A 144,179-nucleotide genomic window follows, 5' to 3' on the forward strand; every position below is an offset into this window, starting at 1 on the left:
TACCAAAATACAGATACAGACTGTATCAGAGAAACTTCCATCCCCAAATGGGCCCCTTTCTCAGTTTTCCCAGTGATGGATGATCTGACCTGGGCAGAGGCCAGAAATAGAAGGGACCTGAGATATGACCACAGGCATTGCTGTCCATACATAGGGTCCAGCTGGTCCTCTGCAGATAAGCAGGCTGGGGGAGTGTCCCTTTAAGGGAATTTTACTTGCTCTGCTAACTAGAGCATTTTTAGGCAGCTTGCTAATGGGCTCCCAGGTATTTTGAGTTTGATGAGATACCCATGTTGGGAGATGAGTTGGATGCAATGACTGTAATGGCCCTGTGAAGCCCTAAATCTCTGTGATTCTGTGTAGTTTGTTACATAACAACATTTATTCTGAACACAAACCCACAAAAATATTAAGTTTTTCACTTTTAATGGGCAATAGATTACAAGGAAATACACTGAGATCAAAGATTCATTTTCATAAAGCGTCTCCAAGCAATTTTATGTAGTCAGCATAGATTTAGTGCAATTAGAGAATAATGAATAGTCTAGATTATAAATTAGGAGACCCAAGTTCTTACCCCATCTTTGCCCTTGTCTGGAAAAAATAAACAAAACAAAAAAAAAAGAACCTCAGGCTGTCAAGGCCTCAGTTTATCTATAGAGTAAGAATATTGTCTGGAGTCACCCTCTAATATATTCTGTGCCTTTACACTCTGGGAATCCCTGTTCCTCCATTTCCCTTCACAGCTTTGGACAAGGAGAATCCAGCGCAATATAATCATTGCATTCATACTAGCTAGAGGTTTAATGCCATGTGAAGTGAAAGTGACTCAATCATGTCTAATTCTTTGTGACCTCATGGACCGAAGCACACCAGGCTCCTCTGTCCATGGCATTCTCCAGGCAGGAATTCTGGAGTGAGTAGCCATTCCCTTCTCCAGGGGATCTTTCTGATCCAGGGATCAAACCAGGGTCTCCTGCATTGCAGGCAGATTCTTTACCATCTGAGCCACCAAGGAAGCCCCACTTAATGCCGTAAAGTACAACTTTTAATGACAAATATATATTGTTCCATTTATGCAGTAACTCACAGTTAAACCAAAGATTGAATTAGCCAGCCAGCTGTCTGTGTCCCAGGCACAGTGCCCTGTGCTCCGTCCTAATCCGCATCCCACTTTTCCCCACCCTTCTCCATGAACTCAGCTGGCTGGCTGGATTACAGACTGTCAGCCACATCAGAGACTCAACTTCTGGCCCTTGCACTTTCAGTGGTACCCCCCAGTCAAAGTACCCAAATCCTGTCCATCATCCAAGATCTACTCAAGACCCACCTCCTTCGGGACCTCAGAGACCCACATCGGACCACTGCAGCCTTGCTGTGTAGACCCCACACTGGGCTCTTTAGCTTTTTCTTTCTTTTTATTAGCTGTGATGTGCATTCAGGCCCTTCTCCTCACCTGTAAGCTTTCAGAAGATGAAGTGCTCAGAGGCTCCCTGAATACTTGAAGAGAACCTGCAGTTGTGTGGGTGGAGCAGGTGGGATTTGCTTAGCTATCCAGCCATTTCTTTGTCATTAGTGCTGGTCAGCTCTTTGAGGGTAGCGTGTTATAAACCTTGGTCCTGTGAGAACACAAAACTTAAAAAAAAAAATCAGTAAAGAGCAGCTGACCAAAGCCGGCAAAAAGCCTTTCAAAGGAAAAACTAAGATATGTCTAAAGAAGACAAGTGACTTCCCTGGTGGTCCGGTGATTAAGAATCTGCCTTCCAATGCAGGGGATGTCAGTTTGATCCCTGGTTTTGGAACTAAGATCCCACATGCTGCCAAGCAACTAAGCCCAGGCACTGCAACTACTGAACCCAAACACCACAACGAGAGAAGCCCATGCACTGCAATGAAGACCCAATGTCGTCAAAATTTAAAAAAAAAAAAGGCAAGGCAAGGATGAAGCCTAAAAGCATACATGAGGAAGGACTTCCTAAGAGTCCCCACTACCCCCAGGAGGGCAGGACCTCTCCTTATTTAGAAATCTGTTTAAAACAGATGAAGAGTTATATTTCTTGCACAGTATGAGTTCAGGTCTCCTGGAAATGCATCCTGCTCAGTGATTCCAAGTCCTCAGCCCCAGTTCCTCATCACAGTGAAGTCGGAACCCAAGATAATTTGTAGGTTGTTTTCTTTAAGTTCCAAAGTGTCCGCAGAATCAAGTAGTCAGAGCTGCAATGAGTTTAAAAGGTCACCTAATCATGTTTACTCATCTCACAGGTGAGGGACCATACTCAGTCTGAGACTGTCCCATGATCCCGGCTCTGAGATCCTGCCTATCTCATGCTGATTCAGATCCACCACTCATTCTGTTGGGTTGGTCAAAAAGTTTGTTCAGGTTTCTTATGGAAAAATCCAAATGAACTTTTTGGCCAACCCAATAAATTAACATATAAGCATATACAGCAGCACCCAAGAGTAAAACTGAGTTGTAGGTATGGAAAAAATTAAAAAAAAAAAAAACAAAACCTGTCTCACAAGGACCGTCTCACATAACAGTCACAGGGTTTTACTCCTTCACTGCTACCTGCCTGGCCCTCTGTGAGGCGCTGGCGAGGGAGAGGGAAGAGGAACACAAAGGCGAAAACAACACACAGTCCTGTCCTCCAAGCTTATCTCTCCAGTTGGCAAGATAATATGTAAACACATAAAAATTAAATAATATCACCAGAGACAAATATAGATTCAGGGCAACAGGATGTCTGTATGGAGGTCTTTTAGGAACTGTTGCCCTATAAAGGAACTGACCCTTGAGAGACCAGGATCAGAAGCCAGGAGGTCTAACGATGGGAGCCAGAGAAAGGCTCCTGGAAGTAGGTGGGGCTAGAGCTGCCCTGGCAGGGTGGAGGGCTGAGATCTGCACGGTCATGGAAGGGATGGCTACACACCCATACGACCTGACCGCACGCTGAACCATGCTGACTTCGGACTTTCCTCCTCGGTAAGCACTGCAGCTCAACAGTCTGACCTTATCTCTTGGATAGCAGAATAACTGAGGAGGAAGGCTTCTTTTTGCTTCTTCACCAGAAATGAATCATCCATCAGTCATGTCTTCATCTGATTGATGCTGGCCCTTCCCGCCATCTTTCTTTTACACCATTTAGCACTGTTTTTTTCCTTGACATTTATCATTTCTGTATGTGTTTGTACATATGTGCGTCTGCACTCTGTTATCAGCATGCACAGACCATACTGGGAATGGCCCCATCTACAATTCTTTTTCTTCAGTTTATCTATTTATTATTTTGGGTTGCACTGAGTCTTCATTTCTGTGTGGGCTTTCTCTAGTTGTGACGAGCAGGGGCTACTGTATTGCGGTGCACTCGTCTCTCACTACTGCAGCTTCTCGTTGCAGAGCATACATTCTACGGTTTCGACCTCCAGTAGTTGTAGCGTGTGGGTTCATCCCCTGTGGCATGTGGGATCTTCCCAGACCAGGGATTGATCCCATATCCCCTGCATTGGCAGACAGATTCTTAACCACTGGACCACCAGGGAAATCCCTCCATCTATAATTCTTGAAGTTTACTTTTAGCTTCTGGGCGTCATTTAGCAATTATAATGCTGTCATAGGCAGAAAAGAAATGAGCCAATTAATCATTGTCAATTCTGGTCCCTATTTGCCAGATGAGTTATTTGAACAGTATAGCTGGGAATAATTTGTATCAGATTGTATTTTCTTGCTTTATGTCCCTGAAAAGATATATTTAACATCATGGTCACTGTCCCTGAATGTCCTGGAAGCAACAGAGGTAAAACTGAATGTCATAAATTCATTCATTTGTTTTCAGCAAATATATATTGAATACATTTCAGTATATAAACTATGCTGAACTCAGGATAGTGGGCTGCCGAGGGGCCTTGAATAGTTCCTGTAGGTCCCTGAACTTGACCAGGACCCTTCTGGTCACCTGCAGATAAACAGAATGCATAGTTTCGTTTCTGAAGACTGTAACTGGGGTATTCAGCCTTATCTAATTCCTTGAAATTCCATTCATCAGATGGCTTTCTAATGGGGACCCTGAGCTCTGTGATTACTCAGACCAGTGGTTCACCCAATGGGACTTTTTGCCTTCACAAACTGATAAATCATAGCTACCAGCTGAGAATCTCCACAACTTCAGAATGTGTGTCTACTCTAGTCACTCAGTAGTCTGCTTGCTATAGGAAGGCCTCCGTTCACTCCAGAAAAGACAGAGATTTCAGATCCCCAGAGAAGTTAGGAATCATCAGTGACCAACAGACGCTCTGTGTCTGCTGTACATCGCCCTCAAGGATGCCCTGTCTTGTTTCTGCTCTCTCTCCTTAGCCTGATTTCCTCCTTTTGTTCTATTTATGTCTGTCTCTATATCTGTTGTGGTTGCTAGCTCAGTAGGTACCCTCCAAATATACTTCCACTCCAGTGCACACACATATTAAATGATAATTTACCATGTATTGTCTTCTTTTGCGGGACATCCTGCTATCAATGCAATCATTTACATAATTGTTTCACTTAATTCTCACAAAGATTCCTCTGAGGGAGGTGTATATTTTTAATCCTGTTCTAGGGATGACTAAACAGAGACTTGGGAAAGTAAAGTCATTTAGCCAAGGTTACAAACCCCACAAGAAACCCAGATAGGACTCAATCCCAGGTCTTCTTGACTCTAACACACACACTGCTTTCCTTTATATCAACTGACCTCTCAGGACCTGAGTTTTCTCCATTCAGTGAATAGCTTATACTAGAAGATTGCCTGACTCCTGACACTATTTGATGTCTGTGAAAACAGCTTGCTGTCCTTTGAAACTTCAAGTGTGTTTAGGAGAGCAAACTGAGAAATGTTCTACTTAAAGGGAAAGAGATGAAGAGTGATAGCTATGGTCACGGACAATGCTGTACTTTAAAATAGTGTTTTACGGGCTTCCCTGGCAACTCAGTGGTAAAGAATCTGCCTGCCAATGCAGGAGACACAGGTTTGATCCCTGGTCCAGGACGATCCCACATGCCATGGAACACCTAAGCCCGTGCACCCCAACTATTGAGTCTGTGTCTAGAGTCAGTGAGCCACTGCTGAGCCTACCTGCTGCAGCTACTGAAGCCTGTGCTCTGCAGCAAGAGAAGCCACTGCAAGGAGAAGCCCATACACTGCAACTAGAGAATAGCCCCCACTCATGCAACTAGAGAAAAGCCTGCACAGCAGTGAAGACCCAGCACAGCCAAAAATAAATAAATAATTTTTAAAAAATGAAATAGTGTTTTACACAAGGTCTAAGTGGATTTAGTAATTTCAGAAAAGTCTTTATTAATCCTTACAGTATTTCTCTGAGTGTACCCAAATCAACTCAACAATCAACACTTCCTCTGTAGCGCTTGTGTCCCTGACCCTGTCAGAGCATGGGTACTGCTGGCTGAAGCCCAGCACTGAGGTGACTTTACAGAGAAAATTGGAGAAAGAAACAGAAGCTGAGCCCAGTGCTTCCAAGTCTTAGGGTTTCTCTTTTAGAGATGGTGACAGTCAATTCAGGGCATAGAAACAACCCACCGAGTTTTCCTGTATCCAAGTCAGCAGATTCATTTTTTAGTCTCAAATCATAAAAATTATGTTCTCTACCTTTTCTAATAGATTAATCCAATGTTGCAAAACGATCACATTGAAAAATCACAGTAAGTCAACCTCCAACACTGTACACAGTTACCAAAAATTTTTTTTTCTTTTCTTGTGATCCTTTTGTAATCACTCTTTTGTGTGCTAAGTCATTTCAGTCACGTCCGACTCTTTGTGACCCTAAGGAATGTAGCCCTCCAGGGTCCTCTGTCTATGGAGTTTTCCAGGCAAGAATACTGGAGTGGGTTGTCCTGCCCTCCTCCAGAGGATCTTCCAGACCCAGGGATTGAACATGCATCTCTTATGTCTCCTGCACTGGCAGGAGGGTTCTTTACCACCTGGGGAGCCACCTGGGAAGTCCCATCTATTCTCTTAGCAACTTGCAAATATGCTAAGCAGTACTGTTAACTACATTCATAATGCTGTACATTAATCTCCAAGACTTATTAATGTTTTCCACTGACATACTCTAAGACAGTGGCTTCATTTGTCATCCAGCAGAGGAAGCCTGGACTTGTGTTCATAAACTGAAGTTAACCATCTCCTTTTGGTTTCTTTGTACCTACATATGTTTGCCCATTCTCCTTAAAGTAAAAATGTATGGGAGCAGGACCATTTCCTGAAATTCTGACAGCAGCTCCTCCTGTGGAGCGACACTCTACATAAAATAGTTCAAATAAAATACTCAGAGAAATGGGGTTTGGGGGCAGTTGTTTTTTTCCAGATCTTGTACAACTCACTGGTGTAGGTATGACCAGCCTTGGGTTGAAGGCTTTGTAATACCCACTTTTAATGATATGAATATACCTTGGATACAAAAAAGCTAATCCCTGAAGGAAGTTTAGCTGCTAATAGAGAGTTCCCAGCTAAGGACAATACATGAAAGAGGAGAAATGTGAAGGCCCAGGATCCGGGAACAAGACAAACCTTCAAGTGTCCTCTGAGGAAATGGGGCAACGGCACCCCACTCCAGTACTCTTGTCTGGAAAACCCCATGGACGGAGGAGCCTGGTGGGCTGCAGTCAGTGGTGTCGCTAAGAGTCGGGCACAACTGAGCGATTTCACTTTCACTTTTCACTTTCATGCATTGGAGAAGGAAATGGCAACCCACTCCAATGTTCTTGCCTGGAGAATCCCAGGGACGGGGGAGCCTGGTGGGCTGCAGTCCATGGGGTCGCACAGAGTCGGACACAACTGAAGCGACTTAGCAGCAGCAGCAGCAGCAGCAGCATACACTATTTCAGAACTGTGGTGCTGGAGAAGACTCTTGAGAGTCCCTTGGACTACAAGATCAAACCAGTCAATCCTAAAGGAAATCAACCCTTCCAAGAATATTCATTGGAAGGACTGACACTGAAGCTCCAATACTATGGCCACCTGATGTGAAGAGTTGGCTCAGTGGAAAAGACCCTGATACTGAGAAAGACTGAAGGCAGAGAGGGGTTGACACAGAATGAGATGGTTGGATGACATCACTAACTCAATGGGCATGAGTTTGAGCAAACTCCAGAGGATGGTAAAGGACAGGGAAGCCTGGCATGCTGCAGTCCATGAGGTCGCAGAAAGCTGGACACAACTTAGCGACTAAACTGTTTCAGAACATGAGCCTTCTGGAACTGTCAGTCTTGGCACCAGAAAATTTAAATGACTTCACATGTGGTTCGTTACCCCTGGATGCATCTCATAAATAACAGATTGTAACAACATATACTGACTTGTGCCTCAGGCGCTCCGTGTCCCCTTCAGTCTGTAGTCTCTCTTCATTGCTTGTTGCCCACCCCCGACTCCTCCCTTGGCTCTCCTCCAGCAGTTCTACACCCTTGAGCTTTGCTTGCAGCCTGCCTGCATTGCTTACCAGCTGTCTCCTGTCTACGCAGCTTTTCTCCCCAGTCAGATTGCAGGTGCCTTGTAGACACGGCCAGTCTCAGACATTCATCCATCCCCTCACAAAACCACCCCAGCCATCACCCTTTATGATTGTTTCTGGGTCAGTAAGACATCAGTGTATGAGTGTGTAGGCTCATCACTCATTTGTGTCCACCCCTTTGCAATCCCATGGACTGTAGCCTGCCAGGCTCCTCTGTCTATGGGATTTCCCAGGCAAGAAGGCTGGAGTGGGTTGCCATTTTTTCCTCCACAGGATCTTCCCGACCCAGGGACCAAACCCTTGTCTCCTGCATTGGCAGGCAGATTATTTACCACTGAGCCACCTGGGAAGCCCAAGAATTCAGTACTTATGCTGTGCCTGATTGCCTATGACAGGGCAAGGAAACGTGGGAGAAGAGCCTTGGGCAAAGTTTCCTGTGGGACATGGACAGGACCTAGAGAGGAAGGGACGGATTCATGGAGAAGGTTCTGGGATGTGTTAGGAGAAATATTCTGCGTCCACCCACTACTTCACTTCTCCTCACTGGCCTCCCCTGTCCCTGAGGAAACCCAAAGGCAGTTCATATAGAGAAAAGCCTCCTCCTCTCAACTTCCCAAGAAGAAATTGGACCTTTGGGGTGGGCAGGGGAGAAGAGGGAGGAGGCTGGCCTTTTCCAAAGGCCCCTCCTCACTGGGAGTTCCACAAGATTCTGGCTCCTGGATTTCTGCTTTGACAGAGATGTGGTCTCTCAGGTCAAGAAGGGGTCAGTCCCTCTCCAGACCCCTCTCTCCTTCTCTTCTCTCTCAGCTTCCTCCAGATGGACTGAGTCCAGGGCAGGTGACCCAGAGCCTTGGGTACTGATCTGGGTTAGAGGCCCCTAGGCAACCTCAAAGTCCACCAGGTAGGAAGGAAGTTGGGGTGGGGGGAAGGTCTCCACCTAGATGCTGGGAAGGGCTAGCCATCCAGTGGCTACAGAGTCCATGCAAGGAGCAGGGACAGGCTTCATCCTGCGCTCAGTCGTCTCCCTGGGTCAGGGCAGTCTCCCCGGGCCATGAGACCCCCGAGGGCAGGCCAGGGGAGAGGCGGGGCCCCAGTGGCCCTGGAGGAGTCTGGGCTGAGCCCCCTCACCGGCCCCTCCTCAGGGCTCAGAGCTGGGCCTGGTGCGGAAAAGCAAACAGGCCCTGGTCGCTGCCCTTTGGACCTTTTGCAATTTGCCCGGTGCTCCTTCAGCTGCAGCCCTGGGAGGGCGGCCTCAGGCCTCGTATAAATAGGGCCCCGGGCGCCGGCCGTCCATTCCCACTGCAGGTGCAAGTGTGGGTCCGGGGCTGCCTGTGGGCGCCCGTCCCCCGGAGCCAGCGAGCAGCGCCGAGGCCAGGCCCAGACAGCAGGCGGGAGGGAGACACCACCCAGGTTGGCCATGGGCGCCCCGAGGCCCGCGGTGCTGCTGCTGCTGCTGCTGCTGTTCCTGGATGCCGCCAATGCCCAGGCCAGTGAGTGAGGCCACCCAGTCCCCACGGTGCGGGGCAGGGGGTGGAGGACCAGGGGCCCGAAGCCAGGGCCAGAGTGGTGGCTGGGGCAGCTTGGTCCCGGGACAGAGGGAGGGCAGCCCGAGGATGGAAGGACAGGGGCACAGGACCAGCTGCGGGGGGCTCCTCTAGACTCAGGATGGGGTCGGGGAGGTGATGGGAGGGACGGAGGATTCTTCAAAGCCTTCTTCCCTGCTAGAGGTTAATGCAGTGGTCCTCCTGGTCAGACCCTAGGACCCAGCTGGAAGAAAGGGAAAACCTACAGTTGCCTTTCTCCCTTTCTTACAGGAGATGAAGTGCTGGAAAATGTCAGCCCCAGCTGTCCAAGTAAGGCATTTCCCCCTGAGCTGGGAAGGGCGCGCCCCACCCCACCCCCCGACCCTCGACCCCCGACCCCTCCCTCTGCACCTCAGATCACTGAAACACCGTGATGCTGTAATTGGTGTACACTGCTCTGACCCCACGAAGCCAGTTCCTGGAGCCTCTGTCCCCGCGAGGGGATCTCAGCTCTTTCACTCGCCCTTCCCCTCTGTCCCAAAGTTTCAGCCTGGGGATAGGATGGGGAAGGGACCTGTTGGTCCGTGGGCACTTTAAAGAGACTGTTTGTCAGGGACTAATCATTAATCTGAAGCACAAGAGGGTGAGGAAATGCTGACTTTAACCTTTGTAGATGCTCACCCTGGGATTTGTATTTACCTGACCCCTAAGAGTCAAAGGAGCCGGCCTTGCAGTGGTACCCTGTGTTCTCCGGAAAGAGCGGGATGCTAACCTCTGATGGGGCAGCACTGCCATCTCGTGGGCGTCTGGCATCACTGCATCTGGACTCGGGACCCAGATGTTCTTTCTCTCAAATTGTTCAGGAAATTTCTCTCAAGCACAGCGGAAACCTCCAGAAATTCCTTCTTGGGGGTTTCTTAAGTCAGCCGGATACCCTTGATGCTTAGTGAACTTTGCCTCAGATATTTGGTAGAATCTAAAAAGAGCCACAGAGTTAGAGTATTTTCATGCTGAAAAGGCAGTGAGAGATATATTTGCTTTATTCTGTCAACTCTCAATTTTCCAAGGAGTCTTTCCTGTAGACTGTCTGAACCTCATTACTTGACACTCCCTGCCTTGTGCTTCAGATTATATATTCAAGGAATACCAGTTAATTTAAATATTAGCCTCAGCACTGTCGTAACGGAGAAGTTAAATCTATAAAGAAAAATTAAGTATAAGGCAAAATTAATTGAAAATAATTGGAGTTTAATTACCATTTTTCATTATCTGTGCCACTATCCTTCTATGCCCAGGATTGAATATCCTTGGGCGAGTTATTTCTGCCATGTAGCTGATGGATTTCTCCTTATTGTAGAAGATGCAATGCGATTCAAGCACCTCAGGAAATATGTCTATAACTATGAAGCTGAGAGTTCCAGTGGTGTCCCTGGGACTGCTGATTCAAGAAGCGCCACCAAGATCAACTGCAAGGTACGAGGGGAGAGGGAAGACCACTGGAGGACCCTGGAGCCCAGGGCTGAGCAAACCCGGCTTGTGCCAGGACTGTCATAACCTCTAAGTTCTGAACTGGCCCTCAGTTTGCAAGTCAGCTTCTGTGCTGAGAAGTTGTCTGCCTCTGCCTGCAGTGCGGGAGACCCGGGTTCAATCCCTGGGTCAAGAAGATCCCCTAGAGAAGGAAATGGCAATCCACTCCAGTACTTTTGCCTAGAAAAATCCTATGGACAGAGAAGCCTGGTAGTCCATGGAGTCGCAAGGAGTCGGACATGACTGAGCGACTTCACTTTCACTTTCACTTTTCTTTCCGAGCTGTAATTAGAATATGTGATCTAAAATGTCAAGATTGCAGACCAATAGATTTAACATTTCAAGAGATGTCCAGTGGGTGAGCATCCCAGGAAAGCATTCTGGAGTGTGGCTTTTATCATCTAACTGAAATAGTATCTACAACTAAAAACAAACAGAACAGAAAATTTTAAACGTGCAGTTTGTTCTCAGATAAAACTTCACCAGTTGTTGAGACAGACTGTACTCGTATCCATGTTCTGTGGAACAGATCTAAGGGCAACTATTGGGGTTCATGTGGGAAAGAGAAGTCAAACCGGGCCGCCCTCTTATTTTTAGGGCACCGGCATCTGTGCTGTCAGGTAAGGTAGCCATTAGTCACATGCGACTATTTAAATTGAATAAAAGTTGCTACTTGGCTATATTTAAATATAAAATAAAAAGTTTTAAATAAATAAAAATCAATTGAATAAAAGTAAAAATTCACACTGGTGTATTTAGTCACACTAACTGTATTTCAAATGCCCAGTTGACCCCCACACCTAGTGGCTCCTATATTGGATAGTGAGAAAGCAGACCATCTCCAGCACTGCAGAAAGCTCTTTAAACCGCGCCGGGTAACACAGAGGGAACTACTTAAACTCCAGCTGTATGGGAAGCTCGGAATAGGCCCGGATAGATACACATGGTCTTGGATTTTGGTTTTTCCACTGACATGAAGGAAGCATTTACTGTTGAAACCAATGATAGCCCTCCTCCTGCCTCCTGGTTTTCTTCCAAACCCTCACTCCTCAGCTGCATTTCTTCCAGCCAGTTGTACCTCTTTATACTAACAAGGAGTACATTTAGAACCAATAAAAAGTTATCATCCTTTGCATACAAAGGGGAAAACTTCAGAAGTATGGTGTCCCGTGGAACATGGGAAAGGTCAGAAAGCCCTGAGCTGGGGAGGAGTGTTGTGTCCTTGGTGGAGAATCTTAATGTACTGTTACCCTGTCTTCTCAGGTGGAGCTGGAGGTCCCCCAACTCTGCAACTTCATCCTGAAGACGAGTGACTGCACCCTGAAAGAGGTGGATGGCCTCAACCCTGAGGGCAAGGCCTTGCTGAAGAAGACCAAGAACTCTGAGGAGTTTGCTGCTGCGATGTCCAAGTAAGATGTGGGCATGTGCGTTCAAATTTCTGAGCCCCGGGCATCATGGCATGTGTTTCGCATGAGTGTGTGTGTGTGTCCAAGGGAGACATGAGTATGTGTTTATTGTTGGGCACATATGTGAATACACGTATTTGTACTCTATTCACCATAGAACAGGGAATTGCTGAGTTTTCACAACAATCAAAAGGAGGGAAGTAGTCTTTACCCTCCCCTACTGAAGTTTCCCTAATTATCATTTAAATATGGTTCTAAAAGATCTTACACTTTAAAACTCCTTGAGACAATAAAGCTGAGATGGTTTGTTTAAACAAGTGAACTCATGTTTAAAGAATGAAACAAGACTGTGCCTGGTGGTCCTCAGAGAGGGTCCGGGCAGGACTTGCTGTGACCAAACATGGCTCGGCTCAGCAGAGAACACTAGCTTCAAGGGGTCCGGGGAGAGCCACGGCCTGAGCGGGTCCCCCTCCAGGGCTGACGTCCTGCCAGTGCACGCTGACCAGACCTTTCCTGTTGCTTACAGCTGGCAGCGCTTCTGACTGATCAGTGTTCATGGTGTGTTGGTTGTTGGATTTTTTTGAACATCACCCCTGCCTCATCTCCAGATCACAGTTTGCAGTGTCTCCTGCATTGCAGGCAGATTCTTTTCCATCTGAGCCATCAGGGAAGCCCTTGTAGTGCCCTAAGTGTGTGCAAATACAGACAGTCATGGGGTTGTTGATTTGGTAACAATGGACACTCCTTCCCTGCCTGTCTTTCAATTTGTTAAACCTTAGACTTGGAAGCCAAAATAGGTCCTGGTGCTTCTGTCTCTTACCAGCACATCTTATTGCATCCAAGACTTGGAAGCATCGGAGGGAGTGGGGCTGCAGTGATGGAAGAGGGTAGGAGTTGCTCTCTGGTCTTTGTCTGTTAGTTGCTCTGACTTTGTCTGACTTTGTCAGACTTTGTCTGACTAGTTGCTCTAGTCATGTTCAACTTAAAACCCCATGGACTATAGTCCTCTAGGCTCCTCTATCCATGGAATTCTCCAGGCAAGAATATTGGAGTGGGTAGCCATTCCCTTCTCCAGGGGATCTTCCCAACCCAGAGAACAGGGCCTCCCACATTGCAGGCAGATTCTTTACCGTCTGAGCCACCAGGGAAGTCTTTGGTCCTTACTCTCCTCCAAACAAAAAAGACTCCTGCTTTTGGCCACCTTGAGGCTTTCCTGTGAGCCTGTGTCACAGTGTCTGGAATTTTCTGAGAGGATGTAGGGCTGTGGGAAGCATCCCTCATCTCTTTTTCTTTCTTCTGACTCAGCTATAGTAGGTGGTGCCAGGCTCTCTGAAATCCCCTAGGGAAGTCCCCAAAGAAAGGTCCCTAAGATCAGAGTTGACCCAGGCTTTAGCCATAGCCTGAGATCATATGAAAGTGAAGGAATGTCCAACAAATGTATGGAAAGAAGCTCCAGTTCGCTGGTGGTCAGGAGATGAAATTAATGCAACAAGATATTTATCACCTTATACTCACTTATACCCTTAAGACGACAGAAACTTAAAACAGCAATATCACCTATTGCTGGCAAGCCTGTGAGGCAAAGCACACCCTCACACATTGCTGCTGCAAATGAGTGCCTTTAGTCAATTGAGTAAATTATAATGAAAAATACTTGGAGCCTTTGACATAGCTAAAAACAAAAGTAGTAACATGTGAATATAGATGCATAAGAATGTTTGTATCAGTGTTGTTGGTGGGGCAAAAAAATTTAAACATCCAGGAAGAGAAAAGGTGAATGCCATCGAATAGGAGACTATCTGAATAAAGAATAGATAACCACAGAATGGACTGTTATACAGCTTTGTAACAAGAATCTGTTAGAGTGCTACCAGATGACTCAAGGATTTTCATGGAGTAGAATTAAATGAGAAGAACAAGATAAACACAAGTATGCATGATGCCATGCCATTTGGATAAAACCAGCAGTGACAAACTATTTCTATGAAGGTGTTTTCACTCCCACACTTCTGTATAAGATCATATGAGTGTGGAGACATGAATGGAAGGCCCAGTGGGGTGTTCTGTGGGGAGCGTGGCTGCAGAGCCTGATATGGGGAGAGAGACTGGGTGAGCCAAGCCAAGCAAAAAAAAAAAAAAAGGAAAAGAAATGACAGAATACCAGAAGCATACACATACCTGTATACTTTTTTGAAAATATATGTGTATGTGCTGATATTTATCAAAAAACAATGTAAAAAGAAGATAAGTAAAAAGGAGGCTGCAAAGCCACCCAGCCTATTTCTCATGGTGGAGAAGGGACCCTCGGTGACCATACTCTCTCTGCACCAGGTACGACCTCAAGCTGGCTGTTCCTGAAGGCAGGCAAGTTCTACTTTACCCAGAGAAAGAAGAGCCTAAACACATCCTCAACATCAAGAGGGGCATCATCTCTGCCCTCCTGCTTCCCCCAGAAACAGAAGAGGCTAAGCAAGTGTTATTTCTGGTGAGAATTTAAAAAGCTGATAATAGTGATCCTGTGAACTCCTCTTCACACAGTGGAGCTGGGTTCCACTTACACGTCAACTGGATCGTTGACTCAGATGCATGGCTAGTACACAGGAGGCCCTGTATTGGTGTGAAGCACATTGCTCAGAGCTCCCCTGGTTTCCGGGCTCACTGAGGGCCCAGCCCACACAGCCTGAGCAGGTTGGGTCTAATTTTATAGCAGTTTCCGGGGAGTCCTGACCACCCTACCCTTTGTTTGATTTTGTTATGTTTCCACAAGGTGGAGCACAGTAAGGCCTCTCTTTGTGTGTGTGTGTGTGCACGCGCAATTTTTGGCCACACTCTGCAACATGTGAGATCTTAGTTCACTGACCAGGGATTGAACCTGTGCCCCTTGCATTGGAAGGCAGAGTCTTAACCACTGGACCACCAACGAAGTCCCCTGTGTGCATTTTAAACACAGAAAATAATTGAATCTATTTGCCAGCCTCTTTTAAGAATCCCAGGTTTTGCTCTGAGGATGCATTCAGTTTAGTTCAGTCCTGTGAACACTTTTGAGCCCTTACTGTGTTCTGAGCTCTGTGCTGCACTCCACGGGGAGCAGGTGCTGCTGCATCCCACAGGGGCCCCTCCACAGGGAGGTCTCAGGATCTGGGGGGAGAACCAAGACATATACAACACAAAGCGGATTGGAGTACACGCCATAAATGAGAGATGGAGAAAAGGCTCTGAGAGCACAGAATATGCAACCAATGTTGGCCGGGCCCTAGGAGGGCAGGGAGGTGTACCTCAGAGCCAGGACCACCCTTAAGAGGTTTTCTCACGCCCACCCTGGCTGCCCAGGAACCAACCGCACCCACGTTCTGTCCAAGAGGACGAAGCTTTCTCCCAGATCCATGTTGCCCTTGGCTTTTCTTACAGGCTTCTTTCCCAGCCCCACCCCAAGCACCGAAAGATGGTTCCCTGCATTGAGTACACTTGTTGTATCTCCTGCTGCCCTAGGATACCGTGTATGGAAACTGCTCCACAGACTTTACTGTCAAAACGAAGAAGGGAAACGTGGCAACAGAAATATCTATTGAAAGAAACCTGGAGAAGTGTGATCACTTCCAGCCCATTAGCACGGGAGTTAGCCCACTCGCTTTGATTAGAGGCATGGTAAGTTTCACATCAGCATTGCTATGCACACTGGCAGCAGCCTCTTCATTATTAACATTATGGAATGTTAGAGCTAGAAGGGATCCCAGAGAAAAAATTCTAGGCAGAGAAAACATAAGGAGCAGTAGGAACAGGTGTGAAGTGTTCGTGTGTGGTAGGACAGGGAGTCATGTTAGATGTGTGCATGCATGCTAAGTCGCTTCAGTCATGTCTGACTTTTGCAACCCTGTGGACTGTGGCCTGCCAGGCTCCTCTGTGCATGGGATTCTCCAGGCAAGAATACTGGAGCGGGTTGCCATGGCCTTCTCCAGGGGATGTTCCCAACCCTGGGAACAATCAGACGCATGTTTCATTGTGTTTCCTTCATTGGCAAGCAGGTTCTTTACTACTAGTGACACCTAGGAAGCCCCATGTGCTGGATTCCCGGTTATAAATACTTTATACAGATCAGAAGTCTCCTGGAGTGAAATAAGAAAAGTCTACAGCCAGACTCAGCTTTTGGGTTTTCATCCCCTTGACTAAAAGTCAAGTATGAAGCTCTCTTCTCTCGCTGAGTTTATCTAGTGGTACAGAACCCCTGTTCCCCCACTTTCTTCCCTGAAGGGAAATACATATGGGAGAAGACTCAGGTTCAAGCCCCAGGGACTGATGAAAATGCTTTTCCCCTGATCCCATTCACAGACCCGCCCCTTGTCAACACTGATTGGCAGCAGCCAGTCCTGCCGGTACACCCTGGACCCAAGGAAGAAGCACGTGTCAGAAGCTATCTGCAATGAGCAACACCTATTCCTGCCCTTCTCCTACAAGTAGGTCCCCGGCTGTAGCCCCGATTCCTTATTTATGGGGCCATTAGGAGCTGAATGCTTCTCAGTGCCCTGTTGCAAGCTAGGCTGTGCCTGGGAGGAGGTGTGAAAAGATACAAAACAAAATGTATTTCTGTCCTCCTGTCTCAAGATAATAGGTCATTTAGTAGGAAAGACTTAGGCATGAGGAACAATTCAAAACCAACAAAAGATATCTGAGATCCAGACTTTAAGGGCTAGAGATCAGGAAAAACTGGAACCATTACTAGCTGCTCAGGTTAGAAAGGCTTTACAGAAGATGTTGGAATTGGCCTAGAGACTTACATATCCATTTTGCAAACTGGTCAGCCAACTAGTGTTGACTGAGTAACCACTGTCTATATTCTTGGCACTGAACTATGGGAGATCACAGAAGAATTTTGGACCTTAGTGCTGGTTCATTCCCTCTGGGCACTCTGGAACGGTGGAGAGTGTAAGGTGCATGTGTCCTTCTGATGGAAGGACAGCCAGCATGACCAGAAGGAGCTGTTGCTGTTCACAGGGGGTCAAGGACAGCTGGATATAAATAAGTATGGTTTGAAAGGGGAGCAGGATTTGGGGAGGAGCAGAGATAGGGGAGACATTCCACGTGAAGAGCAGAGGATGCAGCGGGGAGCCTGGCCATCCGTGACGTGCTGTGATTCCTGTGTTGCCAGGGACAAATACGGGATGATGGCACAGGTCACACAGACTTTGAAACTTGAAAACACACCTAAGATCAACAGCCGCTTCTTTGAGGAAGGTAAGGTGTGATGGTTGCCAGGGTTGGGAAACCTGCCCACGAGGTACCAACCATGGCTTAGCTCCTTGCTGGGCCCTGTGAGAGTCCTGGGCTCTGAGCTTCTGGTCATGGGCCATTCTCCTGAGAAAGCCTGTTCATTTCAGAATGTCAAGTGGCAATGGGATTTATCCCTTTCCCCTTTAGGAAAGGGGAGAGTTCTCCCAAAGCTCCCTGGGTGTAGGAAGTAGGAAACTGGCCTCCCAAGTCCACCTTTGGTAAATCGGACAGCCGGGCCGGAGCGAGGTAGGGCAAATGGGAAAGGTCAGGAATCAGTCGTTAGAGCTGAAGGGAACTACAGAAACCAACCTCGGCCTGCACCTGTCTTGTATGTCAGTGAGCCGTGTGCCCTACCTCGTTCTTAGCCACTGTGGTGTCAGGTGGTGGCAGCATGTGCCTTTACACCCATTCTACGGAAGGAAAGGGATGCACAGAGAGGCTTGGTGATGTATTCAAAGTCACAGACTGTTAGAGGCGGTACAGAATGGGCCTCCAGGTCTAGTCTAAGTCAGGACTCCTTCCTCCGCACCACCGATTCACCCACCTCCTGGGCAGAGGTGAGAGCAGGGTGATGGAGGGAACACAAAACATCCCCCCAACACACACACACAAACTGCCATTAGACCCAGTGGGAAGACAGGACAGGTGAGGGCCAGTGAGTCTAGCCTCCGCTGTTATGTCAGCAGCACCTCCTCGCCAGTTCTTTTGGGCAAAAAGGTCGTTCAATCCAATACAAGTCGAACAAGCCTGGATTCAATCCCAGCTCTGCCTCTTACACCCAGAAAGGTCTTGGGCATGGTAAGTGGCTCACCTCTGGGTCTTAGTTCCCTTATCTTTAAATTGAGGAATAATATTAACGCTGGACTTCCCAAGTGGTGCTCGTGGTAAAGAACCCGGCTGCCAGTGCAGGAGATGTAAGAGACTCAGGCTCAATCCCTGGCTTGGGAAGATCCCCTGGAGAAGGACATGGCACCCACTCCAGTATTCTTGCCTGGAGAATCCCATGGAAAAGGGAGCCTGGCAGGCTACGGTCTATGGGGTTGCAAAGAATCCGACACGACTGAAGCAACAGCAGGTATGCACAATGTTCATGCTGATCACAAGGAGAGGGTGGCAAGTTAGGGAAACACTGAAGTCAGAGGCTTCTTTTCTCCGCCCCCCTCTTGCTGACCCCTCCTGGATCTCCAGCTTCTAGAAGAAAGATGAGGTTGAGATGCAGGGGTAAGCTGGAATCCCTCTGACACACTCCTCCTTCCAGGCACTGAGGCAGTGGGCCTTGCCTTTGAGAGCACCAGGTCCACGTCACCTCCAAACCACGCTGAGGCCATTGTGAAGACACTCCAGGAGCTGCAGAAACTGCACGTCTCTGAGCAGAATGCCCAGAGAGCCAACCTCTTCCATAAACTAGTGACCGAGCTGCGAGGCCTCAGCAGTGAGGCGGTCACCTCCCTCTTGCCGAAGCTGATCGAGGTGTCCAGGTATTTCTCGAGCAGTCGCAGCTCAAACCTTCATAGATTATGAGCCCATGGGAGCTGGCTGAGACTTCGGCCAGACAATCTCAGGAACCATTGAAATTTCAACCCATTTAATCAATTGAGTCAGTCAGTAAATGTTTGCTTGATAGAGAAATGTCAGCTAAGGTGTCTAGAGTTCCATGGGTAACACACACGCATACATTGCATCCAAGGTAGATAAATATTTATGTGTTGAGATAGGAGGGAAATCTTTCCCACATTTTAATGGGTATCTTTAATCCCTCATTCTATAATGAGTACCCTGGGAAGTGTGAGAGGAAAAGAAGTCTGTGTTTTCTGGAAGCCTGTAGGCTAGAGGAGAGAGAACTCAAGCAAACCAAATAATACCGTGACTTCTCTTTACTTCAGTGCAGTCTTAGTGCTGTGAAGGTCAGAGAAGGGACTGGGGACTGGGCGAGTGTTTATGTGGCATGTTCCATCTTCTGACCAAAGGGTAACAGTCCTCTCTGGTGTTGAGTCCAGGGGGTCCTTCTTCAGACTTTGCTCCGTGGTGCTTCTCCAGGGGATGCTACTTATGGGGAAGGCCTCTCTGTTCTCTAGGGATCTGAGTTAGATTCTGGAAGATGGTTGGATTTGGATCTTGAATAAGGGAATTCCTGACAGAGGGAACACTGTGGGCCAAGGAGGTTTTAGCTGCCTAGAAGGTGATCTTTCTTTCTCTGCCCTTTTCTTCCCAGTCCCATCACTTTACAAGCCTTGATTCAGTGTGGACAGCCCCAGTGCTACACTCACATCCTCCAGTGGCTGAAAAATGAGAGAGCCAACCCCCTTCTGATAGATGCCGTGACCTACCTGGTGGCCCTGATCCCAGAGCCCTCGGCCGAGAGGCTGCGGGAGGTCTTTAACACCGCAAGAGTGCAGCAGAGCCGGCTCACGTTTTATGCTCTGAGTCACATGATCAACAAGTGAGTTTTCCACTGGTTCTCCTCGTAGGAGCGAAGGATGACCCCATGTGTCAGTATTCTGTTTGTACCTTCCCTCCACTTGCAAATTCTGATACTTACCCTTTCGTTTGTCTACTGGTCAATTTTGAAAGTAATGACTTGAAATAAGAAATCAGCGAACATCATTGTATATTTTAAGATAAACCTGGCTATGCTTGCTGAATCCTAACTCTTCTTCTGTAGCTATCATAAGACAAACCCTACATGGACACAGGACCTGCTGGAAATTGCTGATTACCTGTCAGAACAGATTGGCAATGACTGCACTGGGAACGAAGATCTCACCTACATGATTCTGAGGGTATTTTCAGTTTTTTGTGTGTTGGTTTTGTATAATAGGCATCATTTCAAACACACTTTTTCTGTCTACCCCTCACTGCACCTTCTGTGCCCTGATTCTCTCTTGTTTATTTTCAATGCAGGTCATAGGAAATATTGGTAAAACCATGGAGCAACTAACCCCCAAACTCACATCTTCAGTCCTGAAATGTATCAGAAGTGAACAGCCATCCCTGGTGATTCAGAAGGCTGCCATCCAGGCCCTGCGGAAAATGGAGCTTAGTGACGAGGTAAGGTCAGCAGAAGAGGGCCGAAAATGACGAGTTGATTCAGATTGACAAAGATTTGGAATGAGATTCTAAATCTCACCATTCTACTGACTTTTTTCTGCTGCTGCTACTGCTAAGTCGCTTCAGTTGTGTCTAACTCTGAGTGACCCCAGAGACGGCAGCCCACCAGGCTCCCCCGTCCCTGGGATTCTCCAGGCAAGAACACTGGAGTGGGTTGCCATTTCCTTCTCCAATGCATGAAAGTAAAAAGTGAAAGTGAAGTCGCTCAGTCATGTCCGACTCCTAGCGACCTCATGGACTGCAGCCCACCAGGCTCCCCCGTCCCTGGGATTCTCCAGGCAAGAACACTGGAGTGGGTTGCCATTTCCTTCTCCAATGCATGAAAGTAAAAAGTGAAAGTGAAGTCGCTCAGTCATGTCCGACTCCTAGCGACCTCATGGACTGCAGCCTACCAGACTCCTCCGTCCATGGGATTTTCCAGGCAAGAGTACTGGAGTGGGGTGCCATTGCCTTCTCCGGACTTTATTCTACTGCTGTTTAATTGCAAATTTCAATACACCTATTGACTGCCTGGGGCTTCCAGATGGCTCAGTGCTAAAGAATATTCCTGCCAATGTAGGAGACACAGGTTTGATCCCTGGGTGGGAAAGATCCCCTGGAAAAGGAAATGGCAACCCACTGCACTATTCTTCTCTGGAAAATCCCATGGACAGTTAGCGAGGTACAGTCAATGGGGTTACAAGAAGAGATTAAACAATTGACTGCCTAACCATATGCAGACATGAGAAAAATAGTTGACCTTCCTGCTACTTCAGCAGGCGAAGTGTGATTTTTTTCACTACCTGCTGTCCTCTCGCCAGATTGACCATCACTCCCATCTTGGGAAAACATGTCTGATTTTTTTCCCCCAATTTCCCTAGACTAAGAGAGTCAAACTGGCCCCCAAAGGTGGTGATGGTGATTCCACAGCTTTGCAGACAACCTGACTTACTTATTAGCATCAAATTCTCCTGATTTCTCCTTACCTTTACCCTCATATTGAAATAATTTATGTTAAAACATCTTTATCTTCAGTTAGTGGCAGATCTCCAACAAGTCATAACTTGGCCATAACTTGTGTATTTTAATGCAGTTGAATTCAGCATGCATATTTTTTAAGATTCTTTTTGATATAGACTATATTAAAGTCTTTATTGAATTTGTTACAATATTGCTTCTGTTTTATGTTTTGGTTTTTTGGCCACAAGGCATTTGGGAACCTCAGCTGCCCAACCAGGGATTGAACCCACACCCCCTGCATTGGAAGGCAAAGTCTTAACCACTGACCACCAGGGAAGCCCCTCAACATACATTTGATAGGTGTCTTCTGAGAACCCTTCCTTGAGCTGGTTGCTCTGAGTGAAGAAGGTTCAGTAACAGCATTTGAAAAATTCATAGAGAGAAATCCCACTTGCAAAATAAGATCAGGCATGTTTGCCAGACATGTTCCATGTTCTGACAGTGATGACAGTCTTGTCTTTGGGCCACAGGTCCGGGAAGTCCTTCTTCAGACTTTCCTCGATGACACCTCTCCAGGGGATAAGCGGCTGGCTGCCTACCTCATGCTGATGGGGGGTCCTTCCCAGTCGGATATTAGCAAAATCACCCAACTTCTCCCTGGGGAACAGAATGAGCAAGTGAAGAACTTTGTGGCTTCCCACATCGCCAACATCTTAAACTCAGAAGATTTGTACGTCCAGGAGTAAGTAAAGTGATTTTCCTGCATCTGCCTCAAGGGGCTGAAATTCCAAACCTCAATTCTGATTTAGCCACTGCCTGCCCTTTACAGGCTGTTCTTTCTTCTGGAACCAACATCTGTGTGAAAGTGCAGCAGATCTGAGCCAAGCTTTGGGGGCAAATAAAACCCAAAGAGTTTGGTAGAGAATGGAAATCCACGTTGACTTGGGAGAGAGTAACATGATGTGTGTCAGCTCAAAATACTCTCCTTCTTTTTATCTAGCTTGAAAAGCTTAGTGGAAGAAGCTCTGAAAAAATCTCAGCTTCCAACTATCATGGATTTCAAGAAATTTTCCCGGAGCTATCAGTTTTCCAAATCGATTTCTCTGCCATCACTTGACCTGGTCTCAGCCAAAATCGAAGGAAATCTTATATTTGATCCAAACAATTACCTTCCTAAAGAAAGCATGCTGAAAACGACCCTCAAAGTCTTTGGATTTGCTTCAGCTGACCTCTTTGAGGTATGTGTGGGCCTGAACCAGAGTCTTATGTTTTCTAGCCCATTCTGGCCTACATCATAAATAGTCAAGTCAAGGGAGCCATGAGCCAGTTACAGGAGGAACAAGAATCATCAGGCAGTGATACCATCACTTCTTTCCCTCCCCCCTCTTCTTCCTGCCTCCCCACTAGGGGCCATGTGGAGCACGACTCCTTATATGAACGGAAGTGCGATGTCTCAGAAAAGCACTTACACCCTAAATCCAAGGGTTCAAACCCCAAATTCACCCCCAAACCAGAATCTTCAGTTTAACTATATATCCCCTCTGAACCTTAGCTGCCTCTTCCAAAAAACAAGCACATAATAGGTTTTGCCTTGCAAGATTCTGGTGAGATTTAAATAAGACAACTCCTGTGGAGTGCTCAGGTCAACTCCTGCCCAGTAGCATTCACCAAGTACTTGTTTAATAAATTGAGCATAAATAGGGGAATGGGAGATGGACAGACAACAGAGAAACCTGATGGTGTTTCTTGCCTGATTTTCTCTCTCAGATTGGTTTGGAAGGAAAAGGTTTTGAACCAACACTTGAAGCTCTTTTTGGGAAGGAAGGATTTTTCCCAGACAGTGTCAACAAGGCTTTGTACTGGGTTAACGGTCGAGTTCCTGATCGTGTCTCCAAGGTCTTGGTGGACCACTTTGGCTACACCAAAGATGATAAACATGAGCAGGTATGTTTTACATATCCTCTCAAGGAAAGCTTTGGGTCTCAATGCGAAAATGTCCTTATCTAAGCCTGGAAATCATCAAAGCACTATCTAACCAAAGTGACAACTATGGCTATTAGTAACCAGTCCAGTGGGAATAAGAGACAGTATCCTCTGCAGTGATGGGCCTTCTGGAGATTCAGTCTGCCCAGAGTCCAGGCTCATTAGAGGCTCTCTAGCATAATGATTAAGAATGTGAACTCTGGGTCATGGGTTTGAAATCTAACCTCACTCTCTTCAAGCTCTGCATACCTGGGCAAGTTGCTTGATGTTATATCTGTTTCCACATCCCCAGAATGCTAATAATAACTTATATCCTTCACAAGGATACTTAAAGACTAAATGAACTAAAGTATGTAAAAAGCTAAACAAAGCCCCTGACTCTTGTGTTGATTATTCAAGAAGCAGATACTATTATAATTTTGAAATTCATATTTTCACTATTATTAACTACTTTCTTTGGCTCTCACCCACATCCATGCACTAGCTGATGGAGGCAGAATCCTCTTTGAAGTTGGCATAAGCCTCCACTTAAGGAGCAGAAAATAGATTGTGTGATCTGGACCTTCTTATTTAACTCTTTGCTGTCCAAAGCATGGTCCAGTCATTGGCATCACAGCAATGCTTGTTAGAAATGCAGGTTCTCAGGCCCTACTGGGCTGTATGGAATCAGAACTTGCATTTGAATGAGAACCCCAAAATGACCAGTGTACACATTTCAGTTTGAGAAGCAGAGTGGTAATTTACTCCCCGATGCTCACCTCCATCTCCTAATTTACTCACCTCCACTTGAGGCTGAGGGTCTTTGATATGTTTTGGGTTTCTCAGTCACTCTTTGTTTCTCTGATGCCTAAGCACCAGTCTATGGAATTCTTATCTCTAAGAACTTACCTAGATCAGAGCTTCCCTAGATGAGATGTGTTTCAAGCTTTTGGCCAATGTATACAGCAGCTATGCTTTCCCAGGAAATCCCTAGTGGTTTTCCTTTGTCGGAGGAGAGAAGGAGTAAGCAGGGGAGGGGATGGGGGACAGAGGATCTTCTAATCTTGGGGAGCCATAGGGATCCTGGCATGCTGGAGAACAGAGATCACCTATGCCTACATCATTCAAGTTAAGAACAGTGTGGAAGCACCACTGTCCCTGATGAGACCTTAGTTTTTTGTTGGTTTTTTTTTTATGTCAGTTTGGAGGAGCTGTCTGTCTTTTGATAAAAGGTGGGGGCCTGGTTTCAGTGTCTGCCCCACGTCCCCACCACGAGGGTTTATATTTAGGCTCATCACAGCTGCAACAGGGAGGTCCCACACCTTATCCCAAGGGTGTTTGACAGCACTCACACCTCACTAGACATTTTGTTGTTAAAATCCCAGGACATGGTCAATGGAGTCATGTTCAACGTTGAGAAGCTGGTCAAAGATCTGAAATCCAAAGACTTCCCAGAAGCCAGAGCCTACCTCCGCATCTTGGGAGAAGAGCTTGGCTTTGTCAAACTCCATGACCTCCAACTCCTGGGGAAGTTGCTGATGAAAGGTGTTCGTACCCTGCAGGGGATCCCTCAGATGGTAAGTGGACCATCATAGGGTGATGGGTTAGCCTGGGCTCTGTTGAGATCTCCAGACTCCCTTAAGATCCCAGTCATGCAGACCAGAGAAAGTGCTTGTGCTTCCTTCAGAGATGCAAGTTTGTCTTAAATGTCAGTGAAAAAGATTCCTGGATTCCTAAGGAATTGATAGCATTTAGAAATTAAGCTATTCATCACGTATCTATTAACAGCATTCATTTGTTCATGTGGAAAACAGTACTAAGTGTATCTCTCTACCTAGAGGGATATGCTTTAATATTTAAATGATGAAGTGATTATGAAAAAAGTATGTAGAAAACTGCAGTCCATTGTCTAAATATTCATAATTATTAGTTTATTTAAAAGGGAGAAAATATCCAAATATACTCCCTAGGATATAATGAATAATAATGTGGCTTTCATAAAAGAGATCTCAAGTTATTTTCCAGAGGTGTTATAAAGAATAAACACTAATGCATACTGATATGTACATCATCTAAATAGCTCGTCAGTTTTAAAAAAACTGGTTTGACCATAATATATTGTGCTGCAAGTATTCCAATGCCAAATAATCAGAATTAAGTCATGCCATGCAATGATACTTAAAGTTCACAAATCTCAGAGGCCCAGAAAGAGTCTGAAATGCCCTTTGAATCCCCAGTTGAAAATGACATGATATCTATCCAGGGCAAATTTTTGTATTTCAATTTGTTGAAATCAATAATCATTCATCTTTATTTATTAAGCTATTCAGCTAATTAAAATATGCTAGTCCCTTTCATTCTATCTGGATAAAGAAGAATAACTATTGTCTGACATAGGGGAGGCTGCATTTCGGAAAGCCTACTTCAATGAGGCTTACTTTCACTCTGTCCTGTATGATATATAGATTAAAGAGCTCATAAGGAAAGGTTCAACGAGTGACTTGTTCCTTCACTACATCTTCATGGACAATGCCTTTGAACTCCCCACTGGACTTGGATTACAGCTGCAGGTGTCCTCCTCCGGCATCATCACTCCTGGAATCAAAGCTGGAGTGAAACTGGAAGTAGCTGATGTAAGAATCTGTTCACTTTCCTCCAGGGCAGGTGTCTTGTGCAATTTAAAAAGGTGTTTGCAATTCAAAACGAAGTGCGTCATCATTGGAATCACCTCATTAACTTTTCTTTTTTTAACGTATTTTTTAATTTAATTGGAGGAAAATTGCTTTACTGTGTTCTGTTGGTTTCTGCCATACAATATTGTGACTCAGCCATAATTATACATATATCACCTCCCTCTTGAGCCCCTCTCCCCTCCCCCCACTCCACCCCTCGAGGTCATCATAGAGCACCAGGCTGGGCTCCCTGTGTTGTACAGCAGCTTCTCGCCAGCTGTCTATTTTACACATGGTAGTGTGTATGTGTTGATGAACATTAGGCTTCCACCAGGTTGCACCTAGCAACTTCCACTCAGGCATGGCTATAACATGAGAACTAAGTGTTTCGGTCATCTTTGTATCCTGTTATACTTAAAGTTAACGTGGGTACTTCCTGGTCCTGGGTATCAGTCTGGCCCTGAAGGACTGAGAACATGGCTTTTCCTCCCACAAACACATCTCAGTAATGCTTCCTCTGGTGTGAGCCATCCAGAGATTCTTCCCAGAAGTGGGAAGCTGTGGGGGGAGTGGTGATCTGACTGCAGGGGACTGAGGTTATTGAACCAAGCTGATTAGGTCATTGTCTGACTTACAGATACAGGCAGAACTGGTGACAAAGCCGTCTGTGTCTGTGGAGTTTGTGACAAACATGGGCATCGTCATCCCAGACTTTGCCAGGAGCGGGGTGCAGATGAACACCAACTTCTTCCATGAAACAGGCCTGGAGGCACGAGTAGTCCTAAAAGCCGGGCAGCTGAAGTTCATCATTCCTTCTCCCAAGAGGCCAGTCAGGCTGTTCAGTGGCAGGTAATTCTTTCACTTCGATCTGACCAGCCAGCTTGGTAGAAGAAATTATGACTGCAGGGTTTGGCCAAGCTACACAGTTGATTGAGAAAATTCAGGCCCCAGTGGATCTTGATGGGAGGCGGGGGGAATGGGATGAGAGAAGGTACTGGATTACCTGCTTTTAACCTGCCTAGACTCACTACAGTTTCCTCAGAGAAGGTACTGGATTACCTGTCCTAGACTCACTGCATAATTAAAGTTTCCTAGACTTTTCATATTCCACTAAGCTGAGACTTCAGACCTACTGATTAATTAGTTGCTATTAGATTGTATTTTCTTGTGTGATTTTTTTTTGAGAATGGAAAAAAAAAAAAAAACACTAGCTATAGAGAAAACATCCTTGGGAAATGAACATTTTTCCCAAGGAAAATACCAAAGGACATACCAGTCTACAATGGCAAGTCCAGTAGATAAAGCATGAAAGTCCTAATCTACTGACTGTGGGAGGCGACCTCCTATTGAGAGCTCCATGGTAAATATAATCCTCAAACATGGATTTACCTCAGTGTTTCCATATTTTGGACACTTTTTAATTAATAATTATTATGTTCACTGAACTCTAACCCCCTGAATGCTTTGCAAGAGTGTTATCAAATATAAGACGAATGGAGACCATTTTACTCTCATTCTCTTTCTGCCTCCACAATAAAACTGTTATATAAGGACACATTAATTTATCAGTTCAAATATAGTGAGATAAGCGGCGACTGTCAAGTGAAGGCTGAGTTAGAGGAAGCAGGAGAGGACCATGATGTTGTGTATTGTGGAGCCTGTGGCAGTTAGGGAAAGCATTCTGGAGAAAGCCACACTTCAGCTGATCCCTGGAAGCCGTGTGGGAGTTACCCAGACAAAAGAGAAAAGAATGAATGCTCCCAGGCAAAGAGAAAAGCACCTGCAGTGACCTGAAGGAAACTGAAGGAAAAATGTGGTTCCAGGAACTACAAGAAAAGTTCCATGTGGTCAAGTGCATGGGAAATACAATGAAAGAGGATGTGAGAGGCTGGCAGGGATCAGCCTTGTGAGCCATCTTCAGGAGTGTGGGCTCTTCTGAAGGCAAAAGGGTTGAAAGTGGGCGTGTAAATGAGGTAAGGTTGGTGTTTTAGAAAACTCTGACTCTGGAGTGGGAGATGGGTCGAGAGGAGGCGTGGCCAGAGCAGAAAGATGAGTCAGGAGCCTGGTTACAACCCCATGCTGGGGGAGATGGTAGTGCCACACCTGATGAAGGCAGGCAGACAGAGCAATGAACTGACCCCAGAAATCCTTAGGAGGTGGAAACTTGGTGATCGACTGGATGCAGGGAGTGGAGTGGACGGGGCGGGGTGAGGAAAAAGAAGGAGTCAGGAGGAGTCAGGGGTGCTCGTCATTGAAATAGAGACTAAAGAAGCAAAGCAGTTGGTGAGGGGGATAAGGACAAATGCCATTTTCAACACACTGGCTTGGAAGTCGTGGGAGACTGAGAATACCCAGCTGTCGTCAGATCCATAGGTCTGAGCTCAGTGCAGATGTCTGAACTATAAATACATATCTGGGCATCACTGGCACATAGAGGTTGTTGAAATCAAACAGTGATTCATGTAGAGTACGGCATGAGGGACTAGGACAAGAACAGATAGAATATACACATGTAAAAGGAAGAGGCATATACAGCAAAGAGTGATAAGGGGTGACCGAAGCCATAAATGGTCACAGAGGCCCGGGAGTAGCCACAGGGGTGGATCACCCCACGGACAGGGCATCACTGGTACTTAGAGTTCCAACCCACCAGCAAAGGTTGGTCTCAGCACACTCCTAAAATGAGAAAACAGCCCTGAGAAAAGAACATGATATATCAAAGAGACCATCCTTAGGTGGAACCAGGACATTATGAAATATTCTTGCACTTACTAATTTTTTAAGAGCATACTGGGGAGGAGGATACCAGATATTTTCAGATCTAGTTCAGACTCTAAAGTCTTAATCCGGCCATTAGTGAGCAACTCTACTGAATGCTTCCAAGAGATCAAAGAAGACAAAGCCAAAAAATGTCCATTGGAGGTGACTGGAGATGCTGATGAAGGCAGTTCAGAAGCACCAGGAGGGTGGCCGTCAGACCCCTGTTCAGGAGAAGGGTGTTGAATGAAAGTGGTGGCTACAGAGGCAGACAGATTTCTTGATTGTGAGGGAGACAAGAGGGGGCTAGAAGGGCAGGAAAGGGGTGTGGAGTGTGTGTACACAGTGGGAAAAGAGACTTGAGTATGTTTAGTGCTGGTGGAGAAAAGCTAGTGGAGAGGGATTTCAGATGAAAAACAAGTTGGACACCTTTTATCTGCACTTTAGGAAGGAAGGGGCAGCCATGAAGTCGGGTCCCAGTGTCCGTTACTGACCTCTCTGAGTCTCTTTCATCTGTAAAGGGAGACTCTTAATTCCTACTGTCATGGAAACTACAGATAGGAAATGTGACCAACTTAGTGCAGTGTCTTAGTGCAAATTGTTTTGGGAAATGATAAGAGTCACAGGGTTGTTCGCCTTATTGATGTTCTTCTTACAGTTCTGTGTTTCTGAATAAATCAAAGAATTTGAGGTGGATATGAACAGAGGGAAGATAGGGGCCAGGGTAAGGGGGCATTTACATTGGGAGAATCAGTAATGTTCATTTCAATGACTTGAAAATAACTAGGTTTTTTTTTTTCCTTCTTTCACTAGTAACACATTGCATTTGGTCTCTACCACCAAAACGGAAGTGATCCCACCTCTCATTGAGAACAGGCAGTCCTGGTCAACTTGCAAGCCTTTCTTCATTGGCCTGAGCTATTGCATCACGGGTGCATACTCCAATGCCAGCTCCACAGACTCTTCCTCCTACTACCCGCTGACTGGGGACACCAGGTCAGAAATGCTCAGTGTCTCTGCCCAGCATCCGCTCACCTCCTAGATTATGACCACCTAGCAGGGCTTCCCATGTGGTGCTAGTGATAAAGAATCTGCCTGCCAGTGCGGGAGACACAACAGGCATGGGTTCCATCCCTGGGTGGGGAAGATCCGCTGGAGAAGAAAATGACAACCCACTCCAGTATTCCTGTGGGAAATCCCATGGACCAAGGAGCCTGATGGGCAACACAGAGTTGGACGTGACTGAGCATTCACATGCAAGCAGAGCCAAGGAAGAACACTGTGTGTTGTGTTGCCATGTCACCAGCCTCAGGAACTTGTTCTGTGCCTTGGTTATTTAGAACTGTGGTCCTCTGCCCTACACAGAGAAGGTTACCTACCTAAGCTGTGTGGCTAGGTTTTGGCATCCCCATAGATGGGGAGGAGAGGGCAGTATTGGAAGGTGAGGTGTCATAACCCCTAGGGAGGTCTTAGCTCCAAAAATAAACAGAGGAAATTTTATCAAACTCCCTCAAGGAAACTACCCACTGCCACTTGGCGCCCCCTTTTTCTCCCTCATGCATTAGAGGAGATCATAGACATATGCTGATTTGCTCCCAGTTCAGTATCCATGTTTCCGTTACCTCCAGACACATGGGCAAGGTCTTTCTTGAAGCCACTCCCACCCCATGGCTTCCCTTGTGGCTCAGCTGGTAAAGAATCCACCCGCAATGCGGGAGACCTGGTTTCAATCCCTGGGTTGGGAAGATCCCCTGGAGAAGGCAAAGGCTACCCACTCCAGCATTCTGGCCTGGAGAATTCCATGGATCTTATAGTCCATGGAGTCTCAGCGTCAGACACAATGGAGCAACTTTCACTTCACTTCCCACTCCTTATTCTCAGCTTTGCTGACTTAACCAGCCAACCCCTGCTGGTCCAAAAACCCCAAGCATCCTGGGATTTGCCCTTGCCTTGGGCTTTTGGAGGAAATGAAGGGACCTTAAAGATCATCATTAGTTAAGGACAAGTGACAGGGTTAAATAAGGACCAGATTTTTGTTGCAGTTGAGGCCGAGTTGTTTTGGCAACATTATTATCATCACGAAGGCTCTAACATTATGCATCGCATGCATTGTAACATCTTTAGATTTGAACTGGAATTGAAACCCACAGGAGAAGTGGAACAGTATTCTGCCAAGGCATTCTATGAACTCCGGAGAGATGGTGAAGCCTTGGTGGACATGCTGAAGCTTGTAACTCAGACTGAAGGCAAGTATCCAGAAAAGGGCCCCTCCATCTCCGCCCTCAGTCTCAAGTCCAGGACTCACAAGGAGAATGAATTTCATTTAATGTATTTAACAATGGGATTTTCCAGGCAAGAATACTGGAGTGAGGTGCCATTGGAGAAGGCAATGGCACCTCACTCCAGTACTCTTGCCTGGAAAATCCCATGGGCGGAAGAGCCTGGTAGGCTGCAGTCCATGGGGTCGCTAAGAGTCGGACATGACTGAGCAACTTCACTTTCACTTTCACTTTTCACTTTCATGCATTGGAGAAGGAAGTGACTTAGCCGTAGCTGTACTGAGTGCTGGTTCAGTGTCAGGCCTGATCTAAGAGCTGAAGATAAAACAGTAAACAGAGATAAAGTCACTGTCTTTTGTGGAGTTTATAGTAAACAACCAAACAAGTAAATATTCAGAAAGTCAGATTAGTGCTGGGGAGAATAGAGCACAGAGGGGCCTAGGGGATGTCAGGAGTGGAAGCCAGGACAAAGGATGGGGGAAGCCGGTGCCATTTGGATTGAAAAGGGAAGCTCTCACTGGTAAAGGGAGCATAAACAAGAGGCCTGAAAGAGGTAAGGGGATAATGCACATGTAAAGAGTGTTACAGACTGAGGGGCCAGCTGGTGCAAGGGTCCTGGGGCAAGTGCATGGCCTCTGTTTGAGGAAAAGGAAGGAAGTCGGTATGGTTGAAGCAGAGATCAGGGAGGAAAACTGTAGAAGATGAAGTCAGAAATAGGGGCAGGGCGAAGGATGGTCATGTAGGCTGTGTAAGGATGTTAGTTTTTACAATGAGTGAAGTAAGCTACTATTTTAAAATTGAAGTATACTTGATTTAAAATGTGTTACTTTCAGGTATATAGCAAAGTGATTTGGTTTTATATATATATATATATACTTTTTCAGATTCTTTTCCATTATAGGTTATTATAAGATATTGACTATAGTTCCCTGTACACAGTATACAGTAGGTCCTTTTTTAATCTCTTTTACATATAATAGTGTGTATCTGTTAATCTCAAAGTCTTAATTTACCCATCCACCCCCTTTGCCCTTTGGTAGCCATAAGTTTGTTTTCTGTGAGTCTGTTTTATCAGTAAATTCATTTATATCATTTTTTTTAGATCCCACATGTTAGTGATATCATATGATATTTGTTTTGCTTTGTTTGACTTATTTCAGTTAGAACAATAATCCCTAGGTCCATCCATGTTTCTGCATATAGCAATGTTTTATTCTTTTTTATGACTGGGTAGTATTCCATAGTCGGAGAAGGCAATGGCGCCCCACTCCAGTACTCTTGCCTGGAAAATCCCATGGATGGAGGAGCCTGGTGGGCTGCAGTCCATGAGGTCACCAAGAGTCGGACATGACTAAGCGACTTCGCTTTCACTTTTCACTTTCATGCATTGGAGAAGGAAATGGCAACCCACTCCAGTGTTCTTGCCTGGAGAATCCCAGGGATGGGGGAGCCTGGTGGGCTGCCATCTATGGGGTCGCACAGAGTCGGACATGACTGAAGCAACTTAGCAGCAGTATTCCATTGTATGTGTATACTAGATCTTCTTTATCCATTCATCTGTTGGTGGACATTTAGGTTTCTTTCATGTCTTCACTATTGTAAATAGTGCTGCTGTGAACATTGGGGTTCATCTGTCTTTTCAAATTAGGTTTTTTTGTCTAATTTGGGTATATGCCCAGGAGTGGGATTGCTACATCATATGTTTATAGTTTTTAGTTTTTTAGGGAACCTCCATACTGTTCTCCATAGTGGCTGCACCAATTTATAGCCCCATCAACACAGTAGAAGGGTTCTGTTTTCTCCATATCCTATCCAGCATTTATTATTTTTAGACTTCTTGATAATGACCATTCTGACCAGTGTGAGGTGATACCTCACTGTAGTTTTGATTTGTGTTTCTCTAATAATTAGTGATATTAAAAAGCAGAGACATTACTTTGCCAACAAAGGTCTGTCTAGTCAAGGCTATGGTTTTTCCAGTGGGCTTGTATGGATGTGAGAGTTGGACTGTGAAGAAAGCTGAGCACAGAAGAATTGATGATTTTTAACTGTGGTGTTGGAGAAGACTCTTGAGAGTCCCTTGGACTGCAAGGAGATCCAATAAGTCCATTCTAAAGCAGATCAGTCCTGGGTGTTCATTGGAAGGACTGATGCTAAAGCTGAAACTCCAATACTTTGGCTACCTCATGCGAAGAGCTGACTCATTGGAAAAGACTCTGATGCTGGGAGGGATTGGGGGCAGGAGGAGAAGGGGACAACAGAGGATGAGATGGCTGGATGGCATCACTGACTCGATGGACGTGAGTCTGAGTGAACTCCGGGAGTTGGTGATGGACAGGGAGGCTTGGCGTGCTGCAATTCATGGTGTCGCAAAGAGTCGGACACAACTGAGCAACTGAACTGAACTGAACTGAACTGAATAATTAGTGATGCTGAGCATCTTCGCAAATGCCTCTTGGCCATCTCTATCTCTTCTTTAGAGAACACATTTTTTGATTGGGTTGTTTGCTTTTTGATGTTGAGCTGTATAAGCTGTTTGTATATTTTGGAAATTAAGCTCTTTGTGGTTTGCAAATATTTTCTCCTAGTCGGTAGGTCTTCTTTCCATTTTGTTTATGATTTCCTTTGCTGTGCCTCTAAGTTTGGTGATGTCCTATTTGTTTACTTTTGAAGAAGAAACTATTTGATTTGTGTTTATGCTGAGCAAAGACTTTAGAAGGACAAGGGCAGAGAAACTAGGGTGCAGCCTGTCACAATAATCCAGGCCAGAGATGGCAGTGCATTGGATTGGATTGGTGGTGGCAAATGTGGTTGGATTCTGGCCATATTTTGAGGGTTAGCCAGACAGAATTTGCCTGATACAGTGGATATTCAGTGTAAGAGAAAAAAGGCTCTCAGGACAACTCAAAATTTTGGCCTGAGCAGATGAAGATCAGGGTTGCCATGTCCTGAGATGGAAAAGGCCAGTGGAGAAGCAGGTTTTAGGTTTTAGGAGAAGCTGAGATATTCACTGTGGATGATTATTTATGCAGGAACAGTAAGTCACAAGATTAAAAACAAAAGGAAAATAAAACCCCCAGGAAAGGGGGTGCTCACAGGGGATATGTATGAAAAAAAAATGTCATTTAACAATTTTACAAGAGATGTAAAATGGGTAAACCTGTGAACTGAAGGAAACCTGGGAATCTTGTGACAAAGAAGGGAGGAGCTGGGAGAAAGGAAGGCAGGGCACCAGGAAGGATGTCATTGGCAGATGCTCACACGGAGATGTGTGCCTGACAGAGCCAAGCCTTTACTGATCCCTGAACATGCTAAGCGTTCCTCATGTCAGGCCCTTTGCACTTCTGATTTCCTCTGCCTGGACTACTCTCCCCATAGGATACAGCCTGGCTCAGCATCTTTCTCACTTTCATTTATTCGTTTGGCTGTGCCAGGTCTTTAGCTGCGGCATGCAAGATCTTCAGTGGCCGCATGCGAACTCTAAGTTGTGGCATGTGTGGTCTAGTTCCCTGACCAGGGATGCAACCTGGGTCCCCTACACTGGGAGCTTGGAATCTTAGCCAATGGACCACCAGGGAAGTCCCTCACCCTCTCTCTTCCTTCAAGCCTCTGCCCACATATCCTCTTATCAGAGCTTCTCTGGCCACCACGCATGAAACAGCACGTCTTCTATGCTTGTCTGTCCTTTATCATCTTATCCAGTTTTACTTTTCATCTTAACATTTATGACCACCGGACACAATGTACTTGCTTATTGTCTGTACATGTCCCACTGGAATGTCAGCTCCATGAGGACTGGGAATCCCAGTGCCGAGAGCAGTGTCTCGCCCATGATAAGTAATCAGTAAATATTTACAAACTGAACACATGTCCAGGTACCCTAGACTTAAAAATTTAAAGTAAAATCCTTGAACTGTGTCCTCAGTTGAGTGCTTTAAGTTCTGGAAGTTTCTCTGCCTTGTTCTCTTTTCTTCCTATACGGAGCTGATGAATACGCATCTTGACTTGTACACTCTCCCAGGTGTGAAGCAGACCGAGGCTACTCTGCTGTTCAGATACAACCGGCAGAGTAAGACCTTGTCCAGTGAACTCCACATTCCAGATTTTGACATTGACTTTGGGACAGTCCTCAAAGTTAATTATGAACATTCTAAGGAAAAGAAGTCTTACAAGCTCACCCTGGACTTTCAGAACAAGAAAATCACTGAGGTCACCCTCACTGGCCACATAAGGTAAGGAACTCTCTAGGGGGTCTGGACAGAGCTGTGGACCTTCCTGGATCTGCCCTTTCTTCCTTTTCAGCTTTAAAGCTGACCAGGCCAGGGGTACCCACAGTCCACAGTGCAAGGGACAGAGAGAACCCTCATCATTCTGACTGTCCGCTCATGTCTGGTTGGACCTGCCTGCCATTCATTGGTATTACTATTCATGAGGCACTGTGCTGGGTACTTTAATTATCTCACGTGATAAACTGCAAGGTAGGTATGAGTTTCTCTGTTTTATAGATGTGGGAATGGCAGTTCAGAGGGGTTAAATAATTTGGCCAAGACAGCAGAGACAGTAAAGGGTAGAGCAGGATTCAGTTTTTGAAAACCTCTCCCCTACCTCCCTGGAAAGTCCTGAATTTGTGCCGAGTTAGCTTTAGAAGTTGAGGAGTTTAATCTCTGGTCACTTCTTTGAGCCATTCGTGTATCACCACAAATAGAACTCGTGTTTCATCCTGCGTATCTCCTTGGAATGAATAGAATCATTGATGTTGACCTTTTCTTTTTCAATAGCTATGACAGGAAGGAAGAAGGCAAAATCAAAGGTGTGATTTCCATACCCCGTTTGCAAGCAGAAGCCAGAAGTGAGATTCTCAGCCTCTGGTCTCCCTCAAAACTGCTCCTTCAGATGGACTCCTCTGCCACGGCTTATGGCTCAACAATATCCAAGAAGGTGGCATGGCGTTATGGTGTGTATGTCCCTCCTACGTGAGCACACCCAAGAAGAGCTCCGTGTACTTGAGGGCAGTGCTGACGGCCATAGGTCGGGACTGACCTGGTGCTCCTGACAGCTATTTCCCATGTGTGTTTTCAGATGGAGATAAGATTGAATTTGAATGGAACACAGGCACCAATGTGGATACTAAAAAAGCAACTTCCAATTTCCCTGTGGATCTCTCTGCTTTTCCTAAAAGCTTGCATACGTATGCCAATATTCTCCTGGATCGCAGAGTTCCTCAGACAGACCTGACTTTTCAGCACATGGGTTCCAAATTAGTTGCTGTGAGTACATGTCAGCCAGTCAATAAATACACAGTGATAATTACATAGTCAACCCTATATTAGGTGAAAGAGAATATCCAAAGATGGAGAAGGTATGCTTCCCACCCCCAGGGAATTCCTGGAGAGAAAAAAAAGCATTGACGTGTACACGGTTGTTGTTTAGGTGTTAAGTCTTGTCCAGCTGTTTTGCAACCCCATGTACTATAGCCCACCAGGCTCTTCTGTCCATGGGATTTCCCAGGAAAGAATACTGGAGTGGGTTGCCAACTCCAGGGCATCTTCCTTACCCAGGGATTGAACTTGCTTCTCCTGCATTGGCAGGCAGGTTCTTTACCACTGAGCCACCAGGGAAGCCCTTAACATGTGCCTAGTTACCCATTTACACAAGGCTGTATGTTTGAAATACCAAATGAATACTAAGCAGAAGAGTTACCTGTGCCTAAGACATCACAGGGAACTACAGGACACTGGCTAGAGGGTTGACTATGCTATGCATTCCTTTTATAAAATACAGAAAGAGATGAATTACTGCCAACCAAAATTAAATAATTTTTATGATTTATATTTTAACTTTGAGTATATCATCCTGCTTAATGATAGAGCTGTCAAATTTGGATTATCACCTAATGTGAATTGTGTATGATGCCTGTCCATGCCCACTCCTTTTAAAACTCCTGTTATTTTGTAGGCAGCAAGCACCTGGCTCCAGGAGACATCGAGGAGTCTTCCTTACGCCCAGAATATACAAGATCAACTCAGTGGCCTGCAAGAGTTGTGCCTCCAGAAAATGGAATTGCCAAACTTCCACATCCCAGACAACCTCTTCTTGAAAAGGTGAAAAAATGAACCAGAAAAATTTCTTGAACTATGAGACGTAAATGGAAGATTTTACTTAGCATGATCTAGGCTTTTTTTCAATTTACATTTTTAATGGAAGTGATGTGAGCAATTTAAAGACATTAGTAACTGTAGCATAAATGCTATGGCATTTTTGCATTAGTAAATATGAGGTCAGAATGTGAACACCAACCCAGTTAACAAAAAGAATCCTAAGAAAGTAATTAGGAGATCCTAGTACTCTGTCCCTAAGATGTTTCACGGTTATGAAACGCTTTTGGAGGTAAGTGATTATGTCACTGTAAGAACAAGAAAAACTATGACTTGGGCTTCCAGGTGGTGCTAGTGGTAAAGAACCTGCCTGCCAATGCACGAGCTGTAAGAGACTCCAGTTCTATCGCTGGGTCAGGACGATTCCCTGGAGGAGGGCATGCAACCCACTCCAGCGTTCTTGCCTGGAAAATCCCATAGACAGAGGAGCCTGGCAGTCCACAGGGTCGCAAAGGGTCAGACAAGACTGAAGCAACCTAGCCCACACAACTATGACTTAGACAGAGAAGGCAATGGCACCCCACTCCAGTACTCTTGCCTGGAAAATCCCATGGATGGAGGAGCCTGGAAGGCTGCAGTCCATGGGTCGCTGAGGGTCGAACATGACTGAGCGACTTCACTTTCACTTTTCACTTTCATGCACTGGAGAAGGAAATGGCAACCCACTCCAGTGTTCTTGCCTGGAGAATCCCAGGGATGGGGAAGCCTGGTGGGCTGCTGTCTATGGGGTCACACAGATTCGGACACGACCCAAGTGACTTAGCAATAGCAATAGCAGTCATAAGGACGCAGCTCTTGGAAGGGATTTGAATGAATCTGAGAGTTTGATAGGTAGGGATTAAAACCAGGGACTCCAGGCCTTGGGAAGAGCATGAGCAATGTGCAGTATTGGATTGACAATGGGACACCTGCACTATTGTTTGGAAGGTCAGGAGGCGGTGAAGTTCTTGCTGTCTGACTGTGGGCACTGTCTTTGCTCTTTATTTCAGTGACGGTCGGATCAAATACACCTTGAACAAGAACAGTATGGAAATTGAGATCCCATTGCCTTTTGGTGGCAAATCCTCCGAAGATCTAAAGATGTTCAAGACGATTCAGACTCCAGCCCTCAACTTCCAGCCTCTGGGATTCCACCTGCCATCGAAAGAGTTCCAAATCCCCACTTTTACCATCCCCAACTTGTATCCACTGCGGCTGCCCCTCTTGGGTGTGCTAGACCTCTCCACAAGTATCTACAGCAACTTGTACAACTGGTCTGCCTCCTATACTGGGGGCAACACCAGCACAGACCACTGGAGCCTTCAGGCTCAGTACCACGTGAAGGCAGATTCTGTGGTCAACCTGCTCTCCTACCACGTGCAAGGTGAGCCATGCTCGCGGGGAGGGTCACAGAACAGCTTCGCTGCATGTCCCAGCGGGAGAACCTCCTCTAGGAAGGGAAAAACTTCCTTACAGATATTTTTCTTGCTACTTGGAACCCTGTTCTTTTTTTATTATTATTTTTAATTGAAGGATAATTACTTTCCAATATTGTGTTGGTTTCTGCCAAACATCAACATGAATTAGCCATAGGTATGCCTATGTCCCCTCCCTCTTGAACCTCCCTCCCACCTCCCTTCCCACCCCTCCCCTCCAGGTTGTTACAGAGCCCCAGTTTGAGTTCCCTGAGTCATACAGCAAATTCCCATTAGCTGTCTGTTTTACATATGGTAATGTATATGTTTCCATGTTACTCTCTCCATATATCCTACCCTCTCCTTCCTCCCCCTCCACCACCTTGTTCATAAGTCTGATCTCTATGTCTGTGTATCCACTGCTGCCCTGCAAATAGGGAACCCTATACTTTTTCTTTCTTACCTTTTTCCCTCCCTGCCTCTCTTCTTTTGGAAATATTTATTAAACACATATGTATCAAGTATCCTACTAGGCAGTAAGAGAGAAAATGAACAGATAAACTAGCAATTAGATTTCAATGTAAAAGATGCTGTGATACAGTCTAGGTATAAAGTGGAGGCACTTGAAAGGGAAACCCAGCAAGGTCTGTGGTAGTCAGGGAGGGCTTCTGGGAGGAAGGCCTTTTGCTGTCAGATTTTATGCTCACACTACAGATAGAGGAGACTGTGGCACAACTGACCCAGACCAATGGGACTTTATTACTGAAAGCCTTTCACCATAGAAATTGTTCTGAAGATGCATGACTTCATTTAATCAGTGTGTTTTGATTTTTATGCTAGGATCTGGAAAAACAGCATATGACCACAGGAATACACTCACCTTCTCAGGTGATGGGTCTCTACACCACAAATTTCTGGATTCAAATGTCAAATTCAGTCTTGTAGAGAAAAGGGGAAACAGTCCGGCCTCAGAAGGTCTGCTAACATTTGACGCATCCAGTGCCTGGGGCCCACAGATTTCTGCGTCAGTCCATTTGGACTCAAAGAAGAAAGAGCATTTGTACGTCAAGGAAGTCAAGATTGACGGACAGTTCAGAGCCTCTGCATTCTATGCTAAAGGCGCATATGACCTGTCTTATCAGAGAGATCCTGCCACGGGCCAGCTCACTGGAGAATCCAACCTGAGGTTTAACTCCTCCTATGTCCAGGGCACCAATCAGATAACAGGAAGGTATGATGATGGCACTGTCTCCATTACCTCTACCTCGGATCTGCAAGATGGCCTCGTGAAAAATACTGCTTCCCTGAAATATGAGAACTATGAGCTGACACTGAAATCTGACACCAACGGGAAGTATGAGGACTTTGCCACGTCAAACAAAGTGGATCTGACCTTCTCTAAGCAGCATGCATTGCTCCGTTCTGAGTATCAGGCTGATTACAAGGCACTAAGGTTCTTCACCCTGCTTTCTGGATCTCTAAATTCTCACGGCCTCGAGTTAAATGCCGATATTTTGGGCACTGACAAGATTAACAGTGGTGCTCACAAGGCAACACTCAGGATTGCCCGGGACGGAATGTCCACCAGTGCAACGACCAGCTTCAAGTATAATCCCCTAGTGCTGGAGAATGAACTCAACGCGGCAGTCAGCCTCTCTGGGGCATCTCTGAAATTAACATCAAACGGCCGCTTTCGAGAACACCATGCGAAATTCAGTCTAGATGGAAAAGCTGCCCCCACAGAGGTGTCGCTGGGAAGTGCTTATCAGGCCATGATTCTGGGTGTCGACAGCAAAAACATCTTCCACTTCAAAATCAACCAGGAAGGACTCAAGCTTTCAAATGACATAATGGGTTCATATGATGAAATGAAACTTGACTACACAAACAATCTGAACATTGTAGGGTTTTCACTGGACTTCTCTTCCAAACTTGACAACATTTATAGCTCTGACAAGTTTTATAAGCAAAATTTTAATCTACAGTTAGAGCCCTATTCCCTGGTAACTACTTTAAACAGTGACTTGAAATTCAGTGCTCTGGATATGACCAACAATGGAAAATTAAGGCTAGAACCTCTGAAGCTGAATGTGGGTGGGACCATAAAAGGAGCCTACCAAAATGATGAAATAAAACACATCTACACTCTTTCTTATGCTGACTTATCTGCAAGCTATAAAGCAGACACTGTAGCTAAGGTACAGGGAACAGAGTTTAGCCATCGGCTCAACACGAACATTGCTGGGCTTGCTTCAACTGTGGACATCAGAACAAACTACAACTCAGACTCCCTGCATTTCAGCAATGCATTCCACTCTGCAGTGGCCCCATTTACAATGACCATCGACACACATACAAATGGCAATGGGGAGCTGGTTCTCTGGGGACAACACACGGGGCAGCTGTACAGCAAATTCCTGTTGAAAGCAGAACCTCTGGCCTTTACTTTCTCCCATGACTACAGAGGATCCACAAGTCACCGTCTCATGTCCAAGAGAAGCATCACCACTGCTCTTGATCACAAAGTCAGTGCCCTACTCACTCTGGCCGAGCAGACAGGCGACTGGAAACTCAGGACCCAGTTGAACCAAAATGAATACAGCCAGGACTTCAGTGCTTACAACACAAAAGACAAAGCTGGTGTTGAGCTCAGTGGACGAGCCCTGGCTGACCTCACTGTGTTGGACTTCCCTATTGCAGTGCCACTTGTCCTCAACGAGCCCATCAATGTCATTGACACTTTCGAGATGAGGGATTCTGTTGGCCAGCCCCAGGAATTCACTCTTGTTGCTTCTGTAAAATATGATAAGAACCAAAATGCTCACACCATCCATCTCCCATTCTTTAAATTCCTGCCAAAATATTTTGAGAAGACTCGGGTAGTAGTTATAGGTGCACTGGAGACTGTACAGAAAGAATTGAAGCGCACCCATATTGATAAACACATGAGGAAATATGTAGAAGCCTTGGACAGACTCTCACAGCAAGTTAGTGATTATCTGAGCACGTTCAATTGGGAGAGACAAGTTTTGAGTGCCAAGGAGAAACTAACTGCTTTCACAGAAAATGACCTGCAAATTGTATTAGACAATGCCACAATCAACCTTAATGAAAAACTGTCTCAGCTGCAAACATATGTGATACAATTTGATCAGTATTTTGAAGATAATTATGATTTGCATGATTTTAAGACAACTATTGCTAAGATTATTGATCAAATCATTGAAAAATTGAAAATTCTTGATGAACATTATCATATCCGTGTCAATTTAGTAAAAAAAATCCGTGATCTGTATTTTTTTATTGAAAATTTTGATTTTAACAAAACTGAAAGTAGTACTGCATCTTGGATTCAAAATATGGATACTAAGTATCAAATCAGAATCCAGATACAAGAAAAATTGCAACAGCTCAAGGTACAGATTCAGACTGTAGACATCCATCACCTTGCTGAAATGTTCAAACAGCAGGTTGAAGCTGTTGACGTCAGAGTGCTTTTAGATCAGTTGAGAACTACAATCCCATTTCAAAGAATAAAGGAAATTATTGAGCATGTCAAATACCGTGTTACAAGTCTTTCTGAAGGTTTTAAAGTAACTGAGGAAATCAATGCTTTCAGAGTCATGGTCCATGAGTTCATTAAGATGTATAAAATAGATCAACACATCCAGGCTTTAATGGATAAATCAGTGCAGTTGACCCAACAATATAAGCTGCAGGAGACTGTTCAGAAGCTAAGCAGTGTCCTACAGCAGGTCAAGATGGCAGAAATTGTTGAAAAATTGATTGGGCTTACCGACAATGCTCTCAAGCAGCTTGAAGCATTGTCTTTTAATCAATTCCTTGAAGAAGTAAACAGATTCCTTGACATGTTGGTAAAAAAATTAAGGTCATTTGATTACCACCAGTTTGTAGATGAAACCAATAACAAAATTCATGAGGTGACTCAGCGAATCAATGATGAAATTCAGGCCCTGGAATTCCCACAGAAAGCAAAGGCACTCAGACTGCTTGTAGAGGATGCTAGGATTGTGGTCTCAACCTATCTGGAAAACCTAAAGGCCACCAAAATCACCTTAGTCTTGGATTGGTTACAGGAGGCTCTAAGTTCAACATCTGTAACTTACATGAAAGCAAAGTTTCAGGAGACCCTGGAAGATTTTCGAGACCGAGTATATCAAATGGATGTACAGCAGGAACTCCAGCGGTACCTATTCCTAGTGGGCCAGGTCTACAACACACTCGTCACCTACATTTCTGACTGGTGGGCTCTTGCTGCTAAGAACCTTACTGACTTTGCAGAACAGTATTCGATCCAAGACTGGGCTGAAAACCTGAAAACGTTAGTAGAACAAGGGTTCACTGTTCCTGAAATCCAGACCACCTTTGGGACCATACCTGCCTTCAAAATCAGTCTCCATGCCCTTCAGGAGGCTACATATCAGACTCCTGACTTCATCGTTCCCCTGACAGATCTGAGGATCCCATCCTTTCAGATCAACTTCAAAACACTGAAGGATGTGAAAATCCCATCCAGCTTTTCCACGCCAGAATTTACCATCCTTAATACCCTCCACATCCCTTCCTTTACAATTGACTTCGTAGAAATAAAAATAAAGATCGTCAGAACCATTGACCAGATGCTGAACAGTGAGCTGCAGTGGCCAGTCCCAGAAGTGTACCTGGGGGATCTGAGCGGGGTGGATACCATTCTTGCTGGAATCACTGTGCCAGACTTCCATTTACCGGAAATCACTATTCCAGAATTTGTCATCCCGAATCTCAACCTTACAGATTTTCAAGTTTCTGACCTTCACATCCCAGAATTCCAGCTTCCCCATATCTCACACACAATTGAAGTACCTGCTTTTGGCAAGCTGTACAGCATTCTGAAAATCCAGTCTCCTTTTTTCACATTAGATGCAAATGCTGACATTCAGAATGCAACAGCTTTGGCAAACCAGGCAGAGATGGAGGCTTCCATCACCGCCAAAGGAGCATCCAGATTAGAAGTGCTCAATTTTGATTTTCAAGCAAAAGCACAACTTTCAGACCCTACACTTAATCCACTGGTTCTGAAGGAATCTGTGAGGTTCTCCAGCAAGTACCTGAAGACAGAGCATGAGAGTGAGGTGCTCTGGGTTGGAAATGCTATTGAGGGAAAGTCAAACACAGTGGCAGGTATACACACAGAAAAAAATACACTGGAGCTCAGTAGCAGTGTGCTCGTCAACATAAGTAATCAACTTACCCTGGACAGTAACACAAAGTACTTCCACAAATTGAACATCCCCCAGCTGGACTTCTCCAGCCAGGCTGACCTGCACAGTGACCTCAAGACCCTGTTGGAAGCTGGACACATAGCATGGGCTTCTTCTGGAAGAGCATCCTGGAAATTGGCCTGCCACGAATTCTCAGATGAGGGAACACATGAATCCCAAAGCAGCTTTACTGTGGAAGAGTCCATCACTTCCTTCAGATTGTCTAATAAGATCAACAGCAAACACCTAAGAGTGAACCAAAAAATACTATATGAGTCTCGATTCCTCAACTTCTCTAAATTTGAAATCCAGTCACAAGCTGAATGTCAGCACGTGGGTCGCAGTGTTCTAACTGCTAAAGGCCTGGCACTGCTTCAAGAGGGGAAGGCGGAGATAACTGGCAACCATGATGCTCATTTAAATGGGAAAGTTGTTGGAACTTTGAGAAATTCTCTTTTCTTCTCAGCACAGCCATATGAGATGACTGCATCCACAAACAATGAAGGGAACTTGAGAGTTAGCTTTCCATTAAAACTGACAGGGAAGATAGACTTTCTGAATAATTATGCACTGTTTCTGAGTCCTAGTACCCAGCAAGCCAGTTGGCAAGCAAGTGGCAGGTTCAATCAATATAAGTACCATCAAAATTTCTCTGCTGGCAACAATGAGAAAAGCATCGAAGCCCACATAGGAATAAATGGAGAAGCCAACCTGGATTTCTTAAACATTCCTTTAACAATCCCTGAAATGACTCTACCTTACACAAAGCTCACAACTCCCCAGATAAAAGAAATCTCCTTATGGAAAAAGACAGGCTTGAAGGATTTCTTGAAAACAACAAAGCAATCATTTGATTTAAGTGTAAGGGCTCAGTATAAGAAAAACAAAGACAAGCACTCCATCCCAGTTCCTCTGGATGCCTTCTACGCTCTTATCCATCGTAACATCAATTCCTTCTCCAGGCTTTTCGAGACAGTCAGAAACCAGGCACTAGATTTTTTTATCAAATCCTATAATGAAGCAAAAACTACATTTGATAAGTACAAAGTTGAAAAATCCCTTAACCAGCAACCCAAGATCTATAAAATTCCTGGATACACTATTCCAGTTGCCAACATTGAAGTGTCTCCCTTCACAGTGAAGATGTTAACATTTGAGTATATGATCCCCAAAGAGATCAGCACCCCCAGCATCACTGTCCTGGGTTCTAGCATCTCCGTACCCTCATACACGTTAGTCCTGCCCTTCTTAGAGCTGCCGGCCCTTCCTGTCCCGAAGGAACTTTCTGAGCTTTCTCTTCCAGAGTTCAAGGTATTGAGTACCATAAACAAAATTTTAATTCCAGCCCTGGGCAATATTACCTATGATTTTTCCTTTAAATCGAGCGTCATCACACTGAATACCAATGTTGGTCTGTATAACCAGTCAGATATTGTCGCTCATTTTCTTACTTCATCGTCTTCTGTCATGGATACACTGCAGTACAAATTAGAGGGCACCTCAAGTTTGACGAGGAAAAGAGGACTAAAGTTAGCCACCGCTTTGTCCCTGAGTAACAGATTTGTGGAGGGCAATCATGACAGTACCGTTAGTTTCACCAAGAAAAATATGGACGCATCAGTGACGACAACGGCAAGGGTCCAAATTCCAATTTTGAAAATGAGTTTCAAGCAAGAGCTTCATGGGAATACCAAGTCAAAACCTACTGTCTCTTCAGCCATTGAATTAAAGTATAATTTCAATTCCCCCAAACTGCTCTCTGCTGCTACGGGAGCAGTTGCCCACAAGCTCACCTTAGAAAGCCTCACCTCTTACTTTTCCATTGAGTCGTCTACCAAAGGAGGTGTTGAGGGTTCTTTTGGTTCATGGGGATATTCAGGGTCTCTTGCCAGTGAAGCCAACACTTACTTGAATTCCAAGGGCACCAGATCTTCTGTGACACTGCAAGGAGCCTCCAAAGCAGATGGTCTCTGGGACCTCAAAGTAAAAGAAAATTTTGCTGGAGAAGCCACACTCCAACGCATATATATCATCTGGGAACAAAATATGAAAAACCATTTAGAGCTAGGGGGCCTCATTTTAACATCTGGAGAGCATACAAGCAAAGCCACCCTGGAGCTCTCCCTGTGGAAAATATCAGCCCTTGTTCAGGTCCGTGCACATCAGCCCAATTCCCTCCTTAAAATCAATTTCCTTGGCCAGGAAGTCTCCTTGAATGTTAACACTGAGAACCAGAAAATCAGCTGGAACAGTGAGGTCCAGGTTCCTTCTGGGTCTCTCCAGAACAATATACAGCTCTCTAATGACCAAGAAGTGGCTCGCTTTGACATGGCAGTCTCCTTAGAAGGGTACCTACGGTTCCTCAAAGATACTGTCCTACCAGTTTATGACAAAAGCTTATGGGACCTCCTAAAGCTGAATGTCACCACCAGCCTTAATAGGAAACAGTATCTCCGTGCTGCAACTGCCCTCATATATACCAAAAACCCCAATGGTTATCTTGTTTCTATCCCCATGCAAGAATTGGATGATAAATTCATTATTCCTGGACTGAAACGAAATAATCAAAATTCCATTCATGTCACACCTACATTCCAAGTCCCCTTTACAGATCTTCAGATTCCATCCTACACACTTGACCTCAGTGAAATAAAAATCTACAAGAACCTAAGTACTCTTCCATTGACCTTCAACGTATCAACTCTATCCCAAGTAAAATTCCCCAGAGTTGATGTGTTAATACAATACTCTAAACCAGAAGCCTCCTCTGTTCCCTTTTTTGAGATAACTGTGCCTGCATCTCAGTTGACTGTGTCCCAGTTCACCCTTCCCAAAAGTATTTCAGTTGGCAGCACTGTTCTGGATCTAAACACAGTGGCCAGTAACATCGCAGACTCTGAGCTGCCGACCATCACCATGCCCGAGCAGACTCTTGAGATTCCTTCCATGAAGTTCTCTGTACCTGCTGGAATTCTCGTTCCTTCCTTTGGAACACTGACTGCGCGTTTTGAGGTGGCCTCGCCCTTGTATAACACCACTTGGAGTGCTGGTTTGAAAAACAAAGGAGATCATGTTGAAACATTCCTTGATTCCACATGCAGCTCGACCATTCAATTCCTGGAATATGACCTAAATGGTAAGAAAATTTCCTGACTCCCCACCCCACCCCCAGCCCCCAGGCTGTATTTCTTTTTTTTTTTTTTTTAAGACTTTATTTATATTTGGCTGTGCTGGGTCTTCGTTGCTACATGGAGTTTTCTGTAGTTGTGGCGAGTGAGGGGTTCTCTCTAGTTGTGGTGCGTGGGCTTCTGATTGCAATGGCTTCTCTTGTTGCAGAGCCTGTGCTTCAGTTGTTGCAGTTCCCGGGCTCTAGAGCACAGGCTCAAATGTTGTAGTACACAGGCTTAGTTGCTCCTTGCCATGTGGGATCTTCCCAGATCAGGGATCGAACCCATGGTTCCTGCATTGGCAGGTGGATTCTTTACCACTGAGCCACCAGCGAAGCTCCCCCACCCTCTGCACGTGCTGTATTTCTTCAAAGAGAGTTGTAAATAAATTATTATGTATTTAGATAGGACTTGAGGCAAAGCTGCTATCTGTAGCAAAATTTAAAAGAGGCAGGAAGGAGATACATTTATACTCCATGTTTGAAAACCATCCTGTTGAAAACCTACTGACATTCTACAGAAATAGTTTCAGAGAAAATAGGTGTTTCTGTAATAATTTTAGGATGAATAAGGTCTCCTATTTTTTTTTTCAAATTAGTACTGCATGTTACAAACATATAAGACATATAATTAAGATAGAATTCTGTTTTCACAAGGAAAATATTTATATCCTGCAGTTACTAATCTAATGAAATATAAAATCTGTCCCATACAGTTGTAGGAACACACAAAATCGAAGGTGGCATGTTAGTGTATAAGACTAACGCATCCTTTGCACACCGTGACTTCAGTGCAGAATATGAAGAAGATGGCAAATATCAAGGACTTGGGTAGGGAACTTTTAATTTCATCTTTTTTCTAGTCATTGTGGTGTCTGCCATCTCCACCTCCTTTTTGTGATGGCCCATCTGTTTCCTGGGGGGTTTGGGGTTTTTTTGCTTTCAGGTACTGGAATGGAAAGGTTGACCTTAACATCACCAGCCCAACATTAACTGATGTCTGTCTGCACTACCAAGAAGATGAGAACCACTTCTCCTCATCAGTAGCCTCCCCAGCCATAGGCACTGTGGTCATCGACGTGAAAAACATTAGCGATACCGTATTGGGATGGAACCTCTACTACCGCCCTCAGGTGAGTCCCATCTAGTGGTTTACACATATCAAGAGCTAATATAGAATATGGGCAGATAAATTGAAGTCCATACAAAGTATTACCTGGGCTTTCCAAAACCAGGTAAAATACAAGCAATTAACTGGTTAAACTTCTCTTCTGAGGAACTATTCTCCAGAAAGTGTTAGGAGTCTTTTATTGATTGTATGAAATGCACATATGACTTCCTATTACCATTATTATTTTATTACATTTGGGTCATTCTAGAAAGATGAGAGTTTTGCCTCATCACCTAAATCATGGACAAACTCTGCCATATGCTGAGTACATTTTTCAGATTGGGGCATCTGGAGTATTTGAGGCTTCAAAATTCTTCCCCATGATAGGATTGTTAGGTGAGATATGCCAAATTCCTCTCACCTACCATACAAGTTCTGCTGGGGCCAAATCAAAGATGCCATTAGTAGAGAAGAAGAAATAATCAGTTTCTATTATTAAACTTTGTCATAGGCTTGGAGGATGGATAGCACCTGATATTGGTCTTCTAGGTCTCTCCTAGATGAGCCCTGGACATTTTTCATTTTTGTTACATCTTCTTTCTCTGAATTAGTGTTTTCCTGTTTTTTTTTCTCCCCATTCTCTCTATCCTCCTCCTCCCTCTTCCTCCACTTGCTCCTCCTCTTCTAATCTTCAGTCCTAGAAAAGCCTTGATGTTAAATGTCCCTGTGCAAATGCCGTACATAATTTTATCCTTTCTGGGGCATGTGTTAAAGAGGAATTAATGAGTGTATTTGCTTAACCGTAAGACAAACACGTATGAAAGATATGACATGTGAAAGATAAATCTCCATCAGAATATGAAAGATCCTCTGATCTTTACTTTTAATTGCTAATGAAGTTTTAATGTAGTGTATTATGTAATCAGGATAATTGAAAACATGTTCTTTTCGTCCTTTTCTGCTGGTCATAGGCCTCTCCAGATAAAATACTCAACATATTCAAAATTGAGTTGAGGGTCCTGGAATTGGATGATGAAGTTCAGATCAAAGCTAACTGGGAAGAAGGAGCTGTGTCCGAATTGCTAAGCTCGCTCAAAGACAGTGTGCCCAGGGCCACGGGAGCCCTTTATGACTATGTCAACAAGTACCACCAGGAGTACATGGGACTTGATCTGAAAGATGCTACTTTAAAACTGAGGAGAGGCCTACAGGACAGCGCTGATCAGGTGTATCAAGGGGCCATGAGGCAGATTGATGAAGTGGACATGGAGCTCCAAAGGATGGCCAGAGGCACCACTGAAACCTACCAGCAGTGGAAGGACAAGGCCCAGAGTGTGTACCAGGAACTGTTGGCTCAGGAGGACCGCAGTGGTTTCCAGAGACTCCAGAAGGTGTCAGACAGCTTAATAGGAGTTACTCAGGGATACAGCGTGACAGTCAAGCATGCGACTGACTTGTTCATTGATCTCCTGAATGTAACCAGATTCCAGCTCCCAGGAAGAGCCAGGAACTACACTGCAGATGAGCTCTGCACTGTGGTCATACAAGAAATAGCGAAGCAACTGTCCCAGGTACATTCAAATATCCATAAAGGATTACATATACTGTTTTCCTATTTACTGTACCTGATGGAGGAGTCTGAGTTATACAAGGAACTAAACAATAAATTTTCTTTTACATCAATGTGCAATCAACTAATAGATATGGCCTTGGAGTGTATGAAAACATTTCTATTTTTCTCACAAGAGATCCAAAAGGCACTCAGTTACCTCCAGTCTACCATGATGACAGAGATGCTAAGTGATCTTCAAAGGTCTCTACAAGACATTTTCCAAGAGATAGAAAGTGAACTTAAACGCTTCAAGGAGAAGAAATTGACTGATTTCATTAATCAAACCCTACAGAATATCAATACAATCTCTGACATATACATTTCATTTGTTTTTAGATTCCTGAAAGAAAACCTAAACTATAACTTTGTTGAGTTTAATAAACTAATCCAAAACAAACTTCAGGTAGCTTCTCAAGAATTACAGCAGCTCCTTCAGTATGTGCAGGCTCTTCACCAAGAATATTTTGATCCAACTACGGTTGGCTGGACAGTGAAATATTATGAATTTGAAGAGAAGGTCATCAACCTGATCAAGAACCTAGTAGATGTCCTTAAGGACTTCCATTCCAAATACATTGTCGGTGCTACTGATTTTGCTTCCCAACTCTCAAGTCAGATTGAACCATTGATACAGAAAAGTTTGCAGGAGTATCTTAGCATCCTTGCCAACGCAGAGGGAAGGGGGAAAGAGAAGATTACAGAGCTTTCTACCAGTGCTCAGGAAGTAATTAAAAGCTGGGCTGTTGCAGTGAAGGAAATAATTTCTGATTACCACCAGCAGTTCACATATAAACTACAGGAGTTTTCAGACCAGCTCTCTGATTACTGTGAAAAATTCATCTCTGAGTCTAAAAGATTGATTGACCTGTCCATTCAAAACTACCACATGTTTCTGAACTATATCATGGAGTTGCTGAAAGAGCTACAATCAGCCACAATCAATGACATGAGCCCCTACATAAAGGTTGCTCCAGGAGAGTTTACTATCACCTTCTGAGTTTTTATAGCAATTCTTCAATTAGACTTTCACATAGTAGGGAAAAAACTCAAACTGTATGTATTAATATAACTTTTGACCAAGCCAGCCCTATAACAGTTATAGGCAGCTGGCTCCAAGCAGAAGCACGTATGAACTGGACCAGCACTGAAGCTGGCATCAGTTCTCTGAAGGTCTCTGAACTCTGGGGAATGACATTTTTTGCAAGTTCAAGAAAACCAGGATCTGAGTTATTTTGCTAAACTCTGAGAGAGTGAGAACAAATAAATTCTTTATCGTGTATTATAACACTCATCGTGATTCATTCGCATTGAAAGATAGAGAAAATGAGAGTATTTATTCAACTGTCTGACATTTCAAAACCTCTGGAACACATACTGTTTTGAGTGATAGGGGAAAAGGAGAATTTAAGAAGGGACATATTTTGCCACCTGAAAGGAAGTAACTGATCTCAGAGAGTGTATTTGCCAAGTGAGAATGAAAAATTATTTGCAGAAGCTTTCACATAATTTGATCCACAGGAGCATCTCATTATGTGACACACAGTCTTCCTCAGCAATCAGTCTGCATTTGCCAGGCAAGGCTCTCTGCTAGGCTCTGAGATAAATCACCAGGCCCTTTATTTCACTCACCTGCCAGGAATGGAGAAGGAATGGCTAAGAAGTCCTAGCCCCCAAGGACCTCATGATAGTAGGGACCCTAGAGGCTCCCTGAAGCTTGGCCAGGATCCATTCATGGCCGAGGAGGTAAGGGTAAGAGAGGAGGCACTGGCATAAAGCATATATTTATGCTGTTGAGTTTCTTTATTTCTCCAAACTTAATATCCAACCATCCTAAGTGTAATCAAAACCTAAGTGTTTCCCTTGCTTCATCCACTCACCTCAAACTCTGATCTTAAACACTGGTAACATCCAGTCAGGGATTTTCCAGGTGACTCAGTGGTAGAGAATCTGCCAATGTAGGGGACATGGGTTCGATCCCTGGGTTGGGAAGGTCCCTTGGAGAAGAAAATGGCAACCCACTCCAGTATTCTTGTCTGGATATCCCATGGACAGAGGAGCCTGGCAGCCTACAGTCCCTGGGGTCACAAAAGAGTTGGACACAACTTAGCAACTAAACAACAACATCATCCAGCCAGAGCATCCAAGGTGAGCTCTGGTGAAGGAAGGCTAGAAGCTGATATCATTGGGAAGGGCAGATATAACATTCATTTCAATGGCACTTGAGGACAGAGGAAGGGTGTGACCATTGGAGAGTAGGAAATTGCAGACTCTCATCCCTACCCAAGTCCTACATGAGGCCTATTTGGAAAAGGCCCTTCTTATTCCCAAATACCTTCAACCTGTACCATTCTTTCATAAAGCCTTCACATTCCCTTCTTGAAGGCTACTCTTAAAATGCACAGCATTAGGAAACACATTAGCCTCTTGGTACCCTTGCAGGATTCTTCTGTCTAGAACTGAGGTGCCAAAGAGAGTCACTGCTGCTGCTAAGTCGCTTCAGTCGTGTCCGATTCTGTGCGACCCCATAGATGGCAGCCCACCAGGCTCCCCCATCCCTGGGATTCTCCAGGCAAGAACACTGGAGTGGGTTGCCATTTCCTTCTCCAAAGCATGAAAGTGAAAAGTAAAAGTGAAGTCGCTCAGTCTTGTCCAACTCTTAGCGACTCCGTGGACTGCAGCCTACCAGGCTCCTCCGTCCATGGGATTTTCCAGGCAGGAATACTGGAATGGGGTGTCATTGCCTTCTCCAGACAGTTTAGTAACATTTATTAAATGCTTCTATGTGCTATACACAAAACCTCTATAGAGGAAACAAAGATCAGTAAGATACAGTCCCTGGATGTCTGTCCATCTGTTTATCAGGGGTGGAATGTGCTGTCCCATCATGGATATATACAAAGTATTATGAAGGTTTATTACAGGAAAGGATAAAAACCAAGAAGTATTCATGGAGACTGTTGAAATGGATCTTGAGGATACATAGACTTTGACAAGAGGTAAGGGCGTGACTTAGCAGCAGCAGCAGCAGCAAGGGAGAAATGACATTACAGAAGAACATAGCAAAGAAACAGAGTTAGGTATGTTTGAAGGTAGCCAAGTCAAGGGGAGACAGGATTAGAAAGGCAGCAGAGGTCTTGAAAGCTGGTACTTTACTGGCTGGAGAGGGCATCCAATCAAAGTGTTTGAATAGGAGGGTGAAATGAGTTGTGACTTAAGAAAACTGGTATCACAGCTTCTACAGGATGAATTGTCATGGGATGAATCTGGATTTGAAGCTGTTGCAAGGTCCAGGTAAAAGATACCCAACATCTCAGTCAAGTCATAGCTGCTGAGAATGGTGATGGGGTGGATACAAGAAGCATCAGGAAGACATAACTGACAAATTGACAGAGCTGTGGGGCTGATTGTTAAGGACAGAAGGGATGTGTACAAAAGCTCTGAGGACTGGAACTGCCTGGAAGATTCACTGGAGACGAAAATGGCTGGGATGACCCAAAGAACAAGGAAGCAGAATGAGTCAAGCTGACTTCAGACTTAAGAAATTTTGAAACTGCATAACTTGCAGACGAACGGGGCATCAGCATAAACATGAGGAATGTGTGGGGGACAGATTATTAATGTAAGGCATGGACTTATAGCCGGTCATGTGGGATCACATGGTATGCTTCAGGTTGCATGGTATGTCCATGCAGAAATATCTCCATTATTATATTGGTGATGTGGGCTAGAGAAACTATCCAGAGAAATGGGAATGAGGGATTATTTTAACCAATTGTATTGATTTTGTGTCCTTATACCTACCTTTAGAAACGTAACAAGAAAACAGAGTTTTTCCTCTGGTATAATTGCCCTATTGACCTGAGAGTGAGCCAACATGTACATGTCCTGAGAACATACTGTGAGATGATGTGGAAAGTACTACTATAAACCCAGCTATTCCTCCCGTAAAACAAATATCCGAAGTTGAAAACCAACGAAGAAATGAGATAATGGACCCCAGCCCAGGTCCCAAACTTTGGAAGCATGACCAAGCTGTGTACTTGGTTTGACTCCCGGATTCTGCCTTAGGCCAGTGGCTCTGTACCCAGAATAAACCTTGTAATAATTAAGTCTCTTGGGAGTGGGTACCACCTGGAGCATCAGGAGCTCTGTCCATTCTCTTTGCTTTTCCTGTGAAGGCTGGTCAGTTGAGGAACCCAATTGCCCTTTACTTATGAGATGAGCAAAGTCCCCTCTGACTGCTTATTCTAGGTCCCTTTTCTGCCTCTAATTTATGACTTAGTCCCCATTCAGTCAGAGAAGGGGCCAAGCTGGACCTCAAATGGGGCCTGTAACATGGGAGCCAGGATGGACAAACAGATGTTCCCTCTAAAAGTGTCTAATAACCAGAGATAAATGTGCAGAAACAGACCCTACCTCTTAGCTCATCCCTTTGTCTCACTGTTTCACATTAAGAGGTCAACTGCACTCCCTTCAAGCACTCTGTTTGTTGGTGGGATGGTTGGGTGGTCACCAACAAATAACGTTCCAGGGCCTCGTAAAAGCTGGTGGAGTAGGTACACATGTTTCTAGGAGGAGAGGGCCCTGCCCTCCTCCTCCTGTACAGACTGGCTCACTCCTCCTCCAAGTCTGAGCAGTGCCTTGCGTCAGTGATATCCAGGGCACTACGCACTAAGTTCTGATCCTTGTGTTAACTTCACCTTCCACTGGCACCACTGAGGCCCAGTTTTAATCAAGAAAGACAACTATGGCCTTGGAAGGTAGGCTGGCCCAGGAGCTGTGGCCCCACGCTTGTTTCTAAGCTGTGGCTGGGCCATAGCTGTGTAGTGTGAGCACCACATGGAGCAGAGACAATCACACTTCAGACTCTCAGCTAGAGTGTAGACTGAGGGAAGGGTGGCTCGGTCAGCAGCCCAGCTACCCCTGGATCCTCAAGTGGACTCGCCACTCCTTCTCTTTCATCAAGTCGGTCCAATTCAGGCTGGCATGTAGGTCCCTATAGAGCAATGAGACTCCAGGGAAGCCCCAGGAGCCTTGTTCCAAGGGTTGGGCTAGATGGATCAAAGCTGAGGACATTAGAACACTCCTGGAATGTTGGAACACTCCTACACAATGCCTTGGAAGTTCATGGAAAAAAGAGTTAGAAAGAGGACAGAGTCCGGCAGCCACTACTTCCCTTGTCTCAAAAGAAAGCTAAGCTCTGGAGCCAAAGTCAGACTTCCTTTCTCATGAGTTATATAACCTTGGGAAAGTTACTTGATTTTTTTAGTTTCATCTTTAAAATGGGAATCATAAAAGAATAGTCTGAAGTACTCTGAGCAGGATTAGAGTGGTTCCCCCTTACATTATAGAGTTGTAATGAAGATGAAATGAAATAAGGTACCTGAAATACCTGGCACATGGTGAGTAAACTAATTGATTGCATCATTTTGATAGAAGCAAGTGAGCAAAATATAATTACAGTTACACACAAGCATATAGAGGAATTTTACCAACATAAATGGAGTGAGAAGGTAAGTCCCAGAAGATTAAACACAGCATGATACCTGTTCAATAAAGTCAAAATCAACTAAAACTAAGTTTATCTTCTGGAATTATACTTTTAAAGGAAAGAAATGGTAAACTCAAGACTCAAAAGAGGTAACATATGGTGGAAAGGCAGGGGTAAGGATGGGTGTATTAGACTTCTCAGGAGAAGCAGAATTGATAGATAAAACAGGAAATTGTCTAGAAAACAGAGGCTAAGAAGTCCCATAATCTACGATATGCAACCTGGAGAACCAAGAAAGCCAACAATGTCTGTTGAAGGCCTGAGACTCTGGTGGCCAAAGGTATAAGACTTGATCAAAGTCCAAAGGCCCAAGAACCAGGAGCACCAATGTCTAAGGGTAGGAGACAATGGACATCTGCTCAGGAAAGAGCAAATTCACCCTCCTCTGTCTTTTGTTCCATCCTGGCCTCAACAGATTGGATGGTGCTCACATGTAGAGGTGAGGGCCATCTGTTTCACTCAGTCTACCAATTCAAATGCTAATCTCATCTGGAAGCAACCTTATAGATGCCCAGAAATAATGTTTACCAGCTACTGGGTATCCCTTAGCTCAGTCAAGTTGACACATAAAATTAACCATCACAAAAGGTGAGGACACACAAGAGGTAGGTGTGAATTACATCATGCTTTCACCCTCATGCTGAGCGATGAGTTCAGGGCCATTTACTGTATTTCCTTGGTGGCTCTGATAGTAAAGGATCCTCCTGCTATGCAGAAGACTGGGGTTTGATCCTTAGGTCTGGAAGATCCCCTGGAGAAGGAGATGGCTACCCACTCAGTATTCTTGCCTGGAGAATTCCATGGACAGAGGAGCCTGGCAGTCTACAGTCCATGGGGTTGCAAAAAGCCAGACACAACTGAACAACTATTTTTTAATGTTATTAATTAATTTAAATATATTGCTTTTTTATTCAAAAATTTAAAGAGAGAAGAAAAATTTCCAAGGGCCTGACACATATTAAATACTTAATTTAATTTGTGGTTCCCTTTCTTTATGGCATCAACCTGGGATTTTTGGATGGACAAACTCCTCCCCTTTCAAAAAGAGAATTGTTTCATGTCCTCAGCAGCTATTTGTTAAGCCCCATCTCTAAGCCAGGCATTCTTCTAAGCATTCAGAGATGAAGAAAGGCTCTGCAGTGGGAGGCTGGGGGAGGCCCAGATGAGAAGGACTCACAGGCACCCTAGGGTCCCAGGGGACAGTAGGGGCAGCGAGGGAAACTAGATGTGGGGTCCTGGGAGTGTCACCTTTCCTCTCAATCCTCAAGCCAGTTCGTTTGGTCCATTTCTTGTGGCATTTCCCATTGAATCTCCTTTCTCTGATGTCTCAGATCACTTCCTGTGCCTGTTTTGTTATCTTGACCTCTGGTCAGCGGTCTTAATACCACAGGTGATGGATAATGGGAGGTCACCTTTGCTGACTGGGGCCTGATACTTTGGACCACCTTCTTCCCTTTCCTCTAGGTTCTTGCTCCCACGCCAAATTCGGTGCTTTTACATTTCAGCTTTTCCTCCCCGGCCCTGACATCCAGCCTCCCCAGTCACCGGTCCCCTAAGCCACGCAGGACTGGCTCTCATTCTATAACAGGCACAGGTGTAAGCTGGGGTAAAGGGCCTCCCCTCAACTCTTGTGTAGGGGGAAAGCCATGGGGCTGGATGGAAGACACATGAAGCCTCAACTCCCCAGTAACAGTAGGGAATAAGCCAAACATGGGACAGACCAGCCCCAACCCCCACTCCTTCTCTGAGGCCACTCAGATTCTCCAAGCTCCCCACCGGGCCACCATATCCTGGGAACCCCCAGTGGAAATCTTACCCCTTAGAAGTCCTCCATCTGGCCAGTGGGGCAGTCTCCATCTCCAAGCTTGCAAGAGTTTCTCCACGCAGTCTGCAGGCCTGGCTCCTGGCTCCATCTCTGCTGCAGGCCTGACTGCCTCTGGGAAGCTGCACAGGTCCCCAGCCCCGTCTCCTATGGTCCTTCCAGGACTGACAGGACTGACCATGATGTGCCCCTCTTTGAGCAAATCCAACATACACAAAATACAAGCCTGAAACTCACTGTGCAACCATGTGTTGGCTGCTTGGATGTGCCCACACTATCCAGCCTCCAAGGTCTCCCTCTTTTTTTTTTTTTTCCTGTTGAGATTTTTATTTTGTATTAGGGTAGAGCCAATGACAAAGGGACTCAGCCATACATATACATGTATCCATTCTCCCCCAAACCTCCCTCCCATCCAGGTTACCACATAACATTGAGCAACTCATTGAGCTCCAGCTCACATAGCACCCAACCCAAGGTCCCCTAGCACATGGCTGTCCCATCCCTCTAGGGCTCTTTCCCCCTCTCCCTTCAACTTTCCCCAGGTCTCCAAACCCTGTCTGCCCCACGCAACAGAGGAAGACTCCTGTCACTGCAGAGGGCAGAACAACTTGACTCTTCTGTGATTATGTCTGGGGAGGCACTAGGGCCTCCCGTTTTATAACCCAAAGGTCTTTTGACCTATTTTACTTTAAGATAAAACAAGGCATCTTCTTATAAGGAAACACTTTGCCTTCTTTTTAGGCCAACAGGTTCCAACTGCAGCCAGCTTTAAAATATTAAAATTTTTTCTACCTTTCACAAATTAAATGGGGCAGTGATTCATCCTACCATATTTTTAAAAGAAGCTGTTTATCAAGAATTCTTTACTCAGGATTTCCCCAGTGGTCCAGCGGTTAAGAATCTGCCTGCCAATACAGGGGACACGGGTTCGATCCCTGGTCCAGGAAGATCCTACATGCTGCAGGGCAACTGAGCCTGTGCGCCACAGCTACTGAGCCCACGCACCCTAGAGTCTGTGCTCCACAACAGGAGAAGCCATCACAATGAGAAGCCCACAACATCACAACTAAAGAGCAGCCTGTGCTCACTGGGACTAGAGAAAGCCCACACAGCAACAAAGACCCAGCACAGCGAAACATAAATTTAAAAATTAACTTAAAGAATTCTTCATGCCGTTTTCCTGGGACAAGGTAGATGGGTAATGGAAGCCTGCATGTATTTGCTTACTCCCAAAAGGCTGAGATGAAAACCTTACACAGGGGAGATTTAGTCAAGTCTTTGGTTTTGTGGTAAGAGATGGGTCCTGTGGATGCAGGTTCCTGATGGAATATTCTGTGTGTTTCCTTTTGGTGTCTAAGGGAAAGAAACATGTGGAAGATGGTGGAGGATGGAATTTGCAGGCAATTTTTCTTCTGCAAAAAAAGTCACTTTCATTGGAAGGTGATTTCTAAACCAACTACATTCCTGACTCACTGTACACATTCACTGCTGCTGCTACCGCTAAATCGCTTCAGTCGTGTCCGACTCTGTGCGACCCCATAGACGGCAGCCCACCAGGCTCCCCCATCCCTGGGATTCTCCAGGCAAGAACACTGGAGTGGGTTGCCATGTCCTTCTCCAATGCATGAAAGTGAAAAGTGAAAGTGAAATCGCTCAGTCGTGCCCGACTCTTAGCGACCCCACGGACTGCAGCCTACCGGGCTCCTCTCTCTGTCCGTGGGATTTTCCAGGCAAGAGTACTGGAGTGGGGTGCCATTGCCTTCTCCAACACATTCACTAGGTTCAAGAAAATGCAGGTGTTCACTTTGATAAATCAAAGAATATTTTAACTTTACAGTATAAGAGAAACTGATGGAGAAGATTCTTGTAAAGCAGTGTCCTTGTATCCTGCAAACCATTCTACCTAAAATGAATGTTCTTTGCAGTTCAGGGTTTTATGGAGCTTTCTTCAATCAGGGTGGTACTCAGCCAGGTCCTACTGAGGTCACTGAGATGGCATGTGGTAAATATACCAGCTTATGCCAGGAAGGATTTGTTTCTACTGTTACAGAAATACTTCTATTCTAGAAAGTTAAGCCGGTCACTTGATTTGTACATGTGGTACATTTTCCTCACAGAGGCCCCAGACTACAGGGAGGCAGATGGTTCCCAGCGCCCCATCATCACTGACACATACACGAGGGCAAGGTTATCCTAGGGGTCAGTCATCGGATCTTGACTCCTCCTGCCCCTTTGGCTACTCAGCGAGCTTTGCCACCCACCCCCAGGCTTTGCTCATTCCCTCCCCCAAGCCTGGAACACATTCCCCCGACTCTGTAAGTACTATTCAGAGTCCCCTAGAGTGTCTCCTCCTCCAGGAAGCTTTCCAGAACCTTCCAGTGCTCTCCTGAGCTCTGTCAGCCTTGATCATCCATCTGCCCACAGGGCAGCCCATCTATGATGTGACCACTGGGCCTGACACAGTCTGATCTCACTGTGATGCCTCAGCCATACTGGCCCCGGGGCCCTCTCCTCAGAGTGGGAATGAAGTTCCCCGCTTCTCTCAGCCCGCTGTGGGGAGAAAGTTTGGCTGTGCTTCCCCGAGAGAAGGAGTGACGGCACATCCCACCCTGGAGGTGGCCCTGCTTCTTTGGGCCGGCCAGCAATCTCTCTGTGGTAGAAAGGGCAGGTCAGGGGCTTCCCTGGTGGTCCAAGGGTTTAAAAATCCACCTGCTAATGCAGGGGACATGGGTTCGATCCTTGATTCTGGAAGATCCCACATGCCACAGAGAAACTAAGCCCATATGCCACAACTACTGAGCCCACTCGCCCTAGAGCCTGTGCCCTGCAACAAGAGAAGTCACTGCAACGAGAAGCCTGCCCACGGCAACTAGAGGGCAGCCCCCTTGTGCTGTAACTAGAGAAAGCCCGGGGGCAGCCACAAAGACCCAGCGCAGCCAAAAATAAACTAATTTTTTAAAAAAAGAAATAAAGGGCAAGTTAGGTGGAAACAAGACTGAATTTGGGGGTCAGGAGGACTGGGCTCTGATCGCAGCTCCCCCTCACTCGCACCTCTGACCTAAGTCTGGGAGGTCACGTATCCTCCCTGAGTCTCCATTTCTTCATCTTATAAAGCTCATTCCAGCAGGAGCACAGGAATGGCGCACACTCCGTCCGCGCACCACCTGGCGCACAGGAGATGCTAAGCACCGTGCTTTTGTGGGAAGAGGATGGTCCAGGCTTTCCCAGAGCGCCGAGCCAGCCCCGGACGGCTCTGACCCAGGCGGGCTGGCTCACCCACCCGCCCAGCACAGGCTGCCTCTGCACCAGCATGGTTCCTGCAGAAGCTTTCTCTTGTCAGACAGAACACACGCTTCCCGTCAGCTTTTATTTCAGTGGGGGCTTGCTTATGAGCAGGGCATTCTGTTCTCGGAATTTCTTGTTAAAATATTTCATTTAATTAAGTTTTTACAACCAGCTCTGCTTTGTGTCTGTCAGAAGGTGGAGGCCAGGGCTGCCCTCTCCTCAGCTCCCTGGGAGGCCGGGTCACGGAGCCTCTGGGGAGAGCCAAGCCCCCGCCGGGGGCTGGGGAGGCGGGGGGGAGGGGAGCCATGTCCCTAGGGCTCAAGGCTTGTAGCCACCAAATCTGGGATGGTCAACAGGTGGACGCTCACGACAGGCCCCACAGAAGAGCTCAGTACCACCAGAAAGGTTGCCTGCGGGCTCCCCATGGAAACCTCTCTCAGCCCAGGAACTGCCCTGTCTCTGAGCCACACAGCCCAGAGCCAGTACGCTGTAGACAGTCACAGCCACCTCTTAGTGTCCCCAAAACTCCAACCAAGATCCGCAGCTTGTTGCTTTCCTTCCCAGGACCCTTCCCTCACCCACTCCTCTGCCTGTTCAAGCCTCAGTCAATTCCTGCTCCCCGGGTCCCTTGGTCAGAACTGCCTGCTTCCTCCTGCCACGTCATGAAATGGAGATTGCACCCCCGGCCCGATTGGTCCTTCATCCATCCTCTCATCCTGGCATGCTCAGTCACTCAGTCATGTCCAACTCTTTGCGACCCCATGGACTGTAGCCCGCCAGGCTCCTCTGCTCATGGAATTTTCCAGACAAGAATATTGGAGGGGATTGCCATTTCCTTCTCCAAAGGATCTTCCTGACCCAGGGATCGAACCTGCATCTTGTATGTCTCCTGCATTGGCAGGCAGGCTCTTTACCACTCGTGCCACCTGGGAAGCCCTGCTTCATCCTGGACTGCCGGATTATTGCCTGCAGCTCACCGGGCCATTGAGGATCAGCCCCGTCTCACACACGGGTCACAGTTCAGGGCCTTGCTAGGGAACCTCAGGGGCTGCTGACTTTACCAAGCCCTTTCTCCCCTAGAGCCGGCTGCCCCTGAGCCGGAATCAATGATCAGGGAGGAGGCAGAAGGTGCTGATCCCCTCCCCACCACCCATGTTTTGAAAGGTTACAGAGCATGGCCGCCTAATAGGTAGAACACAAGATCACTTAGATGGGGATGGGGGGCTCAGGTGAGCACATGGGTTTGTGCAGGGATGTGGTTCACCTAATGCCCAGCACCCTGGTAAGCTCTTTACACAACCAACCAACCAACCAACGCTTCCCTGCTTGTCTCCCATGCTCCCTGGCAAAGCTCCTCCAGTACTTCTGGAAAACAGGACCTAGGCCAAGAGGGCCTAGGAGGGTGGCTGTCCTGCACACCAGGCTAAGGCCACAATCCGACCTGGGCCAAGTCTCGGGGGCACTGGAGGTTCCCCAAGGTTCCCCCTTCCCTTCTTCCTGTCCCGGCCTGTACCTGCCCTGAGGGAACCACTGTGGCCCCTGGATAATTCTAGGCCCCTAGTGGCGTTGCTAGGAGTCCGGCTGCCACCTGTCAGGAATGTGCAGTTGGGGACGTGGCCGAAGGCGCTGTTTTCCCACACTCGTATTTTAAAAGGTTACAGACCATGTGTGCGTAACAGGCAGAACATTGGGTCGCTTGTCTCACTTAGAACAATAATCCGTTTTGCTAGGGGTCAGGTCGACACAAAGAATCTGTCCAGACCAGGTCTCTGGATGGGACTTAGCCCTCCCCTCAAACTAATGAAATTTTCAACTCGCGGGTACTTGAGTTAATAAAGTGTGCCACACATCTGCTCGGGCCACTGGCAGAAGAAAGCCCTGGGGTTCAATTTTGAGATCACTGACATAATGTTTGAGTGGCCTCCTGCCGGTGCCCGGCGGGACAGCAAATTAAGAAAAGCCACACAATGAATGTGTGAGAAAAAACGTTAGTGTATAAACACAGAGGCCAGGGCTCCCAAGGGGAGGGTGAGCGAGAGGAGGCCACGGAATTACAGAGAGAGGGGCGGTGTGGGTGACCGCTGGGATTTCCCACCAGGGGCCCACAGGTAATGAATTATTTTCAAGGAAATTGGCACCAACATGATCTTAGGTCAAAAAGATGAAAAAAGTAAAAAGAGCGTATTTTCTATGGCTGTTGAATTAAGTGCTGAAGTGTAATGCGAACAGCTCTGAACAAAATATAAAGCTGGAGGTGAAAATGTAAAACGGCCCCAGGAGACATTACCTCTCAATGCTCTCTGACCCCCAAGAATCCAGCCACCTCCTTCCTATGTCACCACCCTGGCAGGGACAGGGTCGTTGGGTTTGACTGAGGCCTCCTGGGGGGCAAGGAGGAAGGACCCCATCACCCACTGAGCAGACTCTCCACTGACTTTCCCAGCAACCCACAGAAAATCAAAAAGTCCTTGTGTGTGCATGCTAAGTCACTTCAGTCATGTCCAACTCTTTGCGACCCTATGGACTGTAGCCCACCAGGCTCCTCTGTCCATGGAATTTCCCAGGCAAAAATACTGGAGTGGGTTGCCATTTCCTCCTCCAGGGGATCTTCCTGACCCAGGGATGGAACCTGCAGGTCTTATGTCTCCTGCATTCATTCGCAGGTGGGTTCTTTACTACTAGCGCCACCTATGCAAATCCTGAATGGCTCCCTACTAGGGATTCATAGACTCCAGAGAGGACCAGAAAAGCATAATCTTAAATGATCGTCCCTTGGTAATGAGGGAGAAGGTGTCTTCCTTCCATGGCCTGACTCCCAGGAGATGCAACTGTATTTGTTTTGAGATCAGCTTAAACCAAGATAGGGCCAAGGGTGTCCCCCCTACCCCTGGAAGCCGAGTGAGAGGTGCTGGTCAGGACTGGTCAGGGCTGAGGCCTACTGCTGGCACCTCAGCGCATCTCCCCCAGTCCTGCCTGGTGACAAGGTGTGAGAGGGAAGGGTGCTGAGGGCTCCCCAGGACACCCAACAAGGGGCCTGGGCTGTAGGGGGGACCCTAGAGGGAAAGGCAGCGCCACCAGGGCAAGCTGCCCCCAGACACGAATCTGGGGCTCATGAGGGCCAGGGAGGTACTTGGCTAAGGCGAGGGGAAGCCTACACTTACGTCCTCTCGACTTGGCCATGCCATCTGCTCCAGGCGGCCCTGCTAGGGCGCCAAGGCCAGGTGGGCCACCAACCAGTAATTTGTCCTTAGTTCTGTGGTCCCTTCAAGTGCTGCCCCTGTGCTTTGGGGCCTGCCTCATGGGGCACACAGAAGGGTGAGGCAAGCACACAGGGGTGAATAGAGGAGCTTGCATCAGGGGACCCCGGGGCTGGGTACCAGGAGGGCTCAGGTCTCCTGACTCGGGAGGAAAAGGGCTCAGCAGGTGGGGCCCCAGGGCTTCAACAGCAGCCCCCAGCCCCGCCACTCCCTTCCCAGTGACATGCCATACCTATCTGCTCTGGGAGATATTATTTGGGGATAGTAATACTACCTACCTCAGAGGGTTCTTATTAAGTTATAGGCATTAATGTGTGACAGTGGCTTAGAGGGGTGAGTGACATCTTCTTAGCCACGAAGCCCCCAGACTCCCCCTCTTCTGGGAGGCCTTCTCTGACCCAGTACCCCAACCCTCAGGGCCCCCGATGCTCCTGTGAGCCATCCGTCCTCCCTTCTCCTGGCTGTGGGGCCTGTGGGTGCCCTGGGCCAGGCCTGGGTTTCACATATCTCATCCAATCTGTCGCCCACGACCGGGCCTCCTAGGTCTGGGCCCCTGGCAAGGACACAGCAAAACCTAAAAGAACAACGTGAAGGGAGAGGTGGTTCCTACTCCCCACCTTTGGGAGGCCGGGAGCCCCTCTCCAAGGGAAGGCCATGCTCCCTTTCAAAGTGAGAATTCAGCATGTGAGAGAGGAGAGGTGGGGTGCGGTGGGGCCAGCCCCCACAAGGGGCCACGCTGTGATTAATGAGGCTCCCAGAGGCTCTCCAGGCAACTGCATGTGGCCGCCGTGGAATGCAGGACAAGCGGCTTCCGAGTGGCCGGCCAGTGAGGTGCTCCAGGGCTTCCTGCGCATCAGAAACGCCCAGGCTTACAGCTTCCCAACGGTGAGCCCAGATCTCCTTCAGTGGGGAGGAAGGGGCTTTGTCCTTTGATCCCATCCTCCAGGAGAAGACACAGAACAGGCCTAGCCACCTGGATGTAATTCCAGCTCCCTTTTGTGCCAGGGCTCTGACCTCCTGAGCTTTCTGGGCTGTTTTGAATCTTCATTTCCTCAAGTGTAAAGTGGGTATAATAAAGGTACCTACCTCATTTGACAGAAAACAACAGATTCTATAAAGCAATGATCCTTCTATTCAAAAATAAATAAGTTTTTTAAAAAATACCTACCTCAGAGGGTTCTTGTTAAATTATAGGCATTAATATGTGTCAGTTGGATGGCATCACTGACTCAATGGACATGAGTCTGAGTAAACTCTGGGAGTTGACGATGGACAGGGAGGCCGGCGTGCTGCAGTCCATGGGGTCGCAAAGAGTCAGACACGACTGAGCAACTGAACTGAACTGAACGTGTCAGTTGCTTAGAGTGGTGACTGATGCAACGTGAAGGCTATGGAATATTTGCTGTCATTAGGATCAGATGATCTGACTTGAAATCCACTCTTCCTGGACAACCAATAGAACTCTTCCTGGGCCATCAGTCCCTCCCCTCTTCACTAACCCCAAAAGGAGCCATAAGTTTCTGTAACGTTTGGTACCTAGCAAACTGGGAGTCTTTGTCTTGGCTGAGTTTCTGCTTTGGCCTCTAACTTAAAGACGGCATCGACGTGGGCCTCATTACATGTAGAGAACATTTCTCAGGCGATGGGACCAGGGCCAACACCAACCTGGGTAAGCCAGCCAGGCTACTGCTGTGTCCAGCAGAGAAGGGGCTCTGTCACGCCCTCCTCCTCCCGCCCACCAGAGTTACTAGGAACAGGTTCCAGGGAGGCTGATGCCTCAATATATATATGAAGAACAGGACTAAGTTCTCAGTGGCAAGCAATCATTGATAAGTTGATCAGAAGTAATAAAAGTCCTATATGGCACCTCCGTCTCACAAAGTCCCAAGGTCAGCTGTGGTCACAAAGTTCACAAGGTCACTAAGTCCCAGAACTCAGCAAAGTGAAGAAAGCCATCCCAGCCGAAGGCCCACGGGGCTTCTCGTGCCTCTGTGGGCCCCTTGGAGGTCAGTCCATTGCCATATTCCTCAGCGCAACCAGGTAATTTCTAAAGGCCTTCAGTTTCTGACAGACTGTCTCTCTTCTTTTACCAACATCATCATCAGGAATATTAATGGAAGTAGATTGCTTTCTATGTGCGAGACCATTCATACAACAAATCCAAAGTAGCCCATTGTGGTCTCTATTTTATAGACAGGGAAACTGAGGCTCCCAGAGTAACTTCAAAGTTACAACTTATCCACATAAAACTGGGCTTTAAATCCAGATCTGTGTGACCTCTAAAACCATACCTGGAAGCAGATACTGGGCCATTTTTATAATACAAATGATGCCATCAGTAATTTTAACAACTTTCCAGTCCAGGCACCCTATATGGGTTTCTCTCGTTTCATCTTTACACCAGCTTTACATAAAGGTGAGTGTGGTCATCCCAGTGTTACAGGGAGATTAAGTAACTTGTCCAGAGCCAACAGAAGACACTTTCTATCATGTAAATCCAATCCTATCACTCCCTTTGTTGAAAATCTAACTCATCTTAGTCAAAATGTATTTTCCTAATTACTCACCCAATTTATTTGGGGGGATAGCAGAACTGATGCTCTTTTCATTAGCACTAGGAAGGCCACACCAGCTAAAATAGTGAAACTACATCTGAACCAAAGATACCTCTTCACACACCTCCCTCTTGCCCCCGTCATTATAACACCCCCTCCAGGGGGCCCGCTGGGCCCCCGGCTGGACTCCAGCCACAGCCATGTGTCTGACAGTGTCCATTCTGATTGGTCAGTGCCAGTGCTGGGCTGAGTGTAGGCCTCTGGTGACCTTAACCCAAGCACATACACAGGTGTGTAAGCACACCTATTACATTGACTGACCAGGGCCCTCTGCATTTGTGCAACACAGGACACAGGAATGCAGAAATGCCTATATGAAAAATTAAACATGCCAAAGTGGTTCCAATGCCTTCAGAGCCCATGTAAGCAAACCAAAATCAAAACCTAAGAACCAAACACAAGCCGCCAACTAGGCTCTCCCAAACACCGCAAACACTTCAGTTGAAGCCAATCAGATAACGTCCTCGCTTTGCTTCTGCCTCTTCTCTACAGAAGTCTTGCCCTGGCTTCTCTCGGTGGAACTCTTCTAACAGCTTCTGCTCCCATAAACCCTTAAAACATTCAGTATGCCTAGATGTATTTTTCAACATCTATACACAGGCATCAGGCACAAACACACGTGGAGTGGATATAAACATCTGCATGAATGTACATGCACCCACACACGTGAACAGATGTACCCCATGCATACCCCCCAACTCCACTAGCACATCTTCCTCCTCAATGCCTTCCTTTAGTTGCCAGAGATGCCCTATTCCAGGCCCACCACCCACTTCTGCTTCTGAAATTCTCCTTTTCCTGTTCCATGGTACATTCAGCTGCTCCCTTGAAACCCAGGGCCATGCCACCTGATACCTGAAAGCAGACTGAAGCTCCACGGCCATGGTCAGAGGGCTGGTCCTACAGAAAGGGAGCTGAGAACAAGGTCTTTGTCACCCTGGCTGGGTGTTCCCCTTGTTAGATGTCAGCTCACCCAGGAGAGACGTCCTACAATTACAGGCAGGCCAGGATGATGGCCTGATTGCCCACAGCCTCCAAGTTCCTGCTAAGTCCACAGGTTCAGCCTCTTATCAGAAAATAGATGAAGAAGGTTGGGTTCTGCCAGCTCCAGGTGAGGTCCCCTAGGCACTGGCCATGGGGCAGGGGTGGGGGCAGTCCTCACTTGGCCTGTTACTCCCCATGGGTGCAGCTCCTGGAACAGTTCTAGAATTTTCTGAAGAGTGTGTCACAGCACTTTGCTCTCAAAGGTGCAACTGTGCAGGTCAGCCCACACACCCCTCCCAGAGCACAAATCCGGGCCCACCTCACCTCCTTGCCACCTCCTCCAGTCACATGACACTGAGACCGGACCAGAAGTGCAGGTGGGCTGTGCTCTTTCATGCAACAGACACTTATTCAGCACCTGCTGTGTGCCTGCTGCTTTTCCAGGAGAGAGCTCTCTCCATTCTGCCTGAGGGGCTCTGCCTGCAAAGCTGCCCACCTGCTGCAGCAGCAGGTCACCTGTTGGCCTCTGACTCCTTCCATTGGGGCCACAAACTTCCTTTGTGTCCTGTGAGGTATCTGGGCCTCTCATGTCCCTCCCAGGTCAGACTTTTATCAGGGTTACTCCCAGAGATGGCTCATTTCTCAGGGCCAGGAGAGCAGCTAGCTGAGCCTCCAAGGACAGGCCTGGAGGGTCTGAGCAGACAACCATCTGTGCTGGAGAAAGCACTCCCACCCAACGCCAGCCCCAGGCTCACCTTTCTCCAAGAAGAGTCTCTCACTTGAGTAACATGTCCCAGAAATAAACCCCCTCCCACCCCCCAAGAACTCCATTCCAGGGCCTCCCAGGACCCTGAGTGCTGGGAAATGCACTTCCAGCCATACACGTGCTGTCTCTGCTTCACTCCACCCAGAGGGGCTCCTGGGAATTTCACAGGTGACACTGATGAATGGAACACACACGGCCTGGCTGCCAAGACCAACAGGACTATTTGGAGGGCCTTCCAGCCACATGTCTGCACTCTGAGAGTCATTCACTAGAGCTGCTGCCACTGGACTAAGCCATTCTCCACTGGGACCACCCACCAGTCTGGAAGAGGTCTGCACCCCTCCCTGCATGCAATGAGCATGCCCATAACACTTTTACCCCCAGCCCAGGATCAGGCATAGAGTAACGAGCCCCTAAACACACTGCCTGTTTGCCTTCAGCAGAATCAGCTCAATAAAGGCAAGGCCTCTCTCTGTTCTGAACCCCTTTCCTGCATCCCTTGTATCCCTCCCACCCCCATCACCTCTTTACTTGTGCCCTCTTGCTCCAGTTCAACCAGCTGAGGGGTCCGGGCAGGGAGCCAGTTCCCTTGCACTGCTCCTGCCTCCAAGGGGTTGACTTGCATCATCCTCAGTGCTCTCCTCCATCTTCCCTGTGCACCGCCCCACTCCAGGCAGAGATCACATCAGCACCCTGGCTATCCCTCACCCAAGGAGACTCATATTTTATACACGACTTTGAGGTTCAGGGTACGGCCCACTGTTGGCTCCAAAACAACTTTCAAATTGGAGTTAAAGCTCAAAAGGTGCCCAAAATGCTCAGCTCAAGACCAGGATCTGCAGAGCAGGTCACAGGTGTTAGGCTGACTACATATTCTCACTGGATGGAGGACAAACATGGCTTAGTCCTCGAACTATTCTCAGACCCCCAAGTCCTCCCAAGAGGTGGGGGGGGTGTCTTCTCCCCTGGCCTCGACACCCAACCTTGCAATTCGAGGTGGGGGGTCCTCCATGTCCTGGATGGAAGTCCTTGTTCCACACAGCCAGATGGGCATGAGAAAACCTTAGATTTGGCCAGCAGGAGGCTGTGCCTCATTGCACAGCCTTCTGAGCAAAATAAGCTTCAGTCCAGTTCAGTCGCTCAGTCGTGTCTGCCTCTTTGTGACCCCATGAACCGCAGTACGCCAGGCCTCCCTGTCCAGCACCAACTCCTGGAGTCCACCCAAACCCATGTCCATCGAGTCAGTGATGCCATCCAACAATCTCACCCTCTGTCGCCCCCTTCTCCTCCTGCCCTCAGTCTTTCCCACCACCAGGGTCTTTTCCAATAAGTCAACTCTTCAAATCAGATGGCCAAAGTATTGGAGTTTCAGCTTCAACATCAGTCCTTCCAAAAAACACCCAGGACTGATCTCCTTTACAATGGACTGTTTGGATCTCCTTGCAGTCCAAGAGACTCTCAAGAGTCTTCTCCAACACCATAGTTCAAAAGTATCAATTCTTAGGCACTCAGCTTTCTTTATAGTCCAACTCTCACATCCATACATGACAACTGGAAAAATCATAGCCTTGACTAGATGAACTTTTGTTGGCAAAGTAATGTCTCTGCTTTTTAATATTCTGTCTAGGTTGGTCATAACTTTCCTTCCAAGGAGTAAGCATCTTTTAATTTTATGGCTGCAATCACCATCTGCAGTGATTTTGGACCCCAGAAAAATAAATCAGCCACTGTTTCCCCATCTATTTGCCATGAAGTGATGGGACTAGATGCCATGATGTTTGTTTTCTGAATGTTGAGCTTTAAGCCAACTTTTTCACTCTCATCTTTCACTTTTATCAAGAGGCTCTTTAGTTCTTCTTCACTTTCTGCCCTAAGGGTGGTGTCATCTGCATATCTGAGGTTATTGATAATTCTCCCAGCAATCTTGATTCCAGCTTCTGCTTCCTCCAGCCCAGCGTTTCTCATGATGTACTAGAAGCAGAAGATATTAAGAAGAGGTGGCAAGAATACACAAAAGAACTGTACAAAAAAGATCTCCATGACTCAGATAATCATGATGGCATGATCACTCACATAGAACCAGACATCCTGGAATGTGAAGTCAAGTGGAACTTAGGAAGCATCACTATAAACAAAGCTAGTGCAGGTGATGGAATTCCAGTTGAGCTATTTCAAATCCTGAAAGATGATGCTGTGAAAGTGCTGCACTCAATATGCCCGCAAATTTGGAAAACTCAGCCGTGGCCACAGGACTGGAAAAGGTCAGTTTTCATTCCAATCCCAAAGAAAGGCAATGCCAAAGAATGCTCAAACTACCACACAATTGCACTCATCTCACACGCTAGTAAAGTAATGCTCAAAATTCTCCAAGCCAGGCTTCAGCAATACGTGAACCATGAACTTCCAGATGTTCAAGCTGGTTTTAGAAAAGGCAGAGGAACTAGAGGTCAAATGGCCAACATCCGCTGGATCATCGAAAAAGCAAGAGAGTTCCAGAAAAACATCTATTTCTGCTTTATTGACTATGCCAAAGCCTTTGACTGTGTGGGTCACAATAAACTGTGGAAAATTCTGAAAGAGATGGGAATACCAGACCACCTGACCTGCCTCTTGAGAAACCTGTATGCAGGTCAGGAAGCAACAGTTAGAAGTGGACATGGAACAACAGACTGGTTCCAAATAGGAAAAGGAGTATGTCAAGGCTGTATATTGTCACCCTGCTTATTTAACTTATATGCAGAGTAAAACAAGCTTGCTTACATGCTAAATCGCTTCAGTTGTGTCCAACTCTTTGTGACCCTATGCACCATAGCACGCCACGCCCCTCTGTCCATGGGATTCTCCAGGCAAGAATACTGGAGTCGGTTGCCTTGCCCTCCTCCAGGGGATCTTCCCAACTCAGGGATTGAACCTGTGTCTCTTATGTCTCCTGAATTGGCAGGCAAATTCTTTACCACTAGCAACACCTAGGAAACCCCAAGTAGAACAAGGACAAGAACCAAATGTTGCTTTGACTCGTCTTGGTAACAGTATTTCCCATTCCCTCAAAATGACCTACCAACCGAGGAAAACACACATTAAAAACTTCACCCCACTCATTAACATCAAGAGTTTGCAAAATATAAAGTGTGCCCATTGAAATGATACCTAGATCGAGGTCTGAACTTTGTACTCTGATCTTAAGCCCAGAACAAGATGGTCACTGGCTCACATTCTCTAATGACTGACAAGAGCCACATGGTTACAGTTTGGTTGGTTTGGGGGTTTTGTCTGTCTCTTATGCCTCTCACCATGTTAAGTTCGTGCCCCACAGAGAAAGCCCTCACCAAGGAGATGGGCGTCATGGGGCGGGTGAGAACGCGGATCCAGAGGAAGTCTGCGGGAGGAAACGCAAACCCAGGCTGAGGGTGCCGTGCCCTACAATCTCCTAAAGGCAGTGAGCATTACTTCCTTTCTCTTCTGAGGCTGTGGACTCTGGCTGTTTCTATGGCCTTGGCTCTCCATACATCAGGTTGTGCCTGCTTCTAGCTTTGTATTGAGTTCTGTCTGGGCAATAACTTTTGGGAAAATGAAAAAACTCAAGGTATCACCAAATTCACCAGATGTCTGGGGAACTTAAGAAAAATGCCCGTCTGGCAAATGGAAGGGTACATGGCTAAATGACTAAACAACAATAATCAATAGCAAATGATGGAACTGGGAAGTGGGCAGGATTTCTATTTCCAGTCCTCATTCTGCCCCCAGCTTCCCACAAAACCTTGGGAAACATCTTCTAGTCTCCCGTTTCCTTAGTTTGTTCACTTGTCGTTCAGTCGCTCAGTCATGTCCAGCTCTGTGAGCCCCATGGACTGTAGCAAGCCAGGCCTCCCTGTCCCCAGCTTCTTCAGAGGGAGGCCAAAAGGCAGACAATCTCTGAGGGGCCTGGAGAGTAGCCCCGCCTGGAAGAAAATGCTGAGGCAGCTGGAGCCCAATTCAGTTCAGTCGCTCAGTCGTGTCCAACTCTTTGTGACCCCATGAATCGCAGCATGCCAGGCCTCCCTGTCCATCACCAACTCCTGGAGTTCACCCAAACTCATGTCCATTGAGTCGGTGATGCCATCCAGCCACCTCATCCTCTGTCGTCCCCTTCTTCTCCTGCCCCCAATCTCTCCCAGCTTAGGGGCTACTAATTGCTGTGGCTACTGTATTGGCTGACAGGTGAAGCCAGAACCTTCTCCCTGGCTCTGGGAACCCTGCAAGCAGTTGGGATCTCAGACTCACACAGAAGATGCAGGGAATCATAAGGTTGGAGGGCCCCCTCAGGACCCCCTCTCCCAGCTCTGGGGTGCAGAGCAGGCTTCCTGAGTCACTGCTTGCAGCACAGTCCCCAGAGCAGCAACCCAGGCTGCACATGGGCATCTGTGCTCCTTAGCAAGGGGCACTGGCCAACGTGGTCCCGTCACTCAGGGCAGGCTTCTCCCAGGCAGAGGGCCAGACAACCAGTCCTGAGGCAGCTCATTCTAACGTATGTGTGAGTCGTATGGGATTTGAAGCTCAAAAGACTTGTGATCACCATGACCTCTTTGAGAGTGAAAATGGATGGTAATCCCCATGGCCAAGAAGTCTCATGGCCTGTCTGTGAGATGCCAACACCACGACCACCCCACACTCGTCCTGGTCTTTCCTCTACCCCAGGAAGCAGGCTGGTGATGTGTTTGAGAATCAAGCAATGGAATTTGGGCTCCAGAAAGGCGAGCCAGGCAGGAGAGGGTGCTCACTTACCCTAGATTGCGAAACAAACTAAACCACTCTTTCCTAACCTTCCCCGTGGTCCCTTTGCCCTGAGTGAAATCCAGGCCATGAGGACTCAAGAATGTGCCTCACAGGGATCCCAGACCCCAGCTCCTTATTAAACCTTTCCATACTCATTTGAGCACAATCAGAATTTTTTAATCATCTTCCTGAGCATCAATTTATGGGGAGAGATCATTTCCAGATGTGATTCAAAATACAAAAAAAAAAAAAAAAAAAACCCACACTCATTGATTAACAAATGATTTCTAGATGGAGAATACATGTGACTCGCAGTCCCCAGCTGAAACTTGCATCAAATTCTGTTTGAGTGATACAGAAGCCAGACATTCCCTGGTCCTGTCCATCTCTTTTCAGCTGAGGTCTCTTCCCTAGCCTGGCTCAAAATGCCTCTGTTTCAGACCAGAACAAACAGGAACTGGAAAGAGGACTCTGGCCTTGACCAGATTCTCTCTCCCGCTTTAGCTGATTTCTCACAGCCCCCAAGCTCTGAGCCATGGCAAGAGCAAATGATGCACGGAGGAAGAATTCAGTGCTAACAATCAAAGGATGGCTTTCTAGTCCATACTCTACAACAAACTGTCTATGAGCTTCAGGAAGACACCTCCCCTGTCCATTCTGTTCATGGCTGTTCACCGTACAAATGTTGCCAACTCATTGACTGTGCACTAGTTCCTGACTAGCCCATGCTGTGTGTGTCCTTGTGCACCATGGACCTTGTTCATCCGTGATTGTGCACTTTCCCAAAGACCTTTCCCTTAGCGTGCTAGGCACCCACTAAAAACCTACTCCTGATGAGAGACCCAAATCTGAGCACAACTTGGTGTTCTCAAGCAGAGCTGCCAAGCTAGGCAGTCAGTTCTGGACACTCTTACCACACAGCAGGCAGTAGGAAAGCGAAGCCACAAGCGAGGGGAAACTCAAGATTCCATAAAGGGTAGAATTGGGGCTTGATGTTGAGCTCTGGTACAGGAACTTACCAGTTCAAAGCGGGATGTGCCCACACTAGAAAGAAAGTAAGCAGCCTGGACTTCCCTGGTGGCCCAGTGGTTAAGAATCTGCCTGCTGGTTATCCATTTTAAATATAGCGGTGTGTACATGACCTTCCCAAAGTCCCTAAGGATCCTTTCATGGAACTGTACCCAATGTTATATGCCAACCTGGATGGGAAGAGGGCTTGGGAGAGAATGGATACATACACGTATAGGCATGGCTGAGTCCCTTCGCTGTTCACCTGAAATGACCACATTGTTAATAGCCTATAACTGAATACAATATGAAAAGTTTAAAATTTGGGTTTAAAAAAAAAAAGAATCCACCTGCCAATGCAGGGACACGGATTCAGTCCTGGGTCCAGAAAGATTCCACATGAGTTCATGAGCTGCAAAACTACTGAGCCTGCACACCTAGAGCCCATGTTCTGCACCAAGAGAAGCCGCTGCAATGAGAAGCCTGCTCACCACAACTAGAGGAGGCCCCGCTCACCATAACTAGAGAAAGCCCGTGTGTAGCAACAAAGTCCCAACACAGTCACAACTAAATTAATTAATTAAAATATATATTAAAAATAATAATAAGGAGCCAGAGAATTTGGGAGCTTGCCCCAGTGCCCGTCCAAAACCACTAGACTGGCTTTAGTTCTGCCCAGACTCAGCACCAGCAGCTGACTCCTGTCCACCTGGGGACCCTCTCTGCGCTTTTCTTTTTCGGGCTTTCAGAGCCCCTGCAGTTCCCCTGGATGGCTGGCATTCCATCAGTTAATTGGTTTGTTCCTTCTAGTCTGTGCACAGCAGATACCACGTGACACGTACATTGTTCCCAACCCTCTCTCAAAGGTATCAATTCCTCCAACAGCCATAGTAAGTGATTCCTTACATGTTCCTGCATGTTTCACAGGGCCACCAGCAGGGCGGATGTGCCTATCAAAAAGGAAAATGTCTGCCTCTTGGGCTGCAACCAAGCCACAACTTAATTTCCTCTTCTGGCTGTACTTCTCACGAAATAAATATGAAAAATGGGGTTGGGGTGACTTGGTCTCAGATAAACAGGCCACACTCTGTAGCTGGACAAACAAGGTGCTTGGCTAGAAATAAGATGTTCTTTGGCTGGCATCTCCGAAACATGACAGCTTCTTCCCAGATGCTATGCAAAGCTTGCAGCGAGCTTTTCCTTCCTCGATGCGCCGCCTACACCAGATTTTGAGTCAGGCAGAACCCAAATGTAGCACTGATAAAGCTGATAACTTTTCAAACACATACTAGGTGGTTGTTGTTTGTTGTTTTTCAGATGCTAAGTCGTGTCTGACTCTGCGATCCCACAGACTGTAGCCCACAGGGCTCCTCTGTCCATGGGATTTCCCAGGCAAGAATACTGGAGTGGGCTGCCATTTCCTCCTCCAGGGCATCTTTCCAACCCAAGGATCGAACCCACGTCCCCTGCATTGGCAGGCAGATTCTTTATCACTGAGCCACCAGGGAAGCCCACATATTAGGTAGTAATCATTACTAATAGAGGCATTTTGGCTGCATTTTCTCATGTAATCCTCCCTGCAACCCTCTGAAGTTTTTTATTCTTACTATTTCCCATTTTACAAATGAGGAAACTGAGGCTTAATGGGATTAAACAAATTGCCTGAACACATACAGCTAGTAAGTGATGCAGCAAGGATTTGAACCAAAAACCATGATCTTCACTGCTAGTGCGTGCCAGCTTAATTTTTAAGTGCCTTTTTAAGGGCTAGAGGCCACACCTATGGACTCTGTCCACTTCATGCCCAGAGGGTTTCCGTTGAAGCTTATCATTGTGACAGCGAGCAATTACTTGAGTCACAGAGATTCTAAGCTCCTCAACAAATAAGAGATGCCTTTTTGTCCTTCTTCCAGAAAGTCTGGGGGCCTTGTTCCACCGGTGGGGCCTCCAGCTGGCCAGGACAGCAGAGGGGCTTGAGTGCCAGGCTCGCTCTCAGAATTGTCACAGCTGTAGAAGGACAGGAGTGTTTCTGAGGAGCCCGGAGCAGGCAAAGAGGAGGTCTGTGCCTGGTTACTGCCTCACAGCCAGGAAGGAAATGCAGTGTGAAGGCCAAAATACAGACAGTTGACAATGTGCCACTTTCACAGCCAAAAGCTGGTTTTCCAGGCAAAGCAGAAATTCTATATTGAACATACCCCTCTGTCACAGCCCAGGGTGATGACTTTCAAATACAAATATAAAGTAATAACATGGAGAAATTTGTCACGGATCTCGGTTCATGACTCACTGTTTCTCTCTAGATAGATCCATTGCCACCAGCAGGCGTCACCAGCCGCAGTTTCTTTCCAGCTTCCTCTATATCTGCAGGGCCCTGTGAGTGGCCGGAGCCAGGGAGGACCTGAACCCAGCTGGTGCAAATGCCTCTCAACTGGCTGCCCGAGAACTTCCAGAGCAAAGGGGCAGCTGCCACCTGTGTTGCCATCCTCCATCTTCTTGACATGCCATTGTGGAGTCTCTGAAGGAGAAAAATGGTGTTTTCTCTTTCAGGCTATCAGCTCAGCCCTGAACATGTTTTCTGAGTTAAATTGGATCCTTTACATACAGGACAAAGCTCTCCTGGGCTGGTCTTTAGGAGATCATAGGTTTGATTTTTCCTTTGAATCACTTTGTTCTTGGGGACTACTCAGGCCTTTGAGCACACTCCTGGTGATCTCTGATCCTGTGTTTCCATCCTGGAATGTCTCTGGAGTTTAATCCCCTAAGACTGTCCACTCCTCGTCTGGAGCCCAGGGGCTCACACACTCTCCTCTGCAGCTCTAGAATTTGCCTTGCTCTTTCCTCCAATATGTTCCTTGGACTTCTTCATCCTTGTGGTTACCCTCTTGCCTCTGAAATGGCCTTGAAACCCAGGTTTTCCCAACTATCAGCTCAGCTTCCAGCCAAACTGCAGATAACTTCCATGAGTGGAGCTCTTTCGAGGGTGTTCCCAGAGCAAACTGGCTCTGTTTCTAAAGTTTCTTTCCTTAAGAAACTTGGGACAAATTTCAGGGACAAGATTGGAGGAAACCATGGGACTCAATCCTCTCCCTCCCTGCAGTGAAACACCCTTGTCTCACCTTTTCTCAGAAGGGTTTTTTTTTTTTTGGTGTGTATGTATGATTTCATTTATATGAAATATACAGAAAGGAAAATACATAGAGATAGAAGTAGATCAGTGGTTGCCAGAGTGTTACAACTGGGATGTTATGCAAATTTTACGTCAACTGTAAGAAGAATAAGGATAAGAAAATGTATAAAGGAGAAAAGCAGTAAGAAATAATATCCCTTAGAGTTGCACCACCCAAAACCAAATACTCTTCACACTTTGTTTCAGTTTATGTTCTACAGTAAATGAGACAGAGAACGAGATGGTTGGATGGCATCACCCACTCAATGGACATGAGTTTGAGCAAGCTCCAGGAGTTGGTGATGGACAGGGAAGCCTGGTGTGCTGCACTCCATGAGGTTGCAAAGAGTTGGACAAGACTGAGCGACTGAACTGAATTGATGTTCTATAGTAATAATTCTTACTGCATTTATAGTTTATATTTGGTTTTCAAACTTAATGTTATTTCCAAAGTATTGCCTATGGTCCATATGTTTCATGATCTTAAATACTGGCTACAGTTTCTTGATACTTATTTTTTAAATTGCTTCTTAATATTGCTAGACTAACTTATACTATGCTGTGCTTAGTTGTTCAGTTGTGTCCAACTCTTTGTGACCCCGTGGACTGTAGCCCGCCAGGCTCCTCTGTCCATGGGGATTCTCCAGGCAAGAATATTGGAGTGGATTGTCATGCCCATCTCCAGGTGATCTTCCCAACGCAGGGATTGAACCCAGGTCTCCTGCATTGGAGGTGGGTTCTTTACCATCTGAGCCCCAAGGGAAGCCCAATTTATACTGAAGGGTCTTAATCTCTGCAGCCCAGGAGACTGTCCCAGGTGTGGGTCCTGGAGGACCTACCCTTGTATGTCAGTTCACCCACCCACCCCCCAACCCCTGTCCCCAGGAGGGAGCATGGGTGTGGCTTCTATGCCTCCAGGCTGACCTGCCTACCTGTCAATCTCAGGGAATCTAAACACAACTCTCCCATCATCACCCACCACTAAGCACCAAGCCTACCTGCCTACCTGTCAATCTCAGGGAATCTAAACACACCTCTCCCATCATCACCCACCACTAAGCGCCAAGCCTACTTAACGCCCCACTCTCTTCTCTGTCTCTATGTCCCTCTCTCTTTGCCACACTGTAGGGTTTATGAGATCTTAGTTCTCTGGGACTGAACCCAGACCCTTGGCAGTGAAAGCACAGAATCTTAACCATGGGACGGGTTGTCACCTTAGAGTCCCCCCGACACATTACCAGTCAGACACACCTCCAGAGCATTTTTCTCATTCACTCAGCGTACATTCGTGATATCTCTGGCATCCATCTTTGTTGAACCTCCCCCTCACCGTGCATGGCCCTTTCCTGCCTGTGTTGACACAGTCCCATTTGTGAACTAGTGACTTGGGATGGGAGAGAGAGAGAAGCCTCTAGGCTGAACCAATCTTCCTTCTCTCTCTCTCTCCTTTTTATTTCTCTCCAGAATTTGAACTAAGAGGTATAGAAACTATAGGAAAAAATGTCTGAGGCTCTAAAGGTCATTTACAGTTTGGACTAGGATAGGTGTCAGGACTGTGAGCAAGCTGGGATTCTGAGTGAAGAGAAATGAACAGCCTTGTAGAGGAAGCTCCAGGGAAGGAGGCTGGAGCCAAGAGACACAAAGAAGAGAGACGGTGTCATCTCAGAGAGCAAGACACAGAGAGTCTGACAGGCACCAGCTGGAAACTTTCCCAACTCCATGAAGCCTGGCAGTACTTTCAGCCTCTCTCTCGGGTCACTGTTTATCCTCCCATTCTGCTTAAGTTCATTTGAGTAGTTTTTGTTTGTTTGTTTGTTTCTTATAATCAAATAATCCTCAACTGAGCCAAAAGCTTAATATGAGTATTTACCTTTTACATGTTCATGATCAGACTCAGCCAAACTGGGCGACTCCCCAAGGCAGGTCCCACGCCCTGGTCCTCTGAGCCTCCTTAGACAAGCAGCAGACCTGGGCATCCCCTGAGGCATCTGCCAGCAGCTTCAATATTAACCAAGAAGACGTTCATTCCTTCAAATCTCTTTACTGCCAATCAGTCATAGAATATTGACCATGGCCCAGCATGGCCATATGGTCCCCTCCCAGATTCTCTTTGTCCTCATTTCAACCTTTCCTGTCCCCAGAGACATCCCTAGGGTGGCAGATATCAGGGAAAGGGGCCAGGCATCATTTACCTTGCAGGAAACTTACAAATGTCCTGAAAATTGCTTATTGTTCATTTTTCATTACACATCTATCCACCTGCTCACCCATTCATCCATTCATCCACGCATCCACCTCTTCATCCATCCATGCTGTATATATAGAACCACTGAATGTTCTCTGGAGCACCTGCTCAGAGAATAGCTCCAAAGGCTGAGAAGTCACACATTAGCCTTGAACCACCAGAGTCTTCTGGGGAACAGAACTCACACTTCTTGACTTTTTCCTCAGTCCCCTACCATACTAGATTTTCCAAACAAAAATTCAAAAAACTCAATCTATTGGCCCCATGCATGAACACGTGTCATTACCTTTCCGATCCAGGAACTGGTTTCTGTACCCACAACACTCTGAACCAACCAGAGGCATCAGCAGTCAAAAGTGTATCATGCTGATCCACTGCTCGTTTGCAGGGTGGGCCATGTAGCTTCCTGACCTGCAGCTTCCTCCCAGGGGAACAAGTTCTTGAAGCTCATTCTATCTGATTCTATAGGGAGTCACAAGACCAACTTCTATTTGCTGCAGGAGGGCAAGGGGAGAGGAGAGATGGCAGCCCTCTTGTGATAGAAAAGGTCCCACAGTAAGGGCTCATAGCACGCATGGGGGAGATAACGCTATTAAATGGTGGGGATAGCAATGGGGCGGAGGTGGTGGCAGGGATAGTAGATACACCGATGCTGGTGGAAAGTAAGCATTCAGTAATCATCTGTGTGCAGAGCTCCTGACTCAAATGAATAAGGGTAGCAGCAGACAGACCAGGCAGATCAGCTTTTGAGGTTGCTGGTCATTGCCGGCACTGCTTAATTCCCAGGCACTACCTGATCATATCAGGTATCTAGGATTTCTGAAAAGCCATGAACAATATAACACATTTAAATCCTCTAAGTCAATCAGGTCATCTTAGGAAAGTCCATATTCCCATATGGTTCATGGAGCTAGATCATCTCTGCAGTCAATTAGAGAAGACAGTCCTCTCAGGAAAGGCCCATCTGCAGATGATGATGCTCAGAACCTATTGTTGTTCAGTCGCCCAGTTGTGTCTGCCTCTTTGTGACCACAGACTGCAGCACACCAGGCCTCCCTGTCCCTCATCACCTCTCAGAGTTTGCCCAAGTTCATGTCCATTGAATCACTGATGCCATCCAACTATCTCATCCTCTGTCATCCCCTTCTCCTCTTGCCCTCAATCTTTCCCAGCATCAGGGTCTTTTCCAATGAGTTGGCTCTTCACATCAAGTGGCCAAAGTATTGGCGTCTCAACTTCAGCATTGATCCTTTCAATGAGTATTCAGGGTTGATTTCCTTTAGGATTGACTGGTTTGACCTCCTTGCAGTCCAAGGGCCTCTCAAGAGTCTTTTCCAACACTACAGTTTGAAAGTATCAATTCTTCAGCACTCTGCCTTCTCTATGATCCAAATCTCACATCTGTACATGACTACTGGAAAGACTATAACCTTGACATATGGACATTTGTTGGCTAAGTGATGTCTTTACTTTTTAATACACTTCATAGGTTTGTCATAGCTTTCCTTCCAAGAAACAATCTTCTAATTTCATGGCTGCAGTCACCATCCACGGTGACTTTAGAGCCCAAGAAGAAGAAATCGGTCACTGTATCCACTCAGAACCTGGCCCAGCTCTTAATCTAGGGCCTTCTCTTCTGACAGTTCCAAATGTTCCCTTCCCTCCTATGAGGTCCCTGTCCATTCAGTAAATCCTTGCATCAAAGAACGACAACATTTAGGAACAGGCTGATGACAGAGAAGATCAGAATTTAGATGAAATTTACTTTAGTCCAGGAACCAAATTGCTCTGGGTAAGCCAGCCTCCCTCTGTGGGCCCCTGCTCACTTCTTCCCACCCAGTTCCCCCCAAGCAGGGGCTGGCCTCTTCCTAATACAGAAAATACAGCTTTTCTTTAAAGTGTTGGATTTTCCCCTCAGAGCAAACCTCGTATTTGGATTCTCACCCTGTTCTCAGGGTACAGGGGCTGGTAGTGGGGCAGGACACACAGTGCCCAGTCCATTGACAGCCCTGGTCAACAGCTGTCAAATATTTGGACTGAAGCATATTTTGGGTATTTTCACAGAAACATGGGCAGCCTGCTCCCAGGAAGGAAAAAGAATTCATGACCAAAAGGAAAGAGTCCTTGGCATTGTAGGTAATTGTTACCATGTGAGTCCATTCAGCATTACATGTCCTCTCAGGCCCACCACCCTTCACTCAGCCCCTCCAGGTTCTGCTCACTGAACCATTAGCATAAACTCTTCCTCTGCCTTTACTTCCTAGGGATGACCCACAACTGTCCCCAGGAAGGAGCCAGCCCAGGTACCACCATGTCTCACAGATACCTCAGGGCAAGCTGCGGGTCCAGGCTGTGACAAGCAATAGATCTTTCCAGACCAACAACTCTGTACCCAGGCCTGTCCTAGGTGCTGCAGACCACAAGCAAAGAGAATATCATCACCACCACCATCATCACCATCAGGATCATTACCATCGTCACATCACCACCATCATCACCACCATCACCAGTCTCACTACCTACCACCAGCATCACCACCACAATCTCCTTCACCACCACCATCCTCACCATTAGCATCATAACCACGATCATCATGACCTTCATCACCTCCATAAAATTTACATAGCGATGGGCTTCCCTGGTTGCTCATTGGTAAAGAATCCACCTGCCAATGCAGGAGACACAGGTTCAGTCCCTGACCTCCATGCACCAAAACTACTGAGCCTGTGCTCTAAAACCCGGGAGCCGCAACTACTGAGCCTACATGCTGCGGCTACTGCAGCTCACACAACCTCGAGCCTGTGCTCCACAACAAAAGCAGCCATTGCAATGGGAAGCCTGTGCACCACAACTAGAGAGAAGGCCCCGCTCCACGCAACTAGAGGAAAGCCTGTGCAGCGATGGAGACCCAGCACAGCCAAAAAGAAAGAAAATTGTTTTCAAAAGAGAATTTTAAAATGTATCAAATAGGCACTTCTAAAAAATTTACATGTTGATCACTACGTGCAGGCAGAATTAAATAAATATTATCTCATGCAAGTTTAGGACAACTCTACAGGACAGACATTATCAATACCCCTATATCACAGACAAGGATGTTGAGACACGGAAACATTAAGCAACTAGCTCAGGGTCACCAGTTTCTAAGGGGTGAGGCTGGAATTCCCTGAGCATCTGGTATTTGTGTCTGTCCTCTTCATCCCTCTGTGAAACTCCTCATGAACGAGATGGACCTCCTGCCTTTGGGATGAATGGACAGTTGAGACCAGCATCCAAGGAGCAAGGTTAGAACAAGGCAGCAGGCGCCTGAAGGATTAAATGAAAGGGAAGTTGCAGAGAGAGGTCTGAAAGGTAGCCAGTGGCTGGAGAAGGCCTCTCCACCTTCCAGTCACAACACGAAAAGCGGGTTTCCACTGGGTCAGACACTGTGGAGGTCCTGGGGACAGATTTCTCTCTAAAAGTTGGCCACACCTGGATGCCTTGTTGATCCTGAGCTTGTGGGACTGGGAAAGATTGAATTGCCCTCTCAGAGCCACAGAGCCCAGCGCTACCAGTTCCTATGACCGGCACTAAATTAATGACGTGAATGTGCTCTTCCCATCAACCTTTCCTGGACTGAAACATGAAATATCCTTTCCCATTTTTGATCTTGTGACCTCTAGGGTGTCACAGGTACAGATCCACACGTGTTGCCTGCCTGCAGACCCGTATACATGACACACACTCAGGCACAAAAAGCACACTCCTGCAACCTTACCTCTTGTGTCTGTGAAATCTAGCTGCTTATCCACTGACAAAGGGGAGCCTAATATTTGAAATGGTGCCTGTGACTCCAGCACATCCACAGTTAGCCTCCTCTGCTTCTGTGCAAGGCAGCCTGTTCTTTTCACTAGAGTAGAAACAGTCTTAGGCAATGATGGATAATGCTTTAGATAAAGCCTTAGGTTTGTGCTGTGGGGAAGGTAGCAGCAGAAAATGTTCAGTTGCCAGGACCAGTGCCAAGGCAACCAGCTGGGGCCAGCCTGGTACCCACTGGGAGAAAAGAGGGGGATGAGGTTTACCTCCTAGAAGAAGGAGTCTTTTTTTAATAATTGAAAAGCATTTTTTTTAAGAACAAAAGGGGATTTTTTAATGTTAAATTGAACACTTTGTTTTATATTTCTTAAAGTAATATTTGGGAAAACAGTGATTAGTGTTTTCTCTTTCATATTCCCCTGAGCATGACCTAGTCTCTAAACCGGCAAAGGTATATATTGGTTGGATGGAGTGGTGTGGGGGTAGCTAGAAATGTTATAACAGGAATGCATAGAGAAAGAGTTAATATTCAGCTCATATTATTGAAATACGATTTCACAGTAAGACAATAGGCCTGAAAGCTAGGCATTGACCAGAGAGAAAAGATGTTCTAAATCTCTTTAGGTTCTATTCAACATACTGACAATCAATCAGTCAGGCATGCAGTCGGCAATATCTATTGAGCCCTTCTCTGTATGTTCCAGAAGAATAATCTTATCCTCAAGAAACTTAGAGAAAAGAGACAGGCCACAAGTAAACAAGATAAATACTAGGCATTGATAAGTGCTAAGGAAGAGATTCCTGGTGCTAAAAGGGCTTCCCTGGTGGCTCAGAGGTGAAAGCGTCTGCCTCCAATGCGGGAAACCAGAGTTCAATCCCTGGGTTGGGAAGATCCCCTGGAGAAGAAAATGGTAACCCACTCCAATATTCTTGCCTGGAGAATCCCATGGACGGAGAAGCCTGGTAGGCTACAGTCCACGGGGTCACAAAGAGTCGGACACGACTGAGCAACTTCACCTTCACTTTCAAGAAGGAGATAAAATTAGGTAATGTGATGTGTACGTTTTGCAGTGTTGGGCATACGGCCTGTCACCCTTAGGGAAGTCAGGAAAGACTGATTGAAGAGATGACATTTAACCTGAGACCTGAGTGATAACATAGTAACCGAGCAAAATCTAGAGAACATGGTAGTCACAGCAAGTGCAAAGGCCCTGAGACAGGAATGTTTTTAGGAAATTGAAGATAAATACAAAGTATCATTAATGCTGGGGGATTGTAAATGACCAGAATGGAGAAATAGGACATAGGAGAGGTCTACAGAGGCTAGGTCCTCCCATAGGAGGACTTGAAGACTAGTATAAATAATTTAAGGTTTATTCTTATTACACTAGCAAGCCACATTGTTTGAAGCATGGGAGTGACACAGTTTAATTCATACTTAAGAAAGACCACCCCGATTACTATGTTGGGAGTTTGGCAGAGTTTTTCAACCTTACCACTATCAAAATTTGGGGCTAGGTAATTCTTTGTTGTGGAGGGCTGTCTGGTGTCTTATAGAATTGTCAGCAGCATCCTGGCTTCCCTTCACTAGATGCCAGCAGCACCCCCTTGCTTCCAGTAGAGACAACCAAGTGTTCCTGCTGCTGCTGCTGCTAAGTCGCTTCAGTCATGTCCGACTCTGTGCGACCCCAGAGATGGCAGCCCACCAGGTTTCCCCGTCCCCGGGATTCTCCAGCAAGAACACTGGAGTGGGTTGCCATTTACATCACCAAATGTCCCTTAGGGAACACAGTCACCCCCAGATGAGAACTTCTGTTCTATGGGGACCCAAGTAGAACAAAAGAGTTGCAATTCGGAGACTGTAGCTGCAGTCCAAGAAGAAGAAACAGCAGCTTAGATGCTGATGGTAACCATGGAGATGATAAGAAATGTTTGGGGTCCAAGATCTATTTTGAAGTTAGAGCCAGTGGGATTTTCTGACGGATTAGATGTGGGATGCGAGAGATAGAAGAGCCAAAGATGACTTGAAATTTTTGGTCTGGACACCTAAGACAATGGCAGTTCTGTCACCAAAATTAAAAATCCTTGGAATAAGGGACAGAAACAGGGACAGGCAGCCAAACAGTTCTGGTGTTGATTATTCTAAGATTGAGATTCTTCTTAGACATCCAAATGTAAATATTGAGAAGTAATTTAGACAGATAGCTACGTAGAGATTCAGGCAAAAGATAAGTATAAATTAGAGAGTAACCCACACATCAGTTGAAGAAATTCAGACTATAGGATATTTTTTCTGTAGTATATTCAGACCATGAGACTTGCTGTCCAATTCAGAAGGAGAATAATACATAGAGGAAAGAAAAGCTAGAAGTTCACCTGTCCCAGTCCTGAGGGGTTAGGAGGATAAGGGGGAAAATGCAGAAGAGGCAGGAGGTGAGATACGACGCTCCTCTGTTGAACTGGGCTTCCCTGGTGGCTCAGACGGCAAAGAATCTGCCTGCAATGCAGGAGACACAGGCTTAATCCCCGGGTTGGGAAGATCCCCTGAAGGAGGAAAAGGCCACCCACTCCAGTATTCTTGCCTGAAAATTCCATGGACAGAGGAGCTTGGTGGACTACAGTCCACGGGGTCAGAAAAGAGTCGGACATAAATGAATTACTAAAGCACACAATGTGTTGAATAATTGGAGGGGAAAACCAGAAGGAAGAGTCTTTTGTCCTATCTCTTGGTTGGGACTCTGGGTTAATTTTACTTTAAATCTTATACCAACATGGCAGCAACCACACCAAAGTAAATTTAATTGTGAAGCATACTAGAACTAAGGGAAGACCAAGCTTGAATTACGTTTCTGAGCCATTTTCAATTTCTTTAGGGGAACAGGGGAGCGTGTCTGGGACCTCAACCATCAAAGACAGCAAGGTAAGCAGTGACCAGACCAAGTGCCACTGGCTCAGAAATCAGAGGATCACCAATGCGTGAGGGGTCTGAGAATACAGGATTCCTCCTCCCACATCCCAGTGCCATACGGGGTCAGAGAAAGGAGAAGAGAGCTGGAATCAGTTTGAAATTTTTCAGTTGGGCCAAAATTTAGTTTTATTTCTTCTTTTACCAGCCATGTGTGGGAGCTCACGTGGAGCATCAGATCAGTATTAGGAAAACAAAGAAAGAACAATTGCTTTCATCAGTGTGGTTAGCATGGATAAACTTACCGCTACAGAACGTACTGGTCGACCAGCCAATCCAGGGCTGTTCAGCAAACCATTGCTGAGTGCCAGCTATGCACTGACTCTTTCACGTCTACATTTCTAACTTGCAATAAATTAGAAATCCAAGGACCTGGTTCTTCATTTTGCTCTGACACGTGGTCTAGAACCTGGGTGGTGTTCTTTCCATCTCTGGATTTTCCTTTCTAGGCAATGAAGGGATTAAAGATTAAACCTTCTGTTAGTCTTCCAGTCCCACCAGCCTGGACTTTGAAGAATGAATGTGGTACACAAGTAGGCTTCCCACCTGGCCTCCTTAACTGTAGAGAGTGGGAATGACCACACAACCAGTCACCCTTCTCCTGGTCCCTAACTCTTTGACCTTCAGGAAACCTTGGGTCTCCTTCTCTCCTGGTTGTCGTTCTTAGCCCTGCAGAGTTGGCCCCAGGGCTGAGAGTGGTAAGACTTAAGAACATTCCCCTTGGCGGCCAGGAAAACCCATCAGAAAGAAAAGACCCTGTTTTCCTTCTTGGATTCCCTTAGCACTTCCTTGAAGCCGAAGGGAATGACATCACAACAAAACAAAGTTGCCAAGACATACTCTAGAAAAATGTCCTCACATGGTTACATTTTCTGCAAATTACAGCGTTTGGAGTATAAATCAGAGTAATTGTTTAAATCAGAGTGACTGTTGAAACAGATTTCCAGTGATCAAATCAAAAACGCAATCATTCTTGCGGTTCCTCCGGTGCTTGGAGCCCCACATACTTCTGAAACTGTCGGTTGTCAGTTACATGGAGTGTTTACATTAACATGCTGCCCTAACAGAGAAAATATATATTTTAAGAAGAAAATGTGAATCCAGGGTTACAAGAATGTTTCTGAAACAGCTAAGTCATCTTGTTTCAAGTAAAACCAGATGTTTGCATCAAGAGAAAGCCAATCATTTCTTTTAATTATGCTCAATGGTCAGGCCACCAAGAATACCCACATGTGTACACATGAGCCGGTGGAAATCAAAGGCTCTGTGACAGAGAAAGCAATCAACAACTCCCAGACCACCAAATGGTATTGCCAGCACTGGCTCTGGGCACTCTCTGAGTTCCTTCCCTGAGAAAACCAGGGTCCCAAGCAAGGTCAGGCTCAGGAATAGATTCTCTGGTAGAGACTGAGATTCCATACATACACACACACACACACACACACACACACACACACTAAAAAAAAAAAAAAAGGACTTCAACAGTTATGCTGTCCTCCCTCACCAAGACACCTCACTATCGCCAAAGACTCAGAAACGTGAATAAAGACAGAGCTCTTTCTCCTTGTGGTGTTTATCCTGAAGGAGATGCAGTGGATTTGCGTGCCAGCCTCCCTGCCCAGGTGGTATAGGAGCCTGAGTGAGCAGAAGGCACATTTGTCAGTTTGGTCTCCACTCTGATGCACTGTCAGGTATGGCAGACCCGATGGAAGATTCTCCAAAGGCCAGGCAATGACATCCCTGACAGGTGGGCAGAAGGGAAGACTTTGGAGTTATCACCTTCCCTCTGAGATCCCGGCTCAATCTGAGAAAAGATCCATTCTCCCACTCAGGGGCTTCTCCTGTGGCTCAGAAATAAAGAATCCACCTGCAGTGCAGGAGCCACAGGAGACACAGGTTCAGTCCCTGGATTGGGAAGATCCCCTGGAGGAGGAAATGGCAACCCACTCCAGTATCCTTGCCTGGAGAATCCTGTGGACAAAGGAGCCTGGTGGGCTACAGTCCATGGGGTCACAAAGAGTCAGACGTGACTGAAGCAACTTAGCAGCAGCTGCTCCTGAGCAGACATAACTGATTGCTGGGGGTCTTCACTGGGGGACTCACAGAGATTCATTCTATTAATAGAAAGACTGTTGTTCTTTAGTCGTTGTATCTGACTCTTTTGTAATCCCATGGACTATAACCCACCAGGCTCCTCTGTCTGTGGGATTTCTCAGGCAAGAATACTGGAGTGGGTTGCCATTTCCTTCTCCAAGGGGTCTTCCTGACCCAGGAATCAAATCCACATCTCTTGCTTGGCAAGCAGATTTTTTACCACTGAGCCACCTGGGAAGCCCAAAATCCTAGAGCTAGAATGTTTCCCACAACCAAAAAAGAATAGCCATGCCCTTAAGGCGTCCTTCCAAGCATGTCCACAGTACCTGAGCCTTTCCTCGAGAGGATGGTAAGTCCTAAATATTTGTTCCAAACAGTACTTATAAATCTGAGTACTGCTTCTAATAGCACTGCAAAAGCTTAATGCTCACTTCGCATCAGTTCACCAAACTTCATTGTTTAGGCACCAGCCTCACAATTTTCACTATTATTAGTCTTCTTTGAATTAATACTCCTACCTTTCTTGTTTTCAATTAAATGGATTCTTTAGTCTTTTCTAAAATATTCAAGAAATCACAGATGTGTTAGTTGTATATCTTTTAAATATGTGTTACACATATGCCATTGAGATGGAAATATTCATCCATATTTGGGCTAAAATCTTCTCACAAGTACCATCAGTACTTGTCAATAGCTTTAGACAATTATTCTGTAGAACCCTGGTGGGTTTTTTTCTGAACCCTGCATCAGATTCCTTTAGATGACATGGCGATACATGAACACAGGGCTGCATCACTCCTTCTGCCTGCCTCCGTGAGCTCTGCAACCACCTCTCAGCAAGTTGTCTAGTCATAGGAGGAGTTCAAGACCTGTTTTTTCTCATCCTGTTAGAAATAACCACCATTTCCCACCAAGAGAATTAAGGGAGGGAGATTTCCTCCATGATTCATTATGAGAGGACGTGAACAAGAATGCAAACACGGACTAAATGTTTTCTCGGAGTCCTCTCTGTGCCCCAAAGTTCCACGGACATTTCAGTGTTTTTCTTTTTTTTCCAAAATAGATCCAGCATGGGAAGTTGTAAAGGAAAGCTAATCCTGTATTATTATTCAACTAAGAACTCTGCTTTGAACTCAGCCCAGAAGTCAGACTATGTCTGTGCAACAGGCACTTGATAATCACTTCTTGGCTGCGGTTGACTGGTAATGTCCTCAAAACCAAGCCATCCTGGGGATTCCTGAAGTCAGAAGGGAAGTGAATTGTTTGAAAATAAAACACTCCTGCCTCAGGCCTTCAGACCGCCCATAAGACAGCGGTCTAAAAATCCAAATAACTGTTCTGAAATGTACTTCAACTCCATTTTGTCAAATGTCTGCTTGCGTCTTCCAGCCTCATGGATATAAGTCCCCTGATCTGGCTGCAGGCCACCCTGAATGGTTGTGTAACAGCGGAGTTTACACTGTGACTGCAGAGCTCAGAAGCTTCATCCGAAGTGCCACTGCTGCGATTCCTTCCATTCATTCCTGCAACCTTTTAACAAACAATTATTAAGCACCTGCTGAATGCAGTGATCCAAGATATTCACTTCAGGGGATCTGAAGATGCCTTACTCATGCCAGCAGTTGACGTTTCTCAATCCAGAGACAATGCCAGGAACATTCAGTCCTCTTTTAGTTTCCTAGGCATAAATCTCAGAACAACGCAGCATGCTGTTTAAGTAAGAAATTTTTCAGAAAACCACTTTTCTTGCAAGAGGTTGAGTCAAAGCCTAAAGGATTTAGTTAGTGCCTTAACTGGAGATGCAAATAGGTGCTGATACCATTCAAAAAAGAAAAGGTTGAGAAAAGTGACAAGACAAAGTTCATATTCTAAATGTTTGATCCCACTCATAGCAGCTTCAAAAAATACAATTTAGGCCCGACAGGTGTATCCAGATGCCTGCCATACAGCTAAGTACCCCAAAGCAGGTGGACCCCATCACACCTTTGGCTACAAGGAAGTTCTCCTGGGAAGGAAGCCACGCCCCTTGGCCCTGGCAGTTGATGTTTGGTAAAAATACCTGCAGGGAAGGAGGCCAGCTGTGGGCAAAGATGAAGAAGATACATCACCATCTTGGGACATAGGGGCCTCATGGCTGCCACCCCAGAAATTCTGACTTTGAACCTGGCTGTGCCAGGCAGTGACCCACAATGAACTCCAACAGTGAGGAAAGTTATCAATTGACCAGGCTGGTGAAGACTGCTATCCATAGCCTGAAGTCTCCCATAGCTGAACTTCACACACTGTGAAGGGTCATTCAATATTAACCATGGACAAATGGATCTTTGAGTGAAAAGTCTGTACTGTATATTATCGCATGAGAGTGTTTCAGCAGGCAGGGCATTTGAGCAGCTGGGGTCTTTTTGGAGAACTCACAGTACTTAAGTAGGGGTGCTGTACACTCCACTTGGGAGTGAGGCTCTCCTGGAAGATGGAAAGCCGCATGCCTATCAGCAATCCCATATTGGAAGTCAGGGCTGCAGCAAGTTGCAGAGTTCACCGCCAGAGGGCAGCAGTGCGCACAGACACAACGGAACCGCCCCATTTGAGAGAGGAGAAAACTGAGGTGGGAAGGGAGCTTAGCGATGCGCCCACAGCTCACAGGGAGAACTGTGATCCAGACCAACCCCCTGACTCAAACCCACCCTCGCGACTCCTAGCCAGTGCTCCTCCACTGACCCCCAGGGTCTCCAGAAAGGATCATTTTGGATGCTTTATGCATCTTTATTTAGAGTTGATAAAGCTGCCTGGTCAAACCTGCAACATCTCCCCCCAGGGGTCACTGGATCCCCCTAGTGTTTCCTGGAATGCTCTATTTTTCCTTGACCCACAGTAAGAAATACATCGCACTTTGCAACCCACACTTAGTATGTTGTTATTGTTTAGTCACTCAGTCATGTCCAACTCTTTTGTGACCCCACCGACTGTAGCCCACTAGGCTCCTCTGTCCATGGGATTTCCCAGGCAAGAATACTAGAGTGGGTTTCCATTTCCTTCTCCAGGGGGTCTTCCCAATCCAGGGATCAAACCGGCATCTCCTGCGTTGACAGGCAGATTCTTTACCACTGAGCCACTAGGGAAGCCCTCATTTAGTATACTATAAACCATATACAAAACTGAAACACATTTTTACAAAGTAATATCCTTATTCCTCAGATACACTTGGATATTTTCAACTGTGCTGGATTCTGTGTCTCTTTTTTTTAATGCGAGGTGGATCTCCATCCACCACATTGACTTCACCACCCACTAACTGGTTGTCAAGCCTAGTTTGAAGGGTGGCCTGGAGAATGATCTCCAAAGAATGGAGGATAAAGTCTACTGTGTTGATTCCCCTGTATATTCCAGGTCCTGCAGGCTTTGAAGGGGCTGACAATGCTGGGCTTTTCCAATCGAGGAGGAAGCTGATTGCCTGGGGAAGTACCAAGGCAACCCTGATTCACCATCCAGCCTTACTTGGTCTGTATCATGCCTTCACCCATCCTCTCAGCAAACATTGAGTCCCCCCAAGAGTTCAGCCCGGCTTTGCCTGCCCTGCCAGAATTTCTGGCTTCAGACATCCCTGTGATCAGCCTTCCCCTGCAGTCTGTGGCTCCTGGAACTGTATGGGGTCCCCATTCTGTAGCTCTGAGTGAAGAAGAAGGTAAGGATGAAGGAGAATAATCCGAGGCCAGAGGGCAGAAGATACTCAGAGCCAAGGGGTCTTACCAGGTAGATACTGCAAGGGGAACTTTTCCTCTGGAGACCAGAATCACCCCCATATCCCCCAACTCTGGCAGCAGCCCTCTCCCCCTGGGGCACAGCTGATAGATCTGCCCAGAAAGTCCTTCCTGACACTCTACCAAGTATTTCAGTTGCTTGACTTCATCCCTTTGCTCCTAGCATGTGATTTTATGAAGAAATTCAAAGGACAAGCCATCCCTCACTGATCAATGCCCCAGTGATCCTAAAGTCCTGCTTGAAACCAAGGGCAGTGTCTCAAATCCGGTTCCCTGATGTCTGGGGAGATTCCAGGTGAGACCTCACAGCTGAATGTAAGGCTGTCACTTCAGTCCTGCTCTTCAACTTTGATGGACACAAGTGGATCACAGTAAAGAAAATCCTTCAAAGGCTCAGGCCAGGGCTGTGTCCCAAGATGCTGGCTGATTTCTCATCACATCACAGATCCAAAACTGAGGCCCCCAAAGACAAAAATGACTGAAAGATGGCACCTGTTCATTGCAAGTGGCATCGGTGTTTGTTCATTGGGTGTCCACCAGGCACAAAGCAGTGAACTGAGTTTCAAAAGAAGGAAGAGGATGAGTTTGGTCCAGTCCTGACTTTGCACTCTTCCACAGGTTTATGGAGGAGTGAAGCCAAGCACTGACTTGGGTACCACCCCTTGGGACCACCTGCCGTGACTTGGGACCACCTGCCATGCATGTTCCCACTCTGCTCTCTGCAGAACACCACTCTTCACTTCCCACATAGACTGCATTTCTGGGCTCACCTGTCTGCTTGTCATAGAATGTTGGTACCTTGTGAGTAGGTCAGAGAGAAGCTACGCTGGGGCCAGGAGGTGAGGGAGGTGAATGGCCTCCAGAAGGTGGAAATTCATCCACCTCGAGAGGCTCCAGAATGGAATCCATCCCTGCTGACGCCTGAATTCTAGCCTGGCGTCACACTTTTACAGACCCGTAAAGTAATCAGCATGAACTATGTCAAGCCACCCTGTGGTGGTGATTCGTGACAGCTGCGAAAGGAAGCTAATGTAGATTTCCGTCATTTTCTTTGAGCCCAGGACCCTGTGGGCATCTCTCTGTGTTTCAGAACAAGAGGAGACATAGTCAGGTGACACAAGGGGACCTCTTGAACACCACGTCCACAAGGGGGATTATGGAGCTTTGTCTTAATGGGAGAGGGGTTAGAAGCTGGCTTCTTGAGGGGAAGAGGCCACCATTAGGGAGTTATAATCTGAGGCTAAAGGATGGAAACAATTCTACGTCACTCACACAGAGACCCATTCTCACTGGCTTTCTTTCTAGGAGGAGCCGGACAGCAAAAAAAAAAAAAAAAAATACACTCATGAACAAAGAAACAAGGACACCTTTGTACTTTGCAGAGAACCCAGTGGACACTCAGTGGACTGGAGCTGGTCAACCATTAGATCAGGGGCTGGGGTGTCAGAGACAGCTCCATCTGACCTTTGACCTGAATGACAAATAGGATGCAGGTAGATCAGGGTTCACCCTTTATGTGCAAAGCACTTTTCGTGTGCTGTTTCATTTCATTCTCCCAGCTGACCTATAGAATCTGCATCGTCTCTGTTTTACAGATGAGAAAACGGAGGTTCACAGAGACCAAGTTTCTTGTCTAAGATAACACAGCCGACCACAAAAGAACGAGGACCAGGCAGCCGTGCGGTCCGTCTGGCTCTAAAGCTGCAATCTTTTCTATTCTGCTCATAAGGGCTCCAGTTGCATCCTTCTTGGAATTGACCCAAAAGTTCCAGACAGAAATTTCTTTCCCTCTAGGTGTTGACATTTCGATCTTTCCTCCTTGGTCCCCTGGCAAGGGCACTGCCCGAGGAGGTTTCCACCCTCACAGCTGTTGCTCACGGGAGAAGATGAAGCTGGCCAGCTGCCCCCGCCCCGCCAGCCCCCGGCCTGGCCTCACTCTGGCATGGTCCTGACCTCCTTCCTGCCCACAGTCCCCTTGGGCTCTGCCCTGGAGACCTGACACCCTCTCTCTCAGTGACCCTGTGCTGTGGGCCAGTGGGTGGGAGAGAGAGCGAGGCCAGATGGGCCGGCGGAGCCTGGAGTGACTGGCTGGTGGTATTCGAGCCTATTTTTATTCACCAAAAAAAAAAAAAATCTGTTCTGTATTTTATTCAGCTCTGGGGCAAAGAGAGGTCAACTCTCTTCACCTCTGCTGTAAGATGAGAATGGTGCAGGAAATGAAATGACAGGGAAGCCAGCCCAGGGAGAGGGAGAAAGGGCAAATTACAGGGAAATTAAAAACCTGTGTTCAGATCAGAGTGGAGGGTGTCAAAGCTCCCCTTGCAGGGGGCCCTTCTCCCCAAGGCCACAGGGCGTGGAGATGTGAGCCCTGTAGCCATGCTTGACAACCGCCACATGAGGCCCGGTGACAGCATGGTGGCCTGGCACACACGTGGCCTCCTGAGGGAGGGCCTGGCTTTGGCCGCTGCACCATCGTCCATGCTTCCAGCTCCAGTAGGGTCACTGGAAGGAACTTCCCCAAGAAGCAGAGCCCGAGAGCCTGATGTGTTGGCATATGGCCCGTCTTTGCCTTTATCACGGTTACAGAGTCCCCTCAGTGTGCAGGCACAGGATTCCTATGCATCTGAGTCAAAAGGCATGAAATTATTCAGAAACCCAGATAAAGTAGCCTCTGCTCCTTTGCTCCGCAGAGGCATAATTTCAGCTCCATTAAGGCCTGCCTCCAAGGCCACATCCTCCCCTCCCCCTGGGGATGGAGCAGACACTGTGCTTTTGGTCCCAGCAGCCAAGAGCTGGAAAATGCCAGGCAGACACCGGTGCCCACCTTTCTCTTGACCTGGTGGACGCAGAGACACGGCTGCAGTTCCATCCAGAAAATCATCATGGAGCACCTGTCACATGCTGGGCAAGCTTCGGCCCCCAGAGGTCTAACAATGCAGGGGGTAGATAGACACGCTCAACTCACCCCACAGAAGGCCAGTGAGTGAAGGGTGAACAGAACTTTCCACCAACTCTGAGAGCACAGAAGAGAGGGACTCAGGTAGCCAATGGACCACAGTGAGCCCACTGGGCAAGGAGGCATGTGGGTGAGGCCTTAAAAGACAAGGGGGGCAGTTATTTTATTGTGGTTTTGTCTGTCTGTTGCTAAAAGAATTGCAGAGGCAGAGCCTGGAGGAAGAGTGGACTAGCCAGACTGTGAATAGGAATGCTGACCAAATCCTAGGGCATGTTTGGGGAGCAGTGGGGAGCACCGTGAGTTAGTCTCCCTGGGCGGCCATCATACATCACCCCAGACTGGGGGCTTCCACTGCAGAAATTCCTCTCTCTAGGCTCCGGAGGTTGGAAGTCAGAAATCAAGGTGTTGGTAAGGTTGGTCTCTTCTAAGGCCTCTCCCCCTGGCTTGTGCATGGTTGCCTTCTTTCTGTGTCCTGAACGTGATTCATCTCATTGTCTGCTGTCTCTCTGTGCATTTTGTGATGTACAAAGTCACTTCAGTCGTGTCCGACTCCGTGCAGTCCTACAGACCGTAGCCCACCAGTCTCCTCTGTCCATGGGATTCTCTAGGCAAGAATTCTGACGAGGGTTGCCATGCCCTCCTCCAGGGGATCTTCCCAACCCAGGGATTGAACCTGCGTCTCTCGCATCTCCTGCATTGGCAGGCAGGTTCTTCACTGCCAGTGCCACCTGGGAAGCCACCATGTCATTTTTATATAATTTCCTCTTTAAAGATTATTTAAATACTCGAATACAGTCAGATTCTGAGGGGCTGGGGTTAGGACCTCAGCACATGAATTTTCAGTTCAGTTCAGTTGCTTGGCCGTGTCCAAATCCATGGACTGCAGCACGCCAGGCCTCCCTGTCCATCACCAACTCCCAGAGCTCACTCAAACTCATGTCCATTGAGTCAGTGATGCCATCCAGCCATCTCATCCTCTGTCGTCCCCTTCTCCTCCTGCCTTCAATCCTTTCCAGCATCAGGGTCCCTTCCAGTGAGTCAGTTCTTCACATCAGGTGGCCAAAGTATTAGAGCTTCAGCTTCAGCATCAGTCCTTCCAATGAATGTTTAGGACTGATTTCCTTTAGGATGTACTGGTTGGATCTCCTTTCTGTCCAAAGGACTCTCAAGAGTCTTCTCCAACACCACAGTTCAAAAGCATCCATTCTTCGGTGCTCAGCTTTCTTTATGGCCCAACTCACATCCATACCTGACTACTGGAAAAGCCATAGCTTTGACTGGATGGACCTTTGTCAGCATTTTAGGGAGACATAATTCATCCCATGACAGATGTTAGGTCAAGAAGGTTGGTGACAAGAACCTTAGGCTGAGGTCAGATTTCATCATCTCTTGAGTGTAAAACTAATTCATCTTGCTTTTATGCTATTGGTTAATGTTATCAAAACAAACCCTGTCGTCTGCTGTGTGCTAATGGATGTTAAGCAAACAAAAGACAGACGCTAGTGTTCCATGGTCGAGGTTGGGGAAACCAATTTCCTCCCTGCAGGTCTTCTCAGGGTCCTTGAGTATGTTAACGTGCATTGTGAATTCTCAAGAGGGGAGCATAATCACTGAAACCAATTTTTAATAACTAGGAAACACCACCGAAGGTACTGGGGAGCCAGCGAAGATTTCTGAACAGCAAAGCAACATAAGCAAATCTTAAGTTTAAGGTAATTGCACTGGAGCTGAAAAATCTTGAGGTTGGTGGACCATCAGAGATGGTTAGACACCAGCATCTGCGTAAGGGTATGTTCCAGAAGGCCTGGCCTCCATGGGTAGGATAGCCTGTGACTGGGCCAAGCTCACTGGAATCATCGGCCCTTCTTTTGTTCAACAAGTGTGAATTAGGCTCCTCCTGTGTACAGGCACTCCGGTTTGCCCGCCTGTTTGTTCCCCAACTTGGAGATCCCTGCCAGTGTACACCCAGCCCTCATCATCTGTGTCTCTGGGCAGGTTTTCTATTCCATGCAGAGATGGGAGCCTAATAGCACCAGCCATCTGGGGCCTGCAGCCCTGGCCCCCTCTCTTCTCTTCAAATCTATGCCATACATGGAGCTAAGACCTAGGACACATATCAGACTAGGACGCTCCCGGTGCCTCAAGGCTGAGTCAAGGCCCTGGTGCTCTCACCAACTAAGCAATTCACAAGAACTCAAGTGCAAGCCTTCTGAAACAAAGGTCTCCATTGTCCAGCTCATAGGAGGCCCAAGAGGTATAGACACATCCCCGGAGGCAGTCGTTCTCAGGAATTCACAAGGTTCAGTTGAAAGTGCTGAACTGGGAGAAATGGAACCCAGGTCTCAGACTCTAGGCGGAGGAGCCATGGACAGGTCAGCAGCAGAGACGGGGCTGGCCTCACCTGGCAGCCTCAGGGATGCAGGTGGACATCCTTTGAACAGGCTTCCTCGCCTGACCTCTAAGTCAGGGCTTTGTTTGCCTCCACACTAAGGAGCAGGTGGGGGTGGAGCCCTGGAGGGGAGGAACAAGGACCTGACGGGGACTCTGGCGGAGCAGTGTGCACAGGGGAGGGGCCGTGGGACAGGGATTGAGGGCTCTGGGGTGCTGGGCACCCAACTGGCGGTAAACGGCCAAGTTGCACTGTCAGGCTGTGGTCTCAAAGCCAGACACACCAAGGCTTCAGAGGAGTTTGATGCAGCCCCTTGTGACTGGGGGTTTGGGGATGAATATCTCCTCTGTATAGAAAAAAGTCCAGATTTTTTTTCTTTTAGTTATGTTTTTGCCAGTAATATATCTAACACCCCTGTCCACCTCCCCCAGCCCCAGGCTTCACCGTCCCCACCCTGGATGCAGAGGAAAACTTTTACCCACATGACTTGGTAACTAAAAGAAAAAACAGAGCATTTCACAGGGCATTTTTTTTTTCCTGCTGATACTACATGTTCCTGTGTCAAATGGCCCCATCAAAACGTCAGTGGTCTCCAGGGCTAAGAGAAGTCCCCTTGCCTGGCACCCACTTCACCCCCTCCAACACCATGTGCTGTGATGCTCTGGGGGGAATCTGGCCTTAAGGCAGAAGAGAACCCCTCCCCACTTCTCTCATGGGCCTTTCTCGGTCATTCTCAAGCACCATGGATCCAAGGAATAGACTTCCCCCACCCAGTATGCTTCCCTGGCCTGGCCAGCCTGCCTTTGGCATTTGTAAGGGTTCATCCCCAAAGGTCCAGGTGACATAAATTTATGGAACCTTTCCTTCTAATTTTCTCTCTGGTTCTTTGGAGGAAAAAACATGAAGTACCCAACCCTCTACTATGAGCTTTCCCTGCCACAGTGGAGGTAATGACTTTGGGTGTCCCAAGTGGCACAGATGAGGCTTACATCATGCCATCACAGCCTGTGACCAAACACCTGTAGCATACAAATGAAGTTGACATGACTCAGCTCAGCTGTGGCTCCAGATACTTTCAAAGGTCACTACCCATTTAGATGCTACAAGAGCCCTAGGCCTGACTTTTCATCCTGCCTCCAGGCAAAAAGTCTCCTTCTCTCTGCTCCATAGTTTCTTCTTCTGTAAAATAAACTGTAAGATTCCTTCCAGCTCCCCAAGTCTATAATCCTTTACTTCTACAGTTAAGTATAGTGTTAATCACTAAGTCATGTCCAACTCTTTGTGACCTCATGGACAGTAGCCCACCAGGCTCTTTTGTCCATGGGATTCTCCAGGCAAGAATGCTAGAGTGGGCTGCCATGCCTTTCTCCAGGGGATCTTTCTGACCCAGGGATTAAACCCAGGTCTCCTGCATTGCAGGCAGATTCTTTACCTTCTGAACCACCAGGGAAGCCCACAGTTGAGTATATGTAATGTTTATTTGTGTGGAAAGGGGATTTTTTATTTTAGGACTTGAAAGTTCTAACTTCAGACTAACAGTCATTTTGGATGATGTCACATTAATTCAAGGCTAAGAGAAGAGCTAGATTATTGCTGTAGTGTGTTTTTAAGGGGGGAAAAAAAAGATAATTGGGGAAATTTCCTGCCCCCTCTAAATGTGACATACAGACTTTCTCTGTTTTGCATCTACAGTGGGATATTGCCTGTAGGGGGATAGGCCAGCCCCCACCCCCACCCCATGGCTCCCTTCAGAATGCAGATACCCATATTTCTCATGGAGGAGCAAGCAGATGTGAACCAAGAAGTGAGTGAATCTGCTGACAGAGACCCAATCTCATACCGGCTTCTAGCGCTTTGCCCGACTGCGCTTCTGTTTAGGGCAACTGTGCCCTGGGGCTGGAGGAGCTTCTGGTCCCAAGGACTCCTGACTCACAAGGTTCACATAGATGTTTGGGGCCAAATTGTGACAGCGAGTAACCCTTTGGGCATCGCTGCTCCCATTCAGCTTTAAGGCCTGGTAGATGCCAGGGGCAGCTTGAGCCAAGGGTATTGGAAAGAATCAGCTGGTATCAGCCCCTGTGAGCTGACCCACAGTCCTTTTTGGGAAAAGCTGATATGAAATAGAGTGTTGGATTTGTGTGGTTTGTAAATGCAAAACTCTGCTACTGACGACCTCAAATCTCAGATCGTTTCAGGGTTCATTGATGGGAGAAGGCTCCGAGAGAAGAAGGGCCCAGGCCCCGGAGTAGACTTTGGGCCCTTAAGTAGGGCCGTGGCATTGCCCCAGACCTTTGGAGTTTCGTGCTGAACCCTAATTTCAGGCTATACAGTCAGGTTGGCCGGGACCCGGCAAGGCAGAAAGCACAGGTATTTCAGAACCTCCAAGGAGGGCGACATTGGCTGGTACAGAGAGCTCTGAGAGCCCCGTGACCCTCGGAGGCCAATGAACTATTTACAGGGCTTTTCTGCTGTGAGGCCAGGAAATCATGTAGGGTCCTCTTTGTTTCTCTCTGCAACTGGCCAACACATGAAGTCGCAGGAACAAACTCCAACTCAAATTGTGAATTTCTAGGTCACGAGAGGACACGGATTAATCAGACTATTTACCAACTGCTGTCAACACAAGCCGGAGGGAGCAGGCCAGTGGATGCCAGTGACATTTTGTGGAGTGCTTGTAGCATGTTTTGTCCATCCTTTCCTTATTAAACATTCAAATCCCCTTCATGTTCTCTAAAACTGGATCCTGTCATCTGCTCACCCGCTGAGCACCAGTAATCCAACACACATGCCTGGAGCCACACTGGGCTGGAGGTCCCCAGGGCCTGGTTTCACCACATCACACATGACACACAGAGACACACACTCCAGGCATGTATCACCCAGATGCTGCAAAGCATGCGAAGCCAGAAGCCTCCCGTGAGACTCAATCCCTTTGCCGAAACCCCAGAAGACTTAAGTTGCCCTTGCAGAACTGACCCACCCTGGCCCTCAGCACAAACTCCTGGTTCTCACAAGAGCTTTCTGACGTTAGCATGGCAAGGGCCACCCCATTTTTTGTAGGGAGAAACTGAGGCCCAGCTGACCCAGTCACAGGATCCTGTATAGTTGTCAATCAAGGGTAAAGGTAAAAGCAAGAACAGTTTTCTTACTCTACCCACAGAAGGGCTTCTCCTGACCTCAGGGGGTATCATCGACCAGGACCTTGCCTCTGCTCTCTGCCCCAGTTTGGGGGCTGACCCCTGCTCAACACTGACCTTCTCACATGCCACCTGCTCAGAGTCTGGCAGACCCCAAACCTTGGCTATAAAGGTTACATTCCGATGCCAGTACTCTGTTGAAATTGGCTCATCCTGGCTCCTGACAGCCTGTTGTTAAATATTCAGGAATGTTGCTAGTCAGGTGTTTAAAGGTTGGCATTTTGAAAGTGATGTGAGAGCCAACTCATTGGAAAAAACCCTGATGCCGGGAAAGGTTGAGGGCAAAATGAGAAGGGAGTGGCAGAGGATAAGATGGTTAGATAGCATCACCGACTCAATGAACATAAATCTAAGCAAACTCCAGGAGACAGTGGAGGACAGAGGAACCTGGCATGGTACGGTGCTCAGGGTTGCAAAGAGTCATACAATTTAGCGAGTGAACAACAACAACAATTTTGAAATTGACCACCGTGAGAGTATTTATACCATGGAAACCAGCAAATGCCAAATGCCACACATCAGGGACTTTTTTTTCCCCTAGAGAGATGGCTTATCAGCACGTCACTGCTCGCCAGAAAGAATCACTGATTTCAATAAGACCTCAGGACTTTGTGAGCAAAGGGCATTTCTCTCAGGATTCACCATGCAGACAAAGAAGCTGACTCTAGTAAGGCAGGATTTGGGTAGTGAGATTGGGGAGGGTGGCTATATCAGATCACTTACAGAATCCACAACAAATCTAGAGAATCAGAATCAGGAAAGAGGCTGAAACTGAGTATGGTCAGGCAGGGTGTGCCAGACCAGGCAGAGAAGGCAGCAGTTGCTTGCATCTCAGTCCTCCTGCCACGGGCATTACATCTCGACCCCGATCGCTTCCCCCTCTGCAGAGAGAATTCTAACTGCACCTGCTCCTTGACATGCTTTGCTCTGGCTCTGAATGGGTGCATTTGATTACCTAACTTGGAGTCATATCTATAGCTCCCAGTGGTCGGGGTCATGAAGAACAACTCTCGGGCCTTCTCTGCTGCTACAGGAGGAAGTAGAAAGCTGACAACATTGGTAGATTTCCCAAAGAGATGAAACACTGAAAATGCCCTCTGCAGGAAGGCTGCCCTCAGTCTGTGAGCGACTGAGTCGTTGGTCCTATTGTGGCAGTGGAGCCTGAGGGCCTTAAGGAGCCCTACCCTCAAACCTCCTCCACCCTGACATAAGACCGTCCCTCCCTGCCCACCTAGTTGTGACTTTTTACAACCCAGTCTGCCTTTTAGTGAATAAGATCCCTCTCTGAAATGAAATACCCTTCCCCCATTCCTCCAGGGCTCGGGCGGCATATTAGTCACTCACACTTTAGTGTGGATCAGTTTAACCTGACATTTTCCTCTTATCCTCTTCATTCAGCTCAACTAAAAGAGTGGGAGTAATTCTTGATCACATACGTTAGTGGAAGAGTTAAGCATGGATAATTCAGAACAGCAGGTAATCCAAGAAATATTTCCATGTGGCTCTGGGATATAGCATATGAGTCATTAATTATAGAAAGGCATTAGAATTGCCTGTGTAGATTGTCACTACACAATGAATGGAGAAAGGGCTGCCATAGTCCATAAGTCCCTTCAGCTAGGGGGTGCTATGTCACTTCAGTCGTGTCCAACTCTTTGCGGCCCTTTGGACTGTAGGCCACCAGGCTCCTCTGTCCATGAGATTTCCCAGGCAAGAATACTGGAGTGGGTTGCCATTTCCTTCTCCAGGGGATCTTCCTGACCCAGGGATCTAACCCACATCTCTTATGTCTCCTGCATTGGCAGGTGGGTTCTTTACTACTAGCACCACCTGGGAAGCCCGGACATTCAGCTTACAGACTATACAATCAGTGGCACCTCTTGGGTTGTACAGTGCACAACCTGTGCAACTGTACGTGGTAGCCCTAGTGGAGACTGTTCAGGGCTCTCTGAACAGCAAGAGAAGAACACTAGGAAGAAACAATACCAAAGACAACATAGAATTAATCTCATCACTAGGAGAAGAGATATGATAACTTGTAATACATAAGATGTAAACGTATATACTTCCTGGTGGGCTTCCCTTGTGGCTCAAATGGTAAAGAATCCACCTGCAATGTGGGAGACCTGTGTTCGATCTCTGGGTTGGGAAGATCCCCTGGAGAAAGACATGGCAACCCACTCCAGTATTCTTGCCTGGAGAATCTCCATGGACCGAGGAGCCTGGTGGGCTACAGTCCATAGTGTCACAAAGAGTCAGACAGGACTGAGCGACTAAGCACAGAAACATACACACAGCACATGAACACTTATAATAAGGCATCTTCGTACTTGTCTAGACCCACCCGAATTCATAAAGAATCTTCATAGTGTTTAACTATGCTTATGAAAAACAAAACGCTGGAGATCTTTTCATCATTCAAGGATGCACTGGTAAGAAGAAGGAGGGGCTGCTGGTAGACAGGTGGGACGACACTGAGCAGCTCAGCGGCCTGGTCCTCCAGTCACTGAGTCACAAGGGGCTGAGAGTAGAGAAGCATATGGCCCCCTGAAGGCATGTTCCTTTATAACATGTGAAAGGAGCTCACAGAGTAACAAGTACCCGATGCAGAAGCCTTTGGTCTCTAAGTGATCCCATGTTTGCAGCCTGTTGTTAATTTTACTCAGAATAAAGAAAGCAAATCGCCACTTCTCTCTTGGAGGCTACAAGTGCAGCCCCGCCCTGGTTTTCTAGTTACCCCAGCAGACCCCACATCCAGAGCAGGAGTCCCCAGCAGACCCCACGTCTGGAGCAGGAGTCAGAACTCAGCCAGGTCCAGAGCATACATCCAACTTCAGGAGACCTGTGGGACCATCAGCTTCAGAGCTGGGCACGCTGTCCCCTGAGGTCTGGTTCAACTGGAATCAAGCTGGACTTGGGCCACTGAATCCAGAAGACAGGGCCCTGGCTTGTGATTGGGAGACCTGGGGGCCTAGTCCTGCCGCCACCCAGCTCACAGGGTAGACAGAGAAAGCCCTTCTCTTTCTGGCCCCAGATGGAGGCTCCTCGAGCAGGTCCTCCTCCCCAAGGTGGCTGCTGAAGGGTTGAGGATACTCCAGAGACCTATACCTGATCCATAACCACACGCCCCACACAGGACTGGCCCCAAGCCTAGACATGGAGCTGATGTTGCCTCGGGTCTCCTCCTCCTGCCACCTCCTGAAGTTCCATTCCCTTAGAGTCAGCCCAGGCTCCTGGTAGCCCACCACCCCAAGAAGGACCTCACATGAAAAATAAAACATGAAAAATAAATGCAGATGAAAGAAACTCAGAAAGACATATTTTATAATCCAGCAGGGAGAAAAAGGCCTTTTTAGGCAGGTCACAAAACCTCCATATCCATAAAATAGGAGATCGATAATTTTGATTAGATTTCCACATCAAGGAGAAAAACACTGAATGGCAAAAGAAAAGATAAATGAAAACCAGCTTCCCTGGTAGCTCAGTTGGTAAAAAATCCACTTGCAATGCAGGAGACCCCAGTTCAATTCCAGGGTCAGGAAGATCCACTGGAGAAGAGATAAGCTACCCACTCCAGTATTCTTGGGCTTCCCTTGTGGCTCAGCTGGTAAAGAATCCACCTGCAATGTGGAAGACCTGGGTTCAATCCCTGGGTTGGAAAGATTCCCTGGAGAAGGGAAAGGCTACCCACTCCAGTATTCTGGCCTGGAGAATTCCGTGAACTGCATAGTCCACGAGGTCATAAAGAGTCTGATACAAGTGAGAGACTTTCACTTTCACCTCACTCAGGAAAAATATTTGGAACTTGTATCACAGGTAAAATATTAATTTCCTTAAGACTTCTAAAGCTCCTTTGGAGTCTGAGAGATCTAATAAATATCAAAGAATCTCTTTCCCTACCAAAATTCCAAACCAACTTGTAATAGACACAGGAATATGTAAATGAGGATTCCAAAACCAGCTTTATTACTGACAGAGCTTTTTTAAAGTTTTTTTTTTAATTAATCTTATTTATTTGTTCCTTGGCCGATACCACACAGCATGTGGGATCATAGCTCCCCAGCCAGGGATTGAACCCACACCCTTTGTATCAGATGTGCAGAGTTTTAACCACTGGGTCGCCAGGGAAGTCCCCTGACAGAGATTTTGGAGAACACGGTTTAGGTATGCAAACCATAGGTCCCTAATGCCAGACCCTGGAGTGAAGCAGATCTCCTCCCAGATCCCAGACAGCTTTGGAAACCCACAGGCCTCACCTGGCCAGAGCAGAGCCTTTGTCACTAAACTGACAGCAGAGCCAAAGGCCACCAGAAGCATCTGTGTTCTGGTAAGCAGATCCCAGGTAAGCAGATCCGCAGGTAAGCAGATCCCAAAGGGCAGGGAGAGAGAGAGGCAAGTCCATCCCCTTCTTCATCCTGGACTCACCAACCAGGTAATTTACTTCTCTTCTCCACAGTTGAAATGAGTGGTGGGGGTGGGGGGTCAGAAAGAGGACAAGACTCACATTTACTGGTGTCCTTGAACTCAGAAATATAAAGCATGGAAAAGGGAAATAAATCCTCCCTCCTCTTTCAGTTCAGTCGCTCAGTCATGTCTGACTCTGCGACCCCATGGACTGCAGTACGCCAGGCTTCCCTGTCCATTACCATCTCCTGGAGCTTGCTCAAACTCATGTCCATCGAATCGGGGATGCCATCCAACCATCTCATCCTCTGTTGATGAGTTCCAATAACTGGTGCCACCTGGGAAGCCCCCCTAAGTCAGTAGAAAAATAGCATAATACAATAGAAAAACGGGAAAAGATCTGTACAGACAGTGGAAGGAAAAGAAAACTCAGACACATAGACAAACATATATGAAAGATGCAAAACTTCACTCACGATATAAAAATCCAAATTAAAACCACCATGAAATATCACTCTGTACGCATCAAATTGTCAAACATTTTGTCACCACATCATGTTGGTACACGTGTGGGCAAGTGGTGCTCTCAGACATTGCTGGGGAGATGGCGTAGCTTTCATGGAGGGCAGTCAGGCAGTAGGAGTCAAGTTTGCAAAGCAGTTACCTTTGACCCAGCACATTCACTTTTAGGTCTTTATCCCACGGATTTGAGATCCATGCTATTCAGGGCAGTACTGCTCTTATAAATGCAAAAGATTAGAACCAAGCCAAATGTGTATCAGGCAACCAGTGAGATAAATTGAAGTATATCAATGCAATGTAATGATACAGAGCTATAAATATTTTTAGGCAGTTCTATACATCCTGGTATAAAATGATCTCCAAGGAAGTAAAATGAAATAAAGATGCAGATTTTTTTTGTACAAAATGCTACTATGTTCTTAAAAAAAAAAGAATATATGTGCTTAGATATGCATAGACTCCTAGAAGTTCACATAAGAAACTGGTTCCTTTAGAGAAAGAAATTGGAAGGCAGGGGATAAGGTGAATAAGATTCCCACTTTTTTTTTATCATTGTATGATGAAAAGGACCCATAGGATGAATGAGGCTGGCTATCTATGTTTTCCCACTTAATGTGAATTTTCCCTAATGGGTGCCTTTCACCCAGTGGGGACCTGGTGTCATGCTTTGGTGGGTTTGGGAAGAGGCTGCTTTTGGAACTAAGACTCTTGGGGAGAGTGGACAGGCCTGGTGGGCTATCAGCATAGTAGGTTTTGAGTAGCCAGATCCCAAAACACACATGCAGGAGAGGTAAGAGCAAAAGAAGGATCAGAGATGAGGAAAAACTTACCAACTAAGCAAATTTGGAAAACTCAGCAGTGGCCACAGGACTGGAAAAGGTCAGTTTTCATTCCAATCCCAAAGAAAGGCAATGCCGAAGAATGCTCAAACTACTGCACAATTGCACTCATCTCACACGCTAGTAAAGTAATGCTCAAAATTCTCCAAGCCAGGCTTCAACAATATGTGAACCGTGAACTTCCTGATGTTCAAGCTGGTTTTAGAAAAGGCAGAGGAACCAGAGGCCAAATTACCAACATCTGCTGGATCATGGAAAAAGCAAGAGAGTTCCAGAAAAACATCTATTTCTGCTTTACTGACTATGCCAAAGCCTTTGACTGTGTGGATCACAATAAACTGTGGAAAATTCTGAAAGAGATGGGAATACCAGACCACCTGGTCTGCCTCTTGAGAAATCTGTATGCAGGTCAGGAAGCAACAGTTAGAACTGCACATGGAACAACAGACTGGTTCCAAATAGGAAAAGGAGTACGTCAAGGCTGTATATTGTCACCCTGTTTATTTAACTTATATGCAGAGTACATCATGAGAAATGCTGGACTGGAAGAAACACAAGCTGGAATCAAGATTGCTGGGAGAAATATCAATAACCTCAGATATGCAGATGACACCACCCTTATGGCAGAAAGTGAAGAGGAACTCAAAAGCCTCTTGATGAAAGTGAAAGTGGAGAGTGAAAAAGTTGGCTTAAAGCTCAACATTCAGAAAACAAAGATCATGGCATCCGGTCCAATCACTTCATGGGAAATAGATGGGGAAACAGTGGAAACAGTGTCAGACTTTATTTTCCTGGGCTCCAAAATCACTGCAGATGGTGACTGCAGCCATGAAATTAAAAGATGCTTACTCCTTGGAAGGAAAGTTATGACCAACCTAGATAGCATATTCAAAAGCAGAGACATTACTTTGCCAACAAAGGTTTGTCTAGTCAAGGCTATGGTTTTTTCTGTGGTCATGTATGGATGTGAGAGTTGGACTGTGAAGAAGGCTGAGTGCTGAAGAATTGATGCTTTTGAACTGTGGTGTTGGAGAAGATTCTTGAGAGTCCCTTGGACTGCAAGGAGATCCAACCAGTCCATTCTGAAGGAGATTAGCCCTGGGATTCCTTTGGAAGGAATGATGCTAGAGCTGAAACTCCAGTACTTTGGCCACCTCATGCAAAGAGTTGACTCATTGGAAAAGACTCTGATGCTGGGAGGGATTGGGGGCAAGAGAGAGGATGAGATGGCTGGATGGCATCACTGACTCAATGGACGTGAGTCTGGGTGAACTCCGGGAGTTGGTGATGGACAGGGAGGCCTGGCGTGCTGCGATTCATGGGGTCGCAAAGAGTCGGACACGACTGAGCGACTGATCTGATCTGATCTCTGAAGAGGCTAGATCTGCTAAATTCTAATGCTAGAGGCAGACATGTCCAAGGACAGGAAAATCCATGTCCTGCTCTTCACAGCTCATGCTTCAGAGCTACAAATGAAGACAAAAGGCTTTTAAGCCACACCCTCCTGTCTGTTCACTCCCCAGCTACTGTGGCAGGTGAGGAAATAGCCCTTCCATCCCACTAGAATCTGGAGAAAAGCATCCTGTGAAGAAACCACAGCAAAGAGAAGTTGTTCACTAAGGGCCATTTATCAGTGGGAAGCCTCAGTCACAGAGCTCCACTCCTGGAGCTGACAATGGCCCCCAGAGAGCAGGCATCACAGTGCAGGTCAGGACCAGGAATATCCATTGCTGGATCCACTGGATCCACTGATCCAGTGGATCAGTGCAGCTGCTAAAGAAGCCACACAGCATGCCAGATTGTATAGCTATGCAGTAGGGGTGCATCTGTGAGGGTATAAAGGTATGTGTGATGGTTGATTTTATGCATCAACCTGATTGGGCGATGGGGTGCCTGATGTTTGGCTAAACATCATTCTGGCTGTGTCTGTGGCGGGTGTTTTTGGATGATATTAACAAGTGAATCAGCAAACTGAGTGAAGCAGATTGCCCTCCCTAACATAGGCGGGCCTCATCCAATCAGTTGAAGGCCTGACCAGACCAGAAAGGCTGACTTTTTTTAAGTAAAAGGACACTCCTCCTGCCCCTCTGTTTGAACTGGAACATTGGTCTCTTCCAGCCTTCAGACTAGGACTGAACCATTGGTGCACACACATGTGTCTGTCCTGGGCAGTCACCCCTTCAGCCTCTCCAGGCTTTCATCATTCCCACCACATTCAGGGGTGCAGCAACAGGAGAAGAAGAGGGAACGTGACAGACTGCTACCATGCACTCCAAAAATGCCTTCACTGACTTCAAACCTCACCTCGCTTACTAGAGACCTTTACACCCATGAATGCTATGTTCTGTTGCTGTTGCTCAGTCATTCAGTCATGTCTGACTCTTTGCAACCCCATGGACTGAAGCATGCCAAGTTTGCCGTGTCCTTCACCATCTCCTGGAGTTTGCTCAAGTTCATATCCATTGAGTCAATGATGTCATCCAACCATCTCATCCTCTGTTGCCCCCTTCTCCTCTTGTCTTCAATCTTTCCCAGCATCAGGGTCTTTTCCAATGAATCAGCATTTTGCATCAGGTTCTAATGCTATGTTCCAATCTGTCCAATTAACTTTTCCAGAAGACCATATGTTACAAACCCTTGGGTCTACAGGGACATAGATGGTAACAAAAAATGTCTGAAATGTAAGTGGTGGGGACTGTGACAAGATGGAGAGTGGGTACCTCATCAAGCACAAATTCAAATTTTGATTAAACAACATGCTGTCAAAATAGAACACATTTTTGTGAACTTTGGAAGGCTGTAAGCTTCCCATGGCTTGTTACAATGAAAACTAAAAGTTTCCATTAAAAATAATGACAAACAATAGCACTGCACTTAACAACCAAAAACTTCTCTAAGATAGAGAGTGAAATAAAAATCCTTATAACAATCCCATGAGGGAGATGCTACTATTTATTCTACAGGTGAGAAAATTGAAGCATAGAAAGATTAAGTAGCTTATCCAAGATCACACAGCTAGTAGTATTAGAGTCAGAACTTGAACTTCAGTAGTCTGTCTGCAAAGCCATTGAAATTGGGTTTCTTGTGAATTCTAAAGGTGTAAGAGAACTGAGCTCCATTACACAGGGGCATGATTATTTACATCCCTGGCTGAATCCCTACAAAGTGCCATGGAATCCTGAGCATATATCCAGGGAGTTCCAACCCTATAGAGAACCAATCCCTGTCAAGAAGTTCCCTCTTATATCAATGGGGTTTGCTTGGTGGGTTAGCTGGATAATTGACTCTTTTCTTTATTTCCTTCAGTGTAGATGGACTCAGTGGCCAGTAAAGGCCAATGTCTTTCTGATTTGAAAGTCAAGGCTTTGACAAGGTGGGACACTCACGATGTGGAGGGCATTCTCCACATAGCTTTGTGACTGTATGGAGTCACAAAGTCCCAAACCATGAGGGTCTTCAACTGTGAGCAGATCTGGCTGGACATGAGAATCTCATAGGTTCATCTGGGCCCATGAGACAAAATTAAATGTAGGATTTTAGGGCTTGTCTTAGATAGCACAGGTGGCTTTAACAAAATATTAATACATAACTAAATACTTAATTAAAATATTAATGACTTAAACAAATGAAAGCTAGGAAGTTCAAGATCAAAATGCCAACATATTTGGTGTCTAGGGAGGGCCCTCCTTCTGACTTGTATATGGCCATCTTCTTGCTATGCCCTCTCATAGCAGAGAGGGCTCTGGTCTCTTTCTCTTCTTATAAGGGCACTAATCCATTATGGGGATTCCACCCACATGACCTTCATCCCCGATGAAGGCTTCAAATTATCAGTGTGGGAGGGACACACACATTCAGTACACAGCAGGCTTGATGGCTGAGTACAGCTATGGAAAACACACCTTGACAGAGTGTGCCATGCTTATTGCACACCCCCATGGCAGCCCTGCCTGCCTTTCCTTTCTGTCTGACCACCTGCTTGCTGGCTAATGGCATGTTCTATAATTCTGAGGAACCGCAGTCCTCTCTTCCAAATCTCCATTCCCAGACCATTGCATAACCTGAACCTTCACACCCATTCTTCAGGGAGACCAAGGACTTTACACACAAGCCAAAGGTAACTAGAAACCCCTTTACATTTGTGGTTACAAGATTCACCCCCAAGGACCTGCATGTTTGAATTCTATTATTGTCTCCATTTGCTAAAAGTCAAATAAAGAAATTGCACCTGAAAAACTCTGAATCTTCTTTGGTACTTGGAGTTCCAGGGTGTAAAACTGGAGGTTAATTGTGCAGCTCTCTCCTGCACAGAAGAGAGAGCTGAGGAGCTAGAGAAGTAGCTTTCCAAAGCACACAGCTGGCCCTGAATATCTTCCCAGCTCTGCCGGAGAAGGAAGGGTGGGTCACTCCCCAGGGGCCAGGCAGCCAGTGCCTCCCCAGGCAAGGTGTTCAGCCAGAGGAATTCCATTGCCCAGGCTCCCTGGCAGCCCTGAGGCCAGGCATGCGGGTCGGTCAGGAGGCTGCTGCTGCAGCTTGGAACCACTGCCCACCACCAATTGGTGGTAGCACTTTAGGTCTCTCCAAGGGGCATGGCTTATGACTCTCATAGCCATACAGACAGCCAAAAGTGCTGTTTAAGTGACTAGTGATGTAAGTATTACTCAAAAAGCCTTTTCAACCCAATGGCATTATACAATGATTGCTTATTATTATTATTTATGGGTCCCTTGCTGCTGTTCTGAGCCTTTTGTGCTTTTGCCTAGAGAAACTTGGGCTTCCCTGGTGGCTCAGATGGTAAAGAATCTGCCTGCCATTCAGGAGACCCAGGTTCCATCCCTGGGTCAGGAAGATCTGGGGAAGGAAATGACAACCCACTCCAGTATTCTTGCCTGGGAAATCCCGGGGACAGAGGAATCTGGTGGGCTAGATTGCATGAGTCGTACACTGAGTGACTAGCAGTAGAGGGGTTGAATGTGCCCAGCTAGATGGTTCTCAGCCAGGTCTCTTACGCTATTGTGGGCAGGCAGTGGCTGGGGCAGAAGATGTCTTTGAGGCTTCTTCTACTAAGGGAAGAAACTGGGACTCCAACTGAACACCCCCAGAACAACCTGTCCATGTGACCTGGGCTCCCCTTACTTCAGTCTTTATTAAGGTTCTGCTCTGTGATGAGAGATAAAGTGAACAAGGAGGTTTAGATCATGGTATCCACCTGGGAGATGGCACCATTTAAAAAAAAAAAAATCAAGAAGACCTAAAGAACCCTAGGAGGCAGCGTGTGCAAAGAGGGTGAGATGAGTCAATTTCAGCCTGGAGGAGGCGTGAACCCACCAAGGGAATATGCTGGCAATGCGTCATAAACTTACACCACTGGCACTGTCTTCAGTGATGCCATTTTTTTTTTCATTGCTGTGAGCAAGTATGTTTATTTTGCTTGTGTCCCTTTTTTCCTGTGTTGCTGTCAAACTGGAGTGAGTAGGGCAGGTGATGAAAGGAGTTTGGCCCCCCATGTAGGATTGGAGAGGAAAGATCCAGGATGCACTAATTCTTGCCCACCTGTAAGCATTTGTTCTTCTCTTGTGGGGTTGAGGTCACTGACCTGAAGGAGGCAGGACAGTGCAAAGCTGGTATGTGGTATGCAGGGACTAGAGCTAATCTACAAGTCCTTGTCTAAGGTATCTGGGGGCTGAAACAGCCCAAAGGGTGTCCCAGTCAAATCCCAGGACAGCACAGAGTGCCGCTCATCTTGGCAAACAAAGCTCATACGGTGAGCTCCATATGTACGGGCTGGCCTGAGAGTGAGAAGCAGCCAAAGGGCAGATGTGGGTTGAACTGTAATCAAACAAGGGCTCCATCATGAGCAAGGGAAGCAGGGGAAGGAATGCTTCGTTTTACTATTGAATTTAAGCCATGTGGTATTTGGGTGAGTCAGACTGTCTGCCAAACAACCTAATCTCTGCTTAACAGTGATGATGGTCAAGATGCTATAGCTCCCACGTGGCAGGCACAGGGCTAAGCACCTCCTGTGCATATTTTCTTTAATCTTCTTAACAACCTGGTAAGGGGTCATTATCACCATTTTATGGATGAGAAAACTGAGGCTCAGAGCGGAGAAGTATTTGTTTTTGATCAACAGTCAAACTCTGACCTTCGGCAGTTGGACTCGGCACCAACAGGAGCTTTCTCTGGGGCCTCCATGAATTTCCCACAATGCACCTGTGATGATGGGTTTTATCCCCCTTTTCTTCCCAGTGAGAAAATGGAAAATAAGTGACCTGCCTAAGGTCCAACAAGCAGAATAGGGATCTGTCCAACAAGCGGGTAGGTGGCAGAATAAGGATCTGAACACATTCTCACTCCCCAGCCCAAGCTCTTTCCACTACTCCCAATTTGCAGGGTGTCCTCCTCTGCAGACTCGAATGGCCTGGTACAAAGTTAAGGAGGAAAAGAACACAAAAGAGAGCTCCTCATAGTCCCAGCCAGGGGAAGAAAGCAGATTGTTAACGGAGGTGAAGGGTAGGGCAGGGAGCAATGCTAACCAGATGCCATCTCCCATTTTTCACTTAAAAAGAAGAAAATCACCTTGTCATTTTTTAAAATTACCTCTCCTGAAGGGGGAAAGGAGCAGGTACTCCAAAGGGCTAGACACCTGCTTTCCTCACCGTCTGCTTCCAATCTGTGATCTGGCCTGGCACATGTCTCCTGTGCCTGGGATGTTTTAAGGGGCCTTCCTAGCTGGGTCCAAAGAAAACATTCGTTTTGATTACAGAAAAGAGGCGCATCTGCTAGCCTGGATTTGTGGGAGAACCCATAATCCCTGCAGTTTACCTCCTATTAGCCTTCTTCTCCAGGAAAGAAATGTCCTGCTCTTTAAAGTCAGGGCCATAAAATTGTGACAGCTCGCTTGCAAGCAGAGCTGGCTCTGGAACATGAAACAGCCCTTCAGATAAAATATACAACTCAGGTGTGGGAGTGAGAGGGCTGGGGTTTTAAAACTAAATCAGCTGTTAGTTACGTTTTGTTTTATGGCTCTATCTGGGCAGTTCCCTACTGTAGAGCATCACCAGTTCCAACATTTTGGACATATTTCCCATTAGCCCTTTATTTGAAATTTTATGCTTCCCCTCATAAAAACCTTCAGCAGATTAATGTGCTCGGGATGTTTATTTATAAGTCCAGCTGGTCTCCCTTCGAGTTGCTTTTATTGCTGAGTTGCCTGAGTATGCCCTTTGTGTAGCAGCAGCAGGATGGGACTGCAACCCAACAACCAGCATGATCTCCGAGACGAGGGGACACGTGGCGGGGGGGGTGGGGGGGGCAAGGGTGACGGAGGACACCGGGTGGGCCTTTGAGGTTTGCCATGTGGCGAGGTCCTCGGGAGCCTTCTTTGGCCTGTCTGCTGTCACGTATGTTGGGAATGGGCTGTGTGTGGCAGGAGGTACAGATGGAAACTGAGACAGCCACCCTCATCTCCCAGAGGGATCTGTCCTGTGAATCCTCCCCTCCAGCACACTGGGACAGGCTTGACTTTGTTCAAGTAGGAGCTGTTCACCCTTGAGCTGAATACGGGCCAAGATTGCCAGTGTTACTCTAATTTTGGATGAACAATCATCACTTCTTTTACAAGATACATGATAATCAAACGTCTTGTAAATTTCTAAATTTGTACCATTCTTTCCTCCCTCCTGCTTCATTATTTTTGCACTAAACATGAGCAGCATCATTATTTTTTAAAAGGTCAGGCATCATCAGGCTTGTTGTTTTTTGGGTTTTTTAGTATGTGTGTACTTTTACTAAGGACCACCACATTGTATGGTCTTGCTACATACTTGGCTTCTTAGCTCTTACAAGTAATAGGAACACTTGGAGCAACATCAGGGATGAGAATTCCTCCAGCTTCTACTATCTTTCTCCAGATTGGAGGCAACACTGCCCTTTGACCTTTAGAAAGTTCTGTCTGCTACTGGCATCAGATCTGCCTCCCTGCACATCTATCTTGCAAGTCCTACACCTGCCCTCCAGGGTACACAGCCTATTTCCTCTCCTTCTTCCTTTAGAGAGATTTAAAGACCATGCCTAGTCCCTCTGAATCATCTTTTTCTCATGCAATATGTCCTGTGACTTCCCATGCACTGAGTGAGAATCCAAATGACTGCTGGCCACATTAAGTCTTTTCCATCTTCCTTGGACTAATGGGTTCTTCTGTCAGTGAGACTACTAAGCCTTGTCACACATGCCAGCCATTATGCAGTTATGCACTCTTGGCAAGGACTATCTCTGAACTCATGCTTCTGGGCTCCAGAGAGAAATATTTTTTTATCAGTCAGATGTCTTTTGATTATCCAGGCATTATAAGAGGCAGCAGACATTGAAACCAAAGAAAGAAGGAAAAAAACTTTATACCAAATGGCAAGAGACTGATATTTGTCTTTCCCTCGCTCCCAAAAATGTTTGGTGATGTCCAATAGCAGAAGAAAAGGCAATCCAAGTATCAAAAAGTAAAAATCATTCATGCGGTCTCTGGAGAGACAAATTCTCCATACCCCACTCCCAAGCTCTCTATGATCCCCTCACCTCCGTGCTGTGTAATCAGTGCTCAAAGGCTCTCTCAGTGTCAGGAAGCTTTCACCAGCTCCTAAAACCCCAGAGGCCAAAGGAAGCAGGGTTAAAAGCAACTGTGGTCATGACCCCAGGTTATTTAAGGGAAAAGATGAACAGTTGTTGGCATAAATAATCTCTTTAAAATACTGATGATTTTAACAAAGATGTAGCCCTGGGACCTAAAATTTTCCATTACACCCATGACAAGACAGAAGGCTTTGGGATGTTGGGAAGAGCTGAGATCCATCCATAGGCATCTGGAGCCTGGATCAAACCACACTTTGGGCACTGGGTGGGCAAGTCAGTGTGACCTTCCTGATCAGGTGTCCCGAGAAGGTACACGTGACCTCATTTCCATCGACCCCACCCACCTAATTAATCTCCTGGATCTAAGTCTCTTTTCCCCTTAAACTAGCCCAGATTTAGTTCCTTAGGAAAGAGAAGACCTTCTATAAGAGAAGTCTGGGAGCAAATCTGAGCTATTTCCCATGCTGGCCTCACCCTGTCAGGCACTCCTGACCAAAGAGACTCCATACTATTGGAGGGTGAATACTCTGACTTAGGACCACCAGGGAAGACTTCCTAAAGAAGAGGCCTGGGGAAGGAGGGAGGTGGGAGAGGCAGCACTTGAGATTTGGGGTGGGGGGGGCACCCTGCTTGCCGTGTATTTGCAGAGGGATGGATGGACATGTTCACTGTATAAAATTGTCTGACTCAGAAGAAAATTTGGGTACATGTGAGCATCTGTGCTTCCATAGCTAGGTGAATCTCCACAGTGCAGAACTGTTTGCTGAAGAAATTCTTCTGACCTCTGAAAAGGGCTGGAGTCTGTTTTGATCTCTCCTGCCCTGCATCAGGGCTCACATCTTCCTTCCCAGCAGAGCACAGAATGACACCCTCAGAACCTTTAGCTCTGACTTCAGGGGAAGTAAATCATGGTGGGTACCTTTGTCCAGCTGAGGCAAACCCCAGGACTGGGCTCTTTCCTCATAAGCAAAAGAACCACAATCCCGGCTCTTGGGCTCCAGAAACTGCAGCTTTGGTGCACTGGGGCCCTAAAGTGGCCTTTGCTGAAGTCAGATGTATCAGTCAGCTCCCAGGGAAGAACTGCTCAGAGGACTCTCAACTGCTGGCCTTGCAAAGACAAAGCTTCCTGCCAGAATTGCTTCTGACTAGAGCTATAGAGCCAAGTGTGGATTTCATAGACAACTTGAATGTAAGGAACTTTGGCTGTTCTCTACTGCTGAGCAGGACATGCCTTCACAGACTAACAGATTCTTCTGTTGCCTCTGAGCAGGCCAAAAGCCCAGTCAAACCTCCCAGATAAATAAGAGTGTTTCCCAAAGTTGGAATTTACAGAATAAGAGATGTCTTCCAGGAAATGTCCCAATGTTCCCATCCTCTCCCAAGCCTCAAAGCCTGCCTCATTCAGTTGAAATGTCACATACACACAAACACACATACATGCACACAAGCATATCCAGCCCAGTATGTCTTAAGAGCATTGCTACTTCCCCAACTTACTTTGGGGGAATTCATTCACTTGCTGAGTAAGGCTATTTCGTGTGCTCTACTTATGATAAAGATGTTAACTGAAACAGAGCCAGCTACCCTCCTACAAAAGATTCTGAAGTCAATACAGTGTCTGTGAGTAACACTGTGTATATTCGAAGGGATGTGTGAACATGGGGGCCACTGGACAATTGCCATGAAATCCTAAGGGAAGTAGGCTCCAAACAGATATTAGGATTGCATACATCTTGAACATACAGATGTGAGAGTCAGACTATAAAGAAGGCTGAGCACCGAAGAATTGATACTTTCAAATTGTGGTGTTGGAAAAGACTCTTGAGAGTCCCTTGGACTGCAAGGAGATCCAACCAGTCAATCCTAACGGAAATCAACCCTGAATATTTATCAGAAGGGCTGATGCTGAAGCTGAAGCTCTAACATTTTGGCCACCTGATGCCAAAAGCTGACTCACTGGAAAAGACCTTGATGCTGGGAAAGATTGAGGGCAAGTGGGAGAAGAGGGCAACAGAGGATGAGATGGTTGGATGGCATCACTGACTCAATGGACATGAGTTTGAGCAAACTACGGGAGATGGTGAAGGACAGGGAAACCTGGCGTGCTGCAGTCCATGGAGTCGCAGAGTTAGACGTGACTTAGTGAATGAACAACAACAATAATGTCCTCTATAACACACCCGGGCCAAATTCTAGGCTTCCACATTTCCAGCAGGGTGTGGGCAGCAGGCTGGTGGCACAAGGCCAAGAGGGAGTGAAGTGAGGAATGTGTCTCCCTGGGATCTGACAAGAGTGACGGCAGCCCCAGCAAGTGGCTTGCTAATGCTCTGGGGGTTGAGGATCCTGCCCAGCTTACTGTCTCTCTCCTCCGTCTCTGGACGTAGGGTCCCAAGTGTCGTCTACGGCCGCCCCTTCATCCTGATACATGCTCCCCCATCACAGGTCCCCAGGTCTGTCCTCACGGCCTCTTCCGTAGCCGGCCATTCCTGCTCTGACTTTGTGTAATCAACTTTTAAAAAATAGATTATTTCACAGTTACCAATTGCAGAGGTGCTGTATTTGCTTTTGTCAAAAAAAAAAAAAAGGAAAAAGCACCCATAGTATAATTCCCTTAATTTGTACAGACCATTAGATGTATCATTCCATCCCATCTCAGTGGAATTGTTTGAGATTATCTCTAAACTCCATATAACTAATGGAATATGGGAAGAAGTATTAGTCTCATACGATAGTGTCTGTTAGTCTCATACGATAGCCTTCTTCAGCGATCAATGCAAAGAAATAGAGGAAAACAACAGAATGGGAAAGACTAGAGATCTCTTCAAGAAAATTAGAGATACCAAGGGAACATTTCATGCAAAGATGGGCTCGATCAAGGACAGAAAGGGTATGGACCTAACAGAAACAGAAGATATTAAGAAGAGGTGGCAAGAATACACAGAAGAACTGGATGCTTGGGGCTGGTGCACTGGGACGACCCAGAGGGATGGTATGGGGAGGGAGGAGGGTTCATGATGGGGAACACATGTATGCCTGTGGAGGATTCACTTCGATATATGGCAGAACCATACAATATTGTAAAGTTTAAAAATAAAATTAAATTAAAAAAAAAAAAAAGATCTTCATGACCCAGATAATCACGATGCTGTAACCACTCACCTAGAGCCAGACATCCTGCAATGTGAAGTCAAGTGGGCCTTAGAAAGCATCACTAGGAACAAAGCTAGTGGAGGTGATTCAATTCCAGTTGAACTATTTCAAATCCTAAAAGATGATGCTGTGAAAGTACTGCACTCAACATGCCAGCAAATTTGGAAAACTCAGCCGTGGCCACAGGACTGGAAAAGGTCAGTTTTCATTCCAATCCCAAAGAAAGGCAATGCCAAAGAATGCTCAAACTACCGCACAATTGCACTCATCTCACATGCTAGTAAAGTAATGCTCAAAATTCTCCAAGCCAGGCTTCAGCAATACATGAACCATGAACTTCCAGATGTTCAAGCTGGTTTTAGAAAAGGCAGAGGAACCAGAGATCAAATTGCCAACATCTGCTGGATCATGGAAAAAGCAAGAGAGTTCCAGAAAAACATCTATTTCTGCTTTCTTGACTATGCCAAAGCCTTTGACGGTGTGGATCACAATAAACTGGAAAATTCTGAAAGAGATGGGAATACCAGACCACCTGATCTGCTTCTTGAGAAACCTGTATGCAGGTCAGGAAGCAACAGTTAGAACTGGACATGGAACAACAGACTGGTTCCAAATAGGAAAAGGAGTACGTCAAGGCTGTATATTGTCACCCTGCTTATTTAACTTATATGCAGAGTACATCATGAGAAACACTGGGCTGGAAGAAGCACAAGCTGGAATCAAGATTGCCGGGAGAAATATCAATAACCTCAGATATGCAGATGACACCACCCTTATGGCAGAAAGTGAAGAGGAACTAAAGAGCCTCTTGATGAAAGTGAAAGAGGAGAGTGAAAAAGTTGGCTTAAAGCTCAACATTCAGAGAACGAAGATCATGGCATCTGGTCCCATCACTTCATGGCAAATAGATGGGGAAAACAGTGGAAACAGTGTCAGACTTTATTTTTCTGGGCTCCAAAATCACTGCAGATGGTGACTGCAGCCATGAAATTAAAAGACGCTTACTCCTTGGAAGGAAAGTTATGACCAACCTAAACAGCATATTAAAAAGCAAAGGGGATGACAGAGGATGAGATGGCTGGATGGTAACACTGACTCAATGGACATGAGTCTGAGTGAACTCCAGGAGTTGGTGATGGACAGGGAAGCCTGGAGTGCTGCGATTCATGGGGTCGCAAAGAGTCAGACACGACTGAGCAACTGAATGGAACAGGATAGTGTGTGCATGCATGAATGCTCAGTCACATCCAACTCTGTGATCCCATGGACTGCAGCCACCCAAGCTCCTTCTGTTCATGGAATTCTCCAGACAAGAATACTAGAGTGGGTTGCCAAGTTCTACTCCAGGGGATCTTCCTAACCCATGGATTGAACCCAAACCCCCTGGACTGGCAGGCAGTTTCTTTAGCACTGAGCCACCGTGGAATAGTGGGGAGAAGTAAATGAGACCGTGAAAGATAACAGCCTTGTAAATGATCTGGTGCTGGGCATGCTGAAGTTAACAGAATTATTCCTACCAGGTCCCTGCTATCTGGACCATCATGAGCCTCTTTCCTACCACAAGCGTGTCCTGCCTGGAATTCAAATCCTGCCCACTGGAGCTTGCCCAGAGCAATTACTCTTGGGTCCTGTGAATCCTTGGGAAAGTCACTGCACCTTACTGGAGCTGATTCTCCTGGGTTCAACGGAGGGACCCCAGAGTCATGAAAAGACAATGACTCTGAGTTCCCTCCCAGCCTGATGTTCTACAGTCACTGGTCCTGCTTCACACATGGATTCCTTGGGGAGGACAAGAGCACCTGCAGGCATTGCTGAGCAGATATCTCATAGATGTGCGACCTGATCAGATGGGGCCTAGTGTGTTCGTACAAGTGAAAACAGTCACCTCTTTTGCATGTTCTGGGCTGCAAGAGGTGAAGGGAACTCCATGAATTCTCTAGTTCATGTTTCACTTTTCGATTAGAAGAAAAACCGCAGAAAAATAAACCGTGTCAATCAGCCCCGCTGTGTAAACATGTGATTGATGATACCTCTTGAGACAGTTTGCATTTCTTTACGGAGTGGCCAGTGACAAAGACTCCCCATACCAACCTGCTCTTTTACGGTTATTTGGAAAAAGAACAAGGGAAGCATTTGTTTTACCTCTGGGAGCTTCTACAACCAGCCCCACGCTACTCAGACAGCCCCTCCGGGCATCAAGCCTGTGGCTGTTCTACTGAGCAGCGCTCACTCCCAGTTGCCAGCAGCCTGTGATGGGTTGGGGTGAGGCCTTGTGAGCACTGCTCCGCAGGCGCCCACCCTCAGAAGAAGGACTGGGACCTCTTCCTTAGGGCCCTACTTGCTCACAAGGCACCTTTGTGCAAATCAGAAAAAGCCGGCCCCCATCTTTCAGATGTAATTCTGGCTTGGCAGGCAGACAGAGCCTTTCCAAATTAGAAAAAGGTGCCCCTACCTTCAGATCACTGGTCTGCAAACTTTTTCTATCAAGGGCCAGGTAGTAAATATTTTAGGCTTTGCAGGCCAGAAGGTCTCTGTCACAACTCCTTAACTCTGCCATTGTCACATGAAAGCAGCCAGAGATAACACATCAACAAATGGCTGGAGAGCTGTGTTCCAAAATGATTTTATTTCTAAAAACAGGCAGTGAACTTGATTCGACTCATGGACTATTGTTTCCTAGCCACTGCTCCAGGTGAATGCAGCCCAGCACCAGGGCTTGGTAAATGGGACACAGGCTAAAACCCATCCACTGTTCTTCCCTTTGACTAGATGCTCTTGTACAAAAACTACAAAATCCTTCGTAGTGGCCCTTCTCTGAATCCCCAGGGTCTGGGAACCTTAGGAGACAAACTTCTTAGACCTCGAATGGACCACCCCAGTGAGTCTTAGCCTCCTTTATCTCCAACTCTCTCCCACTCCCATGGCCTCCAGATCTTAGGGTCAGGCCAATTAGAAAGCAAGTCCCCTACAGCCCCAAAGCCTCTTCCTCATCCCACTGAGCAGCCCCAAACCAGTGAACAGCACTGAGCATGGCTTTTAAAAACAGACTTCTATTTACCCGAAGAGATAAAGACAAGGTCTATGAAGACAGGAAATCTAGCAGAGCCAAATCAAAGGGATTCTTGGATGAACAAAGCTGCCTGCCTCCTGAGACCTCTTCTTTGGCAAAACACCAATTAACCAATCAATAACTGGTTGGAGTGGAAGATTAAGACAGATGGCAGAAACAAGTTATTTCTGGATGTTTTCCAGGTTTTTTTCCAACCAGTCTTCCAATTACAATTAGAATATAGCTGTGGTTTCACGCAAACCCTGAACAGTCCACAACCTTGCAATGCAAGCAAAGTCTACAGAAAATCCATTTCTTACAGCACCAAAGAGCAGCCAGGGCAGTGGTTCCCAGGAGCACTGGTCTGACTTTAAGTGAAATACTTCGTTATATTATTCACCCTTCATTTGACCTTCATAAATATCAAAACCTTACCACCCTGCATCCTGACATTTAATTCTTTCCTGTCATCTAATGAGGCCACATTTGGTTAGAAGGTCACTTGTCATTCACAACACTGAGAGAGACATATCATTTTAATGAAGCCCCTAATTCAGAGGGTAATGAAATTGCAGACAAGTTACAACATGCTGGCCGAGAGACAGTGGAGGCCTCGGACTTAGCCAGGCCTTTGTGGGATCACCCCAGAAGAATGAAAAACAACCGAGCAAAGCTGGCCTTCCTGTGTAAGCTACAGAGCCTGGCCGATGTTGCTCTAAATTCAATTATCCAGAAGAAAGTGTGGATGCATGTTAATATATTTTACAAGGTCCTATAATTTATCATCCTTTGTTTTTCTTTATGAATAACAGATTTTTCCCTTAGCTAAAAAGTACATCGGGGGTTGGGTGGATGGGAGAGGGACCGAGAGGCACTTGCTTTTTCTTCACTGAATGGAAGGTCATACAAAGTCTTCTCCCAAAGACAGGATGGCAGAGAATTGCTAGGAAGTCCATGGCAGAAATCCGGGTTGCAGCTGCAGCCACATTTCAAGGCAGGAGAGGGAAACGAGGCACATGGAATGCTCTAAGTGCAATGGCAGTTTGATAGGGATGCCAAGCCCTGCTCAAACCTGCGGAAAATGAGGACGGAGCCTTTCTGAGCAACAAGAGAAACTGTCCAGACACCACCCAGATTTCAGCCTAGGCTGACAAGCCTGCATACAAGGCTGAGGACGGATGACAAGCATACAGGGTGGTTGGGGAGGGCAATGCCCTCTCAGATTGCTTGTTCCTGACGCACCACTGGATTCATCTCAGAACTCGGTCATCTTCTCAGAACTCACGTCTCTGGCAGGAGCCAATCTTTGCCCAAAGACCACTGACAGCAATGCTTTCTGCCAAGCCCCCCACCCCTCACTAACACACATACAGGGACGAGCTTCCATGCTGGTTCCCAAGGCCAATATCACCCTTTGGTTTGGCCAGGAGAAAGGGCACCATGTTGTCACCGATGCGAGTCTGGTCAAAAGTACCTGCCTTTGGTGTGAGAGCATAAAGAAGGGCTGGTAGCTCTGTTCTCAGATGGAGACATGAGAACAGAGGAGAGCAAGCACTGGAGAGTGGAACGGATGCTCCCACTGGAGCTGATGGTGGCCTTCCTGGGAAGGAGAAGAGGCTGCAACGGGAAGGGCAGGGGGACATCAGACAGACCACGTGCCAGCCAGGTAAGCTTCTCCTTCAGGGATAGGGGCAGACTCTCTTTTCCAAAGATTAATGCAACAATCTTTGCCACCCACAGGCTTTTCTGCAAGTTGATCTTGGCACTCTCCCACTCCCTTGAGTCCAGGAGGGCTCTTGATGGCTTTGACAAGTCGACCGTGGTGGAGATGGCACCAGGCCAGTTTGGCTTCCTGCCTTTGGCTCACTGGCTCTCAGGACACTCACTCTGGGATCTCAGCTACCCTGCTGTGAGAAGCCCAAGCCACATGGAGAGGCCAAGTGTAGGAACTCCATTAGGGTTGACACCTCCACTGAGCTCCCAGCTGATGGCAGCACCATCGGCCATCTGATGCCAGCCTTAGAAATGACTAAGCCGTGTTAGACATCCCACCCAGCTGAGGCCTCAAACAACGTTAGCCCCAAGCACCAGCTGAGTGCAATCACATGTGGGACTATAGCAGGAAACCAGCCAGCTGAGTCTGGTCAACCCACAGAACTTTTGAGAGATAATAATAAACTCATCTTTTAAACCACTGAGTTTCAGAGTGGTTTTGTTGCATATCAATAGTTAACCAACATTTAGGTACTGTATGAGCCCTGACCAATCAGAATGGATGCTGATGGGCAGTAGTGATGGAACAGGGTCTTAGAGACCTCCTGCTGTGCCAGATGTTTACCTTCTAACTCCCAGAATGTGAGGTCCAGTGATGACTGGGGGAGGGGCGGGGCAGCAGAAGGGCACTCAGGGAGACAGGGAGACAGGAGCAACAAGTGTTTCAGTATTTAACAGTTACGGACAAATTCACGAGCATCAGCTGGCATCATCACTGGCATCCTTCATCCTGAAATTCAGACCCTCATCCTTTCTGGGCTGCATCAGATATGGGAAGGCAACCCATGCTACTCCTGGGAGTAAAGAGCCTCCTGAGAACTCAACTCTTTCACCTTTTTAGAACTGTTTTCTATCCACAATCGCATTTGACCTATACAATGGGCCCAAGAGGCAGATGTCATTGGCCCCCACTTGACAGGTGAGAAAATTTAAGGTCCAGAGAAACTGAGAAGGGACAGAGGCAATCACTGGAAGTGTACTGGTCAGGATATTTTATTTCTGGTTCTGATGCCACCTCAGTCTGGGACCTTAAGCCATTGGCCTGCCTTCTTGGAGCCTCCTCACCTCTAAAGTGAAGGAAGTAGAAAGATGATTTCCGAGGGCACGCCTGGCATTACCATTCTCTGACTCTGTGACTTGCCTGAGGTCACCAGGAAGGGAACAGCAGCATCAGGAGTCATGGTCTCAAGGGCCCTGACTCTTTGTTCAGTGCTCATGTGACTGCATCTACAGCTGCCTTCTTAAGACACCTCAGTGCCATCATGCAAGGCGGCAGCCCACCCCTCTCCCCAGGCCATGGACGGGAGGACGTTTCTAGGTCTAGAGCCAGAGAAGTGTTTCTCTGCATGTGCCTTGGGTCCTGGGCCTTCTGTTCTGATATCCAAGGACAAAATCTCTGGAGGAGGTATGGGGCTGAGCTGGGAGAGAAGCGTGGGGAGAAAGATGAGGTAGGGGGTTCATACCAAGTTTCAGCCAGGTCTGCCCAGACCAGCTCTGAGTAAATCCTGCAGCCACCACACAGGAAGCGGCTAATCGGGGGCAGACACTGTCTCATTCGGAGGTCCAGGGCCCCTGTCTTGACACGGACCTAAGGCAGCATTGGCAGGTGATGGATCTCTCCTGAGATTGTGTGGTTTCCAGGAAAGCATTCCAGAACCTGAAACCAGCTTCAAAGGAATGCGTCTCTGCTCACTCCCGCCCTGGCGGGGAACCAGCCTGGGGCACCTTATTCTTATTAGGGCTGGAGATGTCTTGGACACTAAGCTTGAAAAATGTACCAAGGATTCTGACACAGATGGGGAATGGTGTGGCTGTGCAGAAAACCCCATTGTTGGCAGCACTAGGCTTTCTTTGAAAGATCTTTGCGGCAAGTAATTTAACTCCTTTCTAGCTCACATTTTTCCAACTTTGAAATGGAAATGAGAAATTTCTTTGTCTCGAAACCTTCTTGTGTCTGGGAGGCTGGATGGGACAGAGGGGGAGCTGAAGCTTCCATTACCTGCTGGAAGGGGCAAGGTACCAAATACTGCAATCAAAGGTGAGAATCTCCAGGTAAGAACAAAGAAGAGAGTCCAAAGTGGGACTGAGGTGAGAATTAGATTGGAGAATCTGGAAAGATCAGGTTGGAATGAGCAAATGGTAGTGAACAAAAGTGTGGACAGACTCCAAGGAGGAGACCAAAGCCCCTGCTCCTCCATGCCCTGCGAGTGTGTGTGGAGGCGGAAGGAGGGGCCACGGGGTCATTAAAGCAACTGGGAAAGAGACAGGTTTGCTTTAGTATCCATTTACTCTCATCTGAACGTGGATGTGAGGCTCCCAGGGGGTGCCCCACTTTGTGGTGACCAATCTTACGTATCAACATGACCATAGCACCCAGATACTAGGCACTCAGTACTGCTGTGATGGTTCTTTTAGACACAATTAACATTTAAGTCAGTAGATTCTGAGTAAAGCCAACTGCTCTCTCCATCATGGGCCTCACTCCAACATTCTTAAGAGAAAAAAAAAGGTTGACATTTCCCCAAGAAAGGAATTGTGCTTCCAGACTGCTTACAGGTCAAGATTGCAACATCCACTCTTCCCTGGGTCTCAAGACTGTTGGCCAAGTCTGCAGATTTTCGTCTTGCCAACCTGCATAATCACAGGAGCCAATTCCTTAAGATAAGCCTGCCTCTAAGTATCTATAGCTAAATCTAACTCTAAGTTCTATATCTATCTATATATCAGAAGAGGGAGAATGGGAAGAAGTGATTGGGATGAAATCAGATTGGTGGTGAAGTGGTTTGAAAGCGGGTGATGAGAGCCCTCTGGCAGGCTTGTTTATCAGCACCTGGACCTCAACACACCTGGAAAATGCAGTCATTCCACCAAGGCCCACTCCTTGCCTTCCTCTCCTCTCTACACATTTTCCCCTGGTTGATCTCATCTGTCATCTCCCATCTTTTCAACCATGTCCTCTTCTTCAGTGATTCCCAGATCTTTATCATTTATCACTGCCCTGATCTCTCTGCTGAGCTCTAAACTGTATCCCCAACTCCTACTGGACAATCCATCTCAGAGTACCATTGATACCTCACACTCAACAAATATAATCTGAACTTACCATTCCCCCCTCGCCACCCCTAAAGAAACCCTGATACTCCTCTTGGTGAATGGCATTACCATCTATTCAGTTTCCCAAGCCACTAATTGGAGAGTCAAGGATAACTCCTTTCTGCACTCCCCCCACTCACCCACCCAATAATCATGAACTCCTGCTGGTGTCACCTGTGAGGATATTCCCAGTGATAAACTTACTGTCCTAATTCAGCACTCATCTCTGGTCTAACTACGTAAACAGTCCCCAGTCAGTTTCATTAGTCCCATCTAAAATCTACCAGAAGGATGCCCCAACTTGCCCCCTTCATAATTAGATTCTAAAAAGCAGCATTTTTCCACTTCTCAGGGTTGATGATAATATGCTGGTGCGAACATATCTGACTCAAGGGTAGCTACTTCCAAGGCATTTTCAGCCAGGCTCCAAGCAACTTATAGATACATCATTCCTATATTCTCAGGTCTGCTTGGAGCCTTTGGTCAATCTTCCCACACCAATCTAGACAGCCTAGCCAGCATCTTCTTCCATTCAACTATATCAGAGGGCCCTCCTGGTCACAACAAGAGAGGCAGAAACAGGTTCCCTAGGTGACCTGGTTGGGCTTCAAGGCAAAACTGTAGTGTAATGTGCCCCTCCGGATAAGCCGTCTTGGACCATCAGCACCTTGGAGAGCTCTGACCTCTGTTGGGGAGTGAACTGGACCAGAGTCCTGGACTCTTCTGGGAGTGGTAGCAGGGAAGGACAGGGTTGATGCTGTACATCTCATCAACCAGATACCCAGCCTAACAATTTTAGGAATCTGAAAAATACGAATGGCCCTGAGGTCCCAGACTTGGGTTTCAGGGGCTCAGATGGTCCATGGGAGGCAGATGGTCATGATCCTGAGTCCTGGCCAAGCCAGTTTGATGCTGAAAACTAGTGCTCCCCCAAGGTTCTGTGCTCAGACTGCACAGAATTCCACAGCTTTCATCGTTTCATTTCAGGTTAATTGCCAGTGAAAAGTTAAGTCACCTTTGGGAGTTACCTCATCTTTCTGAACTACTTGTCATTTGCTCTTTGTTAGTGGAGCCCACCTCTTCTGTTCTCACTGTGAACTTTCCAGCATCCTCTGCCCCAGCATCAGAGGATGAACTGGGAAGCAAGGACTTCAGGGACATGAAGGCTTCAACTGACCTCTGGCTCAATGCAGCAGGCCTTATGCATTTGGGGGAGGAGATATTGCCTCTGGTCGCATGTTCAGGAAACTCCGAGATCAATACACTAGGTTCTTCTCCAGGGCTGCTCTTTGCTCCCATTTGACCAGAAGCCTCTAAGCCAAAACTAGATGGAGGGATGGAGCTCCATGTGAAGACAGCTATGTCTGGGCAGTCACAGAAACTGCCTTTGCTCTTCAGAGTTAACACAATTGCTCCTCTACTCGCCTTTGCTCCCTCAGCTCTAGCCCTGTGCTCTCTGTGTGATGACCCTCCTGAGCTCCTACTGCTGAGTCATCACAGCATCTGAGTTGCTGACAAAGTGTTTCCCATTCTCCAGGGTCCCATCCAGTTTTCACAACAACTCAGAGATACAGAGGGGCTTTTTTGATTATCCCTGCTTACCAACAAGTCTTGACACACAGGACTCTTGACTCCAGCTACATGCCTTTTATAATTTCTTAAAAACATCCAACAGACCAGGATTTCACCATAGTGCTGAGAAACACTGCAGCATGGGCTTGTAACACCACTCGTGAAAAAGCAAAATGAAAGAAAACTACCTTTTGAAGATTATGCTCATCTGCCCAAGGTCTGTCCAAGTCCATCTGTTACTCAGTCTCTTCTTCAACCTGAGCACAAGCTAAGCACTGTATCCAGAGCACAAGCAAAAACCCAGTTCACTGGAAGCTTGTCAACAGCTTTATCTGAGATTCTTAAGATTTCCTGGGGACATTTCCACCTCCTTACCTCTGGAGTTCAACCAAGGCTTCAAGAGGAAAAGCACTTCTTTTTAACAAAGACTCACAGGCAAACATTGTTGATCCCTGTCTATTCTGTCAAGCTTACCTTTAAATTTTCATATACAAAGTCTTTATAAAGAAGATTTGAATCCAGTAGAGAGAGAGACCTTCAGCTTTGCCTTCATCTCCAAATGCCTGACAGACGTGGCCATAAAGGGAAGATGTTCCCAATTAGCCTAGGAAATTATGTTGGAGGGACTTATTCATCCACAGCTGTGATCAAACAGCAGCTGAAATGATGCACATGTTGGTCTCAATGGATAACATTCTCCTTCAAGTTGGCTTGTGGTACATCACTCTGTGTTGCATCTTTAGCTATATCTTTATCCATAAAGGACCAGCTACAACTCAAGGCTCCATGGGTTGGACCAATAAGTCCAAATTCCTCACACTCTCTTCCTCCCTGGGTCCCTGCATCTGAGTCAAATGTAACACCATTCAGAATGAGCAAAGGTGGTTTATAGGTACAGATGCCTTTTTCTCTAACAAAGAAAAAAATTATTTGTTTTTATTTGATTACTTTTGAGGTCCAATTAGAATTTTGCATCTCATAACGGATGTGCTCTTACAAGTATGAAGGTAAATCATTTTCTCTGTATTTGACTCAAATCCTATTTGTAATTTGTTCTTTAAAAATCTCAGCTCTGAGCCTTTTTATGAAGAGAGGCTAAAGCTGAAGAATTAACCATCACTTTTATTAGTTAAGAATGAAATGGTAAGACCTAGGCTATCCTTGTTCCAAGGAGCAGAAAACAGCCCTGCCTCAGAGTCCCCCACAAGACTGGGTTTTTTTCTTCACCTGCTTTTTCCTGGGGCAAAACAAGCCAGGCAGCCTAGTCCATCTGAGGATCTCAAACCCCCTCCCCTTACTTTATTTCCTCTCCTCTCTTCTCCATGATCTTGTCCTGGGATTCCAGCCTCTCTGAGCCCCCCTGCTTTCTATCCCTGAGAAATGTCTGCTCTAAAGGAAGAAGCAATGCAGGCCACTCACCCCAGTGTGACCATTAGACCCTTGTCTCCCTCTTCTGGGGTACCAGCATCCCTAAGCTCAATTCTAGGGCAGAAGCAGCTCTATCTCTGGGGAAAGTGTTTCAAGACTTCTTGGATGGGCAAGTGGAGAAAGAATGCCAAGGACAGAGGGGTCTGATGGGGACCAGTAGCCTATTCTCCCTATGCTGCTGCTAAGTCACTTCAGTCATGTCTGACTCTGTGCGACCCCATAGACGGCAGGCAGCCCACGAGGCTCCCCCGTCCCTGGGATTCTCCAGGCAAGAACACTGGAGTGGGTTGCCATTTCCTTCTCCAATGCATGAAAGTGAAAAGTGAAAGTGAAGTCGCTCAGTCGTGTAGCGACCCCATGGACTACAGCCCACCAGGCCCTCTGTCCATGGGATTTTCCAGGCAAAAGTACTGGAGTGGGGTGTATTGCCTTCTCCAATTCTCCCTATAGGTTAGGACAAATCTCAGAAAGGGCTGCCTTAAGACAAAGCGGTCACCCCTAAAATGCTCTGTGGATTTGGATACTAAGCACCTGGCCGGGAAGAACCTGAGGTCAGGGAAGGTTGGAGAAGAAACTGTAACAGCTGTGAAGAAGCATCCAAGGCACTCCAGGGCAAGGCTTTTTCTTGCCCTCTAGGGTGAAGAGGGGGAGATTGGGGTTCCCTCTGTGACACTCACACTCTTAGCTTACTGGGGCGACACCATCTGCAGCATGTGGGAGGCGCAGTGTGAGATCCGCCCCGCCAGGAAGAGCAGGAGTTGGGAAAGGAAGCTGACGGCTCTTGATACTCAACCCGAACACTTAGAAAATGACCCATCATTTTTGCCTTAAACTTTTCCATACGCTCAACATTATTAGAATTTCTTCTTAACTACACAAATCAGCCTTAGGATCCGGGGCAGCTGGATTACAAGATGTTCGGTTCCCCACCCTTTCCCTTGAGTTCTTATAATGGAAGTGCTTAGTTAACACAAATTACCAGCTTTGCTCTTTACTCTCCTGACAGATGAACAAACATAGCATCATCATTTCTATGCAGGCCGGCTGGCCAAATCCATTCCAATTATCTATCACCCGAACAGAATTCTCCTGGTGAGACAGGAAGACGTGGAGGGAGGTTTCCAGGTCGTACTATTCATTCCAGTAAGCGACCTGTTTCATGCTCCTCCCTGGAATATAAGAAGGCCTTGAATATAAATCAAACTAGAGAGTCGGGGTGTCTAACTTATTTAAAGACAAATATCCATTCATCTGTAGTTATCCATCTAAGTTGCTTCCATGTCCTGGCTAGTGTAAACCAATAACAACAAGGATACTTTTTTACTAATTCATATTAGGAAAGAAAGATAGAGAATATAGTCGAAAAGTCTCAGGGGTGAGATGCAGGAGACCTAAGTTTTCACGCCAGCCCAGCACCCATTCTCATTTAGCCTTGACATGACCTTGTCACATTCCACTTAGTTTACACACGTGGGATTAAAAGGGGGGTGGATTCCATCAGCAATTTCCTATCACATGTTCTCAGCCCTAAGGACCCCAGAAGTTACTTTATTTCAAAAATTTATATTTATAAATATTTTTAATCATTGATGAAAGAGTGACATTAAAAACAAGAAGGGTGGCCGCTTTTAACGCCATGCAGACTGACAATAACTTATGTGACCAAGTTCACTCTGTTTTGTGGCCACTTCAAATCAGAGCTCCCCTACCACCTGTTGGATTAACTGAAGGACGTGGAGACTGCAACTTACAAAACTTAAAAATGGCAATCGTTTGAATCAACCTGTCACTGTGAATCAGGATTTCCTATACACTGAGAATACAAAATAAGATACATACGTGAGGACTTCCCTGGCGGCTCAGTGGTAAAGAATCCGCCTGCCAATGTAGAGTTTGATTCCTGGTCCAGGAAGGTCCCACATGCTGAGGAGTTACTAAGCCTGAGCACCACAACTACTGAGTCAGCACTCAGAGGCCCAGGAATCATAGCTACTGAGCCTGTGCACCTAGAGCCTGTGCTCAGCAACAGAAGAAGCCACTGCAATGAGACGCTTGCACAGTGCAACTAGAAAAAAGTCCAAGCAGCAATGAAAACCTAGCACAGCTAGCAAATGAATAAGTAAAATTATATTTAAAAAAATACATAAGTGAACTGATTCTGAAAGTGAAAAACAAAATCACCATAAGGCTTTAATTTCTAATTTTTGCATTGATCAGAACAGTCTATTGTGCTTTTTTGTTAAAAGCTTGAAATTATATGATAAATATGTTTGCCCATGTTTCTACTGTGATTTAATCATTAATTAATAAATATTAATATATTCAAAAACAATGGTTTGACTGCTTGTGTAGCTTCAAGTTCCACATAAAATTTCATTTCAAAAAATGGTTCCAGTCCTTTACAAATTTTGAAAACCACTGGACTAATTATCTCTAATTTTCCTTCCAGCAAGAGGATACTTTATGCAAATCCTTCTCCGGGGAAAGGAGAATTGTATGACTTCAGGAAGTTTCTGGCTTAATCAGAACCTTCCTAAGAAAAACAAACAAACAAACTTGATTCCCAAGTCTACAAATCACCCTGAAGAGCTCAGATCTTTCTCCACAGGGAAGGAGTCCTGCAGAAGCAGGTTGTCCATTACCGGGCAAGAGTCAGATTCTTCCCCATGGATCTCACATTCCACTTGCAGAGACTTGCCTGCAGATAGCTGACAGTGGGAGAGAATGAGGTTGGGGAGCAGGAAGGAGCTTCAACCCCTCTGAGCATCTACTCCTTGCTGGCTCAGTAGCTGGCATGACACACGTCACTTGATTTCTTCTATTTATTCCTTCTCAAAACTCTTTGCCATCTTTTGCCTTCACCCAGATGAGAAAACCAAGGTGGATATCCAGGCAGTGAATGGCAGAAGCAGGTCTCAGATCTTCACCACTCTCACCCTAAAACAAACTCGCAGTGGGTGGTGAACAGTACTGCCAGCTCCCCAGTGTGGGCTTCCAGAGGCAGGGCCATAGCATCCACACAGACCATGCCAGTGAGAGAAAGGCTGCAAAGAGGAGTTGGCACTGGAGCTGAATTTTGAAGGATGAGGAGAAATGCTCCAGGCAGCAAAGAAAGCAAAAGATTCCCAAGCAGAGACAGTGTGAGAAGAGCACAGAAAGAAAAGTTTCAGGGGAATGACATTTCAGGTGGCAGAGCAGGAATGAGAGGGCTGTGTTGGGAACACAGGGATGGAGCAGGCAGGTGATACCACCCTGCCCTCCCAGCTCCAAATGCCACCACCCTGGCCCAAGACCCCGGCTACCAGCAATTCAGACAACCCTCTGTACCTTTACACCCCCTTCTCCATTTACCTGGCAATCTCTTCCTAGCCCACTTCTGCCTGGGGAAGTCTTTCCTGGACTTCAGAATTCTGCCAAATCCCGCCCATGCATTATAAAGCCATTCCTGATGCTCTCAACCAGATGTAATCTCTCTTGCCTCTGAACACCCAGAGTTCTTTGATTTGTTCACTCTAAGGCCTCAATGGCTGAACATGCAAGACACGTTTTCTGGGAAAGATGCTGAAGTGGAGGATGGGCATCAGCCTCAGTAACAGCTGTGTGTCAACTTTGCATATCAGCAGGGCCATCCTCCACCCCCACCCCTGCCCTTGTAGCTCCAGACACTGGAATCCCTGCCCTCAGAGCTATGATGCTGGATATCACATGGGTAGACTGTGTATCGTCAGGACACTTACTGTCCCTGAGGTTGAGGTCCAAGCACCTAGGAGGTGCCTGAGCAGTATTTGTTGAAGTCAAATGAACTCTAGCCTCAGTTAGAGCTTCTCCCAATTCTATCTCACACAGATATATTATGTATCTTTTCAAGTAACACATATAACCATATTAGTAACTTGCAGAAAATATTATCGTCTGCAGATTAAATGTAAAGTTCATTTTTTTCACATTTCTCCTGGCCGGGGGGGTGGGTGGGAAGCATTTTAATTGCTGCCTCTGTTTCCAGACCATTATCCATAGGTTTCAATATGCATTCAAGGACCAGCTCAGGCCATACAGAAGAGCCACCCAAGCCACCCTGCACACACCTGTGGCCTCCTAGCCTGTGATTCTCTTGTTCCCTCCCCACACCACCCAGCCCTGAGCACCCACCCTTGTGAGAAACCTGCAGGCTGGAGGGCTGTCATGGACCTCTTAACCCAGATGGATTCACTCTTGCAGGCCTACTGTCCTGCTTGAGCGCCGCCCCTAAATGGGGCACGGAGGGCAAAGTGAGTAGCTTCACAGATCGCCATGGTGTGGCAGAGAACTAGGTGCCCGGGAAGTGCTCGAGAAAGAGATTCATTCTCCAAGCTCTATTTCCTGTGTAGATGAGGAGCTGGAAACCCAGAACTCTGCTACTGGGCCTGGGGGGAAGCATTCAGAGCAACCCTCCAAAAACAAAGCCTGGCCTTGGTGGCTGGCTCAGTGTGCACGGAACATCAAATGGCCGGACATGAAAGGGCTGAGGAGGATGCTTGCTGGAGAGGCACTTAGCCTGAAAAACCTGAAACCATCCCCTTGACTGAGGGCCGCTAACCACAGCCTCCGTGAATGATTAATGACTATGGCCAGTGCTTATTGCAAACAGGCATGTGACAGCAGAGCCACTACGCTCCCACAGGACCTGCCCGCGTGATCGATGAGCCACCGAGGGGTGCGGAGGGGCTGCAGGGGGAAGGAGCCAGCTCAGGCTGCAGCCACCAGGCAGCACCCATCCTTGGGGAGAACTGGAGGGAGGCCAGGGCCTGTGTTCTGGGTGGCTGGCTGACCTCATGTACAACACATAAGCCGGCTGGCACTAAGTAGCTACCTGGGCGATAGAAGGAGATCTGGGAGGCCTGAGTTCAACTCTAATGAGAAAAAGGTGCTGAAATGGAAGAGCTGGAGCCCCCACACCTGCAGGTTCCTATCCTGTGTGGCACATCATAGGAGCCCTGTAGTTCCAGAACTAGCAAAATGGTGCAGGATGCTTTGAGAGACCGCTAAGTTCTGGGTGCAGATAGAGCAGGCTGCAAAAATGAGTTCCCTGGCCTCAGACACCTCCCCTTCTCAGCCTTCCCCACCACCCACCACTGCTGCCAGCCAGACATAACTCCCCCCACCCAACCCCTGTATCGCCCAGATTTGCGATGGCCATTTGGATGGCTGACGTGAAGCCTCTGCTCTCACACGTTCTCTGTCCTTTCTCCAGAAAGGTCAGTTAGCACTGCATCCTCACGCTGCCTCCTTCCTCCCAACGCACACCCTCTAGGACGGCTGAACAAGGGTTTCTGAGTCTCTGACACGTGGATTCAGCACACACCTACCAAGTTCACTGAGCACAGACTGTGTGGCTGTAGAAGGCACTGCCCCTACCTTCAGGAGCCTAGGGCCAGCGAGGCAAGCTTCCCTCATGTGGAACAAGCATAAGCAGAACAAAGCACAGCCCCTTAGGATGCAGCCAAGGGAGAAGAGGGAAAATGAGCCTGCTAGGGGAGGTCAGGGAAGACAAGAAGGGCCCTCGAGGCCCCCCTGAGCTGCCAGCCTCTGCCCATGCAGGGCCACTGTCCAATCCGGGCCACCAAAGCTTCCAAGGCCACCACCTTCCATCCGGGTCTCTGGAGGCACCTCTGAGAGGCCCTGAGGCCGTGGCAGCAGCAAGCAAGCTCAGCAAAAAGACCCAGGAACCTGGCACAGGCCTGGGGCTCTGAGACGACCCTGGGAGCCAGCCGGGAGCCCAGGGACGACCCTTGTGGGGACCTGGCTGGTCTGCAGACTCTGGCTCCGTTTCATCTTAATACACTCCTGCATGTACCTGACATCGGATACTCGTCCTAGAGCATGCAAATCTAATAAATTCTTGGCTCCTGCAAGTTTCTTTAAAAAATATAAAAGAGGATCATATATAAAGAAGTTGATTAATATACACCCTGCTAAAACAGCCTGGAACATCTGTGTATTAAGTTCATTTATTAAATTACACCAATCTGTATTTTAATGAGTGAAAGATACAGTACTTATTCTGTCATCCATCAAAATAAACTCAGGAAATACTTAACATTATAATCATTTTTCTTGTTTGAACACGAGTTATGAAATATGAATCCTGCACTAAGAACGCTGGACTTGCCATCATGATCAAATATGTTTTCACAGGTGCAGCAAATATTCAGTTTTCATTTCTTTCTCCAACTGTTGAAAATATAAACCATGTTTTCTAGTCCTTAGCTGGGTAACACGGCCTTCCCTCCACATGGCAGCCATTATTACCCACCGTCTTTCTTTCCCCCAAGATGAACTCCTTCTAAGTTGCTTAGTAATGAAAACACAGGCTCCTGTGGGGCCCCTGAAGCACAAGCTCGTCCCAACGGGGCTCTTATGGCTCAGGCGGGGTCCTTGTTTCCTTGTCCTTCTTCCTGGGAGCACCTAGATCCTCCAGATTAGGGCCTGAGTTTCAAAAGCCATTTGACGCAAGCAGTGCATGTGGTACAAACACAAAAGGCAGTTGGGCCTCAGCTCCACTGTGGAGTTCCCCCTGGCCAGGGGGTTTCCATGCCTACTCCTTCATCCCAACTCCCCAGGAACCACTCCACTCAGATGAGGGGCAACCTTAACACAGGCTGAAGCCTCACGAGTGAGTCCAGCCTTTACCTGTGTTCAGTTATCCAGGACCCTGCGGGCGATGCGGTCAGCTTTCAGGAGCCAAGGAGGGCTGGTTTCTCTGCCTGGGGATGAGAAGGAGCTCACTGAGGCAGAGGAGGCAAGAAAAAGGTCCCAGCTGGATAAGCTGCTGAGTGGAACCACAGGACAAACTGATGAAACCTAATCACGAGCTGGCGAGGCTCCGGCCTGCTTAACCCCTCAGGCTCCCGTTGCCAGAGTTCAACTATCAAGTCCACCCCTATCTCTTTGTTCTCATTCCTGGCCACCCTGGTCCCCCAACATATCCATAACACCCACTCTTCTCTGCAGCCCTCCTGAACTACCTCCTGCTGGTGTTCCCTCCCACCTCAGGCTTCGGCCCCTGCAGTTCCCCTGGCATGGGATGCCCGCTCTGCTTTCCCTTTACTGAGTTCAGTTCAGTTCAGTCACTCAATCCTGTCCGATCTTTGTGACCCCATGGACTGCAGCATGCCAGGCCTCCCTGTCCATCACCAACTCTCGGAGTTCACTCAAACTCATGCTATTGAGTCGGGGATGCCATCCATCCATCTCCTCCTCTGTCATCCCCTTCTCCTCCCACCCTCAGTCTTTCCCAGCATCAGGGTCTTTTCAAACAAGTCAGTCACCTGGTTAATTACTTCATTGTGATTTCAAGCCCCACCTGTTCAGAAAACTCAGTGGGAGGACCCACTAGGAATCCAGGAAACTTCACAGTGGAACTGACCCCTAAGGAAAGAATGGGAAGGTATTTAAGACAAAGGGATCCCCTGGAGCAAATGCATGGATGTGAGGATGCCCTAGGCTTGAAGGAGAGACAAAGGGTAGATGGGAGGGTTGTAGAGCAAGAAATGGGAGTTTGGGGCCAATCCAAGGAGGATCTTGTGTGCTGATCCATAAGGGACATTATGGTGTAGGAAATGAGGAGGATGGGCTTCCCTGGTGACTCAGACAGTAAAGAATCCACCTGCAATGCGGGAGACCTGGGTTCTATCCCTGGGTTGGAAAGATCCCCTGGAGGAGGGCGTGGCAACCCACTCCAGTATTCCTGTCTGGAGAATCCCTGTGAACAGAGGAGCCTAGTGGGCTGTAGTCCATAGGGTCGAAAAGAGTAGGACGTGACTGAGTGACTAAGCACACACAGCAAACCCTGGTGGTCCAGTGGCTAAGACTCCACTCTTCCACTGAAGAGGGCCCCTGGTCGGGGAACTAGATCCCACATGCTGCCACTAAAGATCCCTCATTCTGCAACTAAGTTTAAAGATTCCAGTGCAGCCAAATAAATAAATATTAAAAATAAATTTTTAAAAAAGAAATAAGGAGCAACTTTTTATTTTAACCTCTCACTTCTATACTTGGCAGATTTAAAAAAACAAAATTCAGATCCAGAGTTGTGAACAATAAATATGTAAAACAAAGAATGTAATCATTTCAAGCTAGTGTAATCCAAAAACAATCTCAGTAATATAAAAAGAGTTCCTTTTTAAGATTTTTAAATGTTAATAACCTAAAAGGTCACAATTCTAAACAACTAAATGGTATATAAACTTCTCTTTTTCGGTGAGGAACATATATATTTTTATCCATCATATAAAGCTAAAATGGCTTTCCCAGGTGGTGCAGTGGTAAAGAAACCACCTGCCAAGCAGGAGACCACAGAGACTCAGGTTTGATCCCTGGGTCAGGAAGATCCCCTGGAAGAGGGCATTGGCAACCCACTCCAGTATTCTTGCCTGGAGAATCCCATGGGTAGAGGAGCCTGCTAGGCTACATGGCAGGCTACAGTCCACAGGGTCGCAAGAGTCAGACAGGACTTAAGCAACTAAACGGCAATGGCAAAGCTAAAATGACCCCAACCAATTATCCTCCCTGGATGACCAAAATATTAGTAAAAGCAAGGGGCTTTTGAAGGGTTTTGAAACTTTAAGAGCTGTCTAGATTTGCATTTAAGAAGTAAAGTCTATTTGGAATTCAGTAGGTGTACAGGAGGAGAAGGCAATGGCACCCCACTCCAGTACTCTTGCCTGGAAAATCCCATGGATGGAGGAGCCTGGTAGGCTGCAGTCCATGGGGTCGCTAAGAGTCAGGCACGACTGAGTGGCTTCACTTTCACTTTTCACTTTCAAGCATTGGAGAAGGAAATGGCAACCCACTCCAGTGTTCTTGCCTGGAGAACCCCAGGGATGGGGGACCCTGGTGGGCTGCCATCTATGGGGTCGCACAGAGTCGGACACGACTGAAGTGACTTAGCAGTGACAGCAGTAGGTGTACAGGAGAGCCGGGGGCAGGCAGGGGCTAGTGGGACAAGGTTAGAGTAATTACAGAGGAGGGGTGCTGAGCTGGAGCGAAGGCAGTGGCAGGGAGCCCCCTTGCTATGGAGCTGGGAAAGCACACGGTGGGTGTTAAGGAGGACTTCCTGAGAAAGTCATCCATGGCCCAGACTCCCGGTAAGCAGAGGCGCAGGTCCCTGCTCTCTGGGTCCAAGGAACCCCTCATCTCCCCAGCACTGAAGGACCATCCTCACCACTTACTATCCAGTGTATTGGTGAAAAAGGGACTCCCCCAATTCCCTCAACACTGAAGAGCTGAGACTGACAGCAGTTTATCAGTCACATACCCTGACAGTCGCCACACAGCATGGAGGGCCCCATAGGGCTGCACTCAGGAGGAAAGAGAACCAGAAGGGACGGTGGGAGGTGGGCTTTATGGTAACAGGAGGACGGGTGCTCCCTCGTGCCCACAGGAAGGTGTGGTTGGCTTGCTTGAATAGTTTCACAGGCTGGCATGAGGCTGAGGACTGGTGGGAGGTGGTTGGTCCAGCTGATAGGAGAACTAGTGGGAGCGGGGTGGGGGAATGGGGGGTTGTCTTTCTCTCGAGGTATGGGCATATCTGGTGAGAGAGCTGGGACCTTGTAGTAGGCCCTGGGGGTGCCCTGTGAGGCTCTAGAGGCGTCCAGGAAGCAAACAGCACTTCAGGCCTTACTATACAAGTGGGCTCCAGGGAAGAGAGAGAATGAGATAGAGATGGGGAAAAATAAAAGAGGGGCCTTAACGCTGGTGCGACGTGAACTGGAGCATATGTATACCTCAATTCCGTATGCTTGAGGCTCTTCGGAGAAAAAATAATATTTTTTGAAAAAACAACAAGGAACAAGAAAGAATGAGGTTCAGATTTTGGGGGAGGAGATGGGCTAGGCTCTCAATACAACCAGGCTGCAGGCCAGGGGTCTGTGTTGTCAGCAGAACTGGAAATGCTATTTGTTACAAAATGTCCTAAGAGTGATTGCCCATTGAGATAGCAAGAATAGAGGGAAATAAAACTTCAAACGGGGTTTAATGGCTGAGCTGAGGCGACTGGGAGGCAAGGCAGTCTGCTCTGTGTGTGAGCTGAGCGAGGCAAGGAAGCGGTCAGCTGAGGGCCATGGCTTGTTGAAAATTGTTTCTTTGTCACCCAGACACTTTCCCTGAGAAAAACGTTAAAGTTACCTCCAGAGTCCACAGAGAGCAAAGTGAAGACCTGGACATCTAATAAAATATAACGAGGTAGGTTGTAATCATGAAGCGTCTAGATGGCAGGACTGTTGAGAAACTTCTATAGGGAGAGGCCAGGGTCAGCCACTTGCAGATACTTCCCAGGCCTGTGTCACTGTGTATGGAGGATGAGAACCAAAGGAGCTGGAACCTGCCGGGAAGTCCATGCAACACTCTGGGCTGTCTCACCATGCGTCTGAAATCCAGCAGGAAACCAAGTTCAAGACAGCTGCACCTACAGATCGAACGTCTTTCAATCAAAGCTTGCTTTTCTATCAAGGGAACTCCCCAGGCAGAGGCAAATGGGCCCTATTTCCACCCACCTCTTCCACACATGCCAAGGAGTAACCTGGGATGGAAAACCCCCACCCAAGATGCCAGGAGAAGTCTTTCTGCACAGACCTGAAGGATAACAGCTCACTTTCTCTCTCTCTCTCTCTCTGTCACACACACACACACACACACACACACACACCATCGTGGCCCAAGGAAGCTTCAGAACATCCACACCTGCCCAGGTGGGGACAGTGGAAAAAGCCTTCAGACACCTGAAATTTGGAGGAAGTCTACATTCCAATCCCCCCACTGCTAGGGCCTTGGGAAAGTCACTAGGAGACTGCCTATGTGGCCCTTGGCAAAGCACATCTCTTCTGGGCTTCTTTACCAGCTGAGCCACAAAGGAAGCCTAAGAGTAGTGGAGTGGGTATCCTATCCCTTCTCTAGCAGATCTTCCTGACCCAGGAATCAAAGTGGGGTCTCCTGCATTGCAAGTGGATTCTTTACCAACTGAGCAATCATGGAAGCCTTCTGGGCTTCTACCTGGTAAAAAATGAGAATAAGGTTTGCCTTGCGTATCTCTCCCAGTTCAGTTCAGTCGCTCAGTCATGTCTGACTCTTTGTGACCCCTTGGACTGCAGCACATCAGGCCTCCCTGTCCATCACCAACTCCCGGAGTTTACTCAAACTCATGTCCATTGAGTCGGTGATGCCATCCAACCATCTCATCCTCTGTCATCCCCTTCCCCTCCCTTCAATCTTTCCCAGCATCAGGGTCTTTTCAAATGAGTCAGTTCTTAGCATCAGGTAATCCAAGTCTATGTCCTGACCAATAATGCTGAAGAAGCTGAAGTAGAACGGTTCTATGAAGACCTACAAGACCTTCTAGAACTAACACCCAAAAAAGATGTCCTTTTCATTATAGGGGACTGGAATGAAAAAGTAGGGAGTCAAGAAACACTTGGAGTAAGAGGCAAATTTGGCCTTGGAGTACAGAGTGAAGCAGGGCAGAGGCTAATAGAGTTTTGCCAAGAGAACACACTGGTCATAGCAAACACCCTCTTCCAACAACACAAGAGAAGACTCTACACATGGACATCACCAGATGGTCAATACCGAAATCAAATTGATTATATTCTTTGCAGCCAAAGATGGAAAAGTCCTATACCGTCAGCAAAAACAAGACTGGGAGCTGACTGTGGCACAGACCATGAACCCCTTGTTGCCAAATTCAGACCTAAATTGAAGAAAGTAGAGAAAACCACTAGACCATTCAGGTATGACCTAGATCAAATCCATTATGAAATGGTATCGCTCCCAAATGGGTAACAAAGCAGACAAGATAATGGATCTTTAAAAAAGAACCTAGAAAGAGACTCACAGACTTAAAGAATGAAGTTATGGTTTCAGGAGGAAGGATGGGTGGAAGGGATAGTTAGGGAGTTTGGGGTAGACATGTTATATTTAAACATGCTATATTGAAAATACATAACCAACAAAGACCTACTATATAGCACAGGGAACTCTGCTCAATGTTATGTGGCAGCTGGATGGAAGGGAAGTTTGAGTGAGAATGGATACAGCTATATGTATGGCTGAATCCCTTCACCACTCACCTGAACCTACCACAACATTGTTAACCAGCTATTCAGTTCAGTTCATTTCAGTCGCTCAGTCATGTCTGACTCTTCATGACCCCATGAATCACAGTACGCCAGGCCTCCCTGTCCATCACCAACTCCCGGAGTTCACCCAGACTCACGTCCATCGAGTCAGTGGTACCATCCAGCCATCTCATCCTCTGTCATCCCCTTTTCCTCCTGCCCTCAATCCCTCCTAGCATCAAAGTCTTTTCCAATGAGTCAACTCTTCGCATGAGGTGGCCAAAGTACTGGAGTTTCAGCTTTAGCCATCATTCCTTCCAAAGAACACCCAGGGCTGATCTCCTTCAGAATGGACTGGTTGGATCTCCTTGCAGTCCAAGGGACTCTCAAGAGTCTTCTCCAACACCACAGTTCAAAACCATCAATTCTTCAGCGCTCAGCCTTCTTCACAGTCCAACTCTCACATCCATACATGACCACAGGAAAAACCATAGCCTTGACAAGCCGGACCTTTGTAATGCCTGGCAAAGTAATGTCTCTGCTTTTGAATATGCTATCTAGGTTGGTCATAACTTTCCTTCCAAGGAGTAAGCGTCTTTTAATTTCATGGCTGCATTCACCATCTGCAGTGATTTTGGAGCCCAGAAAAATAAAGTCTGACACTGTTTCCACTGTTTCCCCATCTATTTCCCATAAAGTGATGGGACCGGATGCCATGATCTTCTTTATCTGAATGTTGAGCTTTAAGCCAACTTTTTCACTCTCCACTTTCACTTTCATCAAGAGGCTTTTGAGTTCCTCTTCACTTTCTGCCATAAGGGTGGTGTCATCTGCATATCTGAGGTTATTGATATTTCTCCCGGCAATCTTGATTCCAGCTTGTGCTTCTTCCAGCCCAATGTTTCTCATGATGTACTCTGCATAGAAGTTAAATAAGCAGGGTGACAATATACAGCCTTGACGTACTCCTTTTCCTATTTGGAACCAGTCTGTTGTTCCATGTCCAGTTCTAACTGTTGCTTCCTGACCTGCATACAGGTTTCTCAAGAGGCAGGTCAGGTGGTCTGGTATTCCCATCTCTTGAAGAATTTTCCACAGTTTATTGTGATCCACACAGTCAAAGGCTTTGGCATAGTCAAGAAAGCAGAAATAGATGTTTTTCTGGAACTCTCTTGCTTTTTCCATGATCCAGCAGATATTGGCAATTTGGTCTCTGGTTCCTCTGCCTTTTCTAAAACCAGCTTGAACATCAGGAAGTTCACAGTTCACATATTGCTGAAGCCTGTCTTGGAGAATTTTGAGCATTACTTTACTAGCGTGTGAGATGAGTGCAATTGTGCAATAGTTTGAGCATTCTTTGGCATTGCCTTTCTTTGGGATTGAAATGAAAACTGACATTTTCCAGTCATGTGGCCACTGCTGAGTTTTCCAAATTTGTTGGCATATTGAGTGCAGCACTTTCACAGCATCATCTTCCAAGATTTGAAATAGCTCAACTGGAATTCCATCACCTCCACTAGCTTTGTTCGTCGTGATGCTTTCTAAGGCCCACTTGACTTCTCATTCCAGGATGTCTGGCTCTAGGTCAATGATCACACCATCATGATTATCTTGGTCGTGAAGATCTTTTTTGTACAGTTCTTCTGTGTTTTCTTGCCATCTCTTCTTAATATCTTCTGCTTATGTACCCAAATACAAAATTAAAAGTTTTAAAAGAGGTGGGGAAGAACCTAGAAACATGAAGCCCTACACCAGCACGGTACAGGCCACAAGCACAACCTCCCCTATGTTGACTCCTGATGGAAACTGAGGCAAGGACAGGCTTGCTGGTGACTCAGGCTCGTAGAAGACTGCTGCCACCTGGCCTCTCCACGTTTCCCACAGAGGACCCCTTCCGTTGACCCACGTGTTATAAGCTCACCAGCACTGGGGCTGACTAACATTTTGTCCTGATCTTGGCTTTCACGTGGAAGCTGCAGCAAGGCTCATAACTGCTTCCCAAGCCATCAGCCAGCTCCATGGTTCTTCCCCTCAGTGGGATTCTCAGATACCCCACAATACAAAGCCAGCTTTGAAATCAGCTCTCAAGGCTGCTTTCAAAGTCCGGGTCACATCCAGAGGATGACTAAGCAACATAATATTCAATATCTTATATTAATCTGTAATGGAAAGTAATCTGAAAAAAATATGTGTGTATAACTGAATACTTTGCTGTATACTTGAAACTAACAAAATATTGTAAATCAACTATATTTCAATAAAAAATTTTAAAATTAATAATAATAATAAATAAATAAACCATAATATAATATAAATAATAAGTAAATAAACCATAATATAATATAAATAATAAATAAATAAACAAAATATTGTAAATCAACTATATTTCAATAAAAATTTTAAAATTAATAATAATAATAATAAATAAATAAACCATAATATAATATAAATAATAAATAAATAAACTGGAAGTGACCCAGTTAACTTTTTTCTGCAAGGTCATGGACAGGACTCAGTCTTAGATGTGTGCAAAATGAAGAGATACAAACATGATCCTTGGAATAAGCAGTTCTGGATTGTTGCCTCACATAAGCAGCAAAATGCCAAAGTTAAGGCATCAGAATCTGATCTTCACCTACTTACACTCATAGGAAAAAAATAATAGCTTTGATTCAAAATGTTCTTGAAAGATCTAGTGCTGTGTTATCTAATCCGATAGTCTTAGTGGCTTATGCACACTTGTGTCTAGTCTGTATTGAGAAGGGCTGTGAGTGTAAAAAACACCAGATGTCAAAGACTGGACACAAGAAAAAAATGTAAAATTTCTTGATAATTATCTCATATTGATTAAATGTTGAAATAATATAGTGAGTATTATTATTACTGGATTAAAATATATAAAAAGAATGTTCTTGAATGAGCAGTAAAAATTATTAATTTTATTAAAGCTGATCTTTTCAATATTCCATGTAATGAAATGGGACGTGACTTGCTAACACATCTACTGTGTCCCAAAGTACCATGGTTGGCTTGAGAAAAAAACTGATTCACTTTGCTTGTACAGCACAAGCTCACACAACATTGTAAAGAAATTATTTGGTTTATTTATTTATTATTATTATTATTAATTTTTAAAATTTTTATTGAAATATAGTTGATTTATAATATTTTGTTAGTTTCAGGTATACAGCAAAGTATTCAGTTATACACACATATTTTTTTCAGATTACTTTCCATTACAGATTAATATAAGATATTGAATATTATGTTGCTTAGTCATCCTCTGGATGTGACCCGGACTGTAGCCTGCCAGGCTCCCCTGTCCCTGGGATTTTTTTCAGGCAAGAGTTCTGTAGTGGGTTGCATTTCCTACTCCAGGGGATCTTCCTGACC

The 144,179-nt window shown here is 46.6% G+C and overlaps 1 protein-coding gene across 1 annotated transcript; it reads left to right on the forward strand.

Moving 5' to 3' along the window:
* The first annotated feature begins 8,798 nt into the window (after positions 1-8,798).
* On the forward strand, positions 8,799-50,922 carry APOB (apolipoprotein B). The gene is made up of 29 exons (XM_061433198.1): positions 8,799-8,990; positions 9,315-9,353; positions 10,381-10,496; positions 11,814-11,959; positions 14,288-14,441; positions 15,446-15,601; positions 16,283-16,407; positions 17,100-17,185; positions 18,480-18,699; positions 19,434-19,661; positions 19,884-20,001; positions 20,123-20,269; positions 21,799-22,010; positions 22,269-22,506; positions 23,036-23,212; positions 24,616-24,807; positions 25,696-25,863; positions 26,540-26,751; positions 29,473-29,655; positions 30,784-30,905; positions 34,960-35,170; positions 35,717-35,892; positions 36,018-36,205; positions 36,894-37,039; positions 38,083-38,456; positions 39,328-46,884; positions 47,631-47,745; positions 47,861-48,047; positions 48,997-50,922. Exons 1-29 carry the CDS (start codon positions 8,918-8,920, stop codon positions 50,632-50,634), a joined length of 13,704 nt encoding a protein of 4,567 aa, XP_061289182.1. The 5' UTR covers positions 8,799-8,917; the 3' UTR covers positions 50,635-50,922.
* The last annotated feature ends 93,257 nt before the right edge of the window (positions 50,923-144,179 follow it).

This window comes from Bos javanicus, chromosome 11 (assembly GCF_032452875.1).
Source record: "Bos javanicus breed banteng chromosome 11, ARS-OSU_banteng_1.0, whole genome shotgun sequence".
NCBI lineage: Eukaryota > Metazoa > Chordata > Mammalia > Artiodactyla > Bovidae > Bos > Bos javanicus.

Bases quoted from the DNA above. Each gene is read 5' to 3' on its own strand.
- APOB (XM_061433198.1), top strand. From the start codon at position 8,918: ATGGGCGCCCCGAGGCCCGCGGTGCTGCTGCTGCTGCTGCTGCTGTTC. The intron at 18,700-19,433 runs GTATTTCTCGAG...TTTTCTTCCCAG, and splicing joins AAGCTGATCGAGGTGTCCAG to TCCCATCACTTTACAAGCCT. The intron at 35,893-36,017 runs GTGTGTATGTCC...GTGTGTTTTCAG, and splicing joins GAAGGTGGCATGGCGTTATG to ATGGAGATAAGATTGAATTT.